We start from the raw sequence: 130,989 nt of genomic DNA on the forward strand, positions 1-130,989 counted from the left end.
CTTTAATACTCCAATGGATAGATCAACCAGACAGAATATCACTAAATAAACAATGGACTTGAATGACACATTGCACCAGATGGATTTGACAGGTATATTTAGAACTCTACATCCTGAGGCTATAGAATTCACATTCTTCTCAAGTGCGGATGGCACATTCACCAAGATAGATCACATATTGGACATAAAGCAGCCCTCAATAAATATAAAAGAATTGAGATCATACCATGCACACTTTCAGATCACAATGCTATGAAACTCGAAAACAATCACAGGTAGAAGTCTGGAAAACCTCCAAAAACATGGAGCTTAAAGAACACCCTACTAAAGAATGAATGGGTCAATCAGGCAATTAGAGAAGAAATTTAAAAATATATGGAAACAAATGAAAATGAAAATACAACAATCTAAACTCTATGGGATGTGGCAAAGGCAGTCCTGAGAGGAAAGTACATTGCACTCCAGGCCTATTTCAAGAAATTAGAAAAAGCACAAGTGCAAAATCTAACAGCACACCTAAAGCAACTAGAGGGAGAGCAACAAGAGCACCCCAAACCCAGTAGGAGAAGAGAAATAGTAAAAATCAGGGCAGAAATAAATAGAGAAACCAAAGAAACAGTTGAACAGATCAATGAAACCAAGAGTTGTTTTTATGAAAAAATAAACAAAATTGACAAACCTCTAGCCAGGCTTCTCAAAAAGAAAACAGAGAGCACTCAAATAGACAAAATCATGAATGAAAATGGAGTTATTACAACCAACCCCTCAGAAATACAAGCAATTATCAGGGAATACTGTGAAAAACTATATGCCAACAAATTGGACAACTTAGAAGAAATGAACAAACCCCTATGCACACACTCACTACCAAAATTCATACGGGAAGAGATAGGAAATCTGAACAGACCCATAACAAGTGAGGAAATCGAATCAGTTATCAAAAATCTCCCAACAAATAAGAGCCCTGGGCCAGGTGGCTTCCCTGGGGAATTCTACCAGACATTTAAAACAGAATTAATACCCATTCTTCTCAAGCTATTCCAAAAAATAGAAATCAAAGGAAAACTTCCAGACTCATTTTATGAAGCCAGCATCACTCTGATTCCCAAGCCAGACAGAGATCCAGCAAAAAAAAAGAGAACTACAGGCCAATATCCTTGATGAATACAGATGCAAAAATCCTCAACAAGATACTTGCAAATCGAATTCAACAGCACATAAAAAGAATTATCCACCAAGATCAAGTGGGATTCATTCCTGGGTTACAGGGTTGGTTCAATATTCACAAATCAACCAATGTGATACATCACACTAACAAAATAAAAGAGAAAAACCATATGATCCCATTGATAAATTCAGAAAAAGCATTTGACAAAGTACAGCATCCCTTCTTAATAAAGACCCTCGAGAAAGTTGGGATAGAAGGAGCTTACTTAAACGTCATAAAAGCCATCTAAGAGAAGCCTTCAGCTAACATCATCCTCAACGGGGAAAAACTGAGAGCTTTCCCCCTGAGATCAGGAACATGACAGGGATGTCCACTCTCACCAGTGTTGTTTAACATAGTGCTGGAAGTCCTAGCATCAGCCATCAGACAACAAAAGGCAAAACAAGGCATCAGAATTGGCAAAGAAGACGTCAAACTCTCACTTTTCACAGATGAAATGATACTCTATATAGAAAACCTGACAGACTCCACCAGAAGCCTACTAGAGCTGATCCATGAATTCAGCAAAGTTGCAGGATGTGAAATCAACGTACAGAAATCGGTTGCATTTTTATACACCAACAATGAAGCAACAGAAAGAGAAATCAAGAAACGGATCCCATTCACAATTGCACAAAAAACCACAAAGTACCTAGGAATAAACCTAACCAAGGATACAAGAGATCTGTATGATGAAAACTATAGAAAACTTAAGAAGGAAATGGAAGAAGACACAAAGAAATGGAAAAACATTCCATGCTCATGGATAGGAAGAATAAATACAGTTAAAATGTCATTACTGCCCAAAGCACTCTACACCTTCAATGCAATCCCAATCAAAATTGCACCAGCATACTTCTCAAAACTAGAACAAACTATCCTAAAATGTGCATGGAACCACAAAAGACCCCGAATAGCCAAAGTCATATTGAAGAAGAAAACCAAAACAGGAGGCATCACCATCCCAGACTTTAGCCTCTACTACATAGCTGTCATCATCAAGACAGNAGTTGCTGGGCTTGAAAAAAGCATGGAAAATGTCACAGAAACTATGGCTACAATGGAGCTTAAAAATAGTTGTGATGAATTAAAAAATGCTATAAATGAGATACATAAAAAAATAGGAAGCTTCCAATGCAAGGACTGAAGAGGGAGAAAGGAGAATAAGTGATTTAGAAGACACAATTATGGAAGAAAAGGAAACTGAGAAAGAGAGATAAACTGATCCAGGAACATGAAAGAAGAGTTCGAGAGCTCAGCGATACAATCAAACAGAACAATATCCGTATCATAGGAATCCCAGAAGAGGAAGAGACAGGAAAAAGTGCTGAAGGAGTCCTGGAACAAATTATAGCAGAGAACTACCCTGACCTGGGGAAGGGAATAAATGTTGAAATACAAGAGGCTCAGAGGACTACCCTCAGATGTAACTTGAATCGATCTTCTGCACGGCATATCATAGTAAAAATGGCAAAATACAAGGACAAAGAGAGAATTTTGAAAGCAGCTAGGGAGAAAAGGGCCCTAACGTACAAAGGGAAACCTATCAGAGTGGTGACAGACCTATCTACTGACACTTGGCAAGCCAGAAAGGAATGGCAGGAGATCTTCCATGTGATGAACAGAAAAAATACGCAGTCAAGCATCCTCTATCCAGCAAGTCTGTCATTGAGAATAGAAGGAAGATAAAAGTCTTTCCAAATAAACAGAAGTTGAAAGAATTTGTCACCACTAAACCAGCCCTACAAGAAATCCTGAGGGGGACTCCCTGAGGGAAATGTTGCAAGGAACACAAGATACTAGGGACACCACCACAAGCATGATTCCACAAACAACACAATGACTCTAAACCCATATATTTCAATAATACCAGTGAATGTAAATGGGCTGAATACTCCAATTAAAGACAGGGTAGCAGAAGGAATAAAAAACCAAATCCATCTATTAGCCATCTACAAGAAACACATTTGAGACTGGAGGACACTTCAGGTTAAAAGTAAGGGGATGGAGAAATATCTATCATGCTACTGGAAGTCAAAAGAAAGCTGGAGTAGCTATACTTATATCAGACAAACTGGACTTTAAAGACAGTAACAAGGGATGAAGAAGGGCATTATATAATAATAACAGGGTCTATCCATCAGGAAGAGCTAACAATTATAAATGTCTATGCACCGAAAATGGGAGCACCTAAATATTTAAAACAATTAATCACAAACAGAAACAATCTTATAGACAAGAATGTGCTAATAGCAGGGGACTTTAGTACTCCACTTTAATACTCCAATGGATAGATCAACCAGACAGAATATCACTAAATAAACAATGGACTTGAATGACACATTGCACCAGATGGATTTGACAGGTATATTTAGAACTCTACATCCTGAGGCTATAGAATTCACATTCTTCTCAAGTGCGGATGGCACATTCACCAAGATAGATCACATATTGGACATAAAGCAGCCCTCAATAAATATAAAAGAATTGAGATCATACCATGCACACTTTCAGATCACAATGCTATGAAACTCGAAAACAATCACAGGTAGAAGTCTGGAAAACCTCCAAAAACATGGAGCTTAAAGAACACCCTACTAAAGAATGAATGGGTCAATCAGGCAATTAGAGAAGAAATTTAAAAATATATGGAAACAAATGAAAATGAAAATACAACAATCTAAACTCTATGGGATGTGGCAAAGGCAGTCCTGAGAGGAAAGTACATTGCACTCCAGGCCTATTTCAAGAAATTAGAAAAAGCACAAGTGCAAAATCTAACAGCACACCTAAAGCAACTAGAGGGAGAGCAACAAGAGCACCCCAAACCCAGTAGGAGAAGAGAAATAGTAAAAATCAGGGCAGAAATAAATAGAGAAACCAAAGAAACAGTTGAACAGATCAATGAAACCAAGAGTTGTTTTTATGAAAAAATAAACAAAATTGACAAACCTCTAGCCAGGCTTCTCAAAAAGAAAACAGAGAGCACTCAAATAGACAAAATCATGAATGAAAATGGAGTTATTACAACCAACCCCTCAGAAATACAAGCAATTATCAGGGAATACTGTGAAAAACTATATGCCAACAAATTGGACAACTTAGAAGAAATGAACAAACCCCTATGCACACACTCACTACCAAAATTCATACGGGAAGAGATAGGAAATCTGAACAGACCCATAACAAGTGAGGAAATCGAATCAGTTATCAAAAATCTCCCAACAAATAAGAGCCCTGGGCCAGGTGGCTTCCCTGGGGAATTCTACCAGACATTTAAAACAGAATTAATACCCATTCTTCTCAAGCTATTCCAAAAAATAGAAATCGAAGGAAAACTCCCAGACTCATTTTATGAAGCCAGCATCACTCTGATTCCCAAGCCAGACAGAGATCCAGCAAAAAAAAAGAGAACTACAGGCCAATATCCTTGATGAATACAGATGCAAAAATCCTCAACAAGATACTTGCAAATCGAATACAACAGCACATAAAAAGAATTATCCACCAAGATCAAGTGGGATTCATTCCTGGGTTACAGGGTTGGTTCAATATTCACAAATCAACCAATGTGATACATCACACTAACAAAATAAAAGAGAAAAACCATATGATCCCATTGATAAATTCAGAAAAAGCATTTGACAAAGTACAGCATCCCTTCTTAATAAAGACCCTCGAGAAAGTTGGGATAGAAGGAACTTACTTAAACATCATAAAAGCCATCTATGAGAAGCCTTCAGCTAACATCATCCTCAACGGGGAAAAACTGAGAGCTTTCCCCCTGAGATCAGGAACACGACAGGGATGTCCACTCTCACCAATGTTGTTTAACATAGTGCTGGAAGTCCTAGCATCAGCCATCAGACAACAAAAGGAAAAAAAAGGCATCAGAATTGGCAAAGAAGAAGTCAAACTATCACTATTCACAGATGAAATGATACTCTAAATAGAAAACCAGACAGACTCCACCAGAAGCCTACTAGAACTGATCCAAGAATTCAGCAAAGTTGCAGGATAAAAAATCAAAGTACAGAAATCGGTTGCATTTTTATACACCAACAATGAAGCAACAGAAAGAGAAATCAAGAAACTGATCCCATTCACAATTGCACAAAAAACCAAAAAATACCTAGGAATAAACCTAACCAAGGATACAAGAGATCTGTATGATGAAAACTATAGAAAACTTAAGAAGGAAATGGAAGAAGACACAAAGAAATGGAAAAACATTCCATGCTCATGGATAGGAAGAATAAATACAGTTAAAATGTCATTACTGCCCAAAGCAATCTACACCTTCAATGCAATCCCAATCAAAATTGCACCAGCATACTTCTCAAAACTAGAACAAACTATCCTAAAATGTGCATGGAACCACAAAAGACCCCGAATAGCCAAAGTCATATTGAAGAAGAAAACCAAAACAGGAGGCATCACCATCCCAGACTTTAGCCTCTACTACATAGCTGTCATCATCAAGACAGTATGGTATTGGCACAAAAACAGACACACAGACCAATAGAAAAGAATTGAGAACTCAGATTTGGACGTAAAAGTGTACAGCCAACTAATCATTGACAAAGCAGGAAAGAGTATCCAATGGAAAAAAGACAGCCTTTTTAACAGATGGTGCTGGGAGAACTGGACAGCAACATGCAGAAGAAGGAAACTAGATCATTTTCTCACACCATACACAGATATAAACTCAAAATGGATAAAGGACCTGAATATGAGACAGAGAACCATCAAAATCCTAGAGGAGAAAGCTGGAAACAACCTCCTTGACCTCAACTGTAGCAATTTCTTACTTAACACATCTCCAATGGCAAGGGAATCAAGAGCAAAAATGAACTACTGGGACCTCATCAAGATAAAAAGCTTCTGCATGGCAGTGGAAACAATCAATCAATAAAACTATAAGGCAACTGATGGAATGGGAAAAGATAGTTGCAAATGACATATCAGATAAAGGGCTAGTATCCAATATCTATAAGGAATTCATCAATCTACACACCTGAAAAACAAATAATCCAGTGAAGAAATGAGCAGAAGACATGAACAGACACTTCTCCAAAGAGGACATCCAGATGGCCACCAGACACATGAAACGATGCTCAGCATCCCTCCTCATCAGGGAAATAGAAATCAAAACCACACTGAGATACCACCTCACACCAGTCAGAGTGTCTAAAATGAGCAAATCAGAGAACTCTAGATGCTGGCGAGGATGTGGAGAAATGGGCACCCTCCTACACTGTTGGTGAGAATGCAAACTGGTGTAGCCTCTCTGGAAAACAGTGTGGAGGTTCCTCAAAAAATTAACAATAGAACTCCCCTATGACCCAGCAGTAGCACTACTAGGAATATACCCAAGGGATACAGGAGTGCTGATGCATAGGGGCACATTGACCCCAAAGTTCATAGCAGCACTCTCAACAATAGCCAAAACATGGACAGAGCCTAAGTGTCAATGGATGAATGGATCAAGATGTGGTTCATCTATTCCATGGAATACTACATGGCAATGAGAAACAATGAAATCTGGCCATGTGTAGCATCATGGATTGACCTTGAGGGTGTTATGCTGAGGGAAATAAGTCAGGCAGAGAAGGACAGGTACTATATGTTTGCACGTATAGGAGGATTAGGAGGAACTTAACAGAGGACCATGCGTTAGAAGAAGAGGAAAAATAGTGGGGAAGAGGGAGGGAGGCAAACCATGAGAGACTTTGAATGCCATGAACAAACTGGGGGCAGATGGGGTGGGGGCAGTGGAAAGGGAGTTTCCTTCTCTCTGTGTCCTTCCCCCACTCACACACTCTCTCTCTCTCTCAAAAAGAAACATTAAAATTTAAAAGTAAAAATAAAATAAAATAGACACCTATAAATCAGAAATACTGTAGGCTTACTTAGATTGGCTGAACCTTATTTGTAGCCACTGATGAGATGAATAGAAATTAAGTTCTCTGTACTATGTTGAATAATAGCTTTCTCCAAGAAGGAAATATTCTTTGACTATAGTTATGACTATCAATGCAATCTGCATATCTTGACTGCTTATAGTTTTGAGATTATAGACAAGTTACACTCCTTCCTATCAGGACAGCAACATTATACAACTGTGAAGGACACCATTCATCCTGTGTTCCAAGGGGTGCCATTCACATAGAAATAATGTGAATAGCACCCCCTGGAGCTCTGCAACACCCAGTATTGTTTCCAGGGTACTCTGTATAGGTTTCAAGTAAAAAACCCCTCTGTTTATTGCTCTAAATATCTTTCCTTTAAAAATTTTTTAATGTTTATTTATTTTTGAGAGAGAGAGAGAGACAGACAGAACATGAGTGGGGAGGGGCAGAGAGAGAGGGAGACACAGAATCCAAAGCAGGCTTCAGGTTCTGAGCCGTCAGCACAGAGCCCGACACAGGGTTTGAACACACGAACCTAAAGATCATGACCTGAGCCGAAGTCTGATGCTCAACTGGCTGAGCCACCCAGGTGTCCTGCTCTAAGTATCTTTCTGAACAAAAGTTAGTTGACAAAAGTAAAGGGAATGCCTCCCTTTAGCTTGGTGTCTCCAATGGGATCAAAATTTTACAAAGGTTTCATCTTGTCTGTTCATTTTTTTTCTAGCATTCTGACAAAGAGGAACATGAGAGAGATGCACAGAGCTTTTAATTCTTGTCCAGAATATTCCAGGGCATTTCAGTTGTAATATTTATTTGTTTTTCACCGACCTTAAAATAGCTTAGCAGAATGAGTGCCTGAAAGCATCTAATAAGATGACATGAGCAGAGCTGATGGAATCTATCTCACAAGTGATGCACATCTTTCACTGTAGTTTGGGTTATTCTACCTTCTCTAAGAATCAGCAGTTGCTAATTCTAGCCGTAATATGAAATCTTTAGGATGGGTAGGCAAAACCTTCTCCAACCAAACCATAGATGCACTTGGAATCCCAAAGCCTGCTAAGGCCTAGAGAGTTGTTTGTATGTTTTGGCAGAGACAGTTGGCTATCCCCCAATTTTTTTTTCTTCTGTAGTAATGAACTTCTCATTTTTAGTTGAGCATTTGGTTGCTCAAAATACACAATATATTTGTCAGCTTCTCTAGTATCCAATTGTGAACATGTGCCTGATCTAGACAATGGGATGTAAATGGAAGCATCACACTGCAACTTTGGGACATCTCCCTTAAAATTCACATGATGTGCTTCCTTTGTCCATTTCTCTTTTGTCCCTTCTTCCATTTTGTTGCCTGGAACACAGATATGACAGCTGGAGTCCAACCATTATAGTAGGCAAGAGGACAAAGGTCATGCCTTTGGGATAGCAGAATGGAGGGCCGTGAAGAGGTTGGTCGCCAAAGACCTCATGGAGCAGAGCTGCCACTTTGCCTTCCAACAGTCATATATGTAACAGAGAAATCAATTCCTATGATGTGTAAATAAGCCGGTGTTATTATAGGTCTTTAATTATCACTGGTAGGGCCAAGAATCAATGGGTTTTTGTTTTTGTTTTTGTTTGTTTGTGTTTTTCTCAGTGCCATAGGTAATTCTGCTGCACAGGCAAGGACTAAGAATCCAGTCTCATTAAACAGGATGTCTTATTTTAAGAAAATAAAATTTCCCGGCATGATATATTTTTCAACCTGATATTGAATTGCTCATAAATTTTTATGTTATGTTTCACCTAGAATTGTTGTAGGCAGTTCCTGGAGATGCCCAATAAGAAACTGAGTATAGGGTTTTAAATCAACATTTAGTAGGAAACAGTGTCACAAGCCTACTTGAACCTCAAATGGACACTAGAGACAAAAACACTCAAAGAAAGTTTGCATTATCAGAAAGAAAGGGGGTCAACAACGGCATAAAGGAAAAGAAGAGTAAGTTAAGAAGCAATGCCTCTCAGCACTGACCACAAGGGAGGTGCTAAATCTGGAGTGCACAAACCTTCCACCAGTAGATCACAGACCTCCAAAATGGAGTACTCCTACCCAAAGAAGTGTAAGATGACTCATGGAGTTACAGGCAGAAAATACTAGAAATGGAATTGCTACTTATTTTTGTCTAAAAGCAAGGAATTAATTTGTATTATATTTCATGTACACATGGACACCATTGACCTCCCCAGGTTGCATCTCAGATAGCCATATGTCAGGAATTAAGTATCCTGCAGGGAGAGGGTGAGTTCTAACATACAGAGAGATGACAGCGGCTTCCTCCTCTTTCATTGGCTGTCAGCATGTTAAGAAATACTGCAGAATGTGTATGCTGGGACTAAACTAACCCTCACAAAAGATTCCTTGAAAGAAAGCACAACTAAAGATAATGCAAATAATGCAAACAAAGGTAAATAAGAAAATTCCAGAGCTGGTAGGTCTGATATCAGCTTTTTGTCAGGTGCATTACAAGGTAGAATTATTTAGTCAGATCTGACAAGAAATTGATCAAAAAGCTTTGAAATTAGCAAGAAGATTATTAGGAATATTGATTTATAACCTGCTATTCATGATGAAGCTTGGCCTAAGTGTGTATTGTGTCTTGTGATATTAGTAAGAGTATGAAACCATCACCTATTAAAAAAAGGTTTTAACATTTATTTCATCATCATCTCATCATTTATAAATTTCTATTTTATTGTGTTTTATAATGTGTGTACATATCAACATAATAGCAAAAATATACAATTTATAAATATCCTACATATTAGAGATGTATGCTAAAATGCATGTGATCCTTTACTCAGATCCTCCTTCAGAATGCGAGATTTATTTTCCTAGCTGTTAGCACTGCTGCCAGAAAATGGCCTTCTTTGGGGGATTGCCTTGCTTAAGGTCACATCTTTTTCCAAAGGGAGCTTGCATCCAATGAGTGCTCAGTGCAGGAGTATAAGTGCCTTGTCCTCTTGCCCAGTTCTGAAGGGTGACAGCTCTAGAGCTCTCCGTGGCATTGGTTTGAGGCCTTCATCCAACTGCCTTGAAGCTCAAGTTCTCCCTCTCATTCCCACTTCCTCCTCTCTCCTTCACAGGTATTAATCCCAAGAACACTCCCTAAACATTCTGCATAGTAATCTCCATTTCAGAGTCAGCTTCCTAGGGAATCCAAAGTACAGCAATGAAGGTGCATGATCCAAAATGTACGGAAACCATTGATCCACATACTACTTGGTATTTGTTTAATAGATTTCCTTTGATCTCATATGTCATCAATTTTTATAAATATTCTGGGTGTGCTAGAAAAGAATGTACATTCTCTGATAAATATGGGATTCTATTGTGGATCAAGCCCATTAATTAAATTATGTTTGTCAAATTTTCTATTTAACTTTGATGATATTTTATCTGTAGTGTGCCCCCTCCTGTAATCGGGGTCAATTACCCCCTACCACAGTGACTCCTTTCCTTGGCACAAAGAGCCAGGAGAGACTGAGTGGCACGTGTAGTGTAAAATGGCTCTTACTGTGTCTCTGGTGGAAGCATTTCCTCTCTAGGAACCAGGACTTCTAGATCTCAGTGTTAGTTGCTGATACAGGAAGCAAAATTCTCCAAGTGGGTCACTGGCAGTGAAGGTAGATGGGGCCACGTCTACTTCCATCGTTCAGTTTCTATAATCTTGTGTTCTACCTATTAGGAACATAGCACTATATAATGGTTATTGATTTAGTGTGTAAGCTGCATCCTGGAGACCATACTCCATTCTCACAGATTATAATCTCTCCATGCTGCCACCTCAGCAGTAACTTCAAAGAGATATTGTTATTCTACTAGGAAGGCTACTAGCTTCTGAATGTTGCAGTATATAATCAAAGCGGGGAATCCATGGTCAAATGCCCACTTCCATATCACCTTTGTTTAAGGTGTGTTCTTTGATGCAATATTATGTGAGCTCTTGTGTCACTGGCTCAGAGCCTCTCTAAGTCCTTAGAAAATGAAGCCCTGTAAACAGGAAAGGAAAACCCACATGTGAGTATGTCAGTTCCAATCAAGATAAATCACTGACCTTCTGACTAAAGAGTTCCAATGTAATCAGGTTACCAGCAAGTGGTTGCTTGGTCCCAAAGGATAGTACAATGCCTGGTGCTAGTTGTACGTTCAGCAGCTAGATTAGCCTTGGTGAGTGGGAACCCATTCTGATGGGCTCATACATACTTTCCATCCTTATGACCAAGCCCACTCGGTTTACAGGCTATTTCTGCCTGCACTAAGGTGGGCAAAGACTGGATCATTAATGACAGCAGGCCTGGCCACTCTACCTACTTGTTTGTTTGATTAATCTTCTGTGGTAGAAGGTTTCTAAATGATATTAACATGTGATGCACAGCTCTTCACCCTTTGTGCCCATTCCCAGAAGTTTATCCCTCAATTCCCCAGTCTTTGCTACATCTTATGTTCCAATACTTTTCCTTCTAGGCTCTGACCAACCATCTGACCATTTGGCAATTTGCCATTGACCATATCTATTCTTATCTGAAGCCACTTCTCTTGAGTCTTTTGATTCCTTCTTCTTCCATCATCTGCCATGACAGTACTGGGATTTCTACTTCACTGAGTATGTGCATTGCTTTCTCCAAGCCTCCAACAGCCAACTTAGCAGAATATTAGTAATGTCTCCCAGAGTCTTTACCTAGGCATTAAACTCTCTATCATGGAGAATGCTTCCATATTGATAAGCTCTCTCTACCAAAGTTTATGTCTGCTCCCACCTTGATCCGGCATGCTCAGAGCCACTCCCAGGGCCCATACTCTCTGGCTTCTGCTTGTACATGTTGGCTAGTCCTATAGATCCTTGGGGTTATAAAACTTTCCCTCCCTTAGTCTCAGCACTGCCCTGAATGGGTTCTTTTGTGACTTAACTCTAATTTTTGTTCTGGTGGCCAGGAAGGAAGATATTTCCTGAGCTGGGCATGTGTCTGGCAGAACAGAAGCCTCTGAATTGTCTTGGAGCAAGATGGCGGGTGTGTGTGTGTGTGTGTGTGTGTGTGTGTGTGTAATTACATGTCTTTTTTTTTTTTTTAAATATTTTTTATTTTTTTTTAGGAGAGAGAGAGAGACAGACAGCGTGAACAGGGGAGGGTCAGAGAGAGAGGGAATCACAGAATGAAACAGGCTCCAGGCTCTGAGCTGGCAGTCAGCACAGAGCCCGACGCGGGGCTCGAACCCACGAACCGCGAGATCATGACCTAAGCGAAAGTCGGACGCTTAACCGACTAAGCCACCCAGGCGCCCCTGTAATTACATGTCTTTAACAAAGAGGAGCAGGCCTCCTCCACAGAATTTTATATTTTCAAATTCATTGATCCAGATGTCCCCATTTCAAGTGACAGTATCCCTCTTCTCCCCAATGAAGGCCCTGACTTTGGCAAAGCAGAATTGCCATGAGAATCCAACCCTCTCTGGACCTCCATTTCCATTGTCATTTAGTTCCCGGCTAGATCTGTTTTTCCTGTGCTGTGACTACAGGAGATGAGTCTTTTACATGCTGCCAGGGGAGGCCTGTGACACTCACTGTTCATCTTACATTGGTAATTAATGACCTTCACACCTTTTATTGTGTTTCTCTAGAGCAGCAGTAGCCCCCAGCAACAGCCATCTGACTCCATGTAATTACAACTTCCTATAAACCTCTCAAATGCCTGAGATATTGCTCTCATTACCTTCTGTGGCTATCTCACCTCAACTTCTCCACTGAAGAAAATTTTAGCTTTTGCATAGCTACAGCAGGCTAGAAGCTTTTGATACCACCAGTGATAACGTTTTCATTGTCAGTTGCCTGGTTTGTAATGTAGCTCCAAAATCCCATTTTAGAGTTTGCTTCCCAGGGGACCAGTTCTGTTAGCAACTGTCAGAGACTATGATCCCCAGGAAAGAGACTCTGGTGACGAGACTGCCATGCAGAAGGTCTGCTGCTGAGTGCTCTTGGGAACAACATCTGTAAATGAATGAAGAAAGCAAGACTGAGCAGAGGGAGGAGTTGAACTGCAAGGCAGGGGCAGCAAAGCTTCAGCAGACCTTCTGAATTTGCATGCCCACCTTTATTTGCTTTTGAATGTGGGTTGTCCCCAGTGAGGCACGGCCTTGAACAAGGTATCTACCTTCAGGTCCTTGGCCTCTTCCAGCAGCCAACACTCCCAGGGGCTAAGGGAATAAGTGCCTGGTACTAAAAGGAGGGATGTAGGCAGTGTACCACAGCATCCAATACACAGTTCTGCCATGTATTCATATCGCTCTCATCATACCTTACCACTGTTTTGGTCACTTCCTGCAGAAAGCCCTAACTCCCAGCCATCTCTCACTTCATCCCTGAACTCTCAGCTCTGTGCAGCTCTGTATATCTGATCTGATGCCTTGTCTTCCTCAACTTTCCAAATCCTTCCCTTGAGTTTTCAAGGGACTCAATTCCCAATTTGCTTCAGCAGAATCTCCTCTAGTCTCAAAATGTTCTCTGAATATCCCGTCTTCTCCTTGGCCTAAATTCCTAGGGTCTTTCAAGGGGGTCTCCAATGAATGGCTTCACCAGCCAGTTTCAGAATATATTAAGGAAGAAATCGGAAAGTAACTATGGGACCAAATATCACCTTTATTAGTGGTAGAGTCTGGTGGAAGGATGTGGCTTTTGGTACATTAACTGCAGATTGGATAGCACTGTACTTGAGAATTAGATCTCCCCAAACAGTGGCTGCAGTATTGGACCACACATATAGCCCTTTTTTTCTGAAGCCCCCGGTTACATAGTTTTAAATAATTCTCTATGACATGTGAGTTGTCTCAGACCCCTTTGCACAACAGGTGAGGAATAATTAGGGGAAAAAAGGGACAGGACTCTCAAAATCAGATAAACAGTAATAGAGTGAAACATGTGTCATGGGGAAATGAATAATGCAGAACATTAGTATTGGAATTCAGAGAAGGAGGTGGTCACTAAAAAATTAATGCCACTAACCTCAAAGAAGCTGTCCTATTGCATTTCCTCATCCATTCATTTCCCCACTCCTCTGGCTGACTGTTCATACCTCATATTCTGAATTCCATCACTGCCTTCTCTATCCTCCTCAGTTGATGTTTTTGCTTCCTCCATGGAGAAAATAGAAGCAATCAGAAGAGAGCTTCCACAGGCAGCCATCAACACATCTACCCACCTCCCTGCATCTGTGCTCATTTATTCTGTCTTCCCTCCTATTTCTGTGAGCAAACGCTCTGTCAAAACCAAACTCCTCCACTGGGTTCTGGATCCCATCCCCTCTCACCTACTCAGTTCTGTCTTCCCAGCAACTGTTTCATCTTTCTTCTGCCTCAACTTCCCTTTCTCTGTAGCTTCTTTCCCATCAGCCTATGAACAAGTTATAATTTCTTCTATTAAAAATATTAAAAAAAAACCCTCTTTTTGTCTTAAGAAATCTTGATTCTGTCTCCCCTTCTAGCTCCTAACACTTTTCTTTTATTTTAGTAAAACTTCTATACTGATTATCCTCCTTGTTTCCCATTGCTTTCCTCTTATTCTCTCTTGAACTTATTCTAATCAGGCTTATATCCCCACCACTCTACCAACACTACCTGGTCAAGGTCATCAATGCTCTTCCATTGCTGAGTCCAATTGTCAATCATGGTTCTTACCTTGCCTGACTCATTGATCATTCCCTCTTTCTTACAAAGTATGCTTCACCTGATTCCAGGATCCCACCATTCTCTTAATTTCCTCCACCTCACTAGCCTCCTTCTTAGTCTTCACTGCTGGTTCTTTATTTCCCTCACCTCCAAATGTTGGAAGGCCTTGGAGCCCAATCTTTAAAGCTCTTCTTTTGTTTATGTACATCTACTCTCTTGGTGATCTCAGTTGCATGGCTTTAAATATCTTCTACACACTGAAAACTCCTAAGTTCACACCTTTAGCCTGGACCTCTCCACTATTTGTCTTGTCTGCTTGAAATTTACATTTGGATGTTTAATGGATATCTAAAACTTTTAATGTTTAAAACTGAGCTTTCGATATCTGTCAGCCCCCACTCCCCCATACAGGCTTTACCTAAAGCTTGTTTCACTCTTAGTAAGTAGCAGTCCCATCAGGCCATTTACTCAGATCATAAACCTTAGTGTCATCTTTGACTCTTCTCTCTATCTCACTCTCCATATCAAATCCATCAGCAAATCTTAGTGGCTTTACCCGCAAATATATTCAGAATATAAGTACTTATCACTGCTTCCTTTGTAGTCACTTGGATCCAAACTATAATCTCTCACCTAGGGTAATAGCATCCTAACTGGATTTCTTCCTTCAGCCCTTGTTTTACTATGCCCTTACTAATACAACAGCCAGAGCAACTCTTCTATTCAAAATCCTACAGTGGTTTTCCATCTCATTTAGAATAAAAATGAGACTCTCTGCAATGCTGCAAAGCCCCATAACTTCCTGGTCTCCTTGGTATTCTCAGAATATGTCAAGCAAGCTCCCACCCCAGGGCCTTTGCACTTCCTATTCTGTCTACCTGAAACTCACTCCCTTCAGCTATCTGCATAGGTTGCTCTCTCTCTCTCTCTCATCTTTTGCTGTTTCAATGTCACCGTATTAGAAGATCTTTCTCTGCCTATACCACATACAATAGCAACAATTTCCTTCCCCTATGCTTCCTATTTCTTTGATATTGCATTTTCCCATAGCACAATTACTATCTGACATATATTTCTTCGCTTATTTTCTCTGCTTCCTCCTCAAATGTAAGCTCCTGGAAGGCAGGTATTTGGGTAGAAATATTGCTCATCAATTGTCTGTTTGAAAAGCATCTAGCACAGCTTAACATAATGTGCTGTAAAAACTAAATTTCCGTTGGTAACCTAACTTTTGCCTTGTTTACCCACCCCTAACTTAAGAACATATGATCCAATAAAATGTTTACTAACTTGTGACTTAAATTTAAGAATGCTTATAAAGAACTAAAACTCAAAATTACATTTTGTGGTATAATTAACAAATTCTCTTTATTTAATACAGTAACATTACATGAAAAGAAATACAAAATTCAAGAATATTTATTATTAGAATATATGGAAATTTGAAATCTGAAGTGTTGGAGAAAAACTAAGTTTTAATATACCACTCTTTTTTCTGTTATCCAAGTGGCCCTCAAGACGATCTCATAATTTAGGCTCTATGTCAGAAAATGGAACAAGCTTCATTAAGTAAAATTTAAATAAATCATCCCAAGAACTAGGTGTATTCAGACTGGGTTTTTTGCTGCATTCCCCACTAGATGGCGCAGCTAAGAAGTTTTCTAAAAAATTCCAATTTAGGGGTTCTCTTTTAACCAAGCAATAGAATATAATGCATATGTTTAAGGCTGGTTGTGTAATAAAATTTGGTTTTACAACTTTAGACAAAATATTCTGTGGGCTCCTAGAGGTTGTGTGTGGACGTGATGAGGGTCAGTTTCATAAATAATAGACAATCTGAGTAGGTGGAAATTGGAGATAGAATTTCAGCTGCAACAGCATTTGAAATTATTAAATTTTCAGCAGTCAGCATGTACTTGGCTTCCAATAACCTTTCCCAGGAGTTTCAGCAGGAGTCCTGAATCGTAGATTTTGTTCAGTCTATAATCGTGAGCATTATAATACTATGTCAATTAAAAAACCCAGTTACTTATTTTTATGTGGCTTATGAAAAATCAACTTTAGTAATTGTTTAAAGTAGAGCAAGAATTTTTAAAATAGGAATTGAACAGTTGAATTTATGGGTTTTTTCTATGGAGACACTTTGTTTATTAGACAGAAAATTCAGGATTTTTTTCAGTGTATAAGACACCAATGTAATAGTATGAGGTCCTGGTAAAATACAGAAATTAGTTCTCTTGACCATTTCCTAAGAACCACTAATTTCGGTGGGAAAACGCAATGGGTATAGGGAGTCAGATTCTATAATTTGCTGCAGATGTGAGGCTTTCATGGAAATTTAAGGTTCAAAGACCTTCTTTATTTTATCCTCCGTGGAAATAAAATTTTGCTGTGAAATAGCCATTACATTTTATTTTCTAGATTAAAATTCTAGCTTATTTGCTGTTTACATGTTGATTCTATTTCCCATCTTTCAATCCTTTTTTCCAGCTTTATTGAGATGTAACTGATATATAACATCATATAGGCTTACAAAGTGATAATCTGATATATGTATATATTACAAAATTATTGCCGCAATAAAGTTAGTTAACATCCATCACTTCACCTAATTACTTTGTGTGTGTGTGTGTGTGTGTGTGTGTGCGTGTGTGTGGTGAGAACACATCTAAGATCCACTCTCTTAGCAACTCTCAAACATACAGTAAGGTATTGTTAACTACAGTCACCTTGCTACACATTAGATTCCCAGAATCTATTAAGCTTATAACTGGAAATTTGTATCCTTGATTACCTTTACTCTCCAGCCCCTGACAACCACCAATCAATCTACTTTCTGTTTCTGTGAGTTTGGTTTTTTAAAATTCCACACGTTAAGTGAGATCATGCAGTATTTGTCTTCTCTGTGTCTGACTTATTTCATTTAGCATAATGCCCTCAAGGTTTATCCATGTTTGTCTCCAATGTCAGGATTTAATCACTATTGTTCCTTTCTCCCAGTGTTACCACAATTGGGATGGAGAAAAGGAAAGGGGTCATTTGCATACTCATTTGCATAATCATCTACACTTATTTGCATAAATTATAAATCTATCTGAGTAAATGAGAGGCAGACCCAAAGAGGGAGAGGAGCCTGGAGTGCGGTTGGGACTCAGCAAGGGTCTTCAGGAACTTTCCTTCAGGAGGAAGGGAATCTGGATGACGGCATCCAGGGAGTCAGGAAAGCAAGACCAGCTGACCTCTTGGCTTGAGGGCATTGAGGCTTCGGGAGGATACAGACTGTGAAATTGTCCCTGGAAAGAGCAAAAGAGGAAAGAAAAGTCAACAGCATAAGCAAAACTCAATGTACTTCTTTCTCTTTTTCTCTGCAGCTGATGTTCTCACTTCCTGATGCCTCAGCCTGGAGATGAGGCAAGAGAGATCTCAGGGCAGGGGATCAGCAGCTGTTCTGCCAGCCTGCTGGCTGGGGAGGGGCCCCGGCACACAGACCTCTTTCTTCTTCCTTGGAGGGAGTGGGAAGCTGCTGTAAGTGGAGCCTTGTTATTTGGTCTTTCTAACCGACCCCCCCACCCCCCACCAGTTATCAGAGGGAAGCTCTGTGTAGGAATCTGTCTCCTCTTCCTGGGCAGAAGAACAACAAAAAGAGAAATGATCTTAGCATGTTAGCGCCCTCTTTTAACTCTTGAGTAGTTAGGCAGTTTGGCAGTGCTAGCCCAGACCCCAAAGCTAGAATCTGGCTTAAGCAGGAGGTGGTAGCTTGGGGAGGGGTCTTGATCTGCTGCCCCAGATTCATTTGTTTCTTTGCTTCTACAATAGTTAGTTGAATTGTTAGAACTGTAATTGCCAAACTTTTAAGATCACACCTTTTTTGGTTGAGAGAGAGAGAGAGAATGTACCCTTAATATATGCATAATAATCATTGTTTTCATCACAGAAAAAAAAATTCCACAGCACTTACTATATTGCAGGACACTGTTCTTAATATCCTGCATGCATTAACTCAATTTTTACAACTCTCTACAGTAGGTATTATCATCTCCATTTCACAGATGAGAAAACTGAAGCACAGAAAATATTCTTTTCCAAGGACCTACAAAGGCAAACCCAAAATTTTAACCCAGACAGTTTGACCCCAGAGTCTGTACTCTTAACTTTTATGCCACACAATATGTATTTTATTTTTTTAATTAAAAAGCTGTTTTAATCTTTATTTATTTATTTATTTATTTATTTATTTATTTATTTATTTTAGAGAGATACAGACAGAGAGAGTGCAAGCAGGGGAGCAACAGAGAGAAAAGGAGACACAGGACCTGAAGCAGGCCCCAGGTTCTGAGCTGTCAGCACAGAGCCTAATGCGGGGCTCGAACTCATGATCCACGAGTTCGTGACCTGAGCCAAAGTCAGATGCTCAACCAACTGAGCCACCCAGGCTCCCCTGTACTTATTTATAATTACAGATGTGTATATACCTTATGAAACATAGGCATACATGGATTTTTTAAAGGTAAGGGTAAAAATAAATATAGATAGAATTTCTGATATCGTCTTCCTTTACCCCAACAGATTATTTTATAATCTCTCATTTTAGAGATCACTATCTGAGAATAGTCCATCCAAACATTTCAAGCAGCAGGATCCCTTTTAAAATAAAAGAAGTTTTGCAAATGCTCATATAAAAGTTGTACTTTCTGTATCTCTTGATTGAGAAAGGAGACTATGATTTAGGCTATTTAAGTAACACGTGTGGTTTTAAATGATTTCATTTTATTAACTACAACAGCATCTATACGATATAGAAAACATTCCATATATATAAGCAAGTCACATAAATTTTCTACCTAAGTACAGCTCTTAGTATGTTTATAGATTTGCCTGCCCCTTATGATAATCCCAGGCTCCAAGGCATATACAACCTCTGTAGATGTGGAGATCTGCTGGTGTGATGGAACAAGTCTGGGACCAGAAACCATCCAGAACTACATCAAATTCTAATTCTACATATGTGCCTTGGGGTAAGTAACAAACACTTTTGAACCAGGGTTTCTTCCTTTGTAAAATTAGGATAACACATCCTTGCTTGTTTGTTGTAAAGAGAGTCATAAATGAAAAGTCTCTGGTATAGACGGACACAGTAAATCATAGCTGCTATTCTCAGAAGCAGATCTGCTCTGAACCTGCTGAAGCTTAAAATTCAGGTTGTGGCACTTTCTCTGACCCTTCCCCAAGCTTTGGGAAGGCTCTAGCAATTTTGTGATTTCTAAATTTGTATTCTTTTTCTTTAAAAGGGTCCCTAAAATTATATGTATTTCAGGCTCACATTGGATGCTCCTCCTTACTATCATGCGACCCAGAGGGAAGCCCCAAGAGAAGAAGTACTATAAGACCAAATGCAGTGGTCCATCCCCCTCATTAGGCACTCATATATGGAACAGGAGAAACTTAACAGAAGATCATGGGAAAGGGGAAGGGGAAAAAGAGTTAAGGAGAGGGAGGGAGGCAAACCATAAGAGACTCTTAAATACTGAGAACAAACTGAGTGTTGATGGCGGGGTGGGGGAGGGGAAGGGGGGTGATGGGCATGGAGGAGGGCACTTGTTGGGATGAGCACTGGGTGTTATATGGAAACCAACTTGACAATAAACTATATTCAAAAAAAAAAAAAAAAAGGAGTGAAGGCCAGCCTGTGAATGAGTGAGGCAGCATTCAAAGACAGCTCCCAGAGACAGGGCTTAAACAGCTAGCCTTCAAGAACATGTGAAAGTGGTAACTATAAGCATTCAGCCTCATGGGGGGAGGAGTGTGGAGGAGGAGGCACTGGCTGGGAGCTGAGAGCTTCCTGACTCCTCTAATCCCTGCATAGCAACCCTATCAGCAGAGTGCCCTTCCCCATCTGCCTAGTCAGACTCAGAATTACAATCAGTCTCTTAGTTTGACTCTGAAACTCTAAATTATGTCCCAAATTGGTGGTTCTCAATCCTGGTAGCACAGACAAATTCATCTGGGGAGCTTTGAAAAAGTACGGATACTTGGGCCCACCCCCAGAGATTCTGATTTAATTGGCTTTGGGTGGGACTCTGGCATTGGTTTTTTATAAGCTCCCCAGGAGATTCCCATGTGCACCAGGGCTAAGAACCACTGTCTAAATTGTATGAGCAGCTTCAGTAGAACAAACAGTGAAGTCAACTAGTGGCCAGCAGTGAAATAGACAACAGCAGACGGCACAAAACCTTCCTCAGGACGAGTGTGTACCTGTACAGTGCTAGGAGCAAAGATGGCCAAGAGCTATGACTGCCTCTGTCCCACAAGAAATTTGAAACCTAGCTGGGGAGAAACACACAGGTAGGTTGCTCTGATGCTTGAAAGAGGGTTTTTGGTTCAGCTCTGATGCGTCAAGGAAGCCTTCCTGGAGGAGTTACCTGGGTCATAAAAGATAAAGTAACTATCAGATGAAGAAGAGAAAGGAAACAGTCCTGAACAAAGGCTTTGAGGTATGAACTGCACGGCGAGTCTGTGATGATTAGTTTTTTGTGTGAACTTGACTGGGCCACCTGGGGTGCCCAGGTGTTTTGTTGAACATTATTTCTGAGTATGTCTGGGAGGGCGTTTCTGGATAAGATTAGCATTTGAGTTGGTATACTTAATAAAGCAGAATGCCCTTCCCAATGTGGGTGGGCCTCCCCCATGAAGACCTGAATAGAAGAAAAAAGCAAGTGCACAGAAAATTCTCTCTCTGCCTTATGTCTCAGAACTGGGCTCTCAGTCTTCTGCATTCGGACTTTCCTTGCATTGGAACTACACCATCGGTCCTCTTGAGTCTGGACTTAGCTTCCATAATTGTGTGAGCCGATTCCTTACAATAAATCTCCTCGGGGCACCTGGGTGGCTCAGTCAGTGAATGCCTGACCTGTAATTTCGGCTCAGGTCATGATCTTATGGTTTGTGGGTTCGCGACGGGCTCTGTGCTAACAGCACAGGGCCTGCTTGGGATTCTCTGTCTCCCTCTCGCTGGCCCTCTCTCGCTCACTCACTCGCTCTCTCAGGACATGGATGGGACCATTGGGTAGGCTGGAGGCTGCTGGCAGGAGGAGCTGGATTGGCTGGAGCTGGGCGGGATGAGCAGCCTATGTGGAGAGAGAGAGAGAAAGAGAGAGAGAGAGAGAAGGTTGGCAGTGTGAACTGGGAGAACCACAATCCTGTCCTGCCCACACAAAGCTCCTCTGGACAGCAAGCTGGAGGAGGGGAGACCACAGGGCTCTGGATAAATCTGGCCAAAAGGGGTGTTAGAACAGAGGGGGGGCACCTTTGCTGGGTTTGAGTTCCTTTGGGCTCATGTGGGAAGAACGCCCTGGGTACACCCCTCCCATAGGATAGGGCTTTTTGACAAATAGAGAGTGAGACTTCAGGCCATCCTCAAATTTAGTCCAGCACCAACCCCCCACTCCCACCTACCCCCGCTATCCTCCCTCATTACCTTGGCTGGCAACACTCTTTCCAAAGCCACCTCACTTAGGAGTTTAATGATATGTATTTATTCTCAATAATATATTTTTTTGAAAGTTTTTTTGAAAAGTTTTTTTTCTATGTCCATCTTGTCTCTGATAATGTTCTTCATGCTTCTGTGATCAGAAGTTTGTTTCTTCTCTACCACTGGGATAATTGTTTTTCTGTTTATATTTATAGATCATTTAGCCAGTTTGCTCTACTTTGTATTTAACGCTCTGATTCATGACACTATTATTCACTATGTTCCTGGTACTGTGCTAAGTGCTTTACGTACGTTACTAAGTTACTCCTCAAAACTACCTTCAAACATAGGTGTTCTAAGTTTCATGGTACCAAGAGTGAAAAGGAGTCTTAGGAATTTTAAAGACTTGCCATAGATCAACTGATTCTAATTTGGGTCTTAAATACTACATAAGTAAATGCTTTTTTATACCAATATCTGGTTGAGCCAATACCATTTATTTTTTATTTCTTTCCTCACTGTATTACTTCTGATTTGTCATACTCAAACTTTTTGAATGAATCTATTACATCTCTTTTTTCTGATTTAATAACTTAATTATATTTTTAATGTCGTGCCCTATTGCCTTCATAATTATCACTTTATAATGTTTTAAAATGTACTAAAACAAAATAAAAAGTAGGGTAAGTCTATAATCATTATGTTTCTTTTTTTTTTAATGTTTTTTATTTATTTCTAGGAGAGAGAGAGAGACAGCGTGAGCAGGGGAGGGTCGGAGAGAGAGGGAGTCACAGACTGAAACAGGCTCCAGGCTCTGAGCTGGCAGTCAACACAGAGCCTGACGCGGGGCTCGAACCCGCGAACCGCGAGATCATGACCTAAGCGAAAGTTGGATGCTTAACCGACTAAGCCACCCAGGCGCCCCAGTAATCATTATGTTTCTTAAAATAACCATTCTTTGGCTTTTTTCTTGTTATTATATCAGAGGAATTGTACTCTTTGTTTGTTAGGTGCATTAACCTGCTGAGGCTTTGATAAATCTACACACTAACCTTGGAAATAAATTTACCAAGTAAATATAATAGTATGATATTTCCTTATCAGGAGCAGGCATAGCTCTCAATATATTAACCCTCTCTATGATTACTCTGAATAACTCTTGCCACAAATTAAGTCAGTCCCCATGCATTTAATCTGTTTTTGTAATAGCAACAATAGAAATCCATTTTTATTGTATTCCCTGGTTTTATATCAGCATATATATTGATACATATATATAATTCAATATAATCTATACAAAAATATTATATATTCATATATACAAAATTTTTAGTGTCAGTTCTGTAGCTAAACTCATTACTTTCAGTAATTTTTAGTTGAGTTCCTTAGGTTTCTAGGTCTGCAATCATACCATCTGTAGAATAGATACTCTTGTTTCTTCCTTTCTAATATTTATACATAATATTTTCTTCTTGATAGTTATTGACAACACTTCTAGAACAACAAATCCTGGTTGAGAAAGCCAATGTGTGTTTCTTTAAGAATAAAATCGACTCGGGGCCCCTGAGTGGCTCGGTCGGTTAGATGTCCGACTTTGGCTCAGGTCATGATCTCGCGGTCCATGGGTTCAAGCCCTGCATTGGGCTCTGTGCTGACAGCTCAGAGCCTGGAGCCCGCTTCAGATTCTGTGTCTCCCTCTCTCTCTGCCGCTCCCCAGCTCGTGCTCTGTCTCTCTCTGTCTCAAAAATAAATAAATAAAAAAGAATAAAATCGACTCTTTCTTTTCAGTACATACTCCATCATGTTTAGACTGGCAATCCAACCTCACTAATGTTGCCTTAGTTTCCTGTTTGGAATGGCCGAAGATAAAAATAGTTTGGAGGCAGCTCAAAACAAAATAAGCAAAAAGAAAAAAAGTAAATCATTAGGGCATTTGGAAGCAATTGTTCCTATTTTCTTTCTCTGGCCATTTATTTCCTACATGTGAGCCTCTTGAATTCATCTCTCGTTGGATCCTGGATCCCTACTACCACAATCTGTAAATATGAGGGTCCCTGCCCTGAGGTGCTGATAATTTTCTCGTTACCAGTCCTCCTTGCTCCGCATGCTTTCTCCAGAGTAAAGGATATATTCTCATATAAGAAAAATGGTTTTAAACAAGGCTGACCAGAAATCCACCTTTCTGATGAATTACTAAATTCCATGTAACAAAAAGCAATCTCTAAATTATCAACACTTGATTTAAAAATTTTTCACTAGGAAGAGATAAGATTATAGCCAACAACTTATTAAAATCTTTTTGGATAAAACATATATATCTATTTCCATTTTATGTTAATGTGATATGCTATATCATTTTTAACATCTTTGTATCAGATTTGCATTTCCAGAATTAAGCATAGTGACTAGCACATGTAAAGTATTTTTCTCCCCTTTTATTAACATACAATCTTAATGTTTTTGTTTATTAATAATTGATTTCAGTTTCCTATTCAAATTTTGAAATCAATCATTTTCACTTTATAAAATTAGTTGGGTAAACTACAACATACACATGCAAACACTTGTACATTTAAAGTTTATATGACACAGGGATTTTATTGTTCTCTGAAAGTTTGGAAAATTTTCATATCCATCAGGATTAGGCATCTTTGTGGGGTAACTGCTTATGTTTCTTTTCAATGCGTTATATTTTGGTAAACAAGCATACATTTGGAAATATAGTCTGTCCTTTTTTTTTTTAATATTTTTATTTATTTCTAGGAGAGAGAGAGAGAGAGACAGCGTGAGCAGGGGAGGGTCAGAGAGAGAGGGAGACACAGACTCTGAAATAGGCTCCAGGCTCTGAGCTGGCAGTCAGCACAGAGCCCGACGCGGGGCTCGAACCCATGAACCGTGAGATCATGACCTAAGTGAAAGTCGGACGCTTAACCGACTAAGCCACCCAGGCGCCCCAGTCTGTCCTTATTTCTAATGTTATTAATTCATATTTTTCTCATGTTGATTGAGACAATAATTATTTACACACAAAAAACTTTTTACTATTTTTGTTTACTATTTAAATTTATTTACTTATTTATTTATATTATTTTTAAAATTTACATCCAAGTTAGTTAGCATATAGTGCAATAATGATCTCAGGAGTAGATTCCAGTGATTCATCCCCTAGGTGCAACACCCAGTGCTCATCCCAACAAGTGTCTTGCTTAATGCGCCTTACCCATTTAGCCCATCCCCTCACCCACAACCCCTCCAGCAACCCTCAGTTTGTTCTCTATTTAAGAGTCTCTTATATTTTGTCCCCCTCCCTGTTTTTATATTGCTTTTGCTTCCCTTCCCTTATGTTCATCTGTTTTGATGTTCAATCTTAAATTCCACATGAGTGAAGTCATATGATACTTGTCTTTCTCTGAATGACTTCTTTTGCTTGGTGTAATACCCTCTAGCTCTATCCATGTTGTTGCAAATGGCAAGATTTCATTCTTTTTGATTGCTGAGTAATACTCCATCGTATATATATCCAACATCTTCTTTATCCATTCATGGACATTTGGGCTCTTTCCATACTTTGGCTATTATCGATAGCGCTGCTATAAACATTAGGCTGCATGTGCCCCTTCAAAACAGCATACCTGTATCCCTTGGATATATACCTAGTAGTGCAATTGCTGGGTCATATGGTAGTTCTAGTTTAAACTTTCTGAGGAACCTCCATACTGTTTTCCAGAGTGGCTGCACCAGTTTGCATTCCCACCAGCAGTACAAAAGGGTTCATTTTTCTCCACAGCCTTGCCAATATCTGTGGTTGCCTGAGTTGTTAATTTGAGTCACTCTGACTGGTATGAGGTGGTAATATACTAACTTGGTTTTCTTTTTAATTTAATTTATATATATTTTCTACTCCTGAGTTGTTACTTTTTCCTCTCCCTAAATACTTTATTCAGGGTTTTAGTTCATTATGTTCATCTTTATTTTATTAATAAAGGTGTTCAGAATGAGCTTTCCCCCCAATAACTGATTGGTATGAAGTTTCCCTATATCATAATGTAATAGTTATGGGCATGGGCTCTGGAGTTAGGAAACCTGGGTTCAAACCTCAGCTTCAGGCCTTATCAGCTGGGCTGTTTTGGGCAAGTTACTGAACATCACTGTGATTCCAGCATTTTCATCTGTAAAGTGGGGTGGTTCCCAGCTCAGAGATTATTTTTGTAAAGATTATTTGTGGTCATTTAACATAGTATGTGATACATAGTAAGCTTTTAATCAATGGTAGTGTGATAGTCATTGTTATTTTTCATTTAAAAATATGAATTACCTACTTCCTTCTGTAGAAGTATTCTGAGAAAAGAGGCATTTCTAGTGAGATATAGGATGAAGGAGAAGGCCGGCCTCCAGGGTCAGCTGGTCTCTGGGTGAGAGAAGGAGGAGGATCTGTGGTCCCCAAGCCAATACTGTGGGTTTACAGCTGGAAAACCATGTAAAATGTTTTCCAGAAGTGGACCATGGTGAGCTGTAACACAGCAATTCCAGGTGATTATAGCTTCCCCTCCTTCTGCTTTTTCTTTCTCCTCTACCTCATCCTTACCAGTTTCTCAATCCATCTCCTTTCCCATTTTCCCCCAGTTCAAACCCAAATGAACTTCCATTAAGGTATACATGATTAATAAGATAGAACTTCTACTGTGTTTGAATTTAACAGTTGGTACAATATTAAGACAAATTAACCTTCCCATGGAATTCTCAGACAGTATGATAAAGTGTTAAGTTTTATTTTGTTTTGTTTGGAGGAGGGTGGACTGAGCAAGGGTCCTTCTTGAATATCCACATATCCTCTTACCTATCAACCCAGTGCTCTCCACAAGTCAAAACTGGCTACTTTGTTTGAATTTGTTTTCTGACCAAGGTAAGGGAGTTACGAAGAGATTGAAATAGGAGGCTCTAAATTAAAATCTGTAGGAATAGGGTAGTGGTTCTGTGAGAAAGAAAATTTTAGGCCTTCTTCCCATCTGGGCTTATCTCAAATGACCCTTCTTCCTAGCTCTCCACTCCGTAAGGAAGAAGTTTTGTTTTTAAGATTTTATTTTTAAGTAATCTCTACATCCAATGTGGGGCCCGACCTTACAACCCTGAAATCAAGCTGCATGCTCAACTGACTGAGGCAGGCAGGTGTCCCAGTAAGAAAGTTTGTAATCTGAGTGGTCAGAGCCCAAGACATCAATTGGACTATGTGGCAGATTGTATTTTTCTAAAATGTCTCCTCTCTCATGGTCTTCATACAATATAGTATTGACATACTTCATCATGAGGTAGGGTCTGTGGAGAACAGGGGCACCCCCCTGGACCTAGGCAGACCTGTGTGTGTAACCACCACAACTACATGAATGTCACAGAAGTAATGTTCCATGACTTTTGAGACTGGATCATAACCGTTAATATGACTTCCATGTGGCTTTCTCTCAGGACACTGAGCATGTTTGGGGGAAGTCACATAGAAAGGCCACTTGTGAGTGTCCTGACAGACAGCTAACCACCCGACATGTGAGCGAGCAAATGTTCCTCAGGTCCAGTCCTCTTCCAGTGGAGACTCCAGAAACTGTGGAGCAGAGAAAAGCCAGCCTTGCAATGCCTTGTCTGACCCACAGAAGCTGTCGGAGATAATCAATGATTATTACTGTAAGTCACTAAGTTTTGATTTGTTACACAGCATCAGATTACTAATACGGGCTGTATTTACTAAAGGGTGTGAACTCCTGTGCTCCTCTCTTGTGTTTCCTGTATCACTTCAAGATGAATCAGGCTTATCCAGTTTCTTCACATTTCCTGCTTTCCTCCTAACGTGCTTTTGGGTGAGCAAATAAGCCAAAGCCTATTGTGCAAACCTGGTCATACAGTTACCCTATTTCTAAGGCTTCCTCCTCTTTGCGTGTGGTCAGAGGGCAAGGATACCCCAAGAAGAAGAAAGCCTCACTTAATATACGTTGGAGAGAGCTATGCATTGGAGTATGGGTGCCTGGGCCATTTTAATAAAGAGGTATTTTGCTTCATAATCTATGATTATTTATTGTGCTTAGCTTCCTTGGAGCCTAGTGGGAAGAGGAGAGGGAGGTATCAAGCAAGTCAGGGTTGGGGCATTGCTGGGTCCTTGCCTATAATAACACAGAATCAGAACATCACCCTAATAACTAATAGTGGGTGGAGACCCAACAGGAGTAATCCAAATTTAAAATGCATGAAAGCAGAAGCCAATTCCTCTTCACACCTCTAAGGTAGAAGGAAGAGCAATAGCCTTGGAAACATGATATATGGTTTCTATTTCCTTCTCCACCAGGAATAGATTGCAGAATGAGGAGTTTTATGACCTTGGGCAAGTCACCTCATCACTTTTCTGTGCCTCCACTTTCTTGAGTAATAAAAGGGATATTTTACTTAACTAATTCTGTCAATCTATGAATCTACACATTTCTTCTTTCAGTCACTTTCCAAGCTATTCACACCTTCAGCTTCCAAACAGGAACATGTGCATTTGGATGGACACTCATAGGAGATGAAGGGAGGGCGGAGAAGCCCCAGTTCTGTGCTTTCTGGAAATCACAACAGCTGACACTGGGGCTTGGCCCTCTATTGGGAAGTAGAGGATGAAAATCCTGGGTGACAGCAGCTTCCTGGGGAAAACCAACTGCCAGTGAGGACAAAGACTTGATCCTACCCTTATTTCACCCTAGATGAGCTCTGCTCAGGACTGAAGTAACAGTAATGTCCCAGATTCCACACCCAGCCAATAAGAATGAGTAGCAGAGAAAGAAAACAAGCCTTATCCTTGCCCTTAATGTTGGAGCAGAGCGGAGGTTCATTTTCCAAATGGCTATATAAAGAACCCAAATGCAGCCACCACAGACATTATACTTGGAGCTAACTGCATTGGTAGTTCTTTGCACCTGATCCATTGGCAGAGGGCAAAAAAGCAGGGCTCCTCGAAGAAGCTTCCAGGGCTGTCATGTTGCATGTTACCTTCCCGCAACTAACTTCCTACTGACTATTTTTGAGATATAATTAACATATAACAGTATATTAGTTCCAGGTATATAACCAAATGATTTGACATTTGTATATATTGTGAAATGATCTCAGTAAGTCTAGTTTACACCAATCACCACACAGTTACCAAATTTTTTTTATGATGAGAATTTTTAAGATTTGCTATCTTAGCAGCTTTCAAATATGCAATACAGTATTATTTACTATAGTTACCATGTTGTACCTTATATCTCCAGGACTTATCCCGTAACTGGAAGTTTGTACCTTTGACCACCTTCACCCATTTCTTTCCCCAGCCCCTCTGGCCTCTGGCAACCACGAGAAAAAAATTTTTTTAATGCTTACTCATTTTTGAGAGACAGAGAGACACAGAGCACAAGCAGGGAAGGGGCAGAGAGAGGGAGACAAAGGATCTGAAACAGGCTCCTGCCTCTAAGCTGTCAGCACAGAGCCCAACACAGGGCTCAAACCACAAGCTGTGAGATCATGACCTAAGCTGAAGTCAGATGCTTAACTGACTGAGCCACCCAAGCACCCCTAGGTGGGTTTTATATCATATGACTTCCCCTTCTCTTTCTTCAGCTGTCGATGACTGCTAAGATGGTGGTTGAAACAGATCCTCATTCTCAGTTCAAACTGCAAGGGAAGAGGAAGAGGTAGGTCTATTAAGAACTGAATTAGAAAGGACTTACAGGGGCGCCTGGGTGGCTCAGTCGGTTAAGCGGCCAACTTCGGCTCAGGTCTTGATCTCGCGGTCTACGGGTTCGAGCCCCACATCAGGTTCTGTGCTGACAGCTCAGAGCCTGGATCCTGTTTCGGATTCTGTGTCTCCCTCTCTCTCTGTTCCTCCTCCTCTCATTCTCTGTCTCTCTTTGTTTCAAAAATAAATTGTGTATTAAAAAAAAAGGACTTACAATGGGAATGAATAGGTGGGGTTGGAACTAAGTAGGTCAAAGTTAGGAGGAAACAGACATTATGAGGGCAGAGAAACTATAAGGTAGAGCAAAGAAAAAGTAGAAAAAATAAATGTACCGGCAATGTGAGCAGCAACACATGGAGAATAGCCAAGTCCTGTTTCCAGAGCACAAGTGTGAAGTTCTGTCAACTCCTGTTGCCATCAGCCCCGGGGCTGTTCTGGTTGCAACCCCAGTTCCTGGGGGCCTGGATGTGCCATGACTTCTGTTCTTGTACCAGTTTTAATGGAGTTGTTGTGATTGAGATAATGATTTTTAATGCTAAGGACAGTCATGTACCATGACTTGGTACCATGGTCTCTTTTATGGTACCGTGTACCTCCTAACATTGAACTTTCCATTACTTAAAGTACTTGCATCTCTCTCTCTCTCTCTTTCTCTCTCTCTCTCTCTCCCTCTCCCCCTTCCCTCTCTCTCTCACCATCCTGGACACTGAGTACCAAGAGCTCTAGCATAGGTGCTCTGTGGTGACTCCTGTGGTCTCTGAACAGAATGGGGGAGACGTTCACTATGTTGGAATTCCCTTCAGTGAGAGATAATGACTATTAATATATCACAATCATAATGGCAGCTACAACTTCTGAAGTACCTATTTTGTGCCAGGAAATGCCCTTAGCATTAAAAATCATTATCTCAATCACAACAACTCCATTAAAGTGGTAGAGCCAGGATTTGAACTTAGTGCTGCCTGACTCATGCCAAAGCTTGTGCCCTTATTACTCTGTTGTGATACCCTCCTCAGGAATTCTGTTAAAACCAGCTTCTCTTGAAGCTTAATTCAGCCTCACAGACAGCAGTGGTTCAAATATGTTTGGTTTTGATACCTTTAAGGAAGGCAGGCACCTTGCAGTTCAACACAGTCTCCACTGTTCCCTATTACTTTATACCCAGAACTCTTCACTCCTTTATGTTTTTTCTTAACCCCCAAGGGCACTGGAGTTTGCAGCCTCTGTGAGTAAGTACAGTTTCTTATGTAGAGTACCCTATTTCAGACTTCTTTGTACCATGCCTCCAGGTAACTATCAATGTTCCCCATAAGGATGACTCTCAGCCACGTTGTCTTCCACATGTCCCAAATTAAATTTTTTTTCTTTCCTCTAAAAATGTTCCTCCTCCTCTGTTCCTTACCTAATGACTGGCATTGTCCCTGAAATTCCTTTCCTCTCCAGAACCAAATAATGTCAAGTTTTATTAATCTCACCTCTTCAGTATTTATACTACTTCTCCTCCTTTCCACCCCCACTGCTCAGACTCTCTTCATCTTCTTCCTGGGCTAGCAATTGCTTCATTTCTGGTCTTGTCCCAGTAAATTTCTCCTGCAGGCTCATTCCAGAGTTCGCATCTAAAATGCACATTTGATCCCATCACTCTGTGCTCAGAATTCCACAGTGGTGCCTGTATTAGTTATCTCTTGCTGCATAACAAGTGGCCCCATAATTTAGAGGCCTAAGCAGCAAAGCTTTATTGTCTTATAGTTTTTGTGGGTCAGGAATCTGAATGTAGCTTAGCTGGCTTGAGGTCTCTTACAAGGCTCCAATCAAGGTGTTGGCCAGAAATGTGGTTTCATCTCAGGATTCAACTGGGAAGATTTCCTTCCAAGATCACTCTTGTGATTGTTGGCAGTCTTTGTGTCCTTATTGGCTATTGGCCAGAGATGTCAGTTCCTTCCCACATGGGCTTTTCCATAGGACCACTCACAATATGGCAATTGGCTCCCTCAGAATGAGATTTCTGAGAAAGAGTGGGAGAGAAATGGAAGCAGCATAAGTCATAGACTTTGTAACCTCATCTATGCAGTGACTCCATCCCTACTTCTGGTGTTGATAGATCCAGTGCATACTTGAGGGAAGGAATTATACAGGGTGTGAATATCAGGAGGTAGTGACCATTGGGAGCCATGTTAGAATCTGCCTACCACAACCTCTCCCTCCTGAAGCAATAGTTTGGCTTTGGTATTGTGGGGATTACAAACACGTAGGGTTCCAGCATTCCCCACCAACATGTATCCTGCTTCAAAAGGAACAGCTGGACTTCCCAAATCTGTTTCATTTATGGTTTCTGATAAGTGTTTCCAATGAACAAAGTGCCCCTAGCTTAGAGGTGTTCAAAAACTATGGGTTTAGAGGACTAAATCTAAACTTTGTTGGGCTTTTCATGATTTGACCCCTGTCTACCAATTCTGCCTCTTACCTGACTGTTCCTTCACCCCACAATACTTTCAAGCAAGACAGACTTCCAGAACAGCCCTTTATCTTTCTTGCTAGCATGCATGTTGTTCCCTTTCCCATAACACATCACTCCCAACTTGTCTGCATTGCCAGTGCTAACTATTCCTTTCCAGGAAGTACTTTTTGATGGCTCCAAACAGACTTAGCTGTTTCTTTCTTATTCTTCTAGTTTGCTTTGTTTAAACCCCTTAATCACAGCAATTGCCTTTTATACCCTTATGGCTGGTTTATGTTTCCCCTTTAAATTATCTCCAGCATCCAGCCCAGAGCCTGGCACATAGGAGACACTCCATAGCTCTCTGTGGAGGAGATAAATGAGCCCAGCATTACCTCTGTGCTTGGGGCCCTGGGTGTGGATGGAGTGCTGACCACAGCCTAACATCTTCATGGGATGCATGTGGTACCTCAGCTGCCTCATTTATAAACCATTAATCAGTCATTGTATTCCAGATTGCTCTTCACTGTCATTTTAGCCTTTAGCTGCTGACTGAAGCGAGCTAATTAAAGCTGAATTATTTTAATTGCTAATCATCAAGAAATAAGATTTTTTAAAATGGAAATGGCAGAATGTGTGTGTTATCCTCCCATTAAAAGAAACCAGAGTGTTTTTGTTTCAAAATTATGATAGGTCCATTGCTTCCAGAAGTAAGTGTGGACCGTCAGAGCGTAAGGAATGGGTTGTGTTGTGTGGAGCACAAAATTGACCCAGATCCTACTTCTATTAGTGTCACATCACATCACTCAAGAAAAGTCCAGTGGTTATTGAGCTTGAACACGGAGGTGTTTACAGACGCCATAAGAGGCTAATGCTTGGCACCTTTAAGGACTGGCTTTTTGCTCTCCCCCTTTATATTCAAAACCTACTCTAGAGGTTTATTTTTCCGCTAAATTTTTTTTTATCTATAAAAAGATTTCTCTAGTTGATAAAAAAAAAAGTGGCACAAAACAGGTGTGTCCCTTTCAAAGAAAAGTTGAAGAATAAAATGGTGAATTTTGAAAATTGTATTAAGGCAATCCACAAATAATAACCACTTCACCACTATAAAAATACAAGAAATGTTACTTTGGACCAGTCCAGGGTCCATCTGTTTTTCTATTTTGCCTCTGATGGTGGCACAACGGGATACTTTGTGGGAAATCTGCCCTTCATGGTGCCATATCAGAATGTTACAGAGGGACCATGAATATTTCTCTATTAAGTGTCTGTCATTCTTGCAAGATCTAAAATACCTCTTTGGGCCTACAGCTGTTACAGCCTGGGTCACCTATAGAGGTAAGACATTCAAAAAGTTTATAAGCAAGTTTATTTAAGTAAGGCTTCTTTTTTAATTTCAAAGGAATCTCTTAGTTCTGGGGGCTTAAGCTTTGCAAAACATGTTTTGCTTTTCCATACTATTTATGAATCTTTAGTCTTCAATCTTTTAATGTATCCATTCAAAAATATTTGTTGAGAATCTCCTAGTACCCAATACAATTACAGGCACTGGAAATACACAGTATTTGTGTAATTGTGTGTAATACACACAATTACAGTCCCTGCTTTACTATTTTAGGTACCAAGTGGTAGGCACAGCATGTCCTTGAGTATGGAGAAAGGAGTGAACTGAGAAAGGGCTTCGAGTAGCATTTGGGCTAGAACTTGAAGGAAGGGTAGGAATTGCCTGCATAAAAATGGTTAGGCACTTTTAGACAAAGGAAAGGGTGAGGGAAGAATTAGGGATGAGATAGGCGAGCAGGAGAGGCTATTACATGTCTAGAAACAAGAACAATCCAGTGAGGGTACAGATTTGGAGGCATGGGGAAGAGTAGCTGGAGAAGACATCAGGAGGGCTTTGTATAGCCCACAAAAAAGTATGAATTATTTTTCACTAGGCAGTGAGAAGTGTTAAAAGTTTTTAAGGCCAGGTATGATATCAGATTTTAGAGAGTTGTCTTCTCAGCATTGTGAAGGAAGGATTGGAGCATGGAGAATCTGTTGACAGGGAAAGTATTTGGAGTGATTGGAAGTGGGAAACTAATACTTATTGAGGATCTGCAATCTGCCAGATCTAGTGCTAGGCTCTTCACATATGTTATCATATTTAGTGTTTACTGCAAGGACATGAGGTATGAGCTCCAATTCTCATTTAGGAAATAAGGTTTTGTAACTTGCCCAAGATCACCCAGCTAGGTGGTAGAGGAGCTGAGCTTTGATTGATTCCACCTGCCTGATTCCAAAGCCGCCCTTCTTTCCTTTATGCTGAAGGGGATGATGAGGGTCTGAATTATGCCAGTGGCAATGCGAGAGAGGTATCCTCCCTCCCCACAGAAGACTCCTCATTTAGTTGTACCTCATTTGGAAGCTTCTCCAACTACTTCATCATTCTAATTGCTTTAATATGACAAATTGACCAATTACTAGCAGGTTATTTATAACCATAGTGAAATTAGTTGCTTGGTTCAATCAAGCAACCAAAAAGTAACTGATTTGTAATGACTTGATTTATCAAAATGTTCAGAATGGTTGGTGTAAATAGATATAACTTACATTAGCATTAGACAAATATGTGCAATAGAATAGGGAGGCAATATCTGATTATTCACAAATGACATCTAAACTAAAAGGATTTTAACCTGGCTTGATCTGTAACCAACTGGACAAGTCATAGCTTTGAGTGCAAAAAGATGTTCTGGGAAAACTTCTGTTTTGCTGATAAAGAAACCGAAGCCCAGAAAGCATAAGGGATTTGTCAAGGTCTCCCAGCCAGAAAACAACAGAGCTGAAAATACGGACTTGAACCATCTGTATTTTTCTGTTGCCAGGTCCTGGAGAACCTATCCCACTATGCCTGCTGCACTGTGACATGAACAAGTCACTTAGCCTCTTGAATCCTCAATTTGCCCAGAACAAGAGAGAATTGGTGGATGTATCAGTTAGCTTTTACTTTGTAAGAAACTGCCCAAAATTTACAACAACTGTTTTATGTAGCTCCTGATTCTATAGTACGTCCTGGTGGCTGTTCAGGTCAGGACTGGCTCAACAGATTTCTACTGGACTTGCTCATGTTTCTGTGGTTGGCTAGTGGGTCTAGGATGATCTGGTATAGCCTCACTGATAGTGTTTGGTAGATCATTGGCTGGAGATTGGCTGCTCATCAGGTGGGGCACCTTCATTTCCCTCTGCAAAGCATTTCATCCTCCAGAGGGCTTGATCAGGCTTGTATACCTGGTGCTATCAGGGTTCTAAGCACAGAAAGAGAGAAACTTCACTGAGCATGCTCTTTGGAAATCTTTGTGATGTCAAGTTTGGTATTCTCTCATTGGCTAAAGCCAGTCTCAAGATGTGGCAAGGCAGCTTCTGAAGTTGTTCCCAATAATTCCTACTTTTTTTTTTCCTTAGAGAGAGAGAGAGAGAGAGAGAGCGTGAGCAGGGGAGGGTCAGAGAGAGAGGGAGACACAGAAGCTGAAACAGGCTCAAGGCTCTGAGCTAGCTGTCAGCACAGAGCCCAACGTGGGGCTTGAACCCACGAACCATGAGACCATGACCTGAGCTTAAGTTGGACGCTTAACCGACTGAGCCACCAGGTGCCCCAATAATTCCTACTTTCTGATATTCATGTCCTCACAGTGTCCCCTGTGTGAGGATTGGATCTCATGATTTGCTTCTAATGAATAGAATTCTGTAAAAGTGATGGGGTATAACTTCTAAGATTAGGTTATAAATGACTGGTGACACTCTCTTTGACTCTTTCTATGTGCTTGCTCTGGTAAAGCAAGCTGCCATGTGTGAACTGCCTTATGGAGAGGTCCATGTGGCAAGGGACAGAGAGAGCCCTTAAGCCAATAACCAGTGATAAACTGAGACCCTCAGCCCAACAGTTCCTTGAAGAACTGACTCCTGCCAACAACCAGTGAGTAAGTGAACTTGGAAGCAGACCCAACCCCTACTGAACCTCTAGATGACATTGCAGCTCTGCCCCCACCTTCATTGCAGTCTTGTGAGAAATTTTCAAGCAGAAGACATAACTTAGTTATGCCCGACCCACAGAAATTGAGCTGTTTTAACTTTGTAGTGATTTGTTATATAGCAATAGGTAACTAATACACATAGCTAAGTTCAGAGTCAGTGGGGAAGGTGAGTATCCTACGGTATGGTTATAGGAAAAGTAATTATACCAACTATTCACACATATTTGCAAACAATTTACTACAGTTTTCCAGCCTTTGGGAATCTGAGGTGGAATCATTTTCACTGCTTCAACAATTATTTATTCTCTGTGCTAAGACCTGGGAACAAAATGGTGAACAAGACAGAGTTCCTGCCCTCAACGAGCTTACAGTTTGTGGCAGGGGAGGGGAAGAATGGGGAAGAACATTAGTTCAATAATTTATTCTTTAATTATTTGTTTAAAGTGATATTAAGGGAGAATGTGGTTAACTGTCTAGGTTGGTCAGAGAAAGCTTCTTTGAGAAAGTGGCACTGCCTTTGAAGAGGCAGGCAGAAGAGAAAGAGAGGGAAAGAGGAAAATTCCAGACTGAACGGTGGTGACATTCTTAAAGGGGGGGATTGAGAAGTGGTCAACAGATATGGGACAAGTTCCTAATTATGATCTAATTATGTATCTTATTATGTAATAATGTAATATTTATTACATAATAATGTAATGTAATAAAATAATAATGTAATAATGATTTTGTGAGTTATGGTTTGAGAGATAAATGCAAAAATATTTATGGATGAAATTATTTGCTGTCTGGGATTTGCTTCAGAACAATCCAGTGGCGGGGTTGGGGTCAGGAGTGGGTGGAGCTATAAGTGAAACTAGAATGAGTTAATAAATTTTTGTGTATTTTTCATTTTCCATAATAATACTTAAAAAACTGTATCTTGGGGTGCCTGCATGGCTCAGTTGGTTGAGCACCCAGCTCTTGATTTTGGCTCATGGCTCATGGGATTGAGCTCCATTTTGGGTTCTGCGCTGATAGTGTGGAGCCTGCTTGGGATTCTTTCTTTCCTTCTCCCTCTCTGCCCCTCTCCCCATTTAAAAATAAATATTAAAAAAAAAACTTGTATCCTGACAACACATCCTGAAGGTTGTATGTATATATGTTTGAGAGGTCACAGGACACTTATTTCCTCCTGCTCCACTGCAGAATAGAGGTTAATAGCATCTTTAGGGCAAGGGGATGGAATGAGTTTTGTGTTACAGAAAATGTAATGGCTTCTCAGCTTCAAATCTTGTGGCTAACATAAAGAAGGATATTTGGGTAATTTACCTTGCCTCCTGGTTAAGGTGCTATATTGCATTATTTCTTATGCTCATTTTTCACTAGATAAGATGGTATGGTTTCATATATAATAGAATCTTATAACATGGATTTCACCCTAGAGTGAAAGGCAGGGGACGGAGGCTGTTTAAATATTAGTAAAATGCTGAAAAGATTCTGTTATAAGGCCTCATATAATATCGGCAGTATTAGAGAGCTTATGGGTTGGGGAAGGAGAAAGATTGGGTAGAAGAGATGGAAATCCCCCTTTGTTAAAAAAAATTCTGGGTTGGCTTGTTACAGCAATACTGGATTATGGATTTATTTGATGAAGTTTTCCTTTTACTCATGTTATTCTGATGTGGGTCAGACTGTGAAATTAATAGCCAGAATAGATAGGTTTTATGAATCGGGGATGTATTTCATTAGGATTTTTTTCAGGAGAGGGGCACCTGGGGCTGAAGCTGAAGAGAAGATGCTTCATATTTATAACTGTTTCAATGTTAGGTTATTGGGGGAACTGTATTTTGTGATTTTGGTTTAGACCTTTCTTGAAAATTCCTTTGGCACCAGATTGAGTCTCTCCCTAACCCCTAATAAATGAAGACTTCACTAGAGTCAGATATATGCAAATTACATTTCCCTTCTCAAGCCAAGGTTAAATAAAAGGGAAAATTATGAAAGATTGCTTATGGCAGCAAGGATTTTCAGTGCCTGAAGATGAATTTCGTTATTTCAAAACCATGGTGAGTCTCCTTGTCAGTGCAAAGCAGGAAAGGAATAAAGTAACGGAGAGAGTGGACCTGGGCGTAAACATGTTCCCACACAGCATTTGTACTGAACGGCTTTGTTGTTGTTCCCTGGACCTTGGCAATTACAGGCATTTTTCCTTTGCTCTGAAAAACGTCTGGCAAACACTGAGAGTAGGTCCCCTCCTTTTCTGTGTTCAAGGCTAGGTTCTGGCCTTGTTGCAGGGAAACACTAATTCCCAACCACGCTCCCTGGGAGCAAATGGTTTGTTTTCTCTTCACTGAATCCAGCCCAGGGTGGGTTCTTAGCAGCTGAGCTTGGCATGGAAAATCTATTTGGAGCAACTCGTCCCCAGGAGGGAAGAAAGCAAGCTGATTGTGCAGAGGAGTTGCAGCCACCATCCAGGTCAGCCACACTCACTGGCCAGTGCAGGCATCCACACACAAAGGCACACACAACAGGCCACGGCAGACAGGAGGCCTGTTTGTGTGTCCACACCCACATGTACCAGGCATACCCAGCTCTACCCATATATGTACTGCGCACCCACACTTGACACATAGTCACAGATACCACAATGACACACAGACACCACACACATATACAACCACATCCACCCCCATATCGTGTACAAATACACACACATACACAACGGCACATACTACACAGGCCACATATACTCTACCCCACCCCACCCCCCACAATCGACATTGGTCATATACACCCATACCACACACTCCTGTATACACACACCTCATCACACACCATGTAATGTCACATGCATCACGCACAGCACACACATTCCATATATACCATGTACACACTTTAACACATCCAACTACACACACATACCCACCACACATTCTCCGCATAGCAGTCATACACACTCACATACCACACACACACCCCCACCCATGCAACACATTCCACACACCCGTCCTGTGCACCACAAATGCATCTCTCTCCGAGACACAGGGTTGCTTTCCCGCTCAGCAAGGGGGGGCTGCAGTCCCCGCCGGGACTGGGGCGGGCGGCCGCGCTCCGGGCCGGCGGGCAGTGGTTACCTCGGGCAGCGAGGCGCGGGGCTGGGGTCCGGGACGGGTTACTGGGGCCCCCGAGGCGGGGCGGAGGGGCCGCACCGGGAGTAGCAGGCCTGCCCCGGGGGAATGCGCGCGCGCCTCCGAGGGGCCTCTGCGCCCACTCCGGGAGGTGTGTACGGGGTGGGGGGGGGGTGGAATGTGAGTCGCGCGCGGGGAGAGACTGTGTGCGAGAAAAGCTCGCTGGCAGATGCGCGAGGACCAGCCCACCGAGCAGCTCGGGTGGGCGTGTCCTCGGTGCGCCCGGCCCTCGGGGGAGTTCTCCACACAACCCAGCTCAGCTGGAAGTGTGTGTGGGAAGCGCGCGCGTAAGCGGCGGTGCCTTGAACGCCAAGCCGCCGAGGCGTGTGTTTGTTCATAATGGCCGTCCGTCGGTCGGGGTCGGTCTCGGAGGAATGAATGCGTGCGTGTCAGAGACTCGCTGTGACAGGAGGGGACGCCGATACTGTGTGTGAAGAGGCCAGCCTAGCCGAGGGACGCCGAGCATCGGCGGGGCCAGTCGGCGCGCGCGCGTGTGTGCGCGTGCGTGTGCACGTGGAGACGCGGCGCGCGCCGCGGCGGAGGGAGGGAGGGAGGCAGGCGGCGGCAGGCCCAGCCCCCGGTCGCAGCGCCCGGGGCGGCTCCTCTGCGAGCCTGGGACCGCCGTGCTCCCGCCGCCGCCGCCGCCGCCGCCACGCGCTGGCGTGACTCCCGGCCCGCGCCCTCCCACGTCTGCAGCCGGCTCGGCTTTCTGCCCGCCCAGACGCCGCTTCTCCCGGCTCCCGGCCCTCGGCTCCGCGGAGGGAGCGGAAATGAGTGCGGCGTCGGCGTCGGCGCCCGAGCGGGGTTGGAAGAGCGAGAAAGTGGACGAGGCTCAGGCCCTGGCGCGGAGTTGCGCTGCCCGAAGACCCGACTTCCAGCCGTGCGACGGGCTCTCCATCTGTGCCACGCACAGCCACGGCAAGTGCTTCAAGCTGCACTGGTGCTGTCACCTAGGATGGTGTCACTGTAAGTCGAGCCGCGTCTCCCCGCCTTCCGCCGCCGTCCCAGGGCGCTCGGTGTCCCGGGTCGCGGTTGGGACTCTGCGGTCGCGGGGGCTCTGGGCTCGGCGGGCGCCCCCTCAGCTGCTAGGCTGCAGCCACCCTGGGCTCCCGGCGGGCGGGCGGGAGGGAGCTGCCCGAGCGCCGGACGCCTCGGTTGGCGCTGCCGTGGCAACGAGATGAAATCCCGTGGGGAGCCTAGCTTTAGCCACTTCTACAAAAGGGATCTCCCCGTCCCAGGAAAACTGGAATCTGTTTTTTTTTTTTTTCTTTTTTATCTGAAATCACCAGGCACTGTGTTGAGAAATGGTAGAGCGCCGTGAGAGTTGACAACCAGAGGGGAAACCTTTTTTCAGGGCTAGTGGTTAAAGACGCTCCCCTTTCTTTCTCACTTTTGTCTTTTCCAGGCTGCTCGTTAAAAGGAAGAGCCCTTGGAAATCGAATTGTGGCCCATTTATTGTATCCAAATTGAGAAAACACTGAAGTGTAAGGGACAGCTTACAAGAAGTTAATATTAACAGTTTGGAAGGGTGAACTCCTTCAATACCCAGTTGTAGCATATAGAGCCAACATACGAGATTGTTTTAAAATTACAAAATAAAATAATTAAAAGTAAGCTTTAATCATCTCTATCCAGTTTACAAAAGCCAGAACTAAATGGTCTAGACCTTTTCTCTATGTTTATCTTGCCTGTGATTTTTAAAACGTATTAAATTCAAGTAGCCATTTAATCAGAATTCCACCCACAATTTGATGAGTTCATGATATTAGGCCTGCTGTATCCAATAAATGGGTTTTTTTTTTTTAAAGAAATATGTTATAAACTTGAGTTTCCACATACCCTTATAGTAGAGGTTTTTGGAGTGTTTATTCAGGACACAAATTCTCGAAGTGATCTTAAGTTAAAATTGTTTTTTTCCTTGTGGGTTAGGAAAAAATGGCTCCCAACAAGAGATGCAGTACACTGACAAGCCCTTGTTTACGTTAATTGAACATAGGGGAGTATTTTAAATTGAATTTATGATTTGAAGACTAGGAGAATTCCTGCCTTTTCTTTACCTTGAACAGTATTGATTTTTTTTGTGTTGTGTGCTGATGGGTCAGTTTCCTCCTATATTTCATTATTCCTATTGCTCTCAGATCCATTCCTCATTCTAAAGCACCATTTCAGCGGGGGACAGGATACAAAGTTGGAAGTAGCAACTGTAGGAAAGCTGTGATGCTGAAGCGCACAAGTACAGTGAATCTGGTGAGAGTCCATTTTCTAGGGAAGTATAGATTCACAGCACAGAATATGTGGAACATTAAAGACGGTCAGTCGGTCCCTGTCTTATTTCAGCAGTCTCTCCACCAGATACAGCACTCCTGAGGGGAACCTTTCAGTCTCCTCAGACAGCTTTGATTCCTAAAATACTCTCCTGTGGAGCTAAAACCAGTTACTTTCTAACTTCTTTCCACTGGTCTTATTTCTGCCTTATGAAATCATGTAGAACAGTCTAATACTTTCCTAGATGATGTTTTTTCCAGCTCTTCAGATATGCATATGATTGTTCCACGGACATAGACTATCTTCTGTCTGTATCCCCAGCCATTGTCACAGTGTCTGGCTTGAAATAGATGTGAAATTCGTGTTCACTGAGTGACTGAATGAAAGTAGCCATCATTTTCCTCTCAAGGCATGGTTTTGTGCTGTTTATAAATCTCTTATAAATCTTCTGCCTCTCCTTGTGTGGAAGAGTAGCCAGGCTCCTGAGCATTCTGGTTGTTCTGTTCTGAATGTGTGCCGGTATGGTTATGATCTTTTGAAGACTGTGACCCTTAGAAGGGTACGTAATATCCCAACTGTGGTTTGAGTCGAGCAGGACTGCTGTCTCCTGTGTTTGAGACCCTGCTACTGCTGCATCTAGCAGCACATTAGCTTTCTGATATCCTCATCATATGGAGCTTGCTGCTATCAGATTGAGCTAAGGTTGCTGTCAACTAAAGACAGCAAGCTCTTTTTTTGTTTGTTTTACATATGTGGCAGTTAAGTCATGGCACTTGCTCATCTCACAGTTATATGTGTATTTTTTTGGACTCTGATACCTTAGATATTTTCCCCATTAAATTTCTTCTTAATTAGAATTACCCATTTATCTGACTTACCGTTTTTTCAGATCCCAGCTCTTTCTTAATATATATTTGAGCCCCCTTAGTTTCATGTCAGCCATGTATTGGATGCCAACAGTAGTATAGTAACCTTTTGCGTCTTCATTCAAATTATTGATAAAATTGTTGAAGAGGAGAAGGCAACAGATAAGAATCTTGGAGCTTGCAGGTAGAACTGACCTTTAAGTTGATGGCAATTCATTAAGAAGCACTCATTGTTATGGTCATTCAAATAATTAGCCATTTAATGTTGTATTTATCTTATCCATTTGGCGTAATGAGAGCCTGGTCATATACCTTGTTGAAATCGTGCCTCGTTGATATCTGACGCTGTTTTAATTGCTCCTTTTTAATATATGATCTGTATATAAACACACTCTCTTTAAAAAAGAAGGGAAACTTGATGAATCTGGTTACTGTTTGGTTCCACAAATGCTTATTACCATTTTATTTTCTAAGTGATTAGAAGTTATTTTCTAAATAAATGATCTGAATTAGGAAAGGATTGATATCGAGTCTATTGGACTGTCATCTTTTCTTTAAAAATCAGATCTACATTTATTTGCTTGTTTCCAGTCTTTGGCAACCCTCCAGGTATCCATGCTTCCTCCACTGGCAGCAATTCAGTGATCACATTCACAAGAAGCTTCATTTCATTGAGAGCAGAAAGGTGCTTTGTTACAGTCTTCTCCCTATACTGGGAATCAATTCTTTCTACCCCTTTTTTAGTCCAAATATCATTCTTCTTGAAAAGAAGCAGAGCTCACACATTTCAGAATTTCTACTTTCTTTTTGGTACTCATGAACATTACAACATCAGTCCTAAGCAGAATTTTTAAATTCTGTTGAATGTATGTTGAGCACCTTTTCTTTCCGAGATATTATGATGGAAGCTAGGGATATAAACATGAAAACAGCTGGACCATGCCCTTTATGCAGAGTATAAGGACATGACTATATTTATTTTTGTATTCCTTTAAAATAACAAATGAGGGACGCCTGGGTGGCTCACTTGGTTAAGTGTCCAACTTTGGCGCTGGTCATGATTTCATGGTTCGTAGGTTCAGGCCTGCCTTAAGCTCTGAGCGGACAGCTCAAGATTCTGTATCTCCCTCTCTCTCTGCCCCTCCCCTGTCCCCACTCTGTCTCTCTCTCTCTCAAAAATGAATAAACATTAAAAATTAAAAAAATAAAATAAAATCACAAATGATATGGGTGAGAAACCTATCAACTTGTTCACCAAATCAAAAAATGGTAAAATGAGAGGACCACTTTGATATTTGGGAAAGGAATTTCAGAACAAATGAAGAAAGTTTCTCTATATATAGTTTATGTTAAACTTGTGAAATTCATAACCTTAGGAAATAGAAAAGACCGAAAATATGTACATCTTCATAAAAGACATGTAAAACATGTATATATTCATAGATGTGGTACTTGATGTATTTTTAAAGGCAACAATGTATTTGGATAATGGCAGATTTTGAGAATCGTGTCTGGGAGGAAAACTATGATATGTTTGTAGGTGTCACTATCAGAGATAGTTATTGAGTTGAAGAAACCGTGGCCCTGAATGTGTAACTTTGTTTCACCGCCACCCCCACCCCCCCAGTAAGGAGCGATATTGGATGGAATTAATAAGTGAAAGATTCCAAGAGGACTTTTGAGAGAAAAAAAGACATAGCTTGGCTGGGGAAGAGGAATGGGAAAGAAGAAATCATATGCAAATATATAGTAGATTTTGTGGCTAGGTAGGTAGAACATGGAGAAAGCATAAGAAATTAGATTGTCGAGATGTAAGGGAGGGATGAACAGGGAAGGTGAGAAGTCTGAAGTTTCAGTTGGTAGAGACCTTAACATTATTGCAGTTATATGGACAGTAGAGGAATGAAACTAGCAAGGGAGATTATTTTTATTTTGATATTAGTGTATAAAATAGATAGGAATTCATGCAATAATATACCTAAATGGAAATTGGAATGGATCATATTTGGAGAGAGAGGAAAAATTATAAAGGATAACTTCTAGACTTCTGCCTCACGCAAATGGGATGGATGGTAGTGCCATTCGTTCACTAACAAAAAGAAAATATTGGAGAAGAACTAGGGTTTGGCTGAGCATGGATTGTGAATCCAGTTTTGAATCATGAATCCAGGGAGACCGTGAATTCAGTTTTGGATCTGTTGAGTTTAAGCTGTCTTGTCACCACATAGTAATTTGAGTAGGCAGCTGGATGCAGGGATCTAGAACTTATAGGAGAGGTCTTCACTAGAGATATTATCAAAGTCATTTACTTATTTTTATTTATTTAAACAAATTTTTTTAATCTTTATTTTTGAGAGAGAGAGTACAAGCAGGGGAAGAACAGAGAGAGGGAGACACAGAATCTGAAGCAGGCTTCAGGCTCTGAGCTGTCAGCACAGAGCCGGATGTGGGGCTCAAACTCATGAGCTGTGAGATCATGACCTGAGCTGAAGTCAGATGCTCAACCAACTGAGGCCCCCGGGTGGCCTATTTACTTATTTTTAGATTACAGTTGTGGCCATAGTGAAGCAAGAAGATCACCAAGGGAGGGGCTATAGTATGAGAAATGAAAAGGTTTTTTTGCATATTTTGTTGTAGGAAGCCAAGGGAAATGAGTGTCTTAAGAAGGAGTATGAAAATTAGGGGTGCCTGGCTAGCTTAGTCAGAGTGTGTGGTTCTTGGGGTTGTGAGTTTGGGCCCCATATTGGGTATAGAGATTACTTAAAAATAAAATCTTTTTTTTTTTTTAAATGTTTTTTATTTACTCTGAGAGAGAGAGAGAGGGTGAGCAGGGGAGGGTCAGAGAGAGAGAGCTGGAGATACAGAATCTGAATCAGGCTCCAGGCACTGAGCTGTCAGCACAGAGCCCGACACGGGGCTTGAGCCCATGAACCGTGTGATCATGACCTGAGCTGAAGTCAGACGTGCAACGGACTGAGCCACCCAGGTGCCCCAAAAATAAAATCTTTTAAAAAAAGAGAAAGTATGAAGATTAAATCTGTTTTCAGCAGGTTATTTCTTAGAAATTGGCAAAATTACAAATAGTGATTTTCTTTATTACTGAGGAAGAAGGTAAAATATTTAGTCCTGCAAAAGTAACTTCAAGAATATAGTTAATTACAGGAGTGCTTGGGTGTTTGACTTCGGCTCAGGTCATGATCTAATAGCTCGTGGATTCCAGTCCCGTGTCCGGCTTCTGTGCTGACAGCTCAGAGCCTGGAGCTTGCTTTGGATTCTGTCTCCCTCTCTCTGCCTCTGAGTAGGGAGGGCCCCTACTCACACTGTGTCCCTCTTTCTTTCAAAAATAAACAAACATTAAAAAAAGAACATATTTAATTGCAGTATTAGTCAACGCTATTTGAGACAACGAATTCTTCAAAGTAGAAAGAGAAGAATAGAATGACAGGAGCTGAGAATTGTGACACAGAAATTACAGTTAACATTTATTGAGTGATTACTTTGTGCCAGAGTAAGCTTATTATGCTAAGCACTAAATAGACAATTATGTCATTATGTCCATTCTACAATTGAGGAAAGAGGCTTAGGGAAATTAAGCTAGTAAAAGTAGAGCCTGGATTTGGATCCAGGCCTGTCTGATTCTAGGACCTAGACTCTTAACCACCATAGGTTCTACAGAGCAATTTAAAATTAATGCACAGATCAACAGTTTTCGACTCCACCAAAGCCAGTGATGGAAAAAATTGTTAAGAAATGAGTGGAGAATTGTTACAATTGCAAAAATGAAATACAGAAGAATGAGAACTGTAAAGAGGTCATGAGATGTGATGGGGATGACATCTAAGTTAAGAGTAAAGGAAGAAAAAGTGATTAGAAGGTGACAAGGGTGGGTGGGTAGTGTACGTGGTATGATGTTGGTGCCACCAGCAGAGCTCAGAGTTGGCTTAATAAAATCACATAATAGATGAGCTCGGGTTTTTTTGCAGAAGACATCTTAAAAGATGTCTGTCTTTTTCAGATTGAAAGCAGGAAGAGTGGGACTTGATGTAGTCTAATAGATGATATTAACATATCTAAAGAAAGACTGTCACAGCAGAAGGTGGATGGGCAGCATGGAAATATAGAAAAATGGGTATTGGAGAGGCAAGATTTGAAAGTGTCTTTTTCAGAACTGTTCAGAGATGATGATAACACTGCCTAGAGCTTAAATATCTGGTCTGTATAATTGGACTATCCTACAAATATTTGGCTATAAGTTGCTTTCTTATTTATAGATTTTCTATAGGGAGAGAAGGAGCTGATTAGAGAATTTTACTGTTAGGACCTTTGAGCAAATATACTTCTCTCCACTAGTTAGTGTATTAGCATTGTGGTTTTTGTGTTACTCTATTTGTTTTGTTTTCCTGCTTCTGCACAACTTAGGGGAAACTCACAAAATCAAGTTCTGACTTCCCCAGGGTAATGCCCTCTGCTTTTCCTAGGCATCTCAATCATATCAATAGCAGTTGCTGCAGAAAAATGTATTTAAGAAGTTTGATGGTGAAAGCTAGGGGGGAAAATGGAGTGGTAGTTTGATGGGATGAAGGAGTCAATGGAAGCTTGCTTTTTTTTTTTTGGTAATAATGAGGTTTCTTACCATGTCTGGTGGTTGAAGGAAGAACATATAGATGTTAAGAAGACAAGTGTGACATTAAGTTCTGAGTGAGATTCCTCGAAGCTTTTCAAAGAAAGAGAAAACTGATAGGTGTTTTTCCATCCACATGGTGCTTCAATCGTGGACACACATCAACTTCAACAATAGCAATAACAGTGCTTATTGCAAGCATCTCTTTTTGCATGCAATCTTTATATATGCACACATCATCTTTTTGCATGTGTCATCTCATTTAAACCTTAGAACAGCCCTGTGAGGTAGGTATTGTTACTACCCTCATTTTGTTTAGATTAGGAAACTTGCTGAAGGGAACATGTAGTTGCTTTGGCTGTATATGGCAAATGTACATCAGAATCTTACAGACCAAGTGGCAGCCAGGGCTCTGGGGCACTTGGTTACGCTCAGGGTATAGTGAGGATGATTGTCAGCTGTTTTAAATTCTTTTTGGAATAAGCAGGAATTAAGTAAATAAAGTAAAATAACAGTTTCTGATTTTAAAAGAAGGGCAATTGTATGCAGTATGAGCATTTTTCAGAGTGGTTGCAAACACTAAAAACTGTGCTTTTAAAAACTGCTTAACAGTGTATTGTATAATATGAATCTTCAGTCACCTCCTATCCTCAGCTGGTCCCTAACTGGTGCAAACTCTTTTGGTTGTTGTTAGATTTGCATGCATACCATTAATTATTGCTGGCTTCCAAGCCTGTTGTTATTTAGGGATTTGAACTGGATAGCTTTTGAGGATGCTTCTGTAATAATTTCCTACATTCCAAGACCCTCATTTTGTTTAGGTTTGTTCTCTTATACTGTAGAATTTCATTAATTAAAAGAATTTTTTAGAGAAATGTTATTAACTCCAAGGAATAATAGTAACACATGTTTAACAATCAAAAGTTGTTCAGTAGAAGATTTGCTTTCTTGAAAAATAAAGAATGGTTTATACACAAAACGAGGAAGGCACAGTAATCCTAGAAAAAGGACAAGGGCCATGGAGTCTGACACACCTTAGTTTGAATCATGGTTCCTCCATGATTTTTGGCAGTGTAACTTTGGACAGGTTAGTCAGCCTCTCTCAGCCTTAATGTTCTTTCTGAAAAACAGGAATACAGGTTCCTATTTCACAGGGTTATTATGAGGATCAAGTGACACAAGCAAAGTACTTAGTGCAGGTATTTAGTAAAAGGTGCCATGAGCCCCTCCTCAAAAAAACCAAACAAACAAAACACGGAAATACCAGGTAGTATAATCATCCTGAGGGCAAGCTCTAGCTTCGACTTGGTGTTTGAATCCTGGATCTGCCCACTTACCCAGTTATATGGTTTGGGGGAAGTTAACCTCTTTCAGTTTCCTCACTTTTACTATGGAGATAGTAATAGTACCAGTTTCATGGTGTAATGAATGTCAGTCTCCAGCTACTTCCCCCTTCCACAAATGTCCTGAAATTTAATTTGAAATTCACTTTATGACCATACTCATTTGTTCACTTAAACACTCACAACAACAAAGGTAGTATATACATTGTGAAAATTACATTTAGAAATTAATGAGTTTTCTGTTACCATCATTAGAAGGTATATTTTGTAGTAGTTAACTATGTGATGATTATCTGCTTCTTGTCATAAAATCTGACAATGTGCTGCAACTCCCACGCCTTTCCTGCATCCTGTTTTCCACCATTGTTAAGCAATGGATAGTTCTGGTTTATAAGATATATCAGTTGATAGCTTTCATATATAGCAAATAAGGGTCAGTAGGTTTCAAAGGATCAGAACATTATAAAAGTTGCATTGTTAAAGTGAAATGGGACATATTTAAGTTTAATGATTTAGAAGCCTTGTCAGGATCCAGTGGTCATACTCGGCCATTATTTGTAATGCTGAATTTATATGGAAAAATGGCAAAAGTGCTAGTTGATACTGTAGTCTTGGCTGCTAGAATGTTGGACAAAGGAGACTTAATTGTAGTCTTTGCAAATTACTTTACTCAGGTTCACAGAATTTTCATTCTGTGTTTCTCATGTTATAATGGTGGGTTCTTCAATTTTCTTTCTTTTTTTTTTTAATGTTTTATTTATTTCTAGGAGAGAGAGAGACAGCGTGAGCAGGGGAGGGTCAGAGAGAGAGGGAGTCACAGACCGAAACAGGCTCCAGGCTCTGAGCTGGCAGTCAGCACAGAGCCCGACGCGGGGCTCGAACCCACAAAACCATGAGATCATGACCTAAGCGGAAGTCGGATGCTTAACTGACTAAGCCACCCAGGCGCCCCTTCAATTTTCTGATGGTTAACAGTATTCTGAAAGCACACTGGCAAATACCAGAGTGTGCAGTACCAGAGTGCCAATAATATATAATCCCTCCAGCTGTGTCTACACAATGCCCTAAAACAGTCCCTTCAGGACAAATTCTTTAACTTGCCTGGTACTTATAAAAGTAGATTATTTTTGGTGTGATACAGATGTGGTATTTCTTCCTCTGTATCTCATAACAGAATTTAGTGAAATAAAAACACTAAGAGTAATACTTTGGTATTTTCAGCATCCCTTTAAGAATTAGTACATTTTCTGTGGGGATGAGCACTGGGTGTTATATGGAAACCAACTTGACAATAAACTATTTGTAAAAAATATAAATAAAAATAAAAAGGCTTGCAGACCTTTACAAGAAAAAAAAGAATTAGGACATTTTCCTGTATAATATATTTTCCTATATAATTATAATACTAGTTACATTTAAAATGATTAACACTAACTCAGCAATGCTATCTAGTATACAATTTTCTTAATTGTCAAAAAATTACTTTTATAGCTGTTTTTTTAAAAAATTCAGGGTCCAATCATGATTCATACATCAGATTTCATTATTGTATCACTTTGGTTTCTTTTAATCATTCTAGAATAATCACACTTTTGGGGGGATGACATTAAAATTTTTGAAAAATCCAAGTTAACTGTAGAGTTTCCCATATTTTAAATTTGCCTAATTGTTTAATCATAATTATATTTAGGTAAACAATTTTGTTGAGTTATTACAGAGGTGACATTGTATCCTATCAGGTGAGGAGACTTAGCACGTCAAGTTGTTCCACAACTGCTAATGCTAAGGCGATACCTGACAAGTCTGTTATAAAGGTACATTTCCCCTTTATTATTTTTCTTTTTAAAAAGCTTTTCCTTTTGTTTTTAACATACTATCTGTGGGTGATGCTTTGACACTGAATGAATATCCTGCTCTCTAACAGACTTTACCCTAGTGATTTTAGTATTCAACGAGGAGTCTTAAGTGGATCACTTGGTGGTTGCAATAGTGATTTTATAATTCTGCCATTCTTTCTACCATTTGATGGAACTGTTTTTATAAAAAAGAGGTTTTTGGGGGGCACCTGGGTGGCCCAGTTGGTTAAGCATCCAACTCTTGATTTTTCTCTCAGGTCATGATCTCACAGTTCAGGAGATCAAACCCCCGCATGGGGCTCTGCCCTGACAGCACTGAGCCTGCTTGGGATTCTCTCTCTCTCTCTTTTTCTCTCTCTTTCTCTGTCTCTCCCTCTCTCCCTCCCCCCCCCCTTCTGCCTCTCGTGTGCATGCTCAGGTTCTGTCTCTATATAAAATTTTTTTTAAAGTTTTTCTTTTCTACCTACATACCTTCTATTTTAAGTATTACTATAGATGACTTGGTTCTTTTTTTATTTGTTATAAGTAAGCACCATAACTCTTTTTGATGCTCAAACTGTCTTCATTTGGCTTAAGTGAGAGCCCCTTCAGGCTGGCCTCTGTGTCCTTTTGATATGTTCCTATCATTTTTCTGAGTACTTCCCTATTTTCTGGAACAGATTGTTCCAGGCTTACCTAGTAATTTCTCTCAGACCAGAAATGCGTTGTTTTTCTAAGAATCCCAGATTCCTTTTAGTGATGAATGGCATGGAAACCATTATCTGGACTTTTGGTGTGATTATTTCTCCTGAGATTTTATACATTTAAGCCTGTTCAGTGGACAGATCTAGGAAGTGTCTGTGTGTGTGTGTGTGTGTGTGTGTATGTGTGTCCGTCACCTTTCCCCATTCCGTATTTGTATCTTGCTTCTCTGTGGGTAAAAATCCTGGCGTCCAGTACGTCATAATATTTACTCATTTCCTTTATTTTCAGCTACACACAAGGTAGTGTAGGGATTATTACATTAGTACCACTACCAACAACAAACTGATGAATAAATTTTAAGAAATTTTGCATATTTTGATCTTTAGGCTATATCCTAGGAATGATGTATAGTCAGAACACTCTGTTCAAAAGTTTCTTGAATTAATTTTTTTCTGTGTTATCAAGTTCATTGATTTCTGATTCTAATCAATTTTGTGTTCATGTTTTAATTTTTAATTTATTATTTTGTAAAATTTTTAAATTTATTTTTAAAAATGTTTTACTTATTTCTGAGAGACAGGTAGAGACAGCGTGAGCAGGGGAAGGTCAGAGAGAGAGGGAGACACAGAATCTGAAGCAGGCTCCAGGCTCTGAGCTAGCTGTCAGCACAGAGCCCGACTTGGGGCTTGAACCCATGAACTGTGAGATCACGACCTGAGTCGAAGTCAGATGCTCAACCAACTGAGCCACCCAGGTGCCCTCGTTTTAATTTTTAAAATTAAACTTTTTTACTTAGAAATAAGTTTAGATTTATATGCAGTTTTGAGAAGCAATAAAGAGATCTGGTGTATCCTTATCTAGTTTCCCAGTGGTAGCGTCTTGCAAAACTATAGTGTGGTGTCACAGCTAGGAAATTGACATTGATACAGCCAAAATAATATTTCCATCATTGCAAGGCACCTCATGCTGCCCTTTTATTAATGTTTATTTTCAAGAGAGAGAGGGACAGAGTGTGAGCAGGGGAATAGCAGAGAGAGGGGGAGACACAAAATCTGAAGCAGGCTCTAGGCTTCAATTTGTCAGCACAGAGCCGCATGTGGGGCTCCAATTCACAAACTGTGAGATCATGAACTGCGCCCAAATCGGATGCTTAATTGACTGAGCTACCCAGACACCCTTGGCGTTGCCCATTTATAGCCATACTTACTTTCTCTCCTTCCTCAACCCCTAATTACTCTCTGGCAATCACTAATCTGTTCTCCATTTCTATAATTTTGTCATTTTTCAGAAGGTTTTATAAATGAAATCATATAATATGTAACCTTTTGGGATTGACTTTTCCTCATTCAGCAGTATCTCTGCAGATTCATTCACGCTATTGAGTATCAATAAGTTTGTTCCTTTGTACTGGTGAGTCCTGTTCCATGGCATACATTTACCAGTTTAATCATTCACACATTGAAAGGCATCTTGTGTTTTAGTTATTACACATAAACTTGACATAAACAAATGGGAACAATTTTCTGTTTGAGCAGGGGTCTTCATTTCTCTGGGATAAATGCCCAAGGGTGCAACTGCTGGGTTGTATAGGAGTTACATGTTTAGTTTTTTAAGCACCTGCTAAACTGTTTTCCATAGAGATTGCACTGTTTTATATTCCCAACCACAGTGTGTGAGTGATCCAGTTTCTTCTCCACGTCCTTGTCAGCGTTTGGTGTTGTTGCTCTTTTTATTTCACTTTTATTTTAGCCCTTCTGATAGGTGTGTAACTGATAGTTCATTTTGATTTTAATCTATATTTACCTATTAACGTTTATGTGCTTATTTGCCTTTTGTATATCCTCTGGTGAAATGGATTTTATCTTTTTTTCTTTTTTAGGACTTTAGTTTCTTAGAGGAGTTTAGGTTTACAGCAAAATTGAGATGCAGGTACAGAGGTTTCTCTTGTATTTTGCTGCCACACATGTACAGCCTCCCCTATTATCAGTATCAGTCATCACAGCAGTACTTTTTTTTTTTTTTTTTTTTTTTACCACAAGTGAACCTCCATTGACACATCATAATCACCTTAAGACTGTAGTTTAGCTTATAGTTCAATCTTGGTATTGTACATCCTTATTTGGACAAATGCGTAATGACATAGATCTGTCATAATATCACTTCCCTAAAAATCCCCTGTCTGCCTCTTCCTTTCTTCCTTCAGGTCCCCAGCATCACCGATCTTTCTCTTATCTCCATAGTTTTGCCTTTTCCAGAATGTCATATAATTGGAATCATACAGTAGAAAATACAGTAAAAGGAAAAATACAGTAAAATTTTTTTAAAATTTTTTATTTTTTTAAATGGTTATTTATTTTTGAGAGAGAGAGAGATAGAGAGATAGAGAGCGAACAGGGGAGGGCCAGAAAGTGAGACACAGAAACCGAAGCAGGCTCTAGGCTCTGAGCTGTGAGCACGGAGCCCGATGTGGGGTTCCAACCCATCGACGGCAAGATCATGACCTCAGCTAAAGTCAGATGCTGAACCGACTGAGCCACCCAGGTACCCTACAGTAGTCCTTTTAGATTGGTCTTTTTCACTTAGTAATATGCATTTTAAGGTTCATTCATGTCTTTTCATGGCTTGATAGCTCATTTCTTTTTAGTGCTGAATAATATTCCATTGTGTGGATGTATCCCATTTTGTGTATTCACCTACTGAAGGATAGCTTGTTCCTTCCAAGTTTTGGCAGTCACAAATAAATCTGTTGAAAACATCCATGTGTGGGTTTTTCTGTGGATGTTTTTTCACCTCCTTTGGGTAAATAGCAAGGAGGGAGTACTGTTACCAGATTCTATGGTAAGAGTGTGTTTAGCTTCCTAAGAAACTGATAAACATCTTCCAAAGTAAGACGTTATTTTGCTTTCTCACCAACAGTGTAGGAGATTTCTTATTGCTCTATATCTTTGCCAGTGTTTGGTATTGCCAGGGTTCCATATTTAGCCATTCTAATGAATGTATAGTGGCGTCTCATGTTGTTTGAGTTTGTGTTTCCATGATGACATATGATGTGGTGTATCTTTTTTTTTTTTGGATGTGGAGTGTCTTTGACATGCTTATTTGCCATCTGTGGATCTTCATTGGTGAGTTGTCTGTTAAGATCTTTGACCCATTTTGAAATCAGAGTTTTAAGATCTTTGTATATTTTTGGGGCACCGGGGTGGCTTAGTTGGTTGGGATCCAACTTCTGCCTAGGTTATATTCTCTCTGTTCATGGGTTCGAGCGCCACATAGGAGCTGACAGCTGTGCTGACAGCTCAGAGCCTGGAGCCTGATTCAGATTCCTTGTCTCCCTCTCTCTCTGTTTCTCCTTCACTCATGCTCTCAAAAATAAATAAATGTTTAAAAAAATTTTAAAAACTAAACAAATTTTTTTAAAAATTTAAGAGTTTTTTGTATATTTTGGATAGCAGTCTTTTATTAGATGTGTGTAATTCTTTTTATTATATATTACTGGATTTTATTTCCTAATAGTTTGTTAAGGATTTTTATGTTTATATTTATGAGAGGTGTTGGTCTGTAGTTTTCTCTTTTGTATTATCTTAGGTTTTGGTATCAGGGTAATAGAAGTTCATACAATGAACTGAGAAGTTTTTCTCTCTTTTATTTTTTCTGAAAGAAATTGTTTAGAAATGATGTGAATTTTTCTTTTAACATTTGGTAGAATTCTCTAGTGAAACCATCTGAGCCTGGAGCTTTTCTTCTTGGGAGTTTTAAATTACTAATTCAATTTCCTTAATAGTTAAAGAGGTTCTTCAAATTATTACTAATGGGCAAATTGTGGTAGTTCATTTTTTTAAAGGAATTGGTTCATTTCACTCTAAGCTGTCAAATTTATATGTATAGAGTTGTTTATAGCATTTCCTAATTATACTTTTGATGTTTGCATGGTCTGTAGTGATACCCCTTACATTCCTAACATTGCTAATTTGTATCTTTTTTCTTTACTCTTTCTTAGTCTGCTAGAGGTCTGTCAAATTTTGTTGACCTTTTCAAAGAAACAGTTCTTTATTTCATTAATTTGTGTTGTTTTTGTTTTTAATGTCATTGATTTCTGCTGTCATCTTTATTATGTCCTTCTGCTTGCTTTGGGTTTGTTTTATGCTGCTTGTTTTAGCTTCATGAAGATGAGAATTTAGACTAATGGTTTGAGATTTTTCCTCTTTTCTAATATATTCCTTTATTAAGTTTTTAAAAAAATATTTACTTCTTATTGAGAGAGAGAGCGAGAGAGAGTGAGCAAGCAGGGGAGGGACAGAGAGAAAGGGAGACACAGAATCTGAAGCAGGCTCCAGGCTCTGAGCTGTCAGCACAGAGCCCGACATGGGCTTTGAACTCACAAACTGTGAGATGATGACCTGAGCTGAAGTTGGTCACCAGCTGTTTGGGAGCCACCCAGGTGCCCCTAATATATACATTTATTGCTATAAAATCCCTCCTAGCACTGTATTAGCTGTGTACCACAGATTTTGAGATGTTTTATTTTCATTTTCATTCAGTTCAATGTATATTTTGATTTCTTTTGAGACATCTTTCTGACTCCTGGATTCTTTAGAAGTGTTGTTTAGTTTCCAAGTGTCGGGAGATTTTTCTGTTATTTTTCTGTTAATTGTCATAGATTAATTGACCATTTGTGTCACACTCACACATTTGAGTGTGTTTACTTCTGGGCTTTTTATATTCTGTTCTGTTGATCTATGTGTTTGTTTTTGTGCCAGTACCATGCAGTTTTGATTACTACAGCTTTGTAGTAAATCTTGAAATCTGAGATTATAGTACTTCCAGCTTTAGTCTTCTTTTTGAAGATTGCTTTATCTCTTTGTGGGTCTTTTGTGGTTCCATACAAATTATAGGATTGTGTGTTCCAGTTCTGTGAAAAATGCGGTGATATTTTGATAGAGATTGCACTGAATCTGTAGATTGCTTTGAGCAGTATGGACATTTTAACAATATCCTTCCAATCTTTGAGCATGGGATATCTTTCCATTTATTTGTGTCATCTTCAGTTTCTTTCATCAGTGTTTCATAGTTTTCAGAGTATAGGTCTTTAACCTCCCTTGGTTAAGTTTTATTTTGGTATTTTATTCTTTTTGGTGCAACTGTATATGGATTTTTTTCTTAATTTCTCTTTCTGCTACTTCATTATTAGTGTATAGAAATGCATCCAATTTCTTGGTATTAATTTTGTCTCCTGCAACTTTACTGAATTCATTTATTACTTCCATTAGTTTTTTTGGTGGAGTCTTTAGGGTTTTATGTATAGTATCGTGTCATCCGCAGATAGTGACACTTTAACTTCTTCCTTTCTAATGTGAATGCCTTTTATTTTTTTCTTATCTGATTGCCATGGCTAGGACTTCCTGTACTATATGCTGAGTAAAAGTGGTGAAGTAGACATCCTTGTCTTGAAAAGTCCTCAGTTTTTCACCAGCAAATATGATGTTAACTGTTGGGTTTTTCAAATATGGCCTTCATGTGGAGGCATGTTCCTTCTAAACCCATTTTGCTGAGAGTTTTTATCATGATTGGATATTGAATTTTGTCAAATGCTTTTTCTGTATCTATTGAGATGATCATACAATTTTCTTTGTTTTGTTAATGTGGTGTATCACGTTGATTTGTGAATGTTAAATCATTGCATTCTTGGATTTAATTCCATTCGATTGTGGTGAATTATCCTTTTAATGTATTGTTGAATGCAGTTTGCTATTATTTTGTTGAGGATTTTTGCATCTGTGTTCATCACTGTTATTGGCCTGTAGTGTGTGTGTGTGTGTGTGTGTGTGTGTGTGTGTCTTTGTCTGGTTTTGGTATCAGTATAAAGCTGGCCTTGTAGAGTGTATTTAGGACTTTCTTCCTTTTCTACTTTTTGGTAGTTTTTTGATTACCCATCAATTTCATTACCGATAATGAAATTATCGGTAACTGTTTCTAAACAGTTGGTCTGTTTAGATTTTCTGTTTCTTTCTGATTCAGTTTTGGAAGATTATCTGTTCCTGGGAATTTACTTCTTTCTTCTAGGTTGTTTAATTTACTGGCATAAAATTTTTTTGTAGTAGTCTCTTATAATTCATTGTATTTCTGTGGTATCTGTTGTTACTTCCTTTTGTTTTCGATTTTCTTTATTTGGATTCTTTCTTTTCTTTTTTTTTTTTTTTTTTTTTGATGAGTCTGGCTAAAAGTTTATCAGTTTTGTTTTCAAAGAACCAGCTCCAGCTCCTGGTTTATGAATCTTTTTTGTTTGTTTAGTGTCTGTTTCATTTATTTATGCTTTGGTCTTTATAATTGTTGTCCTTCTCACTTTATGCATTATTCTTTTTCTAGTTTGTTCATGTGTAAGTTTAGATTATTTATCTGAGCTTTTATTTGTTCTCAAGGTAGGCCTGTGTCACTCTAGATTTCCTTCTTAGAACTGCTTTTGCCATGTCCCAAAGATTTTAGACCATACTGTTTTCACTTAAATTAAAAATTTTTAGCCTTTATTTATTTTTGAGAGACAGAGAGAGACAGAGAACAAGTGGGGGAAGAGCAGAGAGAGAGAGAGAGAGAGGGAGACACAGAATCTGAAGCCGACTTCAGGCTGTGAGCTGTCAGTACAGAGCCTGATGCAGGCGTCTAACCCAATACCTGTGAGATCATGACCTGAGCTGAAGTTGGATACTTAATTGAGCCACCCAGGTGCCTCTCATTTAAATTTAAAGTGGCTTTCTTATATGTAATGTTTATTGGTTATGTCTTTTTTTAGAATTAAAATTTTTTTCTTAATACTTATTTATCTTTGAGAGACAGAGGCAGGACACGAGCAGGAGAGGGGCAGAGGGATAAGGAGACATAGAATTGAAAGCAGGTTCCAGGCTCGGAGCTGTCAGCACAGAGCCTGACTAGGGGTTCACAGCCATGAAATGTGAGATCATGACCTGATCCAAAGTCAGGAGCCAAATCCATTGAGCCACCCAGACGCCCCATCTTAGTCATGTTTTTTAAGCCACTCTGCCAGTCTTTTTATTTTAATTGCTGTGTTTACACCATCTACATTTAATGTGTAATTACTGATAAGTTAGGGATTAGGTTTGCCACTTAATTTTTTGCTTTGTTTGTTCTCCCTGTTTTTTGTTTCTCTTTATTTTCCCGGTTTTGCTGTGAGTTACTTGGCCATTTTTTTTAGAATTTCATCTTGATTTATCTGTAATATTTCTGAATATTCTCTTTATGTAGCTTTTTAAGGTTTGCTGTAGTTATTACATTATATCCCTGTAGGTTATTATAGTGTATTAGTGTCCATTTTGAGTGAAGTATAAAAACCTTCCCTTTCTGTCATTGTTCCATACACTCACTTATAATATAACTATTTTAATATAACTATATCTTTACATATATTTAGAAGCATGTCACACAGGGTAATAATTTCTGTATTATTAAATATAGTTTAGAAAATTCAGGAGTAGAGCAGGAAAGTATTTTTCTACATTTTTGCCTATTGTATTTTTTAATTTTTTTCCTGGTTTTCAAAAGTTTCTTCTTTTATTATTCCTTTTGTTTAGAGAACTTCCTTTAGCCATTCTTTTATGTTAAGCCTGTCGGTGACAAATTGTTTTAGTTTTCTTTCAGTGAGAATGTCTTGATTTCTCCTTCATTTCTGAAGGGTATTATTATTAGGTATAGGATTCAGGATTGATGTGTTTTGATTTTTAGCACTTGAAAAAATTCTGCCACTTTCTTCAGGACTCCATGATTTATTTTTTAAATTTTAATTAAAAATTTTTTAATGTTTATTTATTTTTGAGAGAGACACAGTGTGAGCAGGGAAGGGTCAGAGAGAGAGGGAGACACAGAATCTGAAGCAGGCTCCAGGCTTTGAGCTGTCAGCACAGGGTATGACACGGGACTCAAACTCACAAACCATGAGATCATGACCTGAACTGAAGTTGGCCACTTAACTGACTCAGCCACCTAGGCACCCTATGGTCTCTATGATTTCTGATGAGAAATCCGCTGACATTTGAATTTTTTTACTTACAGGTAAGGGATTTCTGCCCCCCCCCCCCCCCAGCTGCTTTTAAGGTTTTTTCTTTAGTTTTCAGAAGTTTGAATATGATGTATCCTGGCCTGGATTTGTGGGGGCATAATCTGTTTATGGTTTGTTTGCCCAGCTTCTTGAGTCTGTATAATATATCTCTAGCCAAATCTGGGAGGTTTTCAGCCATTGTTTTGTAAAATAGTTTTTCAGCTCTGCTTTTTTTTTTCTTCTGGCAAATTCCTTAACACAAAACATTAGATTTTGTTGTTGTTATAGTCTCATGGCTTCTGAGACTCTCTTTTTTTTAAAAAAGTCTGTTTTCTTGCTCTTGTTCAAATTGGGTAATTTCTATTGTTGTATCTTCTAGTCTGTTGAAACTTTCCTTTTCCAATCTTCTGTTCAGCCCATCCACTGAGCTTTTTGTTTCAGTTGTATTTTTCATTTCTCATATTTGTTTAGTTCTAATTTTTCTATTTGCTGAGACAGTTTCTTTTCTGGGGCTTTCTTTATTTGCCACTGCTTCAAGCATATTTATAATTGCTCACTGAAGTATTTTTTTTGAAATAATGGCTGCTATAAATTCCTTGTTAGATAATTCTAACATCTCTGCCATCTCAGTGTTGGCATCGATTGTCATTTTTTCATTCAGTTTTAGTTTTCCCTGGGTTTTTGGTGCAACAAATGATTTTTAGTTGAAACCTGGACTTTTATAAGACTCTTGATCCTGTTTTTAAAGTTTATTTTACTCATTTTGAGAGAGAGAGAGGGAGGGAGGGAGGGAAAGAAGGAGCGAGAGAGCACACACAGAAGAGGGGAAGAGAGAGAGAGGGAGGGAGGAAGGGAGAGAGAGAAAATATCCCAAGCAGGCTCCACACTGTCAGCATGGGGCCCAGTGTGGAACTTGAACTCATGAACCATGAGATCATAACCTGAGCCAAAGTCAAGAGTTGGTCACTTAACCGACTGAGTCATCCAGGTGCCCTGTGAGACTCTTGATCTTCAACCCTCAGTTTTCACTGGATTTTTTTTTTTTTTTTTTTTTTGACACTGCACTACAAAGGGAAAGGGACACTGCCTCATTACTGCTAGGAAGAGGTAGAAGTTCAGGTACCACCTTCGGCCTTTACTGACATCTAGTGGAGGGGAGTGCTTCTTGTTACTGGTGGATGGGAGTAGGTTCTGGCTTTCCATGTGGTCTCCACTGGCACTACAGTAGAGATGACCTCATTACCTGACTTCCTACTAGGTCTCTGGCACCACCTGGCTGGAGTGTTGAGAAACTTTATTAGAGCCTTTCCAGATTAGAAGTCCAGATTCTTTCTCTCCCCTTGGTCTTTGCTGTCATGGATTGGGTGGAGCACATTTGGTTGGAATAGAGTGAATAGAGTGATTATTGTCTGAAAGGTTTCTGCATCTAGGTTGCTCCTTGTCCTTTGCCCAGAGAGAGCAGACATTTGTTGGGGCATCCTTTGTCTGATTCCATTGGCTTTTTATGGTTGACGTTTTCTCCAACCCTGGCTTATAAATCCACACAAAGAAACTGGGAACTCACCACCATGTTGTTACTTGGGCCCTGAGGTCATTAGCTGGTCAGCCTTTTCTCCCCGTTAGGAGTCATCTTCTGTCTTTTATATTTCATATCTAGGATTCTTAGTTGTACTTAGGAAGAACAGGAAAAAGTATGTTTACTTAATTTTGCTGGAAGTATTTTTTTCTATCTTCTTGATTTGATTTTAATTTTTGGATACATATTCAAAAATCAAAGCTATATAAAAGAATACTGAGAAAAATCTCATTTGTATTTCTGTGCCTTCCACCCATTCCAATTCACCTTCTCCTATTCATTTTTATTAATTTTCTGGTGTATTCTGTGTTTCTTTTTGCAGAAGTATGTATATGTGTGCACACATCTGTATATTTATGTACACATACATATTCTTATTTCTCCTTAAGCAAAGGCTTATCATACTCTTATATATTTATATACCCATATATATTTTTATTTTTCCTTCTTGAAAGCTTATATACTCTTATTACTTACTTCATTATGCTTTTTAATTGCTATTTATTCCTAAAAACCCTTTCATAGCCAGATCCTTCTCATTTCTGTATGTCTGCATAGTGCTCTGTTGTGTCTATATATGTGCAATAGGGTTTTAACTAATTTGTTATCACTGGGTATTTTGGATTTTTTTCCTCATACTTTGTTACAGATAATGTTGTAGTAGATAACTGGTGCATAAACTGTTATATTTTTGTGGTGGTGTTTCTTTAAAGTTTTAGAGATGAGGTTGCTGGATCAAAGAATAAATGCATCCATATATATATATGCATATATATATTTATTTATTTATTTTGATCTTGCCAGAGTTTGCTCCCTTTGGGTTATACCATTTGTCTTCCTACTAGCAGCATATAAAAATACCTATTTGTGGGGCACCTGAGTGGCTCAGTTGGCTGAGCATCCACATCTTGATTTTGGCTCTGGTCATGATCCCAGGGCTGTGGGATTGAGCCCTGCATTGGGCTCTGTGCTGAACATAGATCCTGCTTGAGATTCTCTCTCTCCCTCTGCCCCTTACCCGACTCTTTTTTTCTCTAAAATTAAAAAAAAAAATGCCTGTCTTCTCACAGCCTTACCAGTAGAGTCTTGTCAAGCTTTTGAGTTTGGGCTGGTGTGATTGGTTAGAAATGGTGTTTCATTTTAATAGCTTTAATTTTCATTTCTCATGTTATGAGTGAGGTTGAGCATATTTGTTTGTTTTCACCCCCATTTTTCAAAGATATTTCTATTGAGTAGAGACTTCTAGAATATTGAATATATAATTCCACTTTCTTCTGATTTTATTGGTACTGTGAAGAAGTCAGCTGTCAGTTTGTTACTCATTTGAAAGTTATCTCTTCGCCCTTAAGATAGTCTCTTTGGTGTTCTACATTTCTTTGTGTGTCTATAGGTGGAATTCTTTTTCTTTATTCTGTTTGGGATTTATTTAGCTTCTTCAGTCTGTGGATTGATGTCTTTTATCAGTTTCAGAAAATACTTGACTACTCCTCAAATTTTGTGATTTCCCTATTCTCACTATTTTATTGTGAAACTCTAATTAGTTGAGTTTTATATTTTCACTTTATCCATGTATTTTAACTTCAGTTTCATATTGTGAATCCCTTTGTCACTCTGTCTTGCATTCTCAGTAATTTCTTTAGATATGCCTCTGTCTTATCTAAAGTTCTTCAGTTGGGATTAAGCTGTTATTAGGGAAATGTGTTGAGTTTTCACTTTATTGTATTATAGACATTCTGTTTGATAGTTTATGAAATAATCATTTTGAAAGAGGCTTGCTTATTTAATAATTAACTTGTTTTTACTCATCTTTTCAATTACTTTTGTTTCTGTAAATATAACAAGTATACTTATTTTATATTCTGTTTCTGATTGGTCCAGTAGTGGAAACTTTGTAGATATGATTCTACTGGATTTCCTACTGGAACAAGAGTCTTGTTCATATATATATTTTGTGATTTTTTTTTTTTTTAACTGTGAGTGTCTACTTCTTGGGATGTTACCCATAGGAATTCCTCCAGACGGGATTTGTGTTTGTTTCTGCCTGATGTCATATGGGCACTATTAGCACAGGATTGCTTTAAACTAAACAAATAGCTTGACATATTTGGACCACCTAGGAAGATGAAGTTTGGTTAAACCTGTTGAAGGACAGCTTTTGGTTATGAGATACTGTTTTTCTTCCTTCTCTCATATGTCTTAAGTTTCAGATTTGTAAAACCCATGCAAGAGTATGTTTATTTCTAATTTACTGTTACTACACTGATACCAACTTTATGGGGAGTTTCTTCTTAGACTATTTATGGCAAGAATTAAGCTTTGTCTCTTGGACCCTGAGCTTCCAAAAGGTCATAAACCAAAGCTCAAGTTCACCTATTTCTGCAAATACCCTCAAAATAAAAATCATGTTCATTCATACACTCATTTTTCTGAGTTTCTACCTTTACTTAGATTTTGGCCTGATAATTTCATACATTTTTTCAGTTCATCAATGTAGTGGGAATATTAAAGCTTTATTTGGCATTTAAAAATTGTTTTTGGCAGGAGGATTAGTTTGGTTGCCTAGAAAGCCATACAATCAGAAACAAATCTATTTTTATTATTTCTAACATATGGTATGTCTTTTTAAAAGTTGCTTCAAAGCTTTTTTGGAACAGCATAGAATATAAATATATGCACATATGAATTCATTATAGTAAGAGGCAGTAAGTATAGTAACGATCTGGTTATGCAGACATTAGACTACGGACAAGCTCTAACTATAACAAGATATTATCACTTGGTTCCTTTTTGTTGAGTAGTGCCTCCATTCAAATCATTGAAGAAATTATCACCTGATCATAGACTTAACTGTGGTTAATTTTTGGGTCAAATTACAACTTCTGTAAAATTATTTAGATTTGGGTAAGGTGATAGTCATTTGATTGATTTACAATTTTATTTATTATTTATTTTAATATTTTATTTATTTCTGAGAGAGCGAGAGACAGTGTGAGTAGCGGAGGGTAAGAGAGAGAGGGAGACACAGAATCCAAAACAGGCTACAGGCTCTGAGCTGGCTGTTAGCACAGAGCCCGACTTGGGGCTCGAATCCATGAACCATGAGATTATGACCTAAGCCGAAGTCGGACACTTAACCGATTGAGCCACCCAGGTGCCCCGATTGATTACAGTTTTAGACTGGCAGGTCAATTAAGAGTTACTTTTTATTTATTTATTTTTTTTTAATGGTTTATTCATTTTTGAGACAGAGACAGAACACAAGCGGGGGAGGGGCAGAGAGAGAGGGAGACACGGAATCTGAAATGGGCTCCAGGCTCCAAGCTGTCAGCACAGAGCCTGATGCAGGGCTCAAACCCACGAACCGTGAGATCATGACCTGAGCCAAAGTTGGGTGCTTAACCTACTGAACCACCCAGTTGCCCCAAGAATTACTTTTTAAAGCCACAGTGAGATACCACTTCACACCCACTATGAGGCAGTAATGAAAAAGGCAGATAATAACAAATGTTGCAAGGATGTAGAGAAGTTAGAACCTTCATGCATTGCTGGTGGGAATATAAAGTGGTGTAAGCATTATCGAAAACAACTTGGCCATTACCAAAAATGTTAAACATAGAGTTATCATATGACTTAACAGTTTCACTTCTAGATATATACCCAAGAGAAGTGAAACATGTCCACACAAAAACTTAACCACAAATGTTGTAGAAGCATTATCCATCATGCCCAAAAAGTGGAAACAACCTTAATGTCCCATCAGTTGATGAGTGGATAAACGAGATGTGGAATATCCAGACATGGACTGTTATTTGGCAACAAAAAGGAATGAGCTACTACTGGTATGTGGCTACAATATAGATGAACCTTGAAAACATTATGCTAAGTAAAATAAGCAAGACACAAAATCCACATATGGTATGAGTCTATTTATATGAAATACCCAAAATAGGTAAATCCATAGAGACAGAGAATAGATTAGTGATTCACATAGCTGGAGGAGGGAAGAGTCAAGAATGTTTTAGGGTTCTCCAGAGAAACAACCTGTGTAAGATGCACACACACAGAGAGAAAAGATTTATTATGATGAATTGGCTCATTTAATTGTGGAGACTAAGTCCTACAATTTGCCATCTGCAAGCTGGAGACCCAGGAAAGCTTGTTGTGTAATTCATTTTGAGTCTGAAGGTTTGAGAACCAGGGTTACTGATGGTTTGAATCCCAGTCTGAAGGTTGGAGATGAGGTATCCCAACTAAAGCAGGCAGGCAAGAAGTAAAAAGGAGAGAATTCCTTTTTCCTTTTCTTTTGTTCTTTTCAGGGCCTCAAAGAATTGAGTGATGCTTTCTCACATGGGGGCGGGGGGATCTTCTTTACCAAGTCCATCTAGTCAATTGCCAGTCTTATCCAGAAACACTTTTACAGACAAATCCTGAAATACTGTTTAACCTGGGCACAATGTGATCAGTCAGGTTGACTAAAATTCGTCACAGAGAGTGACTGCTAAGGGGTATGGGATTTCTTTTCAGGGTGATGAACGTGTCATAGAATTAGGTACTGGTAATGTTAACACAACTTTGTGAATATACACTTTCAAAGAATGAACTTGATAGTGTGTGAATTATATGAATAAAAATTGTATGAAAAAAAATTTAATTTTTTATCTTTTATTGAGAAACAGATTTCTTTCATTATATTTATTTTTAGCCTAAACTTCAGGAAAATATTTTTACAGGGCTATTTTGTTGTATAATTGATATAACATGAAATGACTTCATTGAAAGTAGTCAACAGGAAAAACGTTTTGGGTTTTTGTTGTGTTCTTTTTAAGTAATGTCAATTTACCTTAATTAAAATATTATATGTATACACACACACACACACACACACACATTTTTAGTGAGAGTGCACACATGCAGGGAAGGAGCAGAGAGAGGGAGAGAGAAAATCCCAAGCAGGCTCTGTGCTGTCAGCATAGAGTCTGATGTGGGGCTTGACCTCAGACCATGAGATCAAGAGTACACACACACACACACACATTTTTAGTGAGAGTGCACACATGCAGGGAAGGAGCAGAGAGAGGGAGAGAGAAAATCCCAAGCAGGCTCTGTGCTGTCAGCATAGAGTCTGATGTGGGGCTTGACCTCAGACCATGAGATCAAGAGTCAGATGCCTGACCAACTGAACCCCCCCCCCCCGCCCCGCCAGGTGCTCCACTTAAAAGATTGTATTTTAAGAGGTACACTGAAGGATGAGCCAGCTCTTATTTTAGTTGTTCACTTTGAGAATGTCTCGAAACCAAATTATCAGTGGATGTTTAGTTTTCATTATATAAAGGTGGATAGATTACTTATGTTTTAATCTATTTATTTTTAATATAGGCTTTACTTTTTGGATGTCATATCACTTATTACTCTGTAGTCTTCTTTCAACTCAGAATATGAACAAATGTGTTATAATTTTTTTGTTTGAATATTTACGTATTTTGGTAATAGAATGGGTCTAAAATTGCCATCTTAATAGTAAGTATAGATTAAATAGATTAATGTTATCAGATTTGTTGTTAAAATAACTGCCTTTTTTGTATTTACTCTTAATAAGTTTATGCGTTCACTATAGTTCCACTTCACGCCTTTGCCCTGGCAAATTGTTAACCTTGCTCTTCTCTTGTTTGTGATTTTGTTAGATGGCCTAGTGTTTGTCTTGTTAGCCATGTTGCTCTGCCTATGTTATATAGTGACTGTTTCTTAAAGTTTATTGAGTGAGTGAGTGAGAGAGAGAGAGAGAGAGAGAGAGAGAGAATATGCGCGGGGCAGGGGCAGAGCGAGGAAGAGAGAGAATATCCCAAACGAGCTCCAGTGCAGAGCCCAATGCTGGGCTCAGACTCAGAAAAAGTGAGATCATGACCTGAGCTGAAGTTGGATGCTTAACCAACTGAGCCACGCAAGCACCCCTATAGTGGCTGTTTTTTTAAATATTTTTAGATTTATAGTTGTAATTCTGTTAATTCATCATCTAGTATATGACATATGAGGGCCTTAATTGTGAATAATATTGACAAGAATGTAAAATTGGAGAAACTTAAAAACTCTCTTAGTCTAACTTGTTACTTTGAATATTTTCTAGAATCCTTTTTCAAAATGGTCATCAGCCTCTACAGAGGCTTAGGATGCTGTGGATTCTGTCTTTGGCAGTATAATTATTAGCAAGTTATTTCTTAAATTGAGAAGTCTTCTTAGTCCACCTCTGATCTCTGCCTCTTTGTCCTAGCTGTCCCTACTATCCATCCAGTATTTATTTAGCACCACCTGTGTGTAAAGTCCTGAGCTAGGTGCTGGGAATATTGCCTTGAAAAGATACCCATGATTACTACTGTCTTGGTACTTACATTCTGGCAGGAGAGGCAGACATTAAACAACTTATTACACCATTAAGTGTTTAATTACAAGTGCCATTTTTATTAAGGAAAGATAGAGACTGCTTAGAGTGTGATACCAGTGGGTGGGGTGACAAGGGGAAAGGCTTGTTTGAAGAAGTGATGTTTGAGTCGAGGGAGCTGAAGTATAGGTAGGAATTATGTAAAGGACTCTGGGGGAGTGGAAGGGAAAGAGAAAGCCATCCTGATGGGGTGTTGGGGAGTGAAATGCATGGAGATCCCTTGGGAGGAAAGAAAATTGGTTTCAAGGAAGTAAAAAAAAAAAAAAAAAGGCCAGTGTCAGTCTTCATTGTTGTCAGACTTATTTGTTTGTTGGACATGGAAGTGATCTAATCAAGATTTGCATTTTATTTATTTAACTCTTCATTTTGAATAATTTTAGACTGAGGAAAATACTAGTATAAAATCTGTATATATCCTTTACCCAGATTTCCCCAAATATTAGTATTAATCTTATATTTCTATGGTATGACTGTCAAAATCAGGCCTACTGCATGTTTTTTAAGGCTTGTAAGTTAAGATGGATTGTACATTTTTAAGGAGTTATTTTAAAAAATCAAAGGACTGTGTGATGGAGACCTTACATGGCCTGCAGATCCTAAAATATTTACTATCTGGCCCTTTACACAAAGGTTTGCTGATGCCTCGTCTAATCCATAGACTATTCAAACTTCACCAGTTGTCCTGCCAACATCCAGGATCAAATCCAGGATGCCGTGTTGCCTTTAGTTCTGTCTCTTTTACCCGGGAACAACTCCTCAGTCTTTCACAACCTTGATACTTGAAGGAGTACTGGCCAATTACTTCATAGGATGTCCCTCAACTTGGACTTATCTTGTATTTCCTCATGACCTGAGCTGAAGTCGAATGCTTAAACGAATGAGCCACCCAGGTGCCCTGAAAGTAACCTTTTATATCAAGTTCTAAGCATACTGCTTATTTTATAAACAAATAAAGTAAAATAGTAATAACATCACCACCAACATTTCTGTCTTTTACATCCTTTTTCTATTTTTCTGTTGCTCTCTCTTCTTCTGTTAAACTTGTAATCAGGGATACTGTTTGATTTTTAAAAACAGCTGGTTATATTGAACTCTTCTGAAAGGAACTTTGACCAAAAGTTTGCTACCAAATTTGAGTACAGTTATTGCTGAACTAATTGACTTTACTGCCCCTTGGATTTTTGTTTCCCTTACCACAGTCAGTATTCTAAAACCTACAACCATTATTGTTTCTTACAAAATCCCTTCATTTGTTAACTCTTCAAAGACATTTAACTTATGTTTAATGCCTTTTGGCACTAAGAGATCTTTTTTTAATTTTTAATTTAATTTTTTTATTATTTTTTTAAATTTTTTTAAAATGTTTTATTTATTTCTAGGAGAGAGAGAGAGAGAGACAGCGTGAACAGGGGAGGGTCAGAGAGAGAGGGAGTCACAGACTGAAAGAAGCTCCAGGCTCTGAGCTGGCAGTCAGTGCAGAGCCCGACGCGGGGCTTGAACCCACGAACCGCGAGATCATGACCTGAGCGAAAGTTGGACGCTTAACTGACTAAGCCACCCAGGCGCCCCTTAATTTTTAATTTTAATTTCAGTGTAGTCAACATACATTGTTTTATTAGCTTCAGGTGTACCATGTGGTGATTCAGCACTTCCATACATTACCTACTGTTTATCATGACAGGTGCCCTTCTTATTCCCCATCACCAATTTCAACCATTCCTCCACCTCTCTCCCCTCTGATAGCTGTCAGGTTCTCTGTGGTTAAGAGTCTGTTTCTTGTTTTCTCTCTTTCCTTTTCTCCTTTTCTCGTTTGTTTCTTTTTTTTTTTTTCGGTTTATTTATTTATTTTTAAAATGCTTTTATTTATTTCTGAGAGAGACAGCATGAGCAGGGGAGGGTCAGGGAGGGAGGGAGACACAGAATCTGAAACAGGTTCCAGGCTCTGAGCTAGCTGTCAGCACAGAGCCCGATGTGGGGCTCGAACGCATGAACCGCAAGATCATGACCTGAGCTGAAGTCTGACGCTTAACCGACTGAGCCACGCAGGCGCCCCCAGTTTATTTATTTTGAGAGCGAGCAAGTGTGAACGGGGAGGGACAGAGAGAGAGGGAGAGAGAGAATCCCAAGCAGGCTCTGACTGTTAGTGAAGAGCCAGATGCAGTCCTCAGTCTCATGAACAGAACCTTGAGATCGTGACCTAAGCTGAAATCACTGTCAGTGCAGAGCCCAGTGCAGGGCTTGAACTCAGGAATCATGAGATCATGGCTTGAGCCAAAGTCAGACGCTTGACAGAGCCATGCAGGCACCTCTTTCTTGTTTTTTCTTGATTAGTCTAGCTACAGGCTTATCAGTTTTGTTGATTTTTTTTTCAGAGAGCCATCTCCTGGTTCCATTGATCTGTTCTATTCTTTTTTAAGTTTCTATATCATTCATTTCTGGACTAATCTTTATTATTTCCTTTCTTCTGCTGGTTTTGGATTTTGTTTGTTGTTTATTTTCTAGCTGCTGTAAGCTTGGTTGTTGAGATTTTTCTTGCTTCTTTTAAAGTTTATTTTTGAGAGAAAGAAAGAGAGAGAACTTGTATAAGTGGGAGAAGGATTGGGGGTGGGGAGATTGAATCCCAAGCAGGCACCTGACTGTTTGTGCGGAACCCGACGTGAGGCTCAAACCCATGAAATTGTGAGATTGTGACCTGAGCCGAAACCAAGAATTGGACCGTTAACCTACTGAGCCACCCAGGTGCCCCAAGATTTTTCTTGCTTTTTGAAGTAGGCCTGTATTACTATAAACTTCCCTCTTAGTACCACTTTTGCTGCATCCTGAAGGTTTTGGACCATTGTGTTTTATTTTCATTTGTTTCCATATAGTTTTTGATTCTTCTTTGATTTCTTAGTTGACTCATCTGTTGCTTAGTAAGTAGCATGGTATTTCATCTCCATGTATTTGTGGTCTTTCCAGATATTTCATGTGAGTTCTAGCTTCATAGTGTTATGGTCAGGAAAAAAAAAACATGACATCACTTCAATATTTTTGAATTCATTGAGACTTGTCTTTTTCTAAAAATATTTTTTAGTTTATTGTCAAACTGGTTTACATATAACACCCAGTGCTCATCCCAACAAGTGCCCTCCTCCATGCCCATCACCCCCCTTCCCCTCTCTCCCACACCCATCAGCCCTTAGTTTGTTCTTAGCATTTAAGAGTCTCTCATGGTTTGCCTCCCTCCCTCTCCCCAACTATTTTTCCCCTTCTCCCGCTTCATCCTCTGTTAAGTTCCTCCTAATCCGCCTAATCCAAACATATGGTATCTGTCCTTCACTGCCTGATTTATTTCGCTCAGCATAACACCCTCAAGGTCCATCCGTGTTGCTACACATGGCCAGATTTCATTCTTTCTCATTGCCACATAGTATTCCATTGTATAAATATACCACATCTTCTTGATCCATTCATCAGTTGATGGACGTTTAGGTTCTTTCCATGTTTTGGCTATAGTTGAGAGTGCTGCTATGAACATTGGGGTACATGTGCCCCTATGCATCAGCACTCCTGTATCCCTTGGGTAAATTCCTAGCAGTGCTATTGCTGGGTCATAGGGGAGTTCTGTTGTTAATTTTTTGAGGAACCTCCACACTGTTTTCCAGAGGGACTGTACCAGTTTACATTCCCTCCCAACAGTGTAGGAGGGTGCCCGTTACTTCACATCCTTACCAGCATCTAGAGTCTCCTGATTTGTTCATTTTAGCCACTCTGACCAGCGTGAGGTGGTATCTCGGTGTGGTTTTGATCTGTATTTCCCTGATGATGAGGGACACTGACCATCGTTTCATGTGTCTGTTGGCCATGAGACTTGTCTTATGGCCTAATGTTCCATATGTGCTTGAAAAGAATGTGTATTCTGCTGTTTTAGGATGGAATATTCTGAATATGTGTTAAATCCATCTGGTTCAGTGTGTCATTTAATGCCACTGTTTCTTTGTTGATATTCTGTTTGGATGGTCTGTCCATTGATGTAAATGGGGTGTTAAAGCCCCCTACTATAATTGTATTAGTGTCTATTGGTACCTTCATATTTTTTATTAACTGTTTTATGTACTTGTGTGCTCCCATATTTAGTGCATAAGTATTTCCAATTGTTATATCTTCTTATTGGATTTTTCCCTTTATTATTATATAGTATTCCTTTTTTTGTCTCTTGTTACAGTCTTTGTTTTAAAGTCTATTTTGTCTTATATAAATATTGATACCCTGGATTTTCTCAGAGTTCTTTTGGAGAGTCTGTTTTATGCTAGTGAACACATGGGCGTATCCCTTATGATCTTCCTTGAACTTTAATGCTGTATTTGTACAATCTCTCAACAAGGCAAATAGTATGTATTTCCAGTATTTTATTAATTTTAATACAAAGCTAAAGTCTATTTTTTTTCTAATTCAGTTTTCCTAAAATATGAACTATGGAGATACGTAAAGTTTATATTACTCATCTTTGTGAATTTGTTCTTTCATTAATTACTTCAAGAACCACTCTTTGATTTATTGATTCTTGTGCATATTCTGCTTTTAGTAGCATTCTGACTTTTAAGAGACTTACGGAATGTGTTTTATAGAAAGCATGGTGTTTTTTTATTATTAAAGAAACCCCACCAGACTTATTTGTTAGTCATTCAACAAATTGCTCTTGAATACCTAATGGTGCAAGTGCTGTTCTAGAAACTGAGGCTTTAGCAGTGAACAAAACACAAAAATCACTGTCCTCATGGACTTTCTAGTGGTTATTAACCATGAGATACAAGGTTTGTTGCTTTAATGAGATCATAGTCATTTAAAAAAATAATAGTCTTTGGGTATTGTCTTAAGTACTAGGAAGATAATTTTGTGTGTATACAGTTTATTTTTTTAAAATAAATAATGTTTGGATAACATGATCACACAGATACTATACAAGGCACAGAGTATGGGGAAAACAGTCTTTATTGTCAGATACACCTGAATTTGAATTCTAGCTTTGCCACTTACATTCATTTGGCTGGGCAGTTTTAGATAAATAACTTATATGAGCCTTAGTTTACTAATTTGTCAATGGAGACAATAGTTATATTGTACAGTTAATTGTGAGAATTAGAAATAATACAATACTTTGTAGCACTGGCAATTACCATTATCTTATCATTATATTCTTTATAATCCAGGCTAGTCGCCAAAAATGACAGCAACAGTAGGAAGGCAGGGCCTAGGCCCAAAAATTCAAGGCTTCTGGATATCCATCTGAGTATTCCATTCATTGGGATTGGGACTAGATACTGACAATAAAGGGACATTTGGGGAGGCTAGTCAGGCCTTTTAGATTCAGAAAGATTGATCAGGTCAATGTCAACAACAACTTTTTCTTAGAAACATTGTTCTAACTTGCAAGGGATCCTAAAATAGCTATTACAGTTTTACTCAACACCTAAGAATTTTTCAAGTGTTGATTTTATTGTGCTAATACTGGATACCTAAACTTGGGGTTCCATGGGCAAGGAGAACAGATAACTAGGCACTGTAGTACAATAACTATGTATTTGCTTCTGAAACAGAATCTCTTTATAGAAGCCTGAGCCAAGGATATGGGTGTGCTGAGGCGGCTTTTAATTCAGCAGTTTTCTAAACCGATATTATTTAAATGTTTTGTTCAACATTTTTTAATGGGGAGTGAAGAGAACTTAAAAGTTGTGTATCTTTATGTTCATAAAGTTTATTATAGATTCCTAAATGCAGTATAACATTTTTATTCTCACCTGCAAGTTGCAAAATACAGTTCATGAACATAATTCATTCTGGAAACATGCGTGTAATCCAAAGCACTTGTATATCAAAGGAAATTTCCCCATGAGGAATAATGGAAATTCAAAGGATTTGTTCCACATCCCAAAAATATTCACATAAAAATGATTACAGTACTGTAGTATATACAAAATAATAAAGAAAATACAAAATATAAAGTAAAATAAATTAAGCTGGACTTATCTTTGAAAACCTTCATGGCTGGTGTGAGTGAGACAAGAGAGAGGAGGGTTATTGTGCAGGACAACTTTCACTGTCACTAACAGAATCACTGCCTCTATTGGCCCAATGGAATCTTTTTCTGCATGGGGGCCATCATATACACTTACATGGATGTTGACTATAGTATTAATAAGCTCTTGTCATATACTGTATTTAATGTAACTGACAATAAGGTAGCAGAAGAAGGGGGTCTGTATCTGCAGGCACACTGACCTAGAATGAAGCAAAGCATTCTTAAGCTTACTCTTGTATGGAAAAGCAAAGGACTGTCCCTGGGTGCTTTGAAGTGACAAAAGAATACACTAGTGCTGGTTGTGGGCACCTTTCACTGTCCTGAAAAATCACTGATTTTTGCCAAACATGTGTGGCCTAACACTGAGCATCTGAGCTTGGGAGATAATCACCCACAATCCCACAGTGTGTGTGAGAGAGAGGGAGGGAGGGAAGCAGCATTGGCTCATTGTGATCATGTGACATTCGGCATCATGTACTGTTCTTATTGCAAGACATCACTCATTTATCAAGTTAAAATTTATTAGAAATGTTTGCTTGTTTTGCAGAACAAGCTACTCCCAGTCCAAGTTTTACTGTAACAGAAATAGGTGACCTCAGCACTTGCCATATAAAAGCTGGGGCACCTGGGTGGCTCAGTCAGTTAAGCATCTGACTCAGGTCATGATCTCATGGTTCATGAGTTTGAGACATGAGACAGCACGGAGCCTGCTTAGGATTCTCTATCTGTCTGTCTCTCTCTCTGCCCCTCCCTAGCTTTTGCCCTCCCTCTTTCTCCTTCCCTTCCTCCCTCCCTCTCTCTCTCTCAAAATAAATAAACTTTTAAAAAGCTATCTACTTAGCATAATACATTCTAGCTCCATCAACATCATTGCAAATGGCAAGATTTCATTCTATGATAAGTGAAATAAGTCAATCAGAGAAAGACAAATACATATGTGGAATTTAGGAAACAAAACAGATGAACATGTGAGAAGCAGGGAGGTGGGAAGAGAAGAGAGGGAAATAAACCATAAGTGACTTTTAATGATAGAGAACAGAGGATTGATGGAGAGAGGTGGATAAGAGATTGGCTAGATGGGTAATGGGTATTAAGGAGGGCACTTGTGATGAGCTCTGGGTGTTGTATGTAAGTGATGAGTCACTGAATTCTGCTCCTGAAACCAATATTGCACCTTATATTAACTAATTAAAAATTAAAAAAAAAACTGTCTCTTCAGCCACAACAGTTCCAGTTTATATTTCTATTTTTACTATATCGTCATGGGACAAGAGAACCTTGCTAGACCAGTAATTCCTTAAATTGGAAATAAAAGAGCATTATCCCTATGCCATGTGGGGGTAGAGACTAGTTTTGGAAGAGACCATTCTGCTCTCCATTTATATGGACAGTTTGTCCCTATGTGTCCAGTGCATGCACCTTAGACTTTTTAATGAGCACCTTTTATCTACCAAGCACAGTACTAGATTTGTTAGAAGAGAAAAATGAGCAAAAAACAGCTGCTTCCCTTAGGAATTTAGAGTTTCTTAGAGATGGAAGAAAACTAACATTTAATGAGCACCTGCAGTGAAAAGCTATTTCACCTACAGCGAAAGCTACTTAAAGCTTTCACATGCATTGTCTTATGTGAGTCTCTGTAAATGGGTGTCATTACCTCATTTTGAGGAGCAGAGAGGATAGGGGGTTCACAATATGGAATTCACAGTCAGACTACTTGGGTTCGAATTCAGACTCATAACACTACTTCTCCCAGCTGCTTATCTTCTCTGGACTTCAGTTTCTTTATCTGTAAGATGTAATAATACAACCAATCTCATAAGTCTGTTGTGAGGATTGAATAAATTAATATGAACAAAGAGGTTAGAAATTTATGTGGTACATGGTAAGCACTAAGTAATTGTTTATTTGAAGGTTAAATAGTTGTTCATCAATTGATGGAACTGGAATTCAGCTCTTTATCTTACTTTTAGTGGACACTGATATAAGACAGTGGGACAATTTTCTTTTATTAGAAGAAATAAAAACAATTAATACAATTCAGAGGAGAGAGTACTTAATTCTTCACTGGAGATTAGAAGGAGCCCTTAATCTGGCCTAGATGGATGAAGGAAATTCCATTTGGGAAAGGGATATTCTGAAAGGCAAATTCCTATAAAGCAGAGACTATGTTTTTATAATCTTGTCGCTCCAGTTCCCCAAGTAGGAAGACAGTAGGCACTCAGTAGTTATCAAACTGAATTAAACTGAATAAGAGGAGAATGGAGAATGTGAGTATTGAAGAAGAATAGCTGGAAGGGTCAGGCTCTGAGGGTACTAGATCCTTGATTCCCTCCTTCCCTCTGTCCCAGAGTTTTACCTTTTCATTTATCTCAATTAGGAATGACCTCAGTTATCCATATCTATATCAATGTAAGTAAAAATCCGTGCAGGAAAAATTTCGCAGTACTTTGTTATTCTGGTTTGACAAAAACTTTAAGAGAAGATCTGATTTAAAAAAAACAGTTGCTTCCCTTTCTTTGAAAATGTGTAAACATTATTTACTGCTGTGGCCCACCAATTACGTGAATCAGCAGATTTCTCTGGCTGGATACTTTGTATTTGGGTCTGAAATGATACAGTTTGTTACCCCTGAAAATGTGAAGTGGAGTAAATTAACTTGGAGAGACTAGCAGGATGGAAGAAGTTACCTAATGTCTAGATTCTCAAATCATATATATATAGATTGATTTTTATTGTTTTGATGTCATGGCATAGGATTTTCTTCTATTCTCACATTTTGTATCCTAATTTCAAAGATGTGGTAGGTTATATGTTAGTTGTTTCTGCTTGCTTGTTTTAAAGTTATTGAACATGGGGATTTATTGGCAAGTTGTTTATTGGTTTTAAAGGGTTTTTAGGATAGGATAGGAATAAATTATTAAGTCATTTCTGGGATTAAAGACATTTCTTTCCACATGGAAAGACATTTTTTGATGACCTTATTTTAAAAATGTTTTTAGAAGCATTGTTTCTAACTACAGTTGTTGCTTAGTTATCTGAGAAATGAAGGGTATTAAGTGTTTGAATAACTTATACACAACAGGACATAATTTAAAATTAATTTCTGATTAAGTTTTAAAATGAGAATTTTATATTCTTAACTGTATTTCATAGATTTGTGGATCATAAAGACATAACATCTGATTTGATGAAAATTTTCACTTTTTTGGTTTCTTAATTTATAAAAGCACTCACTAAAGTCTTGAGAGCTGACACACTCAAAGAACATGTGCTGTGGGATGAGTACCATGGTCAGGTTTTAAACAGCAAATAACCGTCTAAAAGTCAGTATTATTTGTCACATTAAGTAATTAATTATTTTATTATTATTGACTTTGTTGCTTATATATTTCATTTGGAAATTAGTTTCTGCTTTGAAGTTGTATAAGAGCCATAAGCATAAGAGATTTATATTTAATTTTGTGTTTCAGTGTTAGTATACTAATAAAAAAAAAATTGAAGCTACCCTTGAGCAGAAAATCTTCTGGGCAAATTACCATGTGACTTAACTCATAAAAATCTCAGTCTCTCAGTGTTTTGCTTGTGTTGATCTGCTCTGCATGTTTGCCACGTGTTCATTATATGGACTTTCTGAGGCGAGGGGTCAGTTTACTTGTATATTAAAACAAGTGTTTTTATAAGGAATGATTTCTGGATCTTAGAGCCTTTCTATAAGCTATAGGAATTGGAGGTTAATTAGTTTTTTTTTTAAATCGAGATAAAAATTATAAAAACCTTACACTTCTACCATACATTTAGCTTTTCAGTAGTACTTTCATGTTTATTATCTCATTTTTTTGGTTTTATTTATTTTTGAGCAGAAAGAGACAGAGCATGAGTGGGGGAGGGGCAGAGAGAGAGGGAGACACAGAATCTGAAACAGGCTCCAGGCTCTGAGTTGCCAGCATAGAGCCTGACATGGGACTCGAACCCACGAAGTGTGAGATCATGACCTGAGCCGAAGTCTGACGCTTAACTGACTGAGCCACCCAGATGCCCCTGTCATCTCATTTTTAGATCCACTGTTTAAACTGATTAATTTCTTTCCAGAAGAGTTAACTTGTTTTAGGTTTAAGAATGCATTGGTTTTTTTACTTTTACTCTCACATCCTGTGGTTCTAGATAGCCCATTATGCTCTTGAGGGATAGAAAAGGGACATCATATAGGCAGTGATAGAAAGATATTTTCTATTATTCCTGGGTATGAGATAAGAGAGATGGGGAATTTTAATAGAAAAGATAAAAGATACCTGGAGAACTTTTCTGACATAGTAAAATGGATTTTTAAAAAGCTGTAGAATATCCTCTGGAGATTTGAAAGTGAAGGTTTAAAATAATATTTTAATGGTATAATTACCAGTGCAGTAAGGGAATGGATAAGAGATCTCTTGCATGTTTGTGAATTTCTCTGTGGACTGTATCTTCTCCGTGCAGCTGGTTTTGTGGCCATGTGACTGGGCAGTTGGACAGGGCCTACCTATTCTCAGAAGGGCTTTGTGCTCAGTTTAATTATTGGCTGTTGTCATCTTGAAATTCTGAAGTTTTGAGCAAGTGCCCTGGATTTACATTTTGCATTTGGAACTGTAAATGATGTAGACTGTTTCCCAGCATTGTTTAAAGATGAATTAAAACATGTGAAAGCCCATTCCGAGCCTCCCCAGTGCACTGTGAGTTCTCTTTCCTATGTTATTTCCTGGGTCTCTTGTCAGCTGCGTGTACCTTGAGGCACCCAGAGGACTTATTGGGGACTCCTTGCACTAATAGTAATGACCCTGTTCTATAGCTATTTTGTCACTTATCCCTGAATTTCACTTATTTGAAAAGACAGTCTCTTTAATCTGTGACTCACATATCCTTTCTATCATCTTGCAACAAGTTCTCTAAACTGTCTTACCTAGAAAAGCAACGTAGAGCTTTCAGCTGTCAGATTTTGTTAGCTATGTTAAGACACTGGCAGCCTGAACTCAGACTCCTATATTATGTAATTTGGTATTTTTTAAATTCAAGAAATTAAAGAGTGATCTTAAAATGATAAGAAAATATATAAGAAACTGTTTACTGAAGTTGAGCCTTATAGAATTGTAAGATACTTCTCATTTTACCTTTATTTTTTCCTTGGTGCTCTTTTTGTACTTACCATGATCATTGGTTTCTTTTTTAGAAAGTCAGGTTCATTGACATATATCTCACATACAGTAAAATTCACACATTTTTAGATGTACAGTTCTGTACATTTTTAACAGATATATGCTGTTGTGTAACCACTACCACATCAAGGTGTAGAATTTTCTGTCACCCTAGAAGATTCCCTCAAGCCCCCCTGTGGACAGTCCTCCATCCCTAGTTCTAGCCTAGCAACCTTTAATCTGTTTTTGTTCCCTGTAATTTTGTTTTTTCCAAAATGTTTTATAAATGGAATCATACAATATGCAACCTTTTACTGTACTTTTCATAATATTCCAGAATGTTGTATAAATGGAATTATATAATATGTAGCTTCTTCCACTTAACACAATGCTCTGTAATTTCCCATGCTGTTTACTGGTTCAGTGATTTGTTCCTATCTATCGCAGTTTAGTATTCCATTGTACGAATGTACTGCAGTTTCTTTATCCATTCATTAGTTGTTGGAAATTTAGGTTGTTTCTAGTTTTTGCTGATTAATAAAAAGCAGATATAGACATTTGCATGCATGTTTTTGTGGGGACATAAATCTTCATTTCCATTGAGTCAATATCTAAAAATGGGTTGCTGGATTGTATAAGTTGTATGTTTAATTTTCTCCAGAACTGCTGTTTTCCAAAGTGGCTGCATTATTTTGCCTTTCCACCAGCAATGAGTGAGTGTGCCTTTTGCTCTGCATCCTTGTCAGCATTTGGTGTTGTCAGTTTAAAAAAATTATCCATTTAAATACGGGAGTACTAGTACCTTATGATGGTTTTAATATGATTAATGACTAATGATATTGAGCCCTTTTTCATGCATTTATTTTCCATCTGTATAATCTTTGGTGAAATAGTCAAATTATTTGTTTAATTATTTGTTTGAGTAATTTACTTTTTACAGTTGGGTTATGAGAGTTCTTTATGTATTTCAGTTATCAGTCCTTTGTCAGATAGGTGTTTGCAAATATTTTTTCCCAGTCTGGATTGTCCTTCATTTTCTTATAGTGTTTAGAAAGGGGTTTTAAATTTTCATCGCACCCATCTTAACAATTTTTTCTTTTATGGTTTATGCTTTTTTTTAAATGTTTATTTTTGTGTGAGAGAGCATGTGTGTGGGAGGTGCAGATAGAGAAGGAGATAGAGGAACCAAAGCAGGCTCTGCACTGACAGCAGAGAGTCTGATGCAGGGCTCAAAATCACAAACCTGAGATCATAACCTGAACCAAAGTTGGATGCTTAACTGACTGAGCCACCCAGGTGCCCCTCTTTTATGGTTTATATTTTTTGTGTTCTCTTTTATAATTTTTCGCCTACTCTAAAGCCACAAAGACTTCCTCCTATGTGTTCTTCTAGAAGTTTTATGGTAGAAATTTCATATTTAGTTAATGTGACTCCTCCATTTCAAATTAGTTTATACCTTGTGTATGGTGCTAGATATTGGTTGAGGTTTTTTTTTTTTTTTTAAACACATGGATATTCACTTGTATCAGCACCCTTGTTGAAGACTCCTTTTTCCATTGAGTTGCCTTGGCCTCTTTGGTGAAAATCTATTGGCTATAAATGTGCCGAAGCTAACTGTTCCGTTCCACCACTACCTCAGTGCCTTGATTACTGTGGTTTTGTTACAGGCCTGGAAGCAGGCAGTGTGAGTCCTCCAGCTTTATTGTTCTTTTCAAAATTGTTTGGGCTGGTGTAGTTCCTTTTTCATTTCACATATGTGTATGTATATATGTATATACATATATATATGTATATTAGAATCAGCTTCTCGATTTACAAAACAAATCTGGGATTTGAATTGGATTTGCATTGAATTTGCAGATCGGTTGGAGAGATTTGATTTCCTTTCATGTATTTTGAAGCTCCCTTGCCAGGTTTATACATATTTAGGATTGTTATGTTTTCTTGGTCAGTTGGGTTTTTATGTAAGGGATGTATGTAGCATCCCTCTTTATCCTTGGTAATTTAACCCTTGTTCTGAAGTCTACTTTGATGTTAATACAGTCACTGAAGCATTTTTAAAATTTATTTGTATTGAAAGACAGATACCATATGTTTTCACTTATAAGTGGATCAGGAGAAACTTAACAGAGGACCATGGGGGAGAGAAGGGGAAAAACAGTTGGGGAGAGGGAGGGATGCAAACCATGAGAGACTCTTGAATACTGAGAACGAACTGAGGAGGAGGGTGGGTGGCATGGAGGAGGGCACTTGTGGGGATGAGCCCTGGGTGTTATATGGTAACCAGCTTTACAATAAACTATGAAAGGAAAAAAAAGAATCACATAACAATAAAAAAAATAGATAAAAACATACAGAAAAAAATTTATTTGTATTGCATTTTTTATCCTTTTAATCAGTTTATATATTTTTAAAAAGTTTTAATATTTATTTTTGAGAGAGAGAGAGCAAGTGAGCAGGGGAGGGACAGAGAGAGAGACACACACACACAGAGCCACTCAGCCGCTCCTTAGCCAGTTTATATCTTAATGTTTAAAATGGGTTTCTTGGGACGCCTGGTTGGCTTAGTCGGTTAAGTGTCCGACTTTCACTTAGGTCATGATCTCGCGGTTCGTGGGTTCGAGCCCCGCGTCGGGCTCTGTGCTGACTGCCAGCTCAGAGCCTGGAGACTGTTTCAGTCTATGACTCCCTCTCTCTCTGACCCTCCCCTGCTCATGCTGTCTCTCTCTCTCTCTCTCCCCTAGAAATAAATAAAAACATTAAAAAAATAATTTAAAAAATAAAAATAAAATGGGTTTCTTATAGACAGCATATTGTTGGGCCTTGGATTTTTTATGCAGTTTAGCATTATGACTTTCTGTGGTTGTTCTGCATGATCTGGCTTTGTCATTTCTCCATTCTCACCCATCTCATTACACCCTCCCTCCTCACTGCTGTCCATCAGACTAGACTTAATTTAGTTTGTGGAACTCCTGTCATTCTTTCTTGCTATAAACCATTGTTCTTGCTGTTGTCTCTGCCTTGAATATTCTTATCCTACTACTCTTTTGCCCTGCAGCTCCCCACTCCCCCGTGCTGTTAATTTCTAGTAAATACCCTTCTTGTCCTTCAAGTCTCTTCTTCATAGACACCTTTCCTGATTATTCTGTCTAGAGCAGGCCCTTTATATCTGTAACAGAATCATGCTTATTTCCTTTTGGCTATACTCCTAATCTCTCTCTATTTGCTTTGCCTGTCTGTTTACCATATGGGAGATACCTGGGAGATATACTGAGTTCAGTTGCAGACCACTGCAGTAAAGTAATTATTGCAGTAAAGCAAGTCAAATGACTTTTTTTTTGTTTTCTAGTGCATGAAAAGTTATGTTTACACTGTGCTGTAGTCTATTAAGTGTGTAATAGCATTATGTCTAAAAAATGTACATACCTTAATGAAAAACACTTACAGCTAAAAAAAAAATGGTAACCATCAGCCGAACTTTCAGCAGGTTGTCATCTTTTTTGCTGGTGGAGGGTCCTGCCTAGATGTTGATTGCTGCTGACTGTTCATAGTGGTGGTGGCTGAAGGTTGGGGTGGCTGTGGCAATTTTTCAAAATAAGACAATAATGAAGTTTGCTGCATTGATTTGCTCTCCCTTTCATAAACAGTTTCTCTGTAGCATGTGATGCTGTTTGAAAGCATTACCCACAGTAGGACTTCTTTCAAAATTGGAGTCAGTCCCTTCAAACTCTGCTGCTGTTTTACCAACCAAGTTAATGTGATATTCTGAATCCTTTGTTGTTATTTCAACAATCTCCACAGCATCTTCACCAGAAATAGATTTCATTTCAACAAACCACTTTCTTTGTTCAGTCCTAAGAAGCAACTCCTCATCCATTAAAGTTTTATCATGAGACTACAGCAATTCAGGCTTGACTTCTTATTCTCCTTGCCTTGCTGTTTCTACCACATCTGCAGTTACTTCGCCCCTCAGAGTCATTCATGAGGGTTGGAATCCACTTCTTCCAAACTCCTCTTAATACTGATATTTTGACCTCTTTCCATAAATCGCAAATGTTCTTACTGGCATCTAGAATGGTGAATCCTTTCCAGAAGGCTTTCAGTTTACTTTGCACAGATCCATAAGAGAAATCACTATCTATGGCAGCTATAGTATTATGAAATGTATTTCTTAAGTAATTAGACTTAAAGGAAAAATTATTCCTTGATCCCCATGGGCTACAGAATGGATGTTGTATTAGCAGGAATGAAAATAACATTCATCTCATTGTATGCCTCCATCAGAGCCCTTGAGTAACTAGGTGCACTGTCAATGAACAGCATTATTTTAAAAATAATCTTTTTTTTTTTCTGAACAGTAGGTCTCAGTAGCAGGCTTAAAATATTCAGTAGACCGTGTATAAACAGTTGTGCTATCATCCAGGCTTTGTTGTTTCAGTTCTAGAGCACAGGCAAAATAGGTTTAGGATAATTTTGGGATCCTAGGATTTTTGGAATGGTAAATGAACACTGACTTCAACTTAAAGTCACCAGCTGCATTAACCCCTTATAAGAGAGTCAGCCGGGCCTTTGACGCTTTGAAGCTAGGTTTGATTTCTCCTCTCTAGCTGTGAAAGTCCTAGATGGAATCTCCTTCCAATAGAAGGCTATTTCATCTACACTGAGAATATTTTGTTTGGTGTAGCCACCTTCATTAATTATCTGAGCTAGATCTTCTGGATAACTTGCTGCAGCTTCTACATCAGCACTTGGTGCTTCACCTCTGACTTTTATGTTACAGAGATGGCTTTTCCCCCACTAAACCTCATGAACCAACCTGCTCTTGCTTCAGACTGTCTTCTGCGGCCTCCTCACATCTCTCAGTCTTCGTAGAATTAAACGGAGTTAGAGCCTTCTCTAGATTAAGCTTTGGCTTAAAAGAATGTTGTGGCTGGCTTGATCTTCTATCCAGACCATTTAAACTTTCTCCATATCAGCAGTAAGGCTGTTTTGTTTTCTTATCACTCATGTGTTCACTGGAATAGCACTTTTCATTTCTTTTAGGATCTTTTTCTTTGCATTCACAATTTGGATAACTGTTTGGGGCAAGAGGCCCAGCTTTTGACCTGTCTCAGCTTTTGAAGTGCATTCCTCACTAAAATTAATCATCTCTAGAGTTTTGTTTTGTTTAGAGAGAGAGCTGAGTAGGAGCGAGGGGCAGATGGAGAGAGAGAGAATCTAAAGCAGGGTCCACCCTCAGCACAGAACCCAGCATGGGGCTTGATGCCATGCTCTTGGGATCATGACCTGAGCTGAAATCAAGAGTCAGGCCCCCAACCACCTCAGCCACCCAGGTGCCCCAGTCATCTCTAGTTTTTTATTTAAAGTGAGAGATGCACAACTTTTCCTTTCACTTGAACACTTAGGCTATCCAGTGAACACATGAGTGATAAGAAAGCCATTGTAGGGTTATTAACTGTCCTAATTTCAATATAGTTTGTGTCTCAGGGAATAAAGAGTCCTAAAGAGAGGGAGAGAGACAGGGGAACAACTGGGCAGTGAAGCAGTTAGAACACACACAGTATTTATTGATTAAGTTTGCCATCTTACATGGATATGATTGTGGCACCCCTGACAATTATAATAATAATTTCAAAGATCACCAATCACAGATCACTATAACAAATATAATAAATGAAAAAGATCTGTTGTCACAGACCTTCAATTTGTACAAAATGCAGTATCAGTGAATTTTAGTAAATCAAAGTACAGTAGAGTATACAAAGGTATGCCTGTATTGTCTACTTTCTCCAGTTGGATTGCCAGTATTATTGAAGGCAAAGGGGTCTTATCCAATCATCTCCATTGGATGGTTAGCATTCAGTAATACAGTGTCTGGCATATAGTATATAGTTATTGACTGAACACATTTTCTAAACTTTGGGTCTTTCTAGGAGTTACACAACCATATGCATATTTATGTATGATATATGTGTGTATATATGGTGTATGTTTATATATGTATACATTCATATATATGGTTTGTGTGTATGTGTGTGTGTATGTTTCATTGCATATATCCTCCATTAGGCAGAACTGTGTTTATACATGCTAAATTACCCTTTGCATATTAGCTGTTCCACATCTCAAGCAATCTGTAGTGGTCTTATTTTATGGCTAAGTATAGGATCTTTGTAAGACACTTTATAAAACTTAGCTTCATTATTCTAAAAGTACCTTAAATTCTGAAAACTGCAGATACAACCAAGAGACACAAAACTAAAAATGAATAAATGATATACTTTTATGGCAAATTCAGAATTAGATTAATTGAAAACCTAACTCAAAACTTCATAATCAGACATGGCTTTTCAGTTCATTTTCACATTTGAATATATAATGAGATGTGGTGCAGTGATTAATTTGACATTTGATGACTAACATAAAGTGGTAGTAAACTGGTAGTAATAAGATGTTAGAGCTAATTTATTATCAGTCATTAGAATCAGCAAACATTGATGGTGGGAAGAGGGACAAAGTCTGCTTAGAAAGTAATTCACATTTCTACTTTTAAGGGACATTAGTGAAGACTTTAATGTTACAGATGACATATTAAAGAGTAGGTTATGGCAGTAAGGAATTTTCTGGTGAGATAATGGAATTCAAAGATAAAGGAATGTCCTTTTCCTGCTGCAAACACATAAATTTTGGATTAAATAGAGCAGCAACAAAAAAAATATTTTCACGTATAGCCACATTTGAAGGCAGGAGAGGCAAATATCCTGGTGCCAGAGGGAACTCAGAGATTGGAAGTTAAAATCTTCAGGCCCATGAGACAGTAATTGGAGTGGAGATCGGCCTCTGGTGTTTTAACCTAGGCTGGGGATAAGAGTGGAGGTCATGGGCTGCATGTGTAACTAGAAACTAGACAAAGACAGCTTATTAAAGAGTTGTTTTGAGACTTGGGGGGCAAGATGGTGGAGAAGTAGGGAACTCCGTACATTGCACTCACCCCCATATCTTGCACAGAGAAGGCCTGAAGCCATAGGAACCCTTACAGAATCCAGGAGTTTGGGACGAAAAGGAGACAAGGTCCGCTGAGAAAACCTTCTAGCGTCAGTGCGAACTGGGGAAGATAAAATTGGGCCAGGACCAGAGACACAGAGAGACGGGGGCGATTCCCTTCTGCGGGGAGTTTAGAGGGGAAAGAGAGAGGCCAAAACTGCTCAAGACACGGTCCCTGTCGCTGGGGAACAGAAAAACCTCCGCTCCGGACACAGAGGGACCCAGTTTCCTATTCTCCAGCTGACCCTAGGCAGGAAGCACTCGTCCCAGGTGACCCCAGGGGAAACCGCTCCCTGCGACAGCTCGACCTGGAGGGGACGCAAGGCAGCTGCGCCTTTGTGCTTGTGGCTCGGCTGGATCCCTAGAGGGGAGGCGAAGGATTTAAAACTGGGAGATTTGCCCGCGAGTTCGTGTTTCAGGTGATGGGACACAGAGGGACCCAGTTTCCTGCTCTCCAGCTGACCCTGGGCAGGATGCACTCATCCCAGGCAACCCCCCAGGTGAAACTGCTCCTCGCTCACCAACCCAACCTGGAGGAGACGGGAGCAGCGGCTCCTGGCTTAATCCCCAGGGGGAAGGCAAGAGGCTTGGAATTGCCTTATGGGGATCACATGAGAGTTTGTGTTTCCAGCAGTTTCAGTGGGGCGCACGGACTGGGATCTGGAAACGAGGCCTGGCCTGGTTTATAGAGCACGGCCCACCTTGGCTGCGCCTCCAGCACAGGGAGTTTACACACCCAAAAAAGTGAGTTGCAGCGCTTGGTTCAAGAAGGGACTGGAGCACCACCACTCTTCTCCCAACAACCGCCAAGGCAGGAGTCCCCCGGGACACATTGGAACCACGCCCATCCCTGCTAGAGAGCTGCCTTCCTCCTTTTTTTTTTCTTTTTTTTTTTACTGGAGTCTGGGCAAGACCAATTCTGGTCACTGGCTTGCTTAAACAGTCACATTTAATCCATTCTCTAGATGTAAATTCTACACCTACCTACCTTTTCATCTCTTTCTCTCTGGAGTAATCAGACTATATAGTTTCTCTGGATAACACCATCGTCACTTCTTTCGCCTCTTCAACCATATTCCACTCTTTAGCTCTTTGAAAAAAGAGTTTCCTTCTGCCTCCTCATTTCATTTCCAATTTCGCCTCATCCCCACCCTGTGATTTCTCTTTTTTTATGCTCTTCAACCAGCACTACATACACCCGGGTATTTATCTGTAGCTGGGAAATCTGGTTATATGCTTTAAACTGTTCTTTGTCTGTTGGGGTTCTTCTTTTTTCCTTTTCTTTTCTTCTTTTTTATGTATTTTAATTTTTTATTATTCGCCTTCCCTACTCCCTCTTTTCTCTTTACTTTTTCGTTTTCCCTTTCAGTTTGCATGTTTGTTGGATATGTCTGTGTGTTTGTGGGCCTTTGTTTCCTGTGTGTTTGTCTGTTTTCTTCTCCAGGGCTACCTCAGGAAACAAGCCAAAGTACACATAGTAGACAGTCCCAAATACCACTACGAGTAGGAAAATAAAATAACCAAGGTCTCAACAAGAGAGACCAAGAGATACCATTCAAAGAACAGTTTCTGAATGATTAGGCCCTGGACAGTCAAAGAGCCTTCTTTGGTGCAGCAGTGCTCACAGGTGCAGAGAGCATAACAAGCTTTTAAAATCAACAAGAGATAGAAAGCTAACCAAAATGACGAAATGAAAGAGCTTTCCTCCAAAGAAATTCCAGGAAGAATTTACAGCTAAAGAACTACTCAAAACAGATATAAGCAACATAACTGAAAAAGAATTTAGAACAATAATCATAAAATTAATCGCTGGGCTTGAAAAAAACATGGAGGATATCAAAGAAACTATGGCTACAAACAACATTGAGCTTAAAACTACTTGTGATGAATTAAAAAATGCGATAAATGAGATACATAATAAACTGGAGGCATCCAATGCACGGATTGAAGAGGCAGAAAGGAGAATAAGTGATTTAGAAGACACAATTATAGAAAAAGAAGAAACTGAGAAAAAAAGAAATAAAATGAACCAAGAACATGAAAGAAGAGTTCAAGAGCAAAGCAAAACAATCAAAAGGAACAATATCCATATCATAGGAATCCCAGAAGAGGAAGAGACAGGGAAAGGTGCTGAAGGAATCCTGGAACACATTATAGCAGAGAACTTCCCCAACCTGGGGAAGGAAGTAGACGTTGAAATTCAAGAGGTACAGAGAAATCCCTTCAGACATAATTTGAATCGATCTTCTGCAAAACATATCATAGTGAAAATGGCAAAATGTAAGGACAAAAAGAGAATTTTGAAAGTAGGTAGGGAGAAAAGGGGCCTAACATACAAAGGGAAACCTATAAGAGTGGTGACAGAGCTATCTACTGAAACTTGGCAGGCCAGAAAGGAATGGCAGATCTTCAGTGTGATGCACAGAAAAAAATATGCAGCCAAGAATCCTCTTTCCAGCAAGCCTGTCATTCAGAATAGAAGGAGAGATAAAAGTCTTTCCAAATACACAAAAATTGAAAGAATTCGTCACCACTAAACCAACTCTACAAGAAATCCCGAGGGGGACTCTCTGATGGGAATGTTGCAAGGAACACAAGATGCTAGAGACACACCACAAGCATGATTCCCACAAATGACACAATGACTCTAAACCCATATATTTCAGTAATAACACCGAATGTAAATGGACTAAATGCCCCAATCAAAAAACATAGGGTAGCAAAATGGACAAAAAAACCAAAATCCATCTATTTTCTGTCTACAAGAAACTCATTTTACACAGGAGGACACCCTCAGATTGAAAGTAAAGGGATGGAGAAATATCTATCATTATACAAGAAGTCAAAAAAAAAAGCTGGAGTAGCTATACTTATATCAGACAAACTGGACTTTAAATTAAAGACAGTAACAAGGGATGAAGAAGGGCATTATATAATAATAACAGGGTCTATCCATCAGGAAGAACTAACAATTATAAATGTCTACGCACCAAATACGGGAGCACCTAAATATTTAAAACGATCACAAACAGAAACAGTCTTATTGATAAGAATGTGCTAATAGCAAGGACTTTAATACTCCACTTACAGCAATGGACAGATCAACTAGACAGAAAATCAATAAAGACACATGGACTTTAATGACACATTGGACCAGATGGATATGACAGGTATATTTAGAACTCTACATCCTGAGGCTATGGAATTCACATTCTTCTCAAGTGCGGACGGCACATTCACCAAGATAGATCACATACTGGACATAAAGCAGCCCTCAATAAATATAAAAGAATTGAGATCATACCATACACACTTTCAGATCACAATGCTCTGAAACTCAAAAACAATCACAGGTAGAAGTCTGGGAAACCCCCAAAAACATGGAGGTTAAAGAACACCCTACTAAAGAACGAATGGGCCAATCAGGCAATTAGAAAAGAAATTAAAAAATATATGGAAACAAATGAAAATGAGAATACAACAATCCAAACCCTATGGGATGTGGCGAAAGCAGTCCTAAGAGGAAAGTACATTGCACTCCAGGCCTATAGCAAGGAATTAGAAAAAGTGCAAGTGCAAAATCTAACAGCGCACCTAAAGCAACTAGAGGGAGAGCAACAAGAGCACCCCAAACCCAGTAGGAGAAGAGAAATAATAAAAATCAGGGCATAAATAAACAATCTAGAAACCAAAGAAACAGTTGAACAGATCAAGGAAACCAAGAGTTGGTTTTTTGAAAAAATAAACAAAATTGACAAACCTCTAGCCAGGCTTCTCAAAAAGAAAAGAGAGAGCATCCAAATAGACAAAATCATGAATGAATACGGACTGATGACAACCAACCCCTCAGAAATACAAGCAATTATCAGGGAATACTATGAAAAACTGTATGCCAACAAACTGGACAACTTAGAAGAAATGGACAAATTCCTAAACACACACTCACTACCAAAATTCACACAGGAAGAGATAGACAACCTGAACAGACCCATAACAAGTAAGGAAATCGAATCAGTTATCAAAAATCTCCCAACAAATAAGAGCCCTGGGCCAAATGGCTTCCCTGGGGAATTCTACCAGACATTTAAAACAGAATTAAAACCCATTCTTCTCAAGCTATTCCAAAAAATAGAAATTGAAGGAAAACTTCTGGACTCATTCTGTGAAGCCAGCATCACTCTGATTCCCAAGCCAGACAGAGATCCAGCAAAAAAAAGAGAACTACAGGCCAATATCCTTGATGAATACAGATGCAAAAATCCTCAACAAGATACTTGCAAATCGAATTCAACAGCACATAAAAAGAATTATCCACCAAGATCAAGTGGGATTCATTTCTGGGTTACAGGGCTGGTTCAATATTCGCAAATCAAACAATGTGATACATCACATCAACAAAAGAAAAGATAAAAATCATATGATCCTGTCAATAGATGTAGGAGAAGCATTTGACAAGATACAGCATCCCTTCTTAATAAAGACCCTCGAGAAAGTTGGGATAGAAATAACTTATTTAAACATCATAAAAGCCATCTATGAGAAGCCCTCAGCTAACATCGTCCTCAACGGGGAAAAACTGAGTGCTTTCCCCCTGAGATCAGGAACACGACAGGGCCACTCTCACCATTGTTGTTTAACATAGTGCTGGAAGTCCTAGCATCAGCCATCAGACAACAAAAGGAAATACAAGGCATCAGAATTGGCAAAGAAGAAGTCAAACTTTCACTTTTTGTAGACGACATGATACTCTACATAGAAAAACTGGCGGACTCCACCAGTAGCCTACTAGAACTGATCCAAGAATTCAGCAAAATTGCAGGGTACAAAATCAACGTACGGAAATCAATTGCATTTTTATACACCAACAATGAAGCAACAGAAAGAGAAATCAAGAAACTGATCCCATTCACAATTGCACAAAAAAACAGAAAATACCTAGGAATAAACCTAACCAAAGATATAAGGAATCTGTGTGATGAAAACTATAGAAAACTTAGGAAGGAAATTGAAGAAGACACAAAGAAATGGAAAAACATTCCATGCTCATGGATTGGAAGAATAAATATAGTTAAAATGTCATTACTACACGAAGCAATCTACACATTCATGCAGTCCCAATCAAAATTGCACCAGCATACTTCTCAAAACTAGAACAAACTATCCTAAAATTTGTATGGAACCACAAAAGACCCCAAATAGCCAAAGTAATATTGAAGAATAAAACCAAAATGTGAGGCATCACCATCCCAGACTTTAGCCTTTACTACAAAGCTGTCATCATCAAGACAGTATGGTATTGGCACAGAAACAGACACATAGACCAATGGAATAGAATAGAGAACTCAGATTTGGACTCAAAAGTATACGGCCCACTAATCTTTGACAAGGCAGGAAAGAGTATCCAATGGAAAAAAGACAGCCTCTTTAACAGATGGTGCTGAGAGAACTGGATAGCAACATGCAGAAGAATGATACTAGATCATTTTCTCACACCATACACAGATATAAACTCAAAATGGATAAAGGACCTGAAACGTGAGACAGAGAATCATCAAAATCCTAGAGGAGAAAGCAGGAAACAACCTACTTGACCTCAACCGCAGCAATTTCTTACTTGACACATCCTAAAAGCAAAAGAATCAACTGCAAAAATAAACTATTAGGACCTCATCAAAATTAAAAGCTTTTGCACAGCAAAGGAAATCCATAAAACAGGCAACCGACTGAATGGGAAAAGATAGTTGCAAATGACATATCAGATAAAGGGCTAGTATCCAAAATCTATAAGGAACTCCCCAAACTCCACACTCGAAAAACAAACAACCCAGTGAAGAAATGGGCAGAAGATATGAACAGACACTTCTCCAAAGAGGACATCCAGATGGCCACCAGACACATGAAACGATGCTCGGCATCCCTCCTTATCAGGGAAATACAAATCAAAACCAAACTGAGATACCACCTCACACCAGTCAGGGTGGCTAAAATGAGCAAATCAGAGGACTCTAGATGCTGGCGAGCATGTGGAGACACGGGCACCCTCCTACACTGTTGGTGGGAATGTAAACTGGTGCAGCCCCTCTGGAAAACAGTGTGGAGATTCCTCAAAAAATTAACAGTAGAACTCCCCTGTGACCCAGTAATAGCACTGCTAGGAATTTACCCAAGGGATACTGGAGTGCTGATGCATAGGAGCGCATGGACCCCAGCGTTCATAGCAGCACTCTCAACAATAGCCAAATCATGGGANTCTATACGATGGAATACTACATGGCAATGAGAAAGAATGCAATCTGGCCATGTGTAGCAACATGGATGGACCTTGAGGGTGTTATGCTGAATGAAATAAGTCAGGCAGAGAAGGACAAATACCATATGTTTGCACGTATAGGAGGAGCTTAACAGAGGACTCTGGGGGAGAAGAAGAGGGGAAATAGTGGGTTGAGGGAGGGAGGCAAACCATGAGAGACTCTTAAATGCTGGGAACAAACTGAGGACTGATGGGTGTGTGTTTGTGGGGTGATGGGCATGGAGGAGAGCACTTGTGGGGATGAGCACTGGGTTTTATTTGGAAACTAACTTGACAATAAACTATTGTAAAAAAAAAAAAGTTTTTTTTTTTTTTAATTTTAGAGAGCACACATGAGTTGGGGAGAGGGGCGGGGAATCTTACACAGGCTCCATGCTTGCATAGAGTCTGACTCCATCCCCTGACCCTGGGATCATGACCTGTGCTGAAATCAATAGTCAGACTCTCAACCAACTGAGACATCCAGGCACCCCTAAGAATATTTTTACCTCATGAATCAAATCAGATACAAGTAAAAAATTCAAATATTTCTAAATTAGTGTAATCCAGTTGTTGCTGTTTTTCAGTAAAATAGAGTGATCTGACAATGTATTGTCTATTCAAATTTGAATGAAACAGGTTTTGTTTTTTTTTTTTTTGCTGTTACTCTTGTTTTAGGTCTTATCTCTACGTTCATTGAGTTTTCATTTTATTGTACATTAAATAAAGTTGTAAGGTACAGAAAAGGGTTAGTGTTTTAGTCATTAGCCTTTGATTTATTTCTTGAAAGCTTCACATGTTCTTGGTTAAGGAAAAAAACTAGCTCATAAGCAGGGCAAGTGTGTACTAAGTTCTGAACTGTGACAGAAGCAGACAAATAATATAAACTGTCCTTATATTGTTTTAAAGATTGTCTATTAAGGAATCATTGTTGGGGTGACTGGGTGGCTCAGTTGGTTAAGTGTCCAGCTTTGGCTCAGGCTTGATCTCATGTCTCTGGGTTTGAGTCCCACATCAGCCTCTGTGCTGACAGCTCAGAGCCTGGAGCCTGCTACCCATTTTGTGTCTCTATCTCTCTGTGCCTCTCTCTGCTCATGCTCTGTTTCTCTGTCTTTTAAAAATAAATAGACATTTAAAAAAATTATTAGTAACACATTTGTTTCAAAAGTCTGGAGGGATAAACAGTGTGTTAAGAAAAATGAAGTTGCATTAGTAACCAAATCATTTCTCAACATAAGGATGTAAGAGAAATTTACAGACATCATTACACTGTCCATAAAGGGTTAACATCATTTTCAGTGGAATTCTTCAGTTAAAGTATCCTTTCAATAATGGAATAACATAGTAGAGTGCTTCTTGAGATATCACTCTTTTAAAATAACTCTGCTTACATGAATGCAACATTCAACTTTCTTATTTTCCTAGAACTGATTTATTATTTAAATTATTTAAAAAGTTTTATTTGGTGTTCTGTTGCTGCTTTTAAGTTTTGTCATTTTTCATTTTAAAATTTATTAAAATATTATTTATCTTTGAGGGGGGTGGGAGGTGGGTGAGGGGCAGAGAGAGAGAGGGAGACCCAGAATCCAAAGCAGGCTCCAGGCTCTGAGCTGTTGGTACAGAGCCTGATGCAGGGCTCAAACCCACGAACCATGAGATCATGTCCTGAGCCAAAGTTGGAGCTCAACTGATTGAGCCACTCAGGTGCCTCGAAGTTTTCTTATTCTTAAAGCACACCAAGGAGAATATTGGTTAAAAAAAAAAAAAGTTTTAAAGCAATTTTGTTAGATTGCTTTCTGGATAAGATTTAATGTAATTTAAATGTTGGGATTTTATTTCAGGCTTTATTTTATCCTTGTAGTGTTTTCACTCATAGGGGTTTCTGCAGACAGGTGTGAACCTGTGTAATAAAATCAGTGTATGTACATCTGTAGTCATTCAAACATTAACCGAATGCCCCCCTCTCTGTTAGGCACTGTACTGCCTGCAGAGCATATACAGATGATTGACACATTGGGAGAGACAGGGAGAAATAGACAAGTATAGAGAAAACTACAGTCAAGTCTATATACTGTATAAAAATATATCCAGGATGCTATGAGAGCACAGATGTAGAGTATCTAACTTGGCCTTAGGGATCAGGTTAGATTTCCAGAGTAAAGGATGCTGAGCTGCATTTTAAAGGAAACAAGAACTGGCCAGATAAAGAAAGAAGAGAAAGTCACTATAGATAGAAAATAGCACCCTGAAAAGACTTGTAGATGTAAAAGAACACTCATTTACTTACTTGACAAATCTTCATTGAGCATCTACCGTATGCCCAACATATGCGAAACCTGCACTGGGGACATATTGGACAGTAGTAGAAAATACTTCCTGCCCTGTTGGAGTGTATAGTCTGTATGAAAAAATAGATGAATCAATCACACAAATAATTGTAAAAATTACAGTTGTGACAAATGCAATGAAGAAGTCCAAGGTGTTGTGAAAACATGTAATAGCATTGAAGTAGGGGCAGTGTTCCTTGAGAAGGTAACACTAGGTGCCTGGGTGGCTCAGTCAGTTAAGCAGTTAAATGACTTCAGCAAGTCATGATCTCACCGTCTGTGGGTTTGGGCCCCACATCGGGCTCTGTGCTGACAGCTTAAAGCCTGGAGCCTGCTTCAGGTTCTGTGTCTCCCTCTCTCTATGACCCTCCCCTGCTCATTCTCTGTCTCTCAAAAATAAATGAACGTTAAAAAAAAGAGAGAAAAAAGAAAGTTAACACTAGACCAGACAGCTGAAGGATAGGTTTGTAAATGAGCATTACACACAGTTGTATTGATCTCTCTTTTCCTGTTCTTATTAAACGTAGGTTCTTGGGTATCTTTAGAGATCTTCAAGGGGCACAGAATGGCTGGAATTTAGGGTATGTATGGGAGAAGGAAAGGAGATGAGGCTGGAGAGGTGTGCAGGAGCAAGATCATGGAAAGCCTTGCATACCAAACTGGGAAGTTCAGTTTTTATCTTCAAGATGATGGATTGAAGGAACCATTGAGGAACTTGAAGCCAGGCTGAGAGAAACCTAATCAGATTTGTGTTTTAGAAGGATCTTTTTGAGAAAGGTTACTATGGAGGCTAGGTTAGAGAAGGCAAAACTACATTGATACCTCCTTGTTTGCTTAGTAATACATGATACTTTTTATTAATATTTTATTCCTTTATTTCTGTCACATGAGTGGCTATTCTTCTTACTTTATTTGTGATATACACACATATGGTGAGAACCATGGTTTTTACCTTAGTAGTAGGTATGGTTTTTAAGGATTTCTCACAGGTCTTATAAGAAAAAGCAAGAATCAGAGAAAATGTATTTCATATATTTTAAAGTGATATGGCACAGCTCTAGAAATAATAGCATGTTTTTAGGAAGAAAAACAACTAGGGAATCCTTAGCTTATGCTTCTGTTCGCATTTTTTTTTGACATGGTTGCTGATTTTAAACATAAGAGGTTCTGCTTCAATGAATGACTTGTAATAATTATTAATATTTCCATAAATAATTTCTCTTCTATAAACATAACATGCTGTACTAGCTGAGCTGTAAAGACCTTTCCGGCATTGTAATCTATGATCCTGTGTTCGGTTTTTCAATAGGTAGTCACACTTTTGCTTTCCTGTACTGACACACCAAATTGAGGCAGTGATTCCAGCAGTGGGAGATTCTTCTACCCTAGGGGACATTGGCAGTGTCTGGAGACATGTTTGGTTGTTAGAACTAGGGGAGGTGCTACTCATGTCTAATGATCTAGTAAGCGCCCTGGATGCAACTAAACTTATTAGAATGTAGAGAACAGCCCTCCCCAGCAAGCATTATCCCAGTCTTTCAGAGGTGATGGATATGGTTATGGAATACATAATTGGTGGTGGTTTCCACGAGCATATTCTTATCTGTAAACTCATCAAGTTGTATATGTCAAATATGAACAGCTTTTTGTATGCCAGTCATACTTCAACAAAGTGGTTTTGGAAAAAAAAAAAAAATGAAATGGTTCAGCTCCAAATAACATAATGACAAGGTTGAGAAACCCTGAATTAAGGCAAGATTGATAAGACTGCCTTTGGTTAAAATAGTCTCTGAATAGATTTCTGTTGTCTTAGTCACCTTAGGGTGTTGTAACAAATAGACCATAGTGCCTTAAACAATAAATACTTATTTCTCATAGTTCTGGAAGCTAGAAGTTCAGGATCAGGGTGCTAGCACATTTGTGTTCCTGGTTTATAAATGGCCACTTTCTTAATGTAACCTCAGGTGGTGGAGAGATCATTTCTTCTGGGTCTTTTCTTATAAAGGCACCAGTCACATTTATTAGGGTTTCACCCTCATTACTTAATTATTTCCCAAAGGCGCCACCTCCTATTACCGTCACAAATGGGGTTAGGATTTCAACATGAATTTTGGGAGGACACATTCAATTTATAAAACTATATTTATTTGTTCACTCACTCTGAACATTGCCAGATGATAAGCACATTATTTTTGTATTCCTGTGGAATTGTCAAATACAGAGTAAGCCTTGTTGTGATATCTCGGAGGACCCAGTAACACAGCATTGCTCTTCATGTACTGAGCTCTAAGACAGTTGAGAAGTAGAGCAAGAATAAATATTTGGGAACCAAAATATTACCGTCTTTATAATAAAATGTGAATTAGAAGGTGCAGCTTATCTTTGTTGCCAGGTGGGCTTCTAAATTCTGAACCTCAGAATTAGAAGACGTATCTACCCAGTCATAGCAGCACGAGGCTGGGAGTGGTAGCAGTGCAGAGACTGTCCTCAGAGAACGGGGTTGGGATTTGAGTTCTCTGTGCTTGGCTCATTCCCAGGAAGCACAAGGAGGGAGCTGAGTCAAGCATATACCATTTATTTCTCCAAATTTGCCAGCTAATAAACCATTCTGTCTCCTTGGATAGAGGGAGAAAAGGCATAGATGGAGAGGGCCAAGACTTTGATACTAATTGAACTCCCTCCACAGAGAAAGGTATACCAGGGTAGAAGGAGTTTTCTTCATAACAGGACTCAGTAAATGCTAAAGGATTATGATATAGAATCTACACATACCGTGAATTTCTGCTGAGTCTAAAACAGATTTTTTTCTGGATTTGTGTGCATATATGCTGTCTACCTATTAGTTAACCTACAACCAGTACAAGAAAAAAGAAATTTGAATTTTATATAATAAAAGGGACCTTCAAGTAGTATTTAGTCCAGTGGGCCTCAGTCTTGGTTGCACATTATAATCACTTGGAAACTTTTAAAATACTGTTGCCAGCAGACAATCCCAGTCTATTTAAAATAGAATCTGTGTGGGGCGCCTGGGTGGCTTAGTCGGTTAAGTGTCCGACTTTCGCTTGGGTCATGATCTTGCGGTTCGTGGGTTCGAGCCCCGCGTCGGGCTCTGTGCTGACTGCCAGCTCAGAGCCTGGAGCCTGTTTCAGTCTGTGACTCCCTCTCTCTCTGACCCTCCCCGGCTCACACTGTCTCTCTCTCTCTCCTAGAAATAAATAAAACATTAAAAAAAAAAAAAAAAGCCCTCAAAACTGTAGATCTTCGTTTCATATCATACTCCAAAATAAATTTCAGATGGGCTCAAGAATTAAATATAACAACATAAAACCATAAGGAACGTAGAACATGTCAAACACTTTACANTCAGAGCCTGGAGCCTGTTTCAGTCTGTGACTCCCTCTCTCTCTGACCCTCCCCTGCTCACGCTCTCTCTCTCTCTCCTAGAAATAAATAAAACATTAAAAAAAATTTTTTTAAATAGAATCTGTGTGGGGTAGTACTTGGATGTTGCTGTTTTTAAAAGGCCACTCAGTGGATTCTAATTGTATAGGCAAGATTGAGTGTCACTGATCCAGTCTAACCGTCTCATTTTACAGATAACTGAATCCCAGAGCTTTGGTGACTTAACTAAGGTTATGGTTAGTGAGAGCTGGAGTAACAATCTGGTCTTTTTCTGCCTCAGAATCCAGGGCTTCTTACTGAAAACAAAGCTTTTGGTGGGTCCTTTTTTCCCCCCTCCCCAAATTTTAGCTCAGCAAAAGAATTTATAAAAGCACAAATCTTATGTTGGTAGACTTGGGCTTTAATCCTGGCTCTGGCACTGAATCATTTGGCCGCAGTTTCTTTATCTTTTAAAATTAAGGAGTTAGACGACATCATTTCCAAAGGTTTTTAGTCACTAAGACTCTGTGCTTCTTCTGTAGATTCACATACTTATTGCTCCTTAGATTGGGCTAATTGCTATTGTGGTTTTAACTTTTATTAAGAATCCACTGTCTCAGGGAAGGAAAAATAAGATAAAGCAGAGAGGGAGACAAGCCATTAGAGACTCTTAAATACAGAGAACAAACAGGGTTGCTAGAGGATGGTGGGTGAGGGGATGGACTAAATGGGTGAGGGGCACTAAGAAAGGCACTTGTTGAGATGAGCCCTGGGTGTTATATGTAAGTGATGAATCACTAAATTCTACTCCTGAAACCATTGTTACACTTTATATTAACTAACTTGGATTAAATTTAAAAGAAGAATCCACTGACTAGCAAGTGTGATGCTAGTTGCTTTCATATACATGAACTCATTGTAATTGAAATATTTTAGGATAGGTCTAATGGAGGATCTTTAGAGTAATTATTAAAATCTACATATTACCACCACTTAAATTACAATGCCTTGAAAATCTGAGTTCTTAAAATTTGTTTCATTAGTTTACTGTAGGCATAGCCTCTAGGGATATGTTAACGTGGTAAAGAAGATCAGGAAAAATGCTTCTAATATCTGAATAATTATTTGAGTCATTTTAATATCATAATATTTCTTAATATATAAATAAAACCTGAAATAAAATTATTTAATCCAGTTATGTTCTTTTAGTTATTTTTGTGTTCATTTCATCATTTACAGTAATCAACTTAGTATTATTTGGAGTTTAAATTGTTAATTGTTCCAGTTTATATCTCTAAGGGTGGGGCCTGTTTTATTCCAGGGATTAAGTTATGTACCTTTCCCTTCTCTGCCCTACATAGGTATGTCCATGCCATTTAAGAACTGGTTGGCTTAATTACTGTTTTATACTCTGGTATTAATAGTCCACTATGTCTTCTCTTTCCATATATATCAGAATTGAAATTTCCTTTTAGTACTCTTTGATAATGAATTGTAATAGAAGGTCACTATGACTAATGCATAGAATTATTTCTTTAAATGTTTCTACTAGTGTTATTTATAGTCCCTTATATGCTTATCCATTATTTTATGACTTGATAAGGTTTTTTCTAACTTCTTTCTACATAAATCTCAGGTGAGGTAGGAATGAAGATGTTGCTATTTTTAGCCATGTTTGAAAAAAAGGAATACTCTCTTTAAGTGATCATATTTCTTTCAACTCCTATTCCTCTAATTCTATCAAAAAAAGCATGGCACAGTTAATTCTTTAGGAGTCTCGTTTGTCTTTCATTTTAACTTTTTACATATTGTGTACCTTTTTTCCTAGTCTAGATAAAAGCTTCCACAGGAAGGCAAATATTAGGTATGCTGCTTTACTTTTGCTACAGTTCTCTATAAGATTTGTGTGCATGTCAAATGGCAGTGATCAGTTTGGAGTAAAAATATTAAAAATTTAACTCCTGTTCAGTGGCTCAGGTTTTGAAATAATGTCATAGGAGTTTTTTTTCTGAATTTGCAGATTCTGGAATTTTTCTTAGTACCATGATCATTATTATTTATACTTAATACTTATAAGTATTAAGTATAAAGTATTATAATATTATACTAATACTTATACTATTTATAACATAGTAAAAGTTGGTTTGATGGTATGTACTGTAAAAAAAAGATATTTTAATTACTGTAGGCATGTAGGGCCTAGATATGCAATGAAAAATAGATAAAAATTTAAGCAAGGGGGACCTCTTGCTGTGAAGAGGTAGGGATAGAGGAGAATGAAATCGAGAATGAATTGAGACTTCAACTATATTGCCAGTTTTATTTTTACTGAGTGGTGGCTACATGGGAGTCCTTTATATTTTTCTTTATACTTTTGTGCAAGACAAATATTTTTCAGTAATTATTTTTAAAATGCTCAAAGTAAAGTGGATGAAAATAAATGGAATATGCAAACACTATAGTGTAAAATTTTTAGCCTATTGGGGATGCTAGTATGAATTATGTATTGAAAAACTTCACAGAAATAAGTTTTCTAGTGAAATTTGAAGCTACTGGAATTATTTGGCAGTAAAAGTGGAGTGTTTCCAGTCTAACAGGCAGGATGAAAGAAAGCAAGAAGAGAGAAAAGGGATGCTTGCTGGGAAGTAAGGGAATGAGAGCCAGGTGGCAAATGACCATTGACTCAACCAGTTTCTTGTGTGCATCTGAATATTGTCACAAAATGAGCCACAAGGCACTACTGTGTACTTGATACAAAAGTCATCAGTGACACCTGCCAAAGTCTTGGGACTGGGAGGAATTTGAGAGAAAAGGAAACCAAAACTTAACTTTTCTAAAGGAAGACCTACATAAAGTTCATTTAAGTCTTTGAATTTTTTGTTAACAAAAGCTTAACTTCTACTTGAGCATGTTGCTTTCCATCAAGGCTTAAATCAATACTTTTCACTACACGTGAAATTCCACATCTTTTTGGAGTAAGAATGGGTCAGAATCCAAGCTTTAAATTTCAGGCCGTCTGTGCTGGCAAATGTCGGACTACCAGGCTCTTGAAAAGTCATCCAGACTTTCTCTTGGCTGGGTTCCAGGGATATCCCAATTAAAACATCTTTTGGGAACTGAACTCCCTTTTGAGAAATTTGAGTTTAAAATACCTAACCATTTCACAGAAAGCAAATATGCTTGCAACTTGCATAATGAAATATTTTTGTACAGTTTCCAGATATTTCAAGGTTGATCTTTGACAAAGTTGTGAAACCTTTTCTTTTTTTTAATGTTTATTTTTGAAAGAGAGACAGAGTGCAAGTGGGGGAGGGGCAGAGAGAGAGTGAGACACAGAATCTGAAGCAGGCTCCAGGCTCTGAGCTGTCAGCACAGAGCCCGACACAGGGCTCAAACTTGTGAACTGCGAGATCATGACCTGAGCCAAAGTCGGACGCTTAACCAACTGAGCCACCCAGGCGCCCCAGGCCTTTTCAAGCTGTCCTCTCAATCTGTAGCCTCTCCTTGTGTTCCCTTCTTTTCAGTGTTTACCACTGTCTCTACTTTTATTGTCCAGTTCCGCTTTTGCTTCTTCACCCCTTCTCTGTCACAGAGAAAGAAAGAATCTAGTATTACTTACTGTTAATTGATTGATTATTCTTTAGAGTCTCTAGGTTGAAAGGTGGCCCCCAAAAGATATTGTCCAAATCCTAATCCCCGGAATCTGTGAACATGACTTTATTTGGAAAAAAGAGTCTTTGAAGGTGTAATTCATTTAAGGTGTTGAGATCATCCTGGATCATCTAGATGGGTCCTAAATCCAATGATAGATGTCTTATAAGAGACAGAAGAGAAGACATAAAAAGAAGGCCTTGTGAAGGCAGAGGCAGAGATTGAAATTATGTAGCCATAGGGCAGGGAAGCATAGAGCCTTCACAAACTGCAAGAAGGAAGGAAAAATTCTTCCCCAGATCCTCTGGAGGGAGGATGGCCTTGTTGACACTTTGATTTTAGACTTCTGGTCTCAGAGCTGTGAGAGAATAAATTTCCATTGTTTTCCGTCACAAAATTTGTGGTCATTTGTTATGGCAGCTACAGGAAATGAATACAGATTTCATGGGATTTCTTGTTGGTGTCAAAAAAAGTGGGTATTGATCTTATGCTTTTCTGGACCCTGACTTTTTTATGTGTAAAATAAGATAGATGATATCTAAAGTTTTTCAATTCTATGACTGCTTTAGAAACAGTTTCAAACCAACTAAAAGCTACAAATTCAAATTAGGGAGGAGTGTCAGAGAAGTTGGCATTAGCCAGAAGAAGCAGTTTTTTAATAAAATTACATAAGTTTATTTCTTCCATCCATGTAAGTGAAGAATAATACACTTCGTTGTATTGTTTTATTATCCAAAATACTTCATTATTATTCTCTGTGTATTTGTCAAAACAAAATAAACTCTTCAAACCAAAAGAAAGTTTAAAAAACCCTACTAGAAAACAAAACAAAAATTTAAATATTTATTTATTTGGGGAGGCAGAGTGAGAGGTAATTCTATTTTTAATCTTTGAAGGAACCTCCATACTCTCTTCCACAGTGGCCATAGGAATTTGCATTCCCACCAACATTCCATGAGGATTCTTTTTCTCTACATCCTCTCCAACACTTGTTGTTTCTTGTGTTTTTTATTTTAGCCATTCCCACAAATGTGAGGTGACACCTCATTGTGGTTTTGGCTTGCATTTCCCTGCTGATGAATGATGTTGAGCATCTTGTTGTGTGATTGTTGGCCATCTGTATGTCTTCTTTGAACAAATGTCCATCCATGTCTTCTGCCCATTTTTAATCAGATTATTTATTTTTGAGTGTTGAGTTGTGTAAATTCTTTATATACTTTGGATTTTAACCCTTTATCAGATATATCATTTGCAGATATCTTCCCCACTCATTAAGTTACCTTTTAGTTCTGTTGATTCTTTCCTTTGCTGTACATAAGCTTTTTATTTTGATGTAGTCCCAATAGCTTATTTTTGCTTTTGCTTCCCTTGCCTCAGGAGACATATCTAAGAAAATGTTGCTGTGGCTGATATCAGAGAAATTACTGCCTGTGCTCTCTTCTAGGATATTTATGGTTTCAGGTCTCACATTTAGGTCTTTGATCCATTTTGAATTTATTTTTGTGTACGGTGTAAGAAAGTGGTCCAGTTTCTTTTTCTTTTCTTTCTTTCTTTCTTTCTTTCTTTCTTTCTTTCTTTCTTTCTTTCTTTCTTTCTTCCTTTCTTTCTTTCTTCCTTTCTTCCTTTCTTCCTTTCTTCCTTTCTTCCTTTCTTCCTTTCTTCCTTTCCTTCCTTTCCTTCCTTTCCTTCCTTTCCTTCCTTTCCTTCCTTTCCTCCCTTCCTCCCTTCCTCCCTTCCTCCCTTCCTCCTTTCCTTCTCTCCCCTCCCCTCCCCTCCCCTCCCCTCCTCTCCTTTCATCACCCAGTTTTGCCAATGCTATTTATTGAAGAGACTCTTTTCCCGTTGCATATTCTTGCCTCCTTTCTTGAGGATTAATTGACCATATAATCGTAGATTTATTTCTGGGTTTTTTACTCAGTTCTGTTGATCTGTATGTGTGTTATTGTGCCAGTACCATACTGTTTTGATTACTACAGCTTTGTTGTATATCTTGAAATCTGGGGCTATGATACTTCCAGTTTTGTTCCTCTTTTTCAAGATTGCTTTGGCTATTCAGGGTCTTCTAAGGTTCTGTACAAATTTTAGGGTTGTTTATTCTAGTTCTGTGAAAAATGCTGTTGGTATTTTGGTAGGGATTGCATTAAATCTATAGATTGTTTTTGATAGTATGGACATTTTAACAGTTCTTCCAGTCCATGAGCACAGAGTATCTTTCCATTTATATATGTCATCTTCAATTTCTTTCATCAGTGTTTTATAGTTTTCATAGTACAAGTCTTTCACCTTCATGGTTAAGTTTATTTCTAGGTATTTTTGTGTGTGTGCAGTTGTAAATGAGATTATTTTCTTAATTTCTCTGCTTCATCACAATTACATAGAATTGCAACAGACTTTTCATATTGATTTTTATATTGATTTTGTATTTTGAGACTTTACTGATACTGAGCATCTTTTCATGTGTCTGTTTGCCATCTGTATGTCTTCTTTGGAAAAATGTCTATTCATGTCTTCTGCCCATTTTTTAATTGGATTATTCATCTTTTGGGATGTTGAGTTTTGTAAGTTCTTCATATATTTTGGATACTAACCCTTTATCAGATGTCATTTGCAAGTATCTTCTCACATTCACTAGGTTGTCTTTTAGCTTTGTTGATTGTGCTGTGCTGGGCAAAGCTTTTTATTTTGTATAGTCCCAGTAGTTTATTTTTGCTTTGTTTCCCTTGCCTCAGGAGACATATCTAGAAAGAAGTTGCTATGGTCAATGTCAGAGAGATTTCTGCCTGTGTTCTCTTCTAGGATTTTTATGGTTTCAGGTCTCACATTTAGGTCTTTAATCCATTTTGAATTTATTTTTGTGTATGGTTATAAGAAAGTGGTCCAGTTTCATTCTTTTGCAGGTAGCTATTCAGTTTTCCCAGCACCATTTGCATTTCTGTAAATATTCTTGACGCTAGTTCTGGAAGCTAAGTAAATTAATTAGAAATAGTTTTATCCTATCAACAATAGCCAAACTATGGGGAAAGTCCAAGTGTCCATCAGTTCTGATGAATGGATAAAGAAGATGTGGTATATATATATATACTTGGGGCACCTGAGTGGCCCAGTTGGTTAAGCATCCAACTTTGGTTCAGGTCATGATCTCACAGTTTGTGGGTTTGATCCCCACGTCAGCCTCTGTGCTGACAGCTCAGAGCCTGGAGCCTGCTTCAGATTCTGTGTTTCCCTCTCTCTCTGCCCCTTCCCTGCTCACTCTCTGTCTCTGTCTCTCTCTCAAAAATAAATAAATGTTTAAAAAAAATACTTTAAGATGTAGTATATATATGCAATGAAATACTACTCAGCCATCAAAGAGAACGAAATCTTGCCATTTGTAATGACATGGATGAAGCTAGAATGTGTTATGTTAAGCAAAATAAGTCATTCAGAGAAAGACAAACACCATATGATTTTGCTCATATGTGGAATTTAAGAAACAAAACAGATGAACATGTTAGAGGAGGAGAAGAGAAGAGGAGGAAACAAACTACAGGAGACTCTTAACTATAAAGAAAAAACAGAGTTGATGGAGGGAGATGGGTAGAAGATGGACTAGATGGGTAATGGATATTAAGGAGGGCACTTGTGATGAGCACTGGATGTTGTATGTAAGTAATGAATTACTGAGTTCTACTCCTGAAACCAATATTGCACTGTATGTTAACTAAAATTTAAATTTAAAAAATAGTTTTATCCTTTCTGGTTTTGCTTTTAAGATTTATTAAGTGGGTCACAAGCAGTGCTCACTCTAGGGCTGATTTTTCTCTAGTACTAGGCAAGACCTTCCTGAATACTGTCCTCAATGCCCTGAAAATTATGAGTTTTTCTAATCTACCTGGTGGGGCCAGCTCTGTATGAGTGAGTGGTAGACACTGTTCCCTCTGATGCTTTTCAATCTTTTCTTGGCATTTGGTAGTTTCCTCATCAGTATGCTGTTGAATACTCAAGCGACCCTGTGCAGGTCTCTGGGCTTATCTCTCTGGGTAGCTCTCTCATCCATGGTAGTCTAGCTTTCTTAGTTTACCCAGACTTTAAGCTTTGTTTTTTAACATTAATGAGTAATTTTTTTTTTGAGGCTTTTACTAGGTTCTCCTTCCCTGGGCTGTGATCAGGAAATTATCTCAGGGCAGTAAGCTTGGGGACTTGTAAAGCTTACCCTTTTTTTGTCTCTTGGCGTAATTGTCTCTCATTCTCTGATGTTCATTGTCTTGAAAACCATTGTTTCATATATTTTGTCTGTTGGGTTTTGTTGCTATCTTGTTGTGAAAACTAGTAATCTGGGAATCACCTTTGTGCCTTCCTTCTCCCTTATTTTACACATCAAATTATCAAGTCTCACAGAATCTGTCCCTTTCTAACCTACTCCTTTGCCATTGCTTAATTCAGGGTCTTCATTTCTCTCCTGCAACCTAAGTTGTCTTCCTGACCCTTTAATCTGTCTTCATATTGTTGACAGAGTGGTCTGTCTAAAACATAAATATTATCTGGCCTCATTCTTCTTTATTTAGAATCCTTCATTGATTCCACATTATCTTGTGGATAAAATCTCTATATCTAATCTCTATAGCATGCTCTAACACAGCCCTTTGTCATCAGGGTGTTGCTCATCTATTTGGACTCTTTTCCTTCTTAACACCTACCACTTTAAAGTGGTACTAAGGTGCTTTAATTCTTTGAAAACCTTTGCTTTTATGCATTCTTGTGCTTTTTACACACCACACTATCTGCTTGGAATGTCTGACCTTTCCCAGCCCCATTAAGCCTCCAACCGCCAGACTCTGCTCAGACATCACCTCTTAAAGGTGTTTCCTGAACCACTTGCCCTCCTGTGGTTGATTCCTTTCCTCTTTCTTTCTTCTTCCTCTGTGCTCTATACATCATCCTATTAAAACACTTGCCACATTATAGTGCAGTTGATATTTCTGGACTGTTATCCAGGATAGAAATGACAGCCATCTTATAATGATGATCCTGAGTTATATAGGCATTTTGTAACTACAAAAAGAATAAAGGATGCAAAATTTGACCTAGAATCCTATGAACCGCAGTATGAAAACTCAAAATACTTTAACATAATAATTGAAAATAAATAAAATAACTCAAAATATTTTAGGTACTTAACATACTTTTAATTTGATTTTACAGCATTCAGTTGGAACATAAGACTCAGAATGCAGTTTGGCCTTATTCACTGTCACAACCAGAAAGAACATGCATAAAGAATAATGGCAGGAAAAAGTTGGTATTTAAAAATATTTAAGAGTCTACAGTATTGGTAACCAAAGTAAGTGGGGAAAATCATGCTGACAGTATTTATTAGAAAACTTGATGGGAAAACCTGAGAATAACCCATCAGTGTATATGAATTCTATCATTTTGTTATATGGGAATGAGACTAGATCTAGCTATATAACTTAATCTATTTAAAAATATGGTACACATGTATGTATGCCCTTAAAAGAAGGAAGATTGGGACTTCTCAGTGCTGCTTCTCCCCTGCTGGCAGAGAGGCAATGATGAGGTAGAAGATCCCCTTTCAGGGTGGTGTCATCAAGAAACAAGGGCACTGGAATAGGACTTGGGTATGTATTTTTACTTATTAGTGGAAATTAAAGTTGAACAAATTTGATTGTATTGCCATGCCAGTCTCTTACAATCTTATTGTCATTGCAGGTAAGTTGAGCCCTACTGCATTAGTCAGGTTTCTCCAGAGAACAGAACCAATGGGGTATGTGTGTATAGAAAGATTTATTAAACAGAATTGGCTCATACCATTATGGAGTCTGGTGAGTCTAATATCTGTATTGTGAGTTGGAAGGCTGGAAATACAGGAGGCCCAGTGGTGCAGATGAAGTCCAAAGACAGTCTACTAGAGAAATACCCTTTGTTCAGGGAAGCTGGTCTTTTTGTTCTAATCAGGCCTTCAACTGATTAGACGAGGCCTACCCACATTATGGAAGACAGTAAGCTTTGCCCAGAGTTCACTGATTTAAATGTTAATCTCATCCAAAAATACCTTCCAAGCTGACACATGAAATTAACCATCACACCCACTGAGCAGTAAAATGAATAGTTTTGTAATCAGTTTCCTCCGGCATTACAATATATTAATGCTTCTTTTTTTTTCTTTGTGGGTTCATAAAAATATTTACTATAGGGAAAATTCTATTTGCTTTTATCACATCATTTTGTAATCCTTTGACATTTTATTGGAAAACTGTAGATTTTCTGAATTATTATCTTTAATCAATGAACTCTTGAGGATATTTGTTTTGACTAGAATGTGGCCTGTTTGTAATTCTAGACGGAAGCAGTAATAGCCTCATTAATCTGTTTGAAACCATCAAGAAGATCCCACCTAACATTTTAGGCTCATGGTCTGTAAAGGACTCACAGAAATCATATTTTATTCTTCATTAGCAACATATTTTTTAAATCCATAATTGGTATGCCTTTTTGAAGAACATTTGGTGATCTCTGAGCCAGCCAACTGCACAGTTAGATAATTCTCAGGATGGTTTTATCTGCTTAGATTATCCCAGGCACGTCAGTACCACTGTATCTGGACATGCTTTATCCTTGCTGTGGGCCTGGTGTCCCTGGAAGTGTTTTTTAGCCACAGCCTGGCTCTTAAAGGCCTGTGGCTTTGTTTTTCTGCAGGGGACATACTTGTACTAGTGATATCTTTTTTCCCTTATATTTTCAAGTGATAATTTTAAAAAACTCATCAAACCCATAGAAATTTTATTTGGCCTTGAAAGTCTGCATTATCATATTATCAGACCTCATAGATATATCAGTAGGCTAAACCCATCCAGGCATGTGCTGTGGTCATAAAGGACCACACACACAATGTGGGCAAACAGCTCCCACAGTGCCCATCACGGTGCTGAATGTCTTAGGCCTCCTTTACATGCTGCTCCATTTTGTCTATTACTTCACCTGTAATCAGGATTTCTTTTCTCAGGTGGTTGATTCTGCCTTTTATGTTACACATGCTTTACAGGTATGGGTGATTCCTCCATGTCCATCTCCATCGTTCTCTTCCTAGGCAGTTGTATCTCAGGCTGTAAGGAGAAGAGCTGTATTACTATACTTTGCCAGCCACAGTGATGATTTGTTCTCGTTCATAAAGCTATGGAAAGTTACTTTTAATCTGCCCATTGAATTTTTTCAGTCTGGAATTAAGATTGACATATGTTGGTCAATTATGAAGGCTGATTCAGAAAATTCTTTCCTGGTTATTTTTTCAGGGAAAGCACTTTTAGTTCATCAGTTTTATATGGATGGCATTCCTTTGGAGGAGAATACTCAAGAATATTCATTAAGTTCTCTTTGTTTTATTATTTTTTGATATTATTGATACAGAAATAATAAGCAAATATAGTAAAAACAATGCTCTTTTAAAAAATAGGTTTTAGAATGGATTCTTCCAAAATGCCCCTCTGTTATATTAAAGTTAATTGTTTATCAGTTTCCTAATTTTCAATATGTAAAGAATTATTAGTATATTAATACATAACACTTAGCATCTATTATTAGTCTAGGTTCCAAATGTATACACAACTTAATTTCTTAATATCATGCTTATATTTTCTCAGTAGACAAATCAGGAAAGTGCCACCTACCAGAAATCCCACACCTTAACCTTGATCACTGAATCAGTTTGAGTCCAATCAGGAAAATGGAAATCACACAGTAGATTACTCAGAAAGTTTAATATAAAGACTTATTAAACTCTAAGGAATAAGTTAGTATAAGATAAAAGGAAAAGTCTGTGTGGTTCCCATGGGATGAAGGAAAATACTCAGGAAGGATAAAGGTGGAAGGCAGTACCCTCCTCAAGGTTAGGGTTCAGCCCTCTGTTGGAAAAAGTGTCCTTCTCCCACAGGACAGCAGAGGAACTTGCTGCTTGACCAGGCTGTTGTGGTATGAAGTTACTTGGCAAGCAGGAAGCCACCATCTAGAGTGCAGGGGAGGCTCTCCCTCTCTCTCTCTTTACACTCCCTCTCAAATTAAAAAAAGAAAAAAGAATTAGCTGGCCTAACCACAGGCCCAAGAGAAATGAAAGGTAATTATTACAACTAATTAAGGAAAAAACATAATATATTTTATATATCAAGAAATATAAATTCTTGTATGTAATTATTAATAATTTGATTTGAAATTACATCTCATTGATAATTTAGAATATTTCATTGTGATTGATTAATAAAAAAGAAAGTTCTAGAATGCTATATTGGCTTGTATAAATTTGAAAAGGAGGTTTTTGAATATGTATATACATGTTCTCTACAAAAATAACCTACAGCAAAGATACATTTTAAAAAATTCAGTAAACATCTGCTGAATCCCTGCTGAGCCCCTGTGCTAAGCAGATACTTCAGATGCTTCCAGAGCTTATTTTTCTTAGATCAGGTTAACTGGTTAGCATCCTTATCTTGTGAATTTCTGAACTTTTCATCCCCAGATCAATAGATAAATGTGACAGATGTCTTATTCCATTTCCCTTAGCTTTAGTCTGTCAAGAATATCTGTGCAATGAATTAATGGCTGCTAATAACTTACTTGGGATCTGTAGAACTATATAGCTGTATGCTAGTAGAATGGTAGAAACCCCACACCAGGGTCATCATATTCTAGGTCTCCACTTTTGCTGCCTCCCTTAGGGAATTTCTTTGTTCTCAGATTTTTCCAACTGCAGTTTTAGGAATCTATTGCCCAGTTCATGGACTGGGTAACTCAGCCCATATACTAGTGGTTTTTGCAGAAAAAGGTAGGAGTATAAGATGATCACATAAAATGCCCATAAGGTCAAGGCTTGTTATAAAGAAATCAAAGGTAATGACTATTGTTACTATGATCATCCATCTTTAGATAAAAAGGAGTAGCACTCATAAAGCTTTTCTTACCTTGTAATGATCCATAATTAGCCATTTTCTCATTAATTCCTGTTTCCCTCCATCAAGCTTCTTAGTGTTTTCTTGCACTATGAAGTACAGACCCTTAATACATACTGGTGAGTCTCTGTGTGCTCTATCAGCCACCGTCTTTTTCTTTTTGAACATACAGTTTCCATCATCTCCCTGGCAGTGACTGACCCATCCTTGGGAGAAGACTCCCTCAGCTATCCCTTTTTCTAAACAATTTACTATATTAGCACCAGCTCTACAGAGTAGCTCCAGTGGATAAGTAGGACTTACAAATCAAGTGAAAAGAGGTAGACCTATCTGCTCCTACATATGAAATGATGTTTGGCCACTTAAAAGGAAATGGCCCCTTGTTTGGCCTGGTTTGGCCACCTAAAAGGAAATGGATGCGTAAGAGTTCTCGTTATCTACCCTTTTTGTTTTGTGTAACTGTGGATTGTTTTAGCCAGACCTACCTATTAGGATGTTTCTGAACCCTGGGCCTAGAAGAGGCTCCTTCCCAACTGGAAGCATCTGTGTCTACAAGCCCAAGGAATTCCATTGTGCCAGGTTATGTAGCACATTGGCTCCTCTTGTATCTAGTCTTCTAAGTCAAGGGAAGGGTGTTGCTCTCTTTCTAGATTATCTGGACTGGTCTTGGTCATAGGAGAGCCTTGTGTTCCAGTCAGGCTGATCACCCCATCACCCCTCCAATAGCCAACGCATCTTCCACCTCTGGATTTTGGGAACACCACTTTCTTTGGTCCAGGTCCCAGCACCTCTTCAGTTTACATTCCATATTTTCTCTCTTTTTTAAAATTTTATTTATTTTGAGAGGGGGAGAGAGAGAGTGACCCAACAGGAGCACAAGTGCACAAGCAGGCTCTTGTGTTGTCAACGCAGATCCCGGTATCAGGCTCCATCTCACCAACTGTGAGATCATGACCTGAACTGAAATCAAGAGTTGGACGCCTAACCAACTGAGCCACCCAGGCACCCCCATTCTGTATTTTCTAAGCCCTTCCAGCCCTCACTTTTCTCTGAGCTCCTACACTATGTATAGTACATGCCTCACAACTTAATACTTATCTTTCCTCTTGTGCTGTTTTTGGATGTTTTGTGTGACCCAACTGGAGTGTAAGAAGAATGTGTTTTATACTTCTTCTCTTTCCCTCTTGTTGTTTAGTGGGAGGTATTTGTAGGGCTTTTCTTTCTTTTCTTTTTCCTTATATTTATTTGTTTTTTGTATTTGTTAAAATACACAAGAGTTTGTTATTTTTCTTAAATTAGAAGAATTAGCTTCAGGTAGAACCAAACATGGTTTAAAAAAGTATAGAGCCTTCACTATACCTTTGTTCAGACTGGCTGCTTTATAAAATGATAAATGTGGCAAACAGCTTCTCTCTGTACTGTTGGTTTATGGCACTTTCACAAATGCTATTTTTAGGGAAGGTCTCACTGTAACACCTGCCTATACCTCAAGGTGTCAGAAGTGTGGCTCAGAGCAGTGTGGATTGTAGAAGTCTGTTGGTAAAGGGCTCCTGCCTAGTACTGCCTGCTAAGTGGTATTTCTTCTACCTCCTCCAGTCCTTCTCCCACTTACTTGATTGAAGTCCAGATCTGAGTGTGAAGCTGGGAGAGGGATGTAGCTTAATTGTTGAAGTCTGTTGAGTGCTTTGGATTAGCTTTGTGCCAAACTGTGAGAGGAGCAGATAGAAATGGAAGTGAGTAGAAAGGCAAAGCTGGTCACGTTACTCTCTCCTTAAAGCTGTGTGGTGTCTTTTTAGTGTGCAGGATAAAATCCCCAATCTTTAACATGGTCTCTAGAGCCCTTCGTGGTCTGGCCCCTCTTGTTCATCATGCTTCAGCCACTCTGGCTCTTCCCCTTCTTTGCCTGGTAACCCCCACGCAGTCCTGAGGGGGCATTACCACATTTGGTCATTTTCTCAAGGATGTCTTGCCTGTTAACCCTCCCCCCCCACACACACACCACCCTCCCCTGGTCCAAATCATGCATCCCACACATAATTCTAATCACTGATTTTGCTTTTTCTGTCACCTTTTGCCTGTCGCTTTTTATGGTTTGTTATTATATATCTTTTTGTGTGATTATTTTTTCAAATACACATATTCCTTCCATAAGGGCAGGGATGTGATTCCTCTTCTTTCTATTTTAACCCCCTGTCCTCTAATTTAAGGTCTGGCACACAAGTGATGTTCAATAAATACTAGTTTGAGGGAGAAGTGAAAGCACACGTAAAAGTGGATTGTTGGGTTTGGAGGGTAGGTGATGAAGATAGGGTGGTAGAGAGCTGTGGTCAGAGAGTTTACAGGCTAAGCTGAATGAGTCAACTGAGCGCATTAAGAGCATTGTAGAGACAAAGGACTAGGGATGGTCATGGGCTTGGCAGGGCTTGGTCGCATAGCAATCTGAAAAACCTGTAGAGTGGCTTGGAGACTGGTAGGTAGCCCCTGCCTTCTGTAAGTAACAGCAGTAATAGAATGTTTACAGTGTGCCAGACACTGAGTTAAAGCATTTAACAGGTAGACTCTATGAACCTCCAGCTCCAGCTGACCCTTCCCAGCTCTGCAACTGGTGTGGAGCAGTTCTGTGTTCTACTAGCTGTGTACATCCCTTCAGTGAAGCCTGAAATCCTGTTCTGCTGCTTGGTGAATGCCCTTGTATATATTCTTACAGTTTTACTCAATTCTTGATTTCATTTTACTTTTTATCTTCTATCCCTAGTTTGGAAGCTTCTTGAAGCATGACTACATGTTGTATTTCTTTCTATTTCTCTGTAGCACTTGATTTAGTAGTATAAACTTGGTAGACATTCAATAAGTGTTTGCTAGATGAGTATTCTGTCTCACTACTCATTAATAAGTTCCACATCACTAAAGGTTATATAGTTTGAAAAATGAAGAAACTATGTTGCATAAAGTTGATTGGGGTCTTTAACATATTGGGCAGTATATGAACTTCAGTGTTCTCCTAGATTGAAGTACAAATACATGGTAGAGGCACCTGGTGGCTCACTTGGTTAAGCATCTGACTTTTTTTTTTTTAACGTTTCTTTATTTTTGAAAGAGAGAGCACGAAGGGGGAAGGGGCAGAGAGAGAGGGAAACACAGAATCGGAAACAGGCTCTAGACTCTTAGCTGTTGGTGCAGAGCCAGACGTGGGGCTTCAACTCATGAACCACAAAATCATGACCTGACCTGACACTTAACTGACTGAGCCACCCAGGTGCCCCTTGACTCTTTTTTAAAAATTAATGTATTTATTGTGAGAGGAGAGGCAGAGAGAGAGGAAGAGAGAATTCCAAGTAGGCTCTGCACTGTCAGTGCAGAGTCCGATGCAGGGCTCGAACTCACAAACTGTGAGATCATGACCTGAGCCGAAATCAAGAGTCAGACACTTAACAGACTGAGCCATCCAGGCACCCTAAGCATCTGATTCTTGATCTCACCTCAGGTCTTGATCTCAGGGTTATGAGTGCAAACCCCACTGTGGGCTCTGTGCTGAGTGTGGAGCCTACTTAAGAAAAATAAAGTAAAACAAAAATATGGTATATTGACTGCCAGTGGGGCAGGGTATAAGGTAAGGCCACAAAAAATATTGGTTATAATAAACATTGTTTTCTTTTTTTGTTTTTAGTTTGTGATGTGCTGCTCAACTTAGTAATGTATATTGTAGAAATAGCTGAATAAGGATATTTAACATTACTTTCAGTATAATGAATGTCCTTGGGAATAAAATAAACATAATTGTGATTCATTGTATAAAATCAAAGAACTGAACTGTGGATGCAATTTCCCTTAGGCCACTCAATTTTTTTTCAGTAGATTTACCTTACTAATTATATTTTGGTTAGGCTAATTTTAAAATTACTTTGCATTCCCTGGGAGCAGTGTACTTCATGTGTCAAGGGGACACACATTTAATAGTCATAAAACCATCTATGAAAGGAAAAAGCTCATTTCCCTCCCAAACGATCTTTTTTAAGAATCAAAATGCACAACTGTTCTTAAAAAAATAGTTTAATGAAGTGCGTACAATGGCTTAACAGGGCATGTAAATTATTTTTTACATTTACTTGGGTTTTATTTTCCTCTTTCCTTTGTGCTCTAGAACCAAAAGAAAGAAACTCCTTCAGGGAAGTAGTTCTATTTATTTACAGTTACAAATTGGAATATTAACTGAAGTTAATGGTAGAGAATGACAGTGTAAACTAATGAGAGCATTATCTAAACCTTATTAATGAAGTAATGAGTACCCTCATAAAGAACACAGATAGATGTCAGAAGGCTTGGGTTTTAGAATTAACTTCTGTTGTGTTACATGATACTGAGAAAGTCATTAAGTCTTCCATGTCTTCTTCTTTAAACCAAAGAACTAGGATGAGAACATAAATCTTTTTAGTGTCTCACCAAGGTATTGTTTAAAAAGTATGTACTATATGCTATTGCTACACCAAGGGGGAAGAATAATAAGGAAAGTTATGAACTCAGACTCCAAAAGAATACTAGAGGTTACTTACGTAGTGGTTTTGATCTGTCCTTAGTTGAGAAACAGCTGAAGGTGTTGAGCCAGGGTCCCTAAAAATAAACAAGATGTATGAAATTTATTTTTCATTTGCAGATCACAACTGTTTTCTTTTTATCTTGGTGTTGTATAGTCCATTTCATTATTAAGAAAGTGATTTCAGCTCCCTTGAAAAATATTCCAGATAAATTAATGCATTTGTGACATTAATTTTTATATTATTTTTTAATGGGGATTAAGTACTGTAATGAAGTTTAGTATTCACTTTCCTCTGGATGAGTTTAGTGAGAATTATTAGCCAGCAAAGACTCTGCTTCCTGGAAATATTTTGAGAACAGGCTTAAGAATGTGTTTAAATTCTTAAGTAAAGGAACTAGGGTTCCTTGGAGAAATGACTGATTTCTGCACTGGGGCAGGGGAGTACCAGATAAGCCAGTAACATCTATCTTATGGTGCCAGAAAGCAGGAAGTCTTCAAAAAAGGATAATGAAAGGACTCAGGTGCTAACTTTGAAGGAGCTCCGAACAGTTATATATGGGACAATTTGAGCAGCAAAGTAAATAATGATAGTAATGAGTTACAATCCATAGAACAAAATAAATAGCTGTGAATCATATTTAAATTTTTTCAAATTAACAATTGAAAAAATAAATGAAGGGGAAGGAACAGCTCTTGCTTACATAGAATTCTGTTAATAAATATAGGAGTAATGATGGAAATGGGTAATAACTGTTGGGCAAACACCACAGTAGTGGATATTGAAGACTAGATCCACCTATGCATGCTAAAATTAGTAGATGAAAGTATGGTGACAAATGGGGTATTTGCATAGCCTCGAAGTATTTCGTCACAAGATACTTAACAATTTCAAAGGAAAAATGCTAACTCTTCAATGGAGAAACCTGGACAGATACCACATTAAACAAGTATTCAAAGTTAATATGAGATAGAGCCACAGCATGTTACCTCCTGATAGATAATGCATCGAAAATGTACACTGTCACTTCTGTGGTCATTTTTCCCTATTGTTTTAAATTATATTTTTTAGTTTGAAAAAAATTATAGATTCACATGTAGTTTTACCAGTAATACAGAGATTCCATGTATCCTTCACCTATTTTCTCCTAGTGACAACTGTAGTTGCAAAACAGTAGTTCATTGTCATAACCAAGATACTGATAGTGATGTAGTCAAATTACAGAACATTTCGATCATGACAAGGATTCCCGGTGTTGCTCTTGTATAGCCTCCTTTATAAATTGGGCTGCTTGGTTTTTGTTACTGAATTGTAAGAACTCTTTATATATTCTGGATCATATGGAGTTTCCCCTCCATACAGTGAATTATACTATTTTTTTAGTATTAAAATTGTGGTATAATACACATAAAATTTGCCATCACAACTATTTTAAGGTATATAGTTCAGGGGTATCAACTACATTCATACTGTGATGCAACGGTCATCACTGTCCATCTCCAGAACTCTCTTCATCCTATAAAACTCAAACTCTGTACCCATTAACAGTTTCCTGTTCTCTCTTATCTACTGGCCCATGGCAATCACTATTCTGTTTTTTGCCTATATGAATTTGACTAAACTAGGTGACTCATATAAGTGGTATCATACAGTATTTGTCTTTTTGTGACTGGCTTATTTCACTTAGTGTAATAACTTCAAGGTTCATCCATGTTGTAGCCTGGATTTCCTTACTCTTTAAGACTGGATAATATTCCATTGTATGTATATCCCACATCTTGTTTTTCTCGCTGATCTGTCAATAGACAATTGGGCTGCTTTCACCTTTCGGCTACTGTGAATAATGCTGCTATGAACATGGTTATCAAACTACTTACTGTCTCTTTGAGACCTTGCTTTCATATATACCCAGAAGTGGGATTGCTAAATGATATCATATCTAGATTTTTCTTTTACTCTCCCTCTACTTTCTACTCTCCAAGCCCTGTCTTTCTGAGTATCTTTCCCTTTAGAGATTTAAGTTTTAAAAGTTCTCATCTACATATTTCTTTTTTTCTAAAAAGGTTTATTGATTTTTGAGAGAGAGGGAGGGAGGGAGGGAGAGAGAGTAGGGGAGGGACAGCCAGAGAGGGAGACACAGAATCTGAAGCAGGTTCCAGGCTCTGAGCTGTCAACACAGCCTGATGTGGGGCTTGAACTCACAAACCATGAAATCATGACCTGAGCTGACGTTGGACATTTAACCAACTGAACCCACCCAGGTGCCCCTACTTATTTCTTTAAATAACATAGTAAACCCTTAATTAAAAGGCCTGTTCAGAGAATAAAGTATAGTTGTTATCGAATTTCCTGGCCAAGTGGCCAGGAACCCCCCTTTGTTTCAGTTCTTGCTGTTGTAGTGTGTGAGTTCATTTTATTCCCTTACTAAGTACAGTGTAGCAGACATAATTGAATTTCTCTGATAATTCAGGATCTTGTAATGCTTCAGGGCTATCATTACAAACATAGATTCACAGTATAGTATACCACAGGGCAGAAGTTACTGGGGAGTGGTGCAAAGTACAAACCCCTCTGGACTCTTTATAAAACTAATCCTTGATTTCTTCTGTTAATTATGTATTTATAATAAAATTAAACAATATAGTGTTATATCATAATTAACTGATGTTTGAAAGATGTTTACTAAACTTACTTTCTCATCTGGCCATCTCTACTATTTTTTTTCCTACTCTGCCTTCCTCTTTGCATCTGTGTCCCCATATCACCAGAAAATGGGCTGTCACCTAGCTCGGAGTAAGCATATTTAATAGGTGTAACTTGTAAAAGCAAACGGAGTCTAGGATATGGTATTTTGTATATCTTTGTCTCCCAGCTGCATTTCCCTTTCTTTTACTATACTTCAAGGAAGAAAAACAGAGTTTTGAGGAAGACAGGGTTAGAGAATGGAAGAGGTAGAAGAACTGAGATGAAGACAAAGAGCAAAGAAATTATGAAGAAGCAGAAAAGTGGAGAAGAAAAAGGAGGGTGGGGCTAGGGGGCTAAGTGAGAGCAAGACAGGGTGGTTACAGAAGTCCCACAGTCAGTCTTCATGTAGTTCCTCCTCCTTTGAACTAAATAAAACCCAGATCCCTGAGAGTCTGAGAAGGAATTCCCAGGAACTTCTACAGTGGTGACAAGTGTATAAGCCAGAGGCCACTTGCGCCAGAATGAACTTAATCAGCATCGTGCAACAGGCATTTCTTGAGTGCCTGTCATCCACAGCTTCCTGAACTCAGTAATCACCAGTCCACTAGCCAAGAATAGAAAAGACCAACCTCCATTCTAGATGATTTTTTCACCACTGTGAATATAAGGGGCTGGAGAATTGGAGGGGAGGCTTGACGTTCTGCCTTTTTGCCCCTTCAGCAGATAATGCCAGTGATGCTTGGATGCAGAAGTCCTACTGTACCAAACTATTGATTTGAACCTTTCTTGACAAGGAGTAATACTGTACTCTCTTACAAGTAACAGAGAAATAAAGATATTGGCATATTTGAAACCTAGTTTCCCAGGCAGGTGTGATGGGTTCTTCTCACCTCTGTTTTTATCGGACCATTTAGGGCTTACATGATATATGTCCACACTTTGAAGGAGACCTAGGAACCCAAAGGCTTAACAATTTTAAATATACCTTTTCCATGTGTTATTCCAGAATGAAACTAAATATATTTTTTGAGTAATTTAGTTACAATGAAATTATAGCATCCAAGCCTACATTTTTGTACAAGAGTCAGGAACCGGAAATTAGAAAAATATAGGCAAGATGATTGATCTTAATAGATTGCTGATGTTGTACTATTTATAGCCTAGTTTGCTTTTCTGATCAGAAATTGCTCTTCTTCCATGGCCTAAATAAGTTGTTAAAAACTCTTAAGGTAATTTTCATTACAAATGTGATTCCTGTCCTAGAATTTCCAGTCTGCCCAAGAAATAAACAGGAACCAGGTACACACACAATGAGTGAATTGCTTGCAAAGAGATGCTTATGAGAAGATCATAAATCAATAGTTCTCAGCCAGGGTGATTCTGACCCGTAGGGGAATATGATAGTGTCTGGGGATAGTTTTGATTATCATACCTGTGAAGGAGGTGCTCCCTGGCTTCTTGGTACAGGCCAGGGATGCTGCTAAACATCATATAGTGCATGAGACAGCCCATACAACAAAGAATCATCTGGTCCAAAATGGCAGTAGTGCTGAAGTTAAAAAGCCGTGTCATAATTATGTGCCAAAGATACAGTATGGACTGGTTTGATACTCCAGTTAGTCAGTGACATTAGGAGAAACCCAAGGTGGTGCCTACAGTTGTGGCTACTGTTTCTGAGTTTTTCAGGGTTTTTTTTTTAACTTCCAGATTTCTATATTGAAATTATTTTAGACTTATAGACTGAATAATTTCAATCTCTGTCTCTGCTTCCTTAGCACTTGGTACACAAGAGGCTTTGCAAATGTTGAGTGAAGTGAAAGAACAAAGAAAGAGACACATTAGGAACAGATCTGTTTAGGTTGCACTTCTAGGTACACTGTGTGAAGCTTCGCTCAGAGCAGAGGGGAAGGTCTGGAGATAAGCTTCTTGGTTTCCTAGAAACACCTGGTAGGTCATCCCCTGCACCACCTGTGCTTTGCTTCTGCTTGGCTTGGGCTTGTTAGTGCCAGGGGAGCTGCTGTCAGGGAGAGCATGTCCTAATTAAGCCATCAATGCGCTTGAGCCTGGAAAGAGGTCATTTTGCACCTTCTACCTTACCCCTAGTCCTTGCAGGTGGCTGCGATAGTCCTGTAGGGCATTGCCTGTTAAATACCCGTGTGTATGTGTATTCTGATTAAAACCTAGAAACCTAAAATGTGGAAGGCTTCTGTAACCCTGATAATAAAGTGGTATATATTCCTCCAGTTTTTTAAATGTATGTATTAACATATATAAATATATAATTATTAAAAAGAAAATATAATTATAATTTTATAGTATGCTATTTTATAATGTGTTTTTACCATACTGTATTGTGGGCTTTCTTTATTCTAGTGTGAGGGGTAAATCATTTAAAATTGTCTGTAAAGAAGACCATAGGGGAAGGAAGGAGGGGAAGGGGAAAAAATAGTTAAGGAGAGGGAGGGAGGCAAACCATAAGAGACTCTTAAATACTGAGAACAAACTGAGGGTTGATGGAGGTAGGGGAGAGGGGAAGGGGGGTGATGGGCAAGGAGGAGGGCACTTATTGGTATGAGCACTGGGTGTTGTATAGAAACCAACTTGACAATAAACTATAATAAAATCTGTAAAATAAGGATTTTAGTATATACCTACTTCAGAGGTATTAGAAAGACATCAATATAAATTAAAATTTATAGTGTGAGTTTCTTAAATGAAAATACCATGATGTTATTATGTACCATGCTGTATTTTTCATGGATTATATCAATTGGGATGATACTATTACTGGTTTCTTTTGATGGTAAAATATTTTTTAAAACATTCTGAATCCTCAGAAAGAAACCAATATAGCTGTGTCAATGTTGTTTGTGTAATACTGTTAGATTTCAACCACTTTTTTTGTGTTCCTCACAGGCAAGTATGTGTATCAGCCTATGACCCCTGTGGAGCAGCTTCCAAGCACGGAGATTCCTGCAAAGCCTCGGGAACCCACAAACACCATTCAGATCTCAGTCTCACTCACTGAACACTTTTTGAAATTTGCATCTGTCTTCCAGCCACCCCTCCCCCCTGATTCACCAAGGTACTGTATGATCTCAGACCTCTTTATCGACAACTATCAGGTTAAATGTATTAATGGGAAGATGTGTTACGTGCAGAAGCAGCCGGCGCCACATTCCCACAAAATGAGCCCTGAGGAGGTCTCTACACATGATGCCTTAATTTCAAGAGAGAGCAGTACACCAAAAATAGATCACTGCTCTTCTCCCTCAAGTTCTGAGGACTCCGGGATCAATGCCATTGGGGCTCACTATGTGGAATCGTGTGATGAGGACACAGAAGAAGGAGCAGAACTGAGTTCAGAGGAAGATTACAGTCCGGAGAGCAGCTGGGAACCAGACGAGTGCACCCTTCTCTCCCCCTCACAGTCTGATCTGGAAGTGATTGAAACAATAGAAACCACCGTGTGAGGGTCCGAGCAGGAAGCCATGGCCTCTGATCCATGCTGAGCTTTTGTACTCGGGTCTGGTGGATCCTTTTCCCACCGCAGTTGGTATTTTCTACCCCACCCTAACAACCATAGCGGTTCACTGGTCTGCTGATTAGCTTCACTCTTAAATTAGTCTTAGAACTAAGACCTTCTTTTTCTTATAAATGGTTTTCTTTTCTTTTGTATCTTGACTTATTTTCTATGTAGCATCTGGTGTCATGAATTGTGACCCAGCCTTAATTTCACTGGGAACTCTGAAAGCAGTGAAGTGATGATTATCATGGATCAGGTTGAGGAGCTACCCACAGCAAAGGAGACAGTGTTTTCTACATAGCCAGTTCTTCACACACACACACACACACACACACACACACACACACACACTCTTGGCATTCCTTTTGGTGTGCTTGACAGGCACCCCTACCCTGCTAGTCTCCTGCGGGAATCAGCTCAGGAGAGGGGAACCGAGTGTGCACTGTAGATGCCATTTTGTCTCTTTTCCCTTCTCCTCACTGCCTGCATCTGTCTGGGCCCTTGTTGCCTCAGCTTGATTCTAGGAGGTTACTGGAGGTTTGCTTGACCCCTAGTTATGGCCCATGTCTGCATACTCTGCGTGACCTGGGGTGCAGTTAGACCTCCATTTAAGAAGAGCTGACGCCTTCAGTTTCATGTTCAGTCCATCTTCAGCTGCATGCCTATGCTCTGCAGGGTGCAGAGTGGGATGCAGACTGAGTAACACCAGACTCCTACAGGAAGGGGTCCACAATCCAGCCGAGGGCTGTGCTAACACATGCGGGTAATGGTACCCAGAATGCTCTGGGAACCCAGGGGAAGGAGAGCACTAGGCATGCAGCTGGAGAACTTGTTGCCGCATTTGAGTTGGCCTCTCGGGTGGGTTCCTCAACATTTCCCCATTTTTCTTAATTGTTCTTTGAATCTGGGGAAAACTTTTAGGAAGTTACATAGGTATTATATTTAGGAGGCAGGCACATCTGACGTCTTAAGAAAAAAAATCAATAATAGTTTTAGTTAGCATGGAAATGCTAAACACAGCAGTCCTTTAGGGATTAGGAATGAATCTAATAGGTTTGATTAATTCTGCTTCATTTGGTTGTATGAAGCATTAGAATGGCTTAGGTGAGAAATGGATTAGAATTCAGTATGATGCATGGATTTTTTATGCAAATGCAAAAGCAGTTGAAATAGTTTGCTGCTAAGTCAGGAGAAAATATTTTGTGTAATATTCATTCACTTTACTACAGTAATATTTATTGTCTGTTGTACATGTTCTCTTCTCTCACACACAGAAAATAGTGAATAATTCTTTCTTATTTAACTCTCTTATGAATTCTCCTAATTTCCATTTATACAAGGTGTTATTGTGTGAGTTGCTTATCTGCCACTTCTCCAAGTCTGCTCTCTGCGAGGCATTGTTAAAGAGTCCAGGAAGTTTAAAATACAGCCTGATGAAACGATCGCTGCCAAAGTTGGAGGTCGAGAAATACTTTCTTGCGCCCTGACTTTCCGCGAGCACGTCCTCGTGGCACTCTCTCCTGCTCTGTCCGCATTTTGGCACATCTCTTACGTGTCACGTCAGTTCGTATTTTCAGAAATAAGAAGAGGCCTGTTGTGTTCCACCCTGAAGCCTCCACTTGGCATCCTTCACAAATCACTCCAGGCAGAGTCTGCTTTCTTGGTTGTACATGTAGCTCAAGTGATTGGCTAGAACACTTTGTTAGGTCTAGGTGCCCAGAACATCCCTAGCGTTTAATTCCTTTGAAAACAGTGGTAGCTAAAGCTACCTGTGCTGGATGAGAATGTAGCATCAAGTTCCCACTGACCGAAATGTAAAGGCTCAACGAGTCAGACCAGTAAGATGGTAAGAGGAGCTCCTGAAACAGCAGGAAAGGGCAGGTGGAGGCGGGGGCATCGAGAGGGACTTTCCCAGCCCTGATGGCTTAGGGACAGACATCTGATGAGCCTGCCTGAGGTTCTCAGTGCCTCCCCTGATTGACTAGCCAGCTGAGGGCGAGCATGGAAGTCCAACCCCCATGAGCCAAGTGGTGCAGCCAGCCACTGTGTACTCAGGATCGAAGCAGCCAACACCAGGGTCCTGTTTGCACCTACCCTGTGGGTGAGCTCAGTGAAGCCCCCAGGTGGGTATATGGAAGGTCTTCTTTCCCTGCACCATTTTATCAGTTCTGTACTCTGTGCTCACATTCCTGTTCATTAAACCGAATGGAGTCAACCTCCAGGTCTCCAGAGCCATGGAAATATGTGGTCACAGGGCCACATTTCTGAGGCTGGCTGTGTCAGGGTTGGGGCCTTTATCAGTAATATTTATGACTTTTGCCTAGGTTCCTGTTTTTTAAACTCCTGAACTGCCATTCAGATTACCCATGATTTTAATGAAATTTTTGGATTTAGTAATGGTTGATAATCACTTTAAATATTTGCACAATCTCTTTATAATTAAAAATTCACTAAGCTTCACTTATTACTATTTTATAGAATTGAAGACGTTCCATTGGATTCTAAATATCATATGCTCCTGGATCTCAAAATAGCCTTTTCTAAACAAGCACAAGCAAGGGTTTCTTTGTCATAGCACTGTTAGTAATTCTCTGAAAACTATACATGATTGAACCAGAATTGTTTCTTTATGCTTGCATTCCAAAAACAACACTTAAGGATATGAAAATGGGTATTTACAACTTAAATTCTAGGCCTGTCTGTTATATATTATATAAAAGAATTTTGCCATAAACCTTATATTGCTCATTTGTATAAGCATATTTATATAGGCACTTTAGAAAATGTTTAGACTGCAATGTGTATTATAGACATTGAACACAGTCATGTTAAATAGTCTTTGGGTTAATACTTGTATGTTGACAGGTACAAAAACTTGATAATTTGAACTTGGTAGTTTGTTCGCTTGGAGTGAAAGGTTGGGCTGTGTGGATGGAGAAAGTGCTTTGGGGACCTTTATGGAAGCCTGGCACTGTTCCCTCTTCCTGAAAGTTGATATAAGAGCTGTTAAGGTGGAAGATGCAAAAGAAGTGGCTGTATGGAATTCAGCTTTCTTACCTAACGAAGATTTATTTCGGAATTCTCCAGTTTCAGATATTCTCATAACTTTTCTGAAAAATGACAAAGCAATTAAAATGCTTTTGTGGTTATAATGATTTGGTACATTAACAAATAAGGCTTTACAGTCAAATCTAGGTATTTTTTACCTTGTAATTTTTAAGATTTGAAGTAAGAAGCTGAGGGAAACCATGAAGAAAAACAGTTGCCTTCCTGGGAAAGGAAGACTTGTACTTCAAGGTAATACAATACAAAATAAAACCAAATAAACCGTCCAAACTAAAAACGGTGAAGTCGTTGTCTTCAAGTACCTTTTGGATTTGATCTAGGATACTGTTGTGGGGTTGGTGCTTTTATTTTTTAACCTCTACTTCCTGGCCTATTTGAATCACTTCTTTTGGGACTAATCAGAACAAACTCCTTTTATACAAATTTCTCTATTTGGGTAATAGGACACAACCTATTTTAGAAAACTGTCAAAATACCCAGATATGTTTGGCAGTATAAATACTACTAGGTAAGGGGTTGGGGGGAAGTACAAGTTAAACTAATATTTATATGTCAGTTCTTGATTATTCCATCTGGTTTGCAAAATTATATTGACATGTTGTGGCCTTTCACATGAGGGAAACAACATTTTAAAAGTTTTCTTTCCTGTCCCCTCTCCACAGGAGGTGAGGGCCAGAATTGAGGACGACAACTGCATTTTAAGTTTGTCTGATAGTCTGGGATTGTGTCTCTTCCCACAGAATAGGAGAGGGGAAGGAGGTGGGAGTCCTCACTGTCTCAGCGCTGTGAATTCCAGGGATGTCTGTATTTCTCACATCCAAACATAAGTATGAAGGCACTTCTCAAAATTAATTTGGGAATTACCTTTTAAAAATGTTATGTCATTACCCCCTTTCATTACTCTGGGGACTGGAGAGTTGACTGCTGTGGAAGGGCCATGTTTCTGTTAGTGCTTTGAGTTCTTTCTTCTGTTAAGACTGAAGCAGTGCTCTCTTCATAGTATGAACAATTCTGAAAGCAGATCATCACAGGAGGCTTTAATATTGAGCTTCCTTATCATTGTGTCCATATACAGTTTTTAAGGCTGTTCATCATACTTTGCAATATTCACTTTGCTAATTTTTACACCTGTCTGTTTCAAAGTTTTAAGCACAATGTTGACCCGTCTGTAATTTCCGAAAATTATATTCTGTTTTTCCTATAGACAGCTCAACTTTTCTTTATGTATAATACTTTAGAAAAATACTTAACTTGTAAAATAAATGTAATTTTTTCTTTTGTACCAACACAAATCTGATATTTTGGAGTCTGGAATATTCTCTTCCCCTCACTTTCTCCTTTGGAGAGGTTCTTATTTAGATAACACATTGTGAACTAAACAAAACAAAAACCCGCATTTGTAAAATGTGAAACTTGTATGTATACTGAGTGCTTAGTTTGTGCTAGGAAATAAGCAGTTTACATCATTATCACACTTAGACTTTACAAAAACTATGCAGTGCAGGTAAGTGTTATTATCCATAATAGTCACTCACGGTCAGATGCTCACAACGACTCCCAAAACACTTTGTAATAGGAACTTAGTAGCCACAGGAGGTTTATACAAATAAAACTTACATGCCCCCACAGTCTTTATTTCACACATAGCCACAGGCTTTGTATGTGGTTTACATGTGCTGTGTGAGACACTTCTACCCTCAGGTCTCAGGGGGGTACACTTTGTCACCCAGGCCTAGGGTCCAGATCGCAGCATGGCAAGTCCAGAAGCTCAATTCTTTAACTCACACCTGGAAAAGAGCAGCTCGTGGGCGGGGGTTTCATTGAGTAACCTCACTAGGGACTACTAAGTAAATTCATTTATCAGTAATAGTAATAATGCTGTTGAGCCCAACCTTAACTGCTTTCCACAAGTAATCCGTACAGCAGCCCTCTGAGGGGCATTTCAGGGCTGCATTTCACAAACCAGGAACAGCGCTCAAGGAGGAAAGTTTTGCCCCAAGTGGCACAGCTTCTAGTAGGAGCCAGGATTGAACCCAGTTACTTTGGCCCCAGAGCTCATGTTCTTGGCCCTCTGCCTGAGTTGCTCACTCTTGTAGCCCCTCTTTCCACCCTCAGGGTGGTTGGAGGCTGAGTCAGGAGGGTGCTAGTGAACCTGGGAGCAGAGCGGAGGGTGTTTCATCCCTGTCTCTACCCAGCGAACACCTTCCTACAGGCTGGTGGCTCGTTCCTCACCCAGTGTGGCTGCTCTCCAGGCAGTGTTGGAGAAACACCAACAGGCTTCCTTCCTCCGTCCCCCTTTTCTGCGTGCACCTGTGCGCGCGCGCGCACACACACACACACACACACCATCTTTTTTTTTTTTTTTTTTGAATTTTTAGATATTTTTATTTTAATTTTTTTCCAGTGTCTCTTGTGGAAAATGGTACACAGTGAGCAAAAAAGTTAAAAATGAGGGGATCCTGGGTGGCTCAGTCAATTGAGCATCTGACTCTTTTTTTTTTTTTTTCAAATAGTTTATTGTCAAATTAGTTTCTACATAACACTCAGTGCTCATCCCCAAAGTGCCCTCCTTCATGCCCATCCCCCCCTCCCCCCCACATCCATCAGTCCTCAGTTTTTGTCAGCATTCAAGAGTCTCTCATGGTTTGCCTCTCTCCCTTTCCCCCACCATTTCCGCCCTTCTTCTCCCCCTTGGTCCTCCGTCAAGTTCCTCCTAATCCTCCTATACGTGCAAACATATGGTATTTGTCCTTCTCTGCCTGACTTATTTCGCTCAGCATAACCCCCTCAAGGTCCATCCATGTTGCTACACATGGCCAGATTTCATTGTTTCTCATTGCCATGGAGTATTCCATGGTATAGATAAACCACATCTTCTTGATCCATTCATCTGTTGATGGACACTTAGGCTCTTTCCATGTTTTAGCTATTGTGGAGAGTGCTGCTATGAACATTGGGGTCCATGTGCTCCTATGCCTCAGCATTTCTGTATCCCTTGGGTAAATTCCTAGCAGTGCTATTGCTGGGTCATAAGGGAGTTCTATTGTTAGTTTCCTGAGGAACCTCCACACTGTTTTCCAGAGGGGCTGTACCAGTTTACATTCCCACCAACAGTGCAGGAGGGTGCCTGTTTCTCCACATCCTCGCCAGCATCTAGAGTTCTCTGATTTGCTCATTTTAGCCACTCTGACTGGCGTGAGGTGGTATCTCAGTGTGGTTTTGATTTGTATTTCCCTGATGAGGAGGGATGCTGAGCATCGTTTCATGTGTCTGTTGGCCATCTGGATGTCCTCTTTGGAGAAGTGTCTGTTCATGTCTTCTGCCCATTTCTTCACTGGGTTGTTTGTTTTTCGGGCGTGTAGTTTGGTGAGTTCCTTATAGATTCTGGATATTAACCCTTTATCTGATATGTTATTTGCAACTATCTTTTCCCATTCCGTTGGTTGCCTATTAATTTTCTGGGTTGTTTCCTTTGCTGTGCAGAAGCTTTTAATCTTGATGAGGTCCCAACAGTTTATTTTTGCTCTCGATTCCCTTGCTTTTGGGGATGTGTCAAGTAAGAAGTTGCTGCGGTGGAGGTCAAGGAGGTTGTTTCCTGCTTTCTCCTCTAGGGTGTTGATAGTTTCCTGCCTCACGTTCAGGTCCTTTATCCATTTTGAGTTTATTTTTGTGCATGGTGTGAGAAAATGATCTAGTTTCATTCTTCTGCATGTTGCTGTCCAGTTCTCCCAACACCATCTGTTAAAAAGGCTGTCTTTTTTCCATTGGATATTCTTTCCTGCTTTGTCAAAGATCAGTTGGCTGTATACTTTTGGGTCCACTTCTGAGTTCTCAATTCTGTTCCATTGGTCTATGGGTCTGTTTTTGTGCCAATACCATACTGTCTTGAGGATGACAGCTTTGTAGTAGAGGCTGAAGTCTGGGATGGTGATACCTCCCGTTTTGGTTTTATTTTTCAGTATTACTTTCGCTATTCGGGGTCTTTTGTGGTTCCATACAAATTTTTGGATAGTTTGTTCTAGTTTTGAGAAGTATGCTGGTGCAATTTTGATGGGAATTGCATTGAATGTGTAGAGACACACACACCATCTTTGCTGCAAATATCTCCGTGCTTTGATTAGGCTGTTGCTGCTTCCATGTTTAATCACATCTTGACAAAGCATTCTAGGCTAGCGCTTTCTGCTTTCACAGAAGAGGACTTGTCTGAAAATGACTTTTGCCGACAGCTAATCTCATCTACTGTGTGTGCATTTTACTCACTTAACTCTACATAATTGCCAAGTTCGGAAGGCATCTCATTCTTGCCTCTTACAACTGCTGACTACATACACGTTTATTCTGCAGTCAAACTTTAATTTAGCATCTCGTCCTCATTACAATTCAGTCATTGCAAACTGGTAATGCCTTTAGCCCATGCTGTGCTGCCCCAGTTCTGCACTGAATGCAGGAAGTGAGGTAGGACCTGGGGACTCAGGCTTGTCGCAGTAGAGTTCAAAGAGGTGTAATCAGAGGTCAGATGAAATTCTACAGGAACCAGGCAGATACAGAAACTGTTGGAAATAGAAGTGAAAAAGCAAGGCAAAACAAGCATGCGCTGGATATTAGTGGTATGTTTCTGCTTGATCTTTTGAATTTTCTAGTTTTCTAAAACTAATTGATACTGCTTTTATATAATCAGAAACCCAATAAATTATTTTGGAGATGATGAGTCCTAGGACAGTGAGTGAATGCAGGTGGAGCATTTGTTGGCTGTGTGGGGTGGAAGTGGGGAGAGTCCACACGTCTGAACAGTGACTCACCTGCTCAGCCACCTGCTGGACAAGACTAAGGGCTGGACTGGGGAGTGTATGTCCTTGACTAACTGGCCTCCACAGGGCAGTGACCCTATTCCAGGCCTCCAGCCATGGATGGTTCTTGCACCAGTGGGTTGGAGAAAGAGGAGAGCATTTTGTTTCTCATTGTCTTTCTCAGTCCACAGCCTGGAGCTCTGTGTGTGAATTTGGAGATGGGAGATCAGAAGGCTTGGGCTTTGGTGGGATGCCTTAGCCCACTGTATCATCTAGTGTAAGACCCCAGATGATTTACCCCAAGAAAGAGATCTGGAGCATTGCAAGATGATGACCGTGCTGCACTGAATCAGCAAAGCACCATGACATCTGAATGGGATGTGACCAAGTATTTTCCCAGAGGTCAGCTTATCAACCACACTCAGTAACTCTGTGGTAGGAGGGACAGGATAATTCTGTGAGTTTATGGCAGAAGCAACCAATAGTTAAGTCAACTCTAAAGGCAGGTAAGTTAGTCCTACATGGAGGTAAGTGGCAGGGCTAGAGCTCCAAATGTCTACTGAGATTCCAAATCCAGCTGGGGTGACTCCCTCATTTGTTGAGCCTGTGGAGTCAAACCTGGTTCTGCTCCTCCTCAGGCCTACTCCATCCACTCTCCCTCACCGGTCGCTCTCCTCCCCACACCTGAGGCTCTGAGGTGGTCTGCTGCATACCCAGGCCTACCACAGGCCAGACCAGCCCCGGCTCTAGGTGAAGGAATCAGTGAGCCACAGCTCAGCCCTCTGAGCATCACCTGATGTTGGCATTGTTGCCAAGTCACTTGACCTGGACCTGGGCCTGGCCTGGGACCCCAGACACTGACGTGTGCTCAGGGGTGGTCCTGAATCTAAGAACTCTCTTGGGGATTGCCCTCAGATTGTAGCACTTTTTTATCAGTTGCTTCTGCTTTCTCCCCTTCCTAGCCCTGTTAGGGTGGGGCCTTTGTTACCAACTGCTTTCTTAAATATTGCATGTTCTCATATCCTTTGGATTTGTCTCTTGGGGCAAGTTTACTTGAGGGGACTGTGTAGACCCTGGCGCTGATTACCCAATCATGAATATCTGATGTCTGCTTAAACAGGACCCCATGCAGTAGACAGAGGTCTGAGTTTTTGCCTTCATGTTTAGAATCTGTGTGAACTGTGATGCCAAATTTCACAAAGCAACTGTAGACACATCCACGTATCTGTAGAAGGACCTGGAAAAGCCACTGCAGTATATCCACAGTGGCACTCTAAGAGGCCACACAGGCCAGGAACTTTTTTTTTTATATGGTTTATTGTCAACATATAACACCCAGTGCTCATCTCAACAAGTGCCCTCCCCCATGCCCATCACCCATTTTCCCTTCTCCCTCACCCCCCATCAACCTTCAGTTTGTTCTCAGTATTTAAGAGTCTCTTGTGCTTTGTCTCTCTCCCTCTACTTAACTATTTTTTCCCCTTCCCTCCCCTATGGTCCTCTGTTAAGTTTCTCCTGTTCCACATATGAGTGAAAACCTATGTTATCTGTCTCTGTCTGACTTATTTCACTTAGCATAATACCCTCGAGTTCCATCCATGTCACTACACATGGCCAGATTTCATTCTTTCTCATTGCCATGTAGTATTCCATTGTATAGATAAACCACATCTTCTTGATCCACTCATCAATTAATGGCCCTTTCCATGATTTGGCTATTGTTCAAAGTGCTGCTATGAACATTGGGGTACATATGCCCCTATGCATCAGCACTCCTGTATCTCTTGGGTAAATTCCTAGCAGTGCTACTCCTGGGTCATAGGGGAGTTCTATTGTTGACTTTTTGAGGAAACTTCACACTGTTCTCCAGAGCAGCTGCACCAGTTTACATTCCCACCAACAGTGTAAGAGGGTGCCTGTTTCTCCACATCCTTGCCAGTATCTATAGTTTCCTGATTTGTTCATTTTAGCCACTCTGACTGGCATGAGGTGGTATCTCTGTGTGGTTTTGATTTGTATTTCCCTGATGACAAGTGTCAACATCCTGTTGACCATCTGGATGTCCTCTTTGGAGAAGTGTCTGTTCATGTCTTCTGCCCATTTCTTCACTGGATTATTTGTTTTTCGGGTATGGAGTTTGATGAGTTCCTTATAGATTTTGGATACTAGACCTTTATCTGATATGTCATTTGCAACTATCTTTTCCCATTCTGTCGGTTGCC

The 130,989-nt window shown here is 39.2% G+C and overlaps 1 protein-coding gene across 1 annotated transcript; it reads left to right on the forward strand.

Annotated features, from left to right (window-relative positions):
• The first annotated feature begins 40,249 nt into the window (after nt 1-40,249).
• Nucleotides 40,250-121,046, forward strand: CUNH3orf70 (chromosome unknown C3orf70 homolog). The gene is made up of 2 exons (XM_039241707.1): nt 40,250-40,598; nt 120,305-121,046. The coding sequence occupies exons 1-2, from the start codon at nt 40,403-40,405 to the stop codon at nt 120,859-120,861; spliced, it is 753 nt and encodes a 250-aa protein (XP_039097638.1). The 5' UTR covers nt 40,250-40,402; the 3' UTR covers nt 120,862-121,046.
• The last annotated feature ends 9,943 nt before the right edge of the window (nt 121,047-130,989 follow it).

Source organism: Hyaena hyaena, unplaced genomic scaffold, assembly GCF_003009895.1.
Source record: "Hyaena hyaena isolate Hyena2069 unplaced genomic scaffold, ASM300989v1 scaffold_199, whole genome shotgun sequence".
In the NCBI taxonomy this organism is placed as follows: domain Eukaryota; kingdom Metazoa; phylum Chordata; class Mammalia; order Carnivora; family Hyaenidae; genus Hyaena; species Hyaena hyaena.

Bases quoted from the DNA above. Each gene is read 5' to 3' on its own strand.
- CUNH3orf70 (XM_039241707.1), top strand. From the start codon at position 40,403: ATGAGTGCGGCGTCGGCGTCGGCGCCCGAGCGGGGTTGGAAGAGCGAG. The intron at 40,599-120,304 runs GTAAGTCGAGCC...TGTTCCTCACAG, and splicing joins TCACCTAGGATGGTGTCACT to GCAAGTATGTGTATCAGCCT.